At 37.6% G+C, this 123,923-nt stretch overlaps 10 protein-coding genes and 1 long non-coding RNA gene across 24 annotated transcripts; 2 read left to right on the top strand and 9 right to left on the bottom strand.

Moving 5' to 3' along the window:
• Window positions 1-4,410: 4,410 nt before the first annotated feature.
• LOC131325692 (putative F-box protein At3g10430) lies at window positions 4,411-39,824 on the top strand. 4 transcript variants are annotated; one of them, XM_058358095.1, is made up of 3 exons: window positions 4,411-4,654; window positions 38,545-39,429; window positions 39,518-39,824. In XM_058358095.1, exons 1-2 carry the CDS (start codon window positions 4,619-4,621, stop codon window positions 39,205-39,207), a joined length of 699 nt encoding a protein of 232 aa, XP_058214078.1. In that variant the 5' UTR covers window positions 4,411-4,618; the 3' UTR covers window positions 39,208-39,429; window positions 39,518-39,824. The 4 variants fall into 4 exon arrangements, with proteins under 4 accessions (XP_058214078.1, XP_058214076.1, XP_058214077.1 ...); XM_058358093.1 differs by lacking the exon at window positions 4,411-4,654 and adding an exon at window positions 36,609-36,887 and having other exon boundaries at window positions 38,493-39,429; XM_058358094.1 differs by lacking the exon at window positions 4,411-4,654 and adding an exon at window positions 36,609-36,713 and having other exon boundaries at window positions 38,493-39,824.
• On the bottom strand, window positions 6,847-17,100 carry LOC131325669 (uncharacterized). Of its 8 annotated transcripts, XM_058358044.1 has the most exons (8): window positions 16,934-17,084; window positions 15,505-16,105; window positions 10,380-10,633; window positions 10,180-10,254; window positions 9,512-9,685; window positions 9,312-9,386; window positions 8,767-8,937; window positions 6,847-8,682 (listed from the first exon to the last, which is right to left on the bottom strand). In XM_058358044.1, the coding sequence occupies exons 2-8, from the start codon at window positions 16,029-16,031 to the stop codon at window positions 7,115-7,117; spliced, it is 2,844 nt and encodes a 947-aa protein (XP_058214027.1). In that variant the 5' UTR covers window positions 16,032-16,105; window positions 16,934-17,084; the 3' UTR covers window positions 6,847-7,114. The 8 variants fall into 8 exon arrangements, with proteins under 8 accessions (XP_058214027.1, XP_058214022.1, XP_058214024.1 ...); XM_058358039.1 differs by having other exon boundaries at window positions 6,847-8,937; window positions 16,934-17,100; XM_058358041.1 differs by having other exon boundaries at window positions 6,847-8,937; window positions 16,920-17,053.
• Window positions 21,783-22,943, bottom strand: LOC131325716 (uncharacterized). Its single transcript, XR_009199795.1, has 2 exons — window positions 22,639-22,943; window positions 21,783-22,065 (listed from the first exon to the last, which is right to left on the bottom strand). It is a non-coding gene; the product is annotated as an uncharacterized LOC131325716 (long non-coding RNA).
• LOC131325702 (uncharacterized) lies at window positions 38,927-45,832 on the bottom strand. Of its 2 annotated transcripts, XM_058358107.1 has the most exons (8): window positions 45,763-45,832; window positions 44,556-44,601; window positions 43,584-43,835; window positions 43,223-43,302; window positions 42,872-42,921; window positions 42,269-42,325; window positions 42,108-42,161; window positions 41,384-42,011 (listed from the first exon to the last, which is right to left on the bottom strand). In XM_058358107.1, exons 3-8 carry the CDS (start codon window positions 43,718-43,720, stop codon window positions 41,898-41,900), a joined length of 492 nt encoding a protein of 163 aa, XP_058214090.1. In that variant the 5' UTR covers window positions 43,721-43,835; window positions 44,556-44,601; window positions 45,763-45,832; the 3' UTR covers window positions 41,384-41,897. The 2 variants fall into 2 exon arrangements, 1 of the variants encoding a protein (XP_058214090.1); XR_009199789.1 differs by lacking the exons at window positions 42,872-42,921; window positions 44,556-44,601; window positions 45,763-45,832 and adding an exon at window positions 38,927-39,597 and having other exon boundaries at window positions 41,551-41,621; window positions 41,902-42,011; window positions 43,222-43,302; window positions 43,584-44,541.
• A 1,459-nt stretch (window positions 45,833-47,291) lies between these two features.
• Window positions 47,292-68,656, bottom strand: LOC131325708 (uncharacterized). The gene is made up of 6 exons (XM_058358112.1): window positions 68,515-68,656; window positions 67,991-68,055; window positions 65,833-65,980; window positions 49,480-49,918; window positions 47,860-48,092; window positions 47,292-47,765 (listed from the first exon to the last, which is right to left on the bottom strand). The coding sequence occupies exons 4-6, from the start codon at window positions 49,628-49,630 to the stop codon at window positions 47,727-47,729; spliced, it is 423 nt and encodes a 140-aa protein (XP_058214095.1). The 5' UTR covers window positions 49,631-49,918; window positions 65,833-65,980; window positions 67,991-68,055; window positions 68,515-68,656; the 3' UTR covers window positions 47,292-47,726.
• Window positions 53,400-66,041, bottom strand: LOC131325706 (protein STRUBBELIG-RECEPTOR FAMILY 2-like). Its single transcript, XM_058358111.1, has 5 exons — window positions 65,920-66,041; window positions 57,202-57,437; window positions 55,645-55,792; window positions 55,254-55,393; window positions 53,400-55,169 (listed from the first exon to the last, which is right to left on the bottom strand). Exons 2-5 carry the CDS (start codon window positions 57,297-57,299, stop codon window positions 55,133-55,135), a joined length of 423 nt encoding a protein of 140 aa, XP_058214094.1. The 5' UTR covers window positions 57,300-57,437; window positions 65,920-66,041; the 3' UTR covers window positions 53,400-55,132.
• LOC131325712 (probable acetyltransferase TAP2) lies at window positions 57,456-61,421 on the bottom strand. Its single transcript, XM_058358117.1, has 3 exons — window positions 58,530-61,421; window positions 58,295-58,395; window positions 57,456-57,808 (listed from the first exon to the last, which is right to left on the bottom strand). Exons 1-3 carry the CDS (start codon window positions 58,657-58,659, stop codon window positions 57,722-57,724), a joined length of 318 nt encoding a protein of 105 aa, XP_058214100.1. The 5' UTR covers window positions 58,660-61,421; the 3' UTR covers window positions 57,456-57,721.
• An 8,182-nt stretch (window positions 68,657-76,838) lies between the features above and the next one.
• LOC131325675 (cytochrome c biogenesis protein CCS1, chloroplastic) lies at window positions 76,839-83,986 on the bottom strand. The gene is made up of 8 exons (XM_058358066.1): window positions 83,530-83,986; window positions 81,623-81,842; window positions 81,412-81,523; window positions 80,217-80,489; window positions 79,386-79,651; window positions 78,101-78,257; window positions 77,895-77,978; window positions 76,839-77,433 (listed from the first exon to the last, which is right to left on the bottom strand). The coding sequence occupies exons 1-8, from the start codon at window positions 83,921-83,923 to the stop codon at window positions 77,278-77,280; spliced, it is 1,662 nt and encodes a 553-aa protein (XP_058214049.1). The 5' UTR covers window positions 83,924-83,986; the 3' UTR covers window positions 76,839-77,277.
• Window positions 83,987-90,321: 6,335 nt separating this feature from the next.
• On the top strand, window positions 90,322-94,059 carry LOC131325683 (probable 1-acyl-sn-glycerol-3-phosphate acyltransferase 5). The gene is made up of 4 exons (XM_058358077.1): window positions 90,322-90,576; window positions 91,492-92,340; window positions 92,654-92,784; window positions 93,426-94,059. The coding sequence occupies exons 2-4, from the start codon at window positions 91,742-91,744 to the stop codon at window positions 93,833-93,835; spliced, it is 1,140 nt and encodes a 379-aa protein (XP_058214060.1). The 5' UTR covers window positions 90,322-90,576; window positions 91,492-91,741; the 3' UTR covers window positions 93,836-94,059.
• Window positions 93,534-101,401, bottom strand: LOC131325684 (UPF0496 protein At4g34320-like). Of its 3 annotated transcripts, none has more exons than XM_058358078.1 (2): window positions 101,339-101,401; window positions 93,534-96,594 (listed from the first exon to the last, which is right to left on the bottom strand). In XM_058358078.1, the coding sequence occupies exon 2, from the start codon at window positions 96,574-96,576 to the stop codon at window positions 95,443-95,445; it is 1,134 nt and encodes a 377-aa protein (XP_058214061.1). In that variant the 5' UTR covers window positions 96,577-96,594; window positions 101,339-101,401; the 3' UTR covers window positions 93,534-95,442. The 3 variants fall into 3 exon arrangements, with proteins under 3 accessions (XP_058214061.1, XP_058214063.1, XP_058214062.1); XM_058358080.1 differs by lacking the exon at window positions 101,339-101,401 and adding an exon at window positions 97,644-97,769; XM_058358079.1 differs by lacking the exon at window positions 101,339-101,401 and adding an exon at window positions 97,303-97,606.
• A 12,732-nt stretch (window positions 101,402-114,133) lies between these two features.
• On the bottom strand, window positions 114,134-117,673 carry LOC131325688 (adenylate isopentenyltransferase 5, chloroplastic-like). The gene is made up of 2 exons (XM_058358084.1): window positions 117,082-117,673; window positions 114,134-114,532 (listed from the first exon to the last, which is right to left on the bottom strand). Exons 1-2 carry the CDS (start codon window positions 117,557-117,559, stop codon window positions 114,165-114,167), a joined length of 846 nt encoding a protein of 281 aa, XP_058214067.1. The 5' UTR covers window positions 117,560-117,673; the 3' UTR covers window positions 114,134-114,164.
• Between the last annotated feature and the right edge of the window lie 6,250 nt (window positions 117,674-123,923).

The raw sequence follows: 123,923 nt of genomic DNA, 5'->3' as shown, positions 1-123,923 counted from the left end.
TTAACAAATTGTTTTTTCACTCATGCGATTTGGGGGAGTCAATCCCATAGAACTTTACCAACTTGACCTAAAAAACCCAGGCACCCCACCTCCTTGTTTTCACCCCTGGGCAAGGCTGCAAATGAACCGAGTAGCGAGCAAGAGAGCTCGGCTCATTAACGTTCGGCAAGCTCGAGTTTTCGGCTTGTTTACGTTTAATAAACGAGCCAAGTGGAGCTCGAGTTGTTCAACAAAAGTTCAGCTCGTTAAGGGAGGCTCATTTAGTAAATGACTAAACTCGGCTCGTTAAAGTTCAAGCTCAAATTTTTAGTTTGTTTAATAAACGAGCTGAGTTCGAGCTCAACAACGCTCGGCTCGACTGCAGCCCTACGCTTGGGCTAACTTCCAAACCAAAATGTACACCCCATTCGCTTAAGGGTTTTAGATTTTAGATTCTAATTATTATCCTATTTTTCTCCAATTATTACTTTTTTTCTCTATCTCTCTCCAATCATTACTCTTATTTTCAATTATTACTATATTTCTCTCTACACTCATTACCTACAAATTCAATCTAAAATTCCAAAACAAAGGGATCGTACTATTCAACTGAACTCATATTAACCAAGAATCTTATAAACAGTCAAAAAGTAAAGGAGAGAGAACTACTTAAAATGGAAGAAAAACAATTTTGGTGATGGGAGTGTTTATTTTTTGATCTCGTTAAAAACTCCAATCTAGCTAAAAATTATATTAAACCTTGGTCTTTAATATGTTCTCAAAAAACACATCTATATCTCAAAAATAGTGTTCAATTCAGTATTGCAATTTGCAATATTAAACCTTGGTCTTTGATAGTTCAATTCAGTATTGCAATTTGCAATATTAAACCTTGGTCTTTGATATGTTATCTAAACACATATATATCTCAAAAATAGTGTTCAATTCAGTATTGCAATTTGCAATTTTTTTTTCTCAAGATAATTGTATTCCAAAAACCTTTTGATCAACATGGAGTAATTTTTAGTAGGGAAATTTATAGAAATGATTCTCCTAATTTTATCCGAGTCTCATTTTCGTCCTTCAAATATCAATTACAAATTTTTTGACCTTCAAGTTTGGTTTTGTTCCAAATTGGTCCAATTGATAACTTCTATCTACCAAACTGGTCAGAAAAAATTAGATTGATGGAGGTTTGGACGTTGCAGTTTGTATCAAGTTGGTCCAATTAATAATGTCTTCTCTCGATTTGATTTTTTGCGTCCAGTTTGGCTGACATAAATTATCAATTGAACCAATTTCATACGAAAACCAAACTTAAAGGTCAAAAGAATTGTAATTGATATTTAAAGGACAAAAATGAGACTCGGATAAAATTAGAATGACCATTTATATAAATTTCGCTTTTTAGTAGGATCAAGTTCTTAATAATTTTCAGAGAATGAACAATTTCACTCGTTAAAATAAACGGGAAAAGTGCTCAAAAAACCTAACTTGACGGTCCAGTCCCTAAGTGGGGACTGCCTGATTGGAAAGTATCCCCTTTTTAGCTCACCTCGGATACCTATATTACAAGTGATTCTTCAGCCGGTCCCTAGGCTCCTTTTAAACCATAGATTATGATGGGGTCCTTTTACTTTGTCTTCTTAAGTCCCTTTTTCACCATACAGCATGGTCGGGCTCGTGTATTTTTCTTAACCCTCGGCTATATGCGCCGGTGCCCCGAAAACACTAATGTTGTGTTTGGATTTGGATTTGAAACTTTTTTTGAAAAATGGTAGGAGTAATAAGTGGAAAGATAGAGAGAAATGTTGAAAATAGGGGGAATCTATGGGGTATTTTTTGAAAAATGTTTTTTGAAAAACAAAGAGAAGACAATAATTTTTCCAATAGTGCTACTTGCATATATTTTTGTGCACATATCGTGCACATATATTTTTGTGGAGCCCATATCGGGGTCCCATAAAATTATTTGAACCGCTCATCTTTTTAAAAATATTTTTTGGAGAGTTTCTGTAAAAAATTAACTGCAACGGATATCGGTAAGGACTTTCTTAGAAATTGTAGGGCGAATCATTCAGTTTTGCCCTGCGATTTCTGAGAAAAGCCTTACCGATATCCGTTGGAGCTGATTTTTTACGGAAACCCTCCAAAAAATATTTTAAAAAAGATGAGCTGTTTGGATCATTTTGTAAGACCTCAATATGAATCCCACAAAAATATATGTGCATGATATGTGCACAAAAATCTGTATGAGAATTATTACTGTAATTTTCCGGGTCTCCCTCCCCCTTAAACCATCTATATGGGTAAAAAAAGAAGCCAAGTGGCATCTTGTTTCGTTTTTATTCAATTTTTTTCACATTTTTTAGTTTTGTGTTAAATTTTTATGGATTATTGATTAGTTTACTGTGAAACTCATAATTTGTTGAATAAAGATAATAATGGGAACCGATAATGCCACCAGCATTTTTTTTCCTGCCACCACCATTTAATGCACTCGAGGTCAAAGTGACTATTTTGTCCTCTTTGGTCAAAAGCTGGGCCTTAGAAATCCTAAACAAAACCCGTCCTTCTCCCTGTTCCATTTTTTTCTTGCTTTATAGTGTTCTAACCTCTAACTTTGTTTTTAAATTTTGTTCCTCTTTATAATAATGCTTTACTTTTGTTAGTAATTTTTTTGAAAATGAAAAATACAGTATGACACAAAATTGAAAAGAATATGATCTAAAAAAGCCGTCCGTTTGGAATTATATTTGTCTTTAGTAAATTCTTTTAAGCATTTGGTTATATTTTTCTACCCAACTATGGGTACACGATTTCGTGTCATCCTCCAATTATACACCAGATTACATAAGATTCATTTTGGAGTCATACACTATTAATCAGAGTCGTTCAATTTGCTTGAAATATTATTCTAATAGCCCTTCCAAAAAACCAACTCAATCACATATTGGTAATGGCTTAATCAATTGATTCAATTTTTCTCCTTACAAATGCGGGGGGAAAAATTGATTAAGCTCTTACCCATAATCGAATCAACTGATTTTTTTACAAAAACTCTTAGGACATGCTTAGCAATTTGAACAATTTCGATTATACCCTTAGTTTCGATTGCATTTGCAGTAGTGTACCCTTAGCTTTTATATTGTATATACTCAGGTGACAATTCGGGAAAGTTAATTCATGAAAGGGGATTACTGGTAATTAATGGTAGTATGGACTAACTACTTTGGAAAAGAGGACAAAAGCGTCACTCCCATCAGGAAAACAAATGCACGTGGCAGGAAAACAAATGCACGTGGCATTATCGGCTCCCAAAAAATAAGCCAAAAGATTATAATTTACTACTTTTTCGATTTCTAACGTTGAAACTCGAAACGATTCAACAATTCATGAAAATTAAAATTTGAGTTTATATTATAATTTACTACTTTTTCGATTTCTAATGTTGAAACTCGAAATGATTCAACAATTCACGAAAATTTAAGGCAAAATATGTGAAAAATTATGAATAAAAGAAATAAAATTGATGTTCGCGCTCCACTTTTTACTGATGATATTCCATTTCGCTCATAAAGTAACTTTACATTAAAAAATAGAGTGCAATAAATAAAAAAAAGTGAATTGCGAAAATTAATTTTAAAAAAAAACAATAAAATAATAATAATAATAAGCCACCAAAACCAGCCTTACACTAAGGGGAAAAAAACATATCCTGAAGCGACGGCGAGGTTTCCGGCGACTGTTCTCAGTCTGATTCAAGGCGCCCAAAATCTTCACTCTCCTTACTTCAGAAAAATAAATCACTCGGAACTCTCCTCTTTCTTTACCAGAAATTATGACCTTTTTCTATTTGATCGGCCAGAAATTAGGACTTCACACATAGTTGATGAAGGGAAAACGAGATTTGGGTTTTGTCTATTTAAGCATCTGTGTTTTAGGAGGTGTTTCACTTTCCAAAAAAAAAAAGTATTTTTAAAAAAAAGAAAGTAATTTCAAACTCAAATATGAAAAATATTTTTTCAATTTTTTTTTGCACCGTTTAAAAAATTTTAATAAAATCTATCAAACAAGAATGATTTTGTTTCATATATGCACGCCCAATTATTCCCGAGAATGATTTTGTTCACCCTCACGAGATTAGGGTGAACACACCGGCGGTAATTGAAAATTTTTGGGACTCATGTAATCAAAACACTCTTTGGTAGATGAGATTGTTTATGGTGAGATTCACGCTTTCCCTCCGTTCGCCGTTGAACTTGAGGATATTGATGATTCTCTGTTATTTCCAGAGTTCATATATTCTAATTAGGGGTACAACTATCAGATACTCTACGCCATAGAAAGAACAATCGTACGTGGGCCCGTGGTTCGAGACTACCACTTCAGCTTTGGTCCTCTTGCAAGATGTGGTCAGACGCCTTCGCAAATATGGGTGGTTTGAGCTCGAGTGGATGCAGTGTTGTTCCCTCCAATCCATTAATACAGTGGAGCTGTAGAACATGACCTATGGACTACCAGCAATATACTAGTCTACATTTGAAAGTTCTAAGGCTACAAACAAAAGGCAGCAGCCTCTTTTTCTGTGTTTATCAACATCTCGGTGCTTTTGTTTTGCAGGGATCAATTTTTGGCAATGGCAATGGGGAGTTGGAGTCTTCCTGGAGATCTGGTAATTGAAATCCTCGTGAGATTGCCCGTGAAATCCGTCGTGCGGTTCAAGTGTGTTTGCAAAAGATGGTGCGCTCTCACGAGAAACCCTGGCTTCATTGCCATGCATATCAATAGTAATTCTAGTAATAGTCTGGTAAGTTGGAATGATAATAGTGATGGTCTCATGGTGGGACATGACGGCTATCATGTGTTCCCCAGGGGTTGGTTTTGTGAACAACCCGTGGATCTAACTTTTGGTTTGGAGACGAAACCAAATCTTGCCTTGGGTTCCCTGTGATGGCATATTTTGTTTATGCTGGACTACTCGTCATAGAATGCAACATCATTTCACACTACCTAGTATTGTGCTATGAAACCCTGCAACAAGGGAAGTGAATATGCTCCCCAAATCGTCCTTCGACTTCCCACCATATAAGCTGGTCGATGATTGCATTGTAGGGTTTGGTTTTGATGGCAAAGCTAAGACTTACAAGGTCGTTAAACTTGTGTCTTTTGAGGTAGGGGATGACGAGGTTAATTGCGCTGAGGTGTACACGTCGAGTTCTGGTTGTTGGAGGTTCCTACAAATTGGTGGTAATCTCCAAGATGTAGGACTTTGTAGTACGCCATATGGCAGCACGTACACCAATGGTGTTTTTCACTGGTCCTTGTTTCAAACAGTTAACATGGCAGTTGTTTCATTTGACATGGGTGAAGAGGTTTTTAGAGTGACTCCTATGCCAAAAAAGTTCAACTTGTTACCATATACGCATGACCGAAGAAAATTCCACAGCCTTGCATTGCTAAAGGACTCACTTGGAGTTATCTGTTCTTTCTATGAGTATGGGTGTACAACATTTGTGCTCTGGTTGATGAAGGAAAACCACGAGGTTGATGCTGATGATCCGGAATCCAGCTGGTTTCGTGTATCCACTTGGGGACCCCTTCCTGGGTTGTATAGCCCCCTAGGTTTCTGGAAAAACAATGAGGTTCTAATCCGAACTGGTTGTAACACGTCAGAGCTCCATGGATCGCCCTTCTTGTACGACATTGTTAACCAAAAACGTGGGGAACTTAAGCTTTCTGGTGAGCCGAATTTTATCTACAAGCAGAGCCTAGTTTCAGTGACGGGAGGAAATTAATGAAAACCTGCTCTAGTGAATATTTGGTGAATCCATGCTTCCATACTCGTTTCTTTGGTTTTCATCCAGCTGAGAATGATGGACCTTGTAACATTGAGTTAATGGTGTCCGAAACATGATACTTAGATCAATTGTTCTGGACGTATACGACAATGATCATGCTTATTTATGTAAATAAAATTCCTCATATTGGAGTACTTAGTTGTGCAAGGTTCTTAGGATCTGTCCTTTTTTAGTCTTTCTTAGCAATCCCGTGACTCTTTTTACATCCCGAAATTATAGGGTGAAACACAAATGACAGGTGGTTATCCACATCAATTTAATTTTGCCACTCCAGCACCATCCTGATAACGGCTTGCTTTTGTTTAGAAAAATAAGGCAGGCAAGGTTGCTTCCCAGTGGAGACTTTTGTTGTTTCTTCGGCTTGTGCTAGCGCAGAGGCCGTGGGAGGTTGTATACATTCCGAATCGATAAACGTAACTTCAGTAATGACCCGGGATTATACGTACCTAGGGATGTTTTTATACGTACCTAGGGATGTTTATTGTATGAATTTATTGATAGAACATGAGAAACAGATATGTCAAACCAAACAACTGTCTTTCTGCAACAATGAAACAAAATATAAAAAAAGAAAAGAAATGAGCACTAAGACAGCAAACGATTCTATTGCCTGAAACAAGAAGGGAAACAAAAAAAACTCAGCCGATGATGAGCCAAAAAGTGATAATATGGCAGCCATAGTATTCCTCCAAATGGCTTCATTCAGAGTCCAGCTTCATTGCGAACCGATGGAGACCATAATAGAAATTAGGTTTGGGAACAAGCATCACCCTGTACGAGAGGAATCCTAAAAAGCATACCATTGCTAAAACAATGTAGTAACAATTTAGGACTGAGCTCCTCCATCAATGCACCCCACAAACCATAATGAGATCTAAACTTGAAGGCCCATGGTCCCCAAAATCTTATTCATCCTCACCATGCACACACATGATCTAACAATGATTGAGAACACGAATAATCCCCACATCAAAAGATGATAAAAAGAAACACTAACAGAACGAGATTTACACAAACAAATATCACCACCTAAATTTACATAAAACCAAAGCCAAAACAAAGAGAGGTCCAGCTGAATGCACAATACCGGAAATATTCTGATTTAGCAAAGGAAAATATGGTAAGAAAATGTGCCGCTACACATAGAACATGGAACTGGTGTCAACCATGTGATACTATTCTACAACTCAACATACCTTGGTATTTTCCGCTTCAATAATGGGCAGTAATCACATCCGCAGTTATCCCTAAACTTCGTGGTATTGGGAATTTTATCAAGAAACAAATAGTTTGCTTACTTGATTTCCCAATGAGGTGAGAAGTTGCAGATAATCCCTTACGTCGTCGTCACAGACTATTGAAACCAAGTCCCCATCCGCATCCTTGTACTTAAGGTCAAAATTACCAAGCTCGAACCACAATCTCTTTGACACTTCTTCCTTCAGTTGAATAATTCCAGATGCGAAAGAAAGCTTAAATGCTATTGTGGTGCGCCCATATGTTGCCTTAACCCTCACGGAGCTTGTATCTTGGCTTGCTATGAGAGGAGGCATCCTGGGTTGTTGGCTTGGAGCTGGATCCAAACATGAAGGGATTGTCTGGTTATTAGATCCAGAGCCAGATTCCTTCATAAAAGGTTCTTGTGAAACTAAAAAAATGCTCAAAGCTTCTGAAGTTCCCATATTGTCACATAGGATTTGTGTTGATGCTATCTGAGGGTGTGGATCCACAAGACTACTAGGAGGCATCATGGGTTGTTGGCTCGGAGCTGGATCCAAACATGAAGGGATTGTCGGGTTAATAGATCCAGAGCCACATCCCTCCATAAAAGGCTCTTGTGAAACTAAAAAAATGCCCAAATCTTCTAGAGTTCTCATATTCTCACTTAGGATTTGTGTTGATGTTATCTGAGGGTGTGGATCCACAATACCACTAAGATTTGGACATCCAGAGAATTCAGAGGAACCCCCAGTGAGGCGAGGTACCATGGGGGGAATTGTAGGAATCGTGTGGAGAATGGTAGCCAAAGGTTGGCTAGGAGCTGCAGCATCAGAAAATGTAGGAACTGTCAAATTACTAGATTCAAAGACATGTCCCTGTAAAAAAGCCTCTTTTTGTGAAGTCTCTTGTGAAGGTAACAAAATTCTCCTATCTTCTGCTCTCCCCATATTTTCACTCAGCACCTCTATTGATGCTATATGAGGCTTTGACACAAGAACATCGGGAATTGGATAAGAAGGGATTTGAGTTGTTTGACCTTCCAGTTGAAATGCCCATCTAGAGGAACCCCCTGCTGCTCCAGTTTCATTATACACGGATGAAAAACAAAATTCGACATCACAATGATTACCGTGGAAAGAATCATGAAAAGCAGGAGTTTTTCCAATCTCCACTATTGAATCATTTCCTGCATCGCATAAGCTTGGGTCTTGAAAAGAATCTGGCAGAAACTCATTTGGCTCTCGAATTTGACCACCCATTTCTTTCTCAAGTTGAAATGTTTCAGAGGAACCCCCGGTTACGTGAGGTATAATGTTGGGAACCGTAGGCATCGTAGCCAAAGGTTGGTTAGGAGCAGCTGCATCAGAACATGCAAGAACCGTCAAATTACTCGATTCAGAGACATGTCCCTCAAAAGAAGCCTCTGCTTGTGAAGCTAACGAATCTCTCCTATCTTCCGAACTCCCCCCGTTCTCATTTAGCACCTCTTCTGATGCTATATGACGTTGTGGAAACACAAGAGCATTGCTATTTGCACAGGCAATGGACTGTGTTGTTTGACCTTCCAGTTGAAACACCCATTCAGAGGAATCTCCTGCTACTTCAGTTTCACTGTACACTGCTGAAAAACAAAATTCCGCATCGTGACAATGACCGGATAAAGAATCATAAAAAGTAGGAGTTTTTCCAAATTCTGATATTGAACCAATTCGTGTATTCTGAAAGTTTGGGTCGTCAAAAGAATCCGGTAGACATTCATTCGGCTCCAAATTTTGACCACCCACTTCATTTTCCATTGTGGTCTGCCCATTAGTTGATAGCGTATTGAACGTGGGTAATGGATTCTTTTCTCCATATGGATTAGGAAGTCCCGAGACTGTTTGGGGAAAAGAAAAGGAAAAATTAGGCTGGAAAGATAATACACCAGAAGACAAGAAACAGATAGTTGTAGCATTTTTAACTGACATAATTTAGGAGAGAAAATAAGGAGAAAAGTTGAACTATCCTCGCCTCTTGCAAGGGAAGGATAGATGATAAAATGAAAAAGAAAGAAAGAAGGTTATAATATGTGAATCATAGAAACTGAAACATTTTGTTACGAAGATTAGGGACCAAATTAGTAATTATTACTCCTGTTCACTTTCTGTGCCTCAAACTTTTGGAAATATTCCAAAATTGGATTATGGTTTCTCTCCATTTCTCTCTCCTCGTAACAATCCACACAAGCGAATAAGGAGAGGGAGGAATTACCACTGCTTCTTATCCGATTTGGCCACCGAGGAATCCCATGATACCTACAGATGCGCTTAAGGGTGGATACGCTAACTGCATGAGAAAGAATAAACATAGGAAAACCATCTATTGTTATACTGCTTCCATGAGAATAATCCAGCCCTCCTTGCATAGTGAGTTAGTTAAAAACAAGAGACAGATGGTAAGCGATAACTTACTGCCAAGGCTCTTTGCAACATCTTCACGTTTACTGCCAAAATGCGGTTGGAGAATATCCAAACTAAATACATGGGAAGATATCCCTTCCCTGTTCGTGGACTGCGTTGTTTGACCCTCCAGTTGAAACACCCGTTTAGAGGAACCCCTTGCTGCTTCAATTTCACTGTACACAGCTGAAAAACAAAAATCCACATCACAACAATGACCGGGTATAGAATTAATAAAAGTATGAGTTTTTTCAAATTCTGCTATTGAACCATTTCGTATATTCTGAAAGTTTGGGTACGTCTTCAATGTTAGAAAAGTGGAAGCGACACAAACTCGCGCGCTAAACAAGGATAGTTGTAGCATGAAAAGGATAGTTGTAGCATTCTTTAACTGGCATAATTTAGGAGAGAAAATAAGGGGAAAAAGTTGAACCATCCCCGCCTCTTGTTAGGGAAGGATATATGATAGAAAGAAAAAGAAAGAAGGTTATATTATGTGAATCATAGAAACTGAAACATTTTGTTACATATGAAGATTAGGGACCAAATTAGTAATTATTACTCCCGTTCACTTTATGTGGCTCAAACTTTTGGAAATAATCCCAAATTTGATTATGGTTTCAATCCATTTCTCTCCTTGTAACAATCCAAACAGGTAAAAAAGGAGAGGGAGGAATTACCATTGTTTCTTATCCGGTTTGGCCACCGAGGAATGCCATGATACCTACAGTTGCGCTTAAGGGTGGATATGCTAACTGCATCAACAAGAATAAACATAAGAAAACCGTCTATTGTTATATGGCTTCCATGAGAATAATCCAGTTCTCTTTGCAGAGTGAGTAAGTTGAAAACAAGAGACAGATAGCAAGCAATAACTTACTGCCAAGGCTCTTCGCAACATCTTCACGTTTATTGCCAAAATGTTGTTGGAGAATATCCAAACTAAACACGTGGGAAGACATCTCATCCCTGCTTCGTTTTCCCCTCGTTCTTTCGTCCTCGAGACCAGACACACACATGTTACAAGACGCACAAAAGTAATTCCCATCATGGCTGCCAGGGTGTGCTCGGTTGTTTATAGTGACAAATTCAGTTACTATGACGCGGACATGCTGGATAATCTTGCTTTTATATCTTAAGGCCAAGGGAAGAAATGAAAAATGTTACAGAGTCATTAGCAATGATGAACAAAATGAATATAAGTCATTTTTTAATCAATCAGACGAGTCTCGAATGGAAAATTGTGGTCTCAAAATCATGATTTTGTAAGCATACTATGTCTATATCATTCGTCATCCAATTCTATTCCCGATTTGAGTTATTGATAAGGAGACCAACTTTCTAGTAAGATTATTGACATTTGCACTCAACAACTACATGCTTATTACAACTAGCTTAAAAAGGAGGAGCATGTTAAAAAAAATTAGTCTCTCCAGCTTGCTATGGTTGCAATGTGACCAAAGTCTGTACCTAATTCTGTGTAGTGCGTATTAAAAGATGAATGACAAACTATCAAGTACTTATCAATTGAGGAATGTACGTAACGGTTTATTAAGGAAATGATCCTCCGGTGTAAGGAAAACAATCGAGATAGAAAATAAGTGACAGGGATTGTTTGATAACCCACAATTCAGCACTTAAACTTGAATACATTAAGTAATAAGTTGGTTTTTTTTTTCCCCCAACCGATAACAGATGATATTATAACTCCAACCAAAGAGTACATCAAGATGAAAACTCGTCCTTAGACAAAGGATCAACTAACCACGTTAGCGAGGATTCATCCCATAGACTATACCCCAAACCAACTAAACATTTTCCTGCAGAAACAAGAAACAACCCAATTGGGAGAAACCCAGTCGGGAGAAAAACTCACGGCAAGAAACCGGAGGGAAAACCTCCACAAAAGGGAGAAGAATAAGCAAAGGATCACAAACCAACAAGAAAATGAAAAAAAACCTCGCCTTCATCATCCACCAACATAGATTTCCAACTCCAGCAACCCAATCATGCACAAAAGCTCCGCACTCACAGCGCACATTTGAACCGCACCACCAGAGACGAGTCACCGGCGAACGGCGAATATGATGGAGGAGGTCCAACTGTAGAGGAACCGGGGAGGCCAAGGCATCGGGAGGCATGATGGGAGGATGAGGGTAGAGAGTGATGAAAGGAGGGGAAAAGAGATTCCGATAAGAGGCCGAAAGAGAAAAAAAAACTCCATAAGGGAGATCCCCCCTCCCGCCGCCCATTTTAGGGTGAAAACCCTAGGGGAGGGAGGGGAAAGGAGAAACAAAGAGGTGCGCCAGCTAGGGTTAGAGAGAGAGCGCTTCCAAACGTAAGTAATAAGTTGGTTTGATAACTATATTTCATCATACTTGCCTATTTTGGCCTAATAAGCCAAATGGCTTCTTTTTTTTGTCCTCGTTTAATTTTTTTTCCGCATTTGTCAATTTTTCATCGATTTTTAATCGATTATTGCTTCATCATGATGAGGGGAATCTAAAAAGTAAAAATTATGATCGAAATTTAATTTTTTTTGAAGACAAAAATAAGTCAATAAGCCAATTTTTTCGTCTTTATTAAAAAATTTGGATTTCGATCGTAATATTTTACTTTTGTCATAATGAAGGAATAATCCACTAAAATCGACGAAAAATTACAAATGCGAAAAAAATTTAAACAATGACAAAAAATTAGTCATTTGGCTTATTAGGACAAAATAGATTTTTTAATTGGCACTTGCAATGTAGGCTTAAAAAGTTATAACAACTAAGGCCATCCACAGTGGTATAATCAAAAATCAGTTGTTGTTAAAGTTAACAATATTTATGCAAAAAATGACTCACAATGGTATAATCAAACTTAACAACATCCTTAGAAATAATCAAATTTTGGGTTTTGGATAATCAAAACTAGCAACCTTTTTCAATAATCAAAATTTGTGAACCCCACACTACATAAGTTAATTGATTCCAAAATTTATATACGCGCGTATTTCAACTAGTATTTTCTTCTTCTCTTCTTCACTTGCTCTAAATCTTCTTCACTTCAACCAAAAAATTGTTTCTCTTTCTTTTCCTCCAAAAATGAAGCTCATATTTCTCGATCATCTACAATTTAACTCATCGTTGCCGGATTAAGGTATTTCACTCTTTTTTTCCGTTTTTTATTTTAGACTGCATTCTTAGGAATTTAATTTAAACTTAACTTAAATCTGAAAATTGTCTTCATTTGAATTTTTTCCCATTTGTTAGTTTTGCACCAAATTTTTATGGGTTATTGATTCATCTCGACTAGAGGAATCAGAAAAGTAATTTTTTTTTTACTTTTACCTAAGTATTTTGAGAAATAATTACTTTTTAGCATAAAAAAGAAGAAGACTTTTTTGACTAAAAAATGGTTATTCTTTTTTTGTTCCTCCCCCCTATGGTTGAGCAAATGAAGAACCTTGCAAAAAGAAGAAGAAGAAGAATCTTGCATTCTTTTCCAAATTCAAGAACATGTCTGATTTTTTTTGAAAGATTAAGAGAATGGTGGATTTGTGATATGGGTTACATAAATAGGAAGAAAAAAAAAGTTTCGATATAGTTTTGATAGATAACACTAGGAAAAACACCATATGTTCGATATATTTTTGTCCAAAAAAAAACGTAATGGAGGGAAGTGAATGGCAGAAAACAGATGGGAAGAGAGAGATTGTGTGAAATTGTAGTGGACTCCTTATTTTGGTTATGGACTAGAAGTGACCATTGTAAACCTCAACATTGTTAAGCTTAGCAACCTCTTAAATGAATAATCAAAAGTTGACGTGTCAACTTTTGGTTATCCATTTTTTATTATACCACTATGGATAGCCTAAGAAGCCAGTCAGCTAGATACCTACTTAATTTAGACTAAATTTGTCGGTACTTGTATATGACCCATTCCTTTACCACCACCACCCCCACCCCCATTCCACCACCGGCATCACCCCTACAACAACCGTCATTCCATCGTCATCACCACTCCATCACCACTACCACTATCACCACCAATGTGTTGTCACCACTACTCCATCGTTGCCGCCATCATCACTACTCCACCCCCGCACTACCACCACCAGGGCCACTATTGCCACCACTTCCACCACCATGCCACTGTTGTCACCACTACCACCACCACCACTATTCCATCGTTGCTACCATCATCACCAGTTCACCACTTCACTGCCACACCGCCACTATTACCACCACTGTCGCCACTACCACCACCACCACCACCACGACTATGCCACTGCTATCACCACTAGCGCTACTATTACCACCACAACTATTGCCACCACCACCATGCCGCTGCCGCTGCCGCCACCCTACTCCATCGTCGCCGCCACCATCATCACTCCATGATCGCTATAATGACTCCCACGACCACCACTATAGTAATCTCTCCAACACCACCACTACAATTCCAACCATCACTATCTCTCCATCATGGCCCACCACTACATTCACCACACTTATTCACAACCACGACTACACCGCCGCTCATTATTATCATCACTTACACCGCTCTCCACCACTGTTGTTTCTCCACTACCACCACCACCCTCGCCATTCTTCCACCACACACCTCTGTTACAACCACCACAACACCACATTCACTACAACCATCTCCGCGGCCGCTGCCACCACGATTATCACCATCTCTCCACCACCACGACTATAAACACATGACATCCATTCAAAAAAGTAAAAGAGACCAATCACAAAAAATTTGTGCTAAATTTATTTATCTTCATATCAAAATAATTGTTTTAATTCAGCTCTTAAGTTTTACAAATTAGAAATTGACCCTACCATAAAAACACGCATGTCGTAATGAGTCCTCCCCGTGTCACCCCTTAAAAACAAGAAAAAAAATCGTTGACATGTCGGATATGTGGACACGCCGGGGACATGAGTGCGTCTATAACGGATACAAACACATGACAACACAATGGGTACATGTCAAGGAAATATATGTCTAAAATATTGTAGACTATTACGTGGTTTTTTTTTACTGGAAGTTGTATCCAAAAACAACCTAATCTAGTACTATTGTTTGCAATTGTTATATTTACCATATCAACATAAACGAGGATTTTTCAGGTCAAATATTTGTATCTCAATTTTGGCATTTTACATTCTAAGTATTATAATTTGACACTAGACATGAAGTTTTAAAGACTAGAGATTGATACCTACCATATCCCCACCCATGTCCATGTTTGACACAGACACGGCGATTCACTAGCATGTTAGTGCTTCATATGTGACAATTTCAAGAGCTTTCTTTTGAAACCCTAAAATCAGCTCAATTAGAACGCACTTTATTATTTTCCTATCTCTACCAATATGTTGGGCTGCATTGACATAAATATGAAAGTTTGAAAGCTTAAATACGACAAGTAGAAGCTTGAGGGTCACATTGAAAGGACAAGTAGGGAATTTAACCACATAAATTCAGCTCTGTTTTCCGACAAATAGAGGGGAAAAAAAGAAAAAGATGAAATGGAGGGTGAATATCATTTTTGTATAGGACGGAAAAAAAGGTAAACTCATCCCAAAAGTCCCTTCAATGACTTTACTTACCTAAAAAATACCTGAAAACTGACGCTAGAGGTGCAAGTTACTTAGAGAAAGGATTTGGGAGGAGAGCATCTCCAACCGGCTCTCTACTTGAGACCTCTTGGCTATAGTAGCTACCCAAAATCCATTTTGAGTGATCCAAGGGGCTCTTTACTTCACATTTTATAATTTCCCCTCAGGAGATTCGCTACTGTCTTTCTCTCTCATTATATTTTACATTTTTGACTCAATTCTATGGGAGATGTTCAAAAAATAAATATTCATTTGGATAGAGAGCAAGAATAGAGAGAACGGTTGGAAAACATAGATGAAAAAGTGAATAAGCAAAATAAATATTATATTTTTTTTTTGTACTTTTTGCTAGGTAAAGTAATGAGTAGGGTTGGAGATGCTTACGCCTCAAAAATATTTTGTGAGAGATGAAACCCTGCTAAATTTGCAACTTCTTTGAGCGCCATCCTCCATTCTTGCACCTTGCCCTTCAAATATTCTTTTTGTTCACCCATTTCCATTTCAATTCTCCTTTCATGCCTCATAAATGCCTCTTTCAAACTGCCAGTTTGTGTTCTCACTTCAGATGGATCCACGTCATAGAAGACAGGGAGAATTAAATGTCCTGAAGACCTGCATTTGAGGATCATCACAAGTTCCTCAAGGCACCTCCTTGAGGATGCGTAGTTCTTTGAGAGGACAATTATAGAAACCCTTGACCCTTCAATGGCCTTTTGGAGTTCGGGCATGATGTCTTCTCCTCTTTCTAGCTCATCATCATCTCTAAAGGTGGACAATCCTTTTCTCATCAAAGCACGGTAGAGGTGGTCAGCGAATCTTTTGTTAGTGTCTACGCCCCTAAAGCTCAAATAAGCTTCATAACTCCGTCGAGAAGTCGAAGGAGATGCTTCATGGGAATTTATAGTAGCCATCGAAAAAAGCTCAAGAAAAGACCAAGGACTCAAGCACCAAAAGACCACTGCTCTCTGGCAAGAATCAAGGCACCCTGCATACGAATTTAAGATGCCGCTTGAGTCAATCAGAGTCGACCGAGAAACCAAATAACGAAAAGAAAAAAGGTAGCGACAGAAAAGCATTCTTAAATATTAATTTACGGTTTTCCCACGAGGCTGGATTCGCTGGAAGCTAACAACTGAACATGTAATTAACAAGTGATTCCATAGTTGTTGAATTATATATCCTTGCAAATGCCTTGACCCAAATTCTATTTCCTCTGTATTAAAAGAGACCTCAGCCTCGAAAAATTATGAACCCCAGAAGAAATGTTAGATTGGGCAATCTAGCTAGAGAAGTAGAGTCCTATTGGGCAATCTAGAGAATTGCCTGGTCGGTTTTTTTTTTTTCCCCAAAAAAAACTTAAAAGAATGAATTTCTAATTGGAAACATCCGAATCAATCAAGCTAGCAAAGCAGCAAAAAAAGACTTGTAGGCACCAAGTGTTGAAGAAAGCATAGTTCTCCGACTAAGAAGCACCAAAAGGGACACAGGACACAGAATAGGGACACGCAAACATGTTTATTTTTCCAAGAATTAGGAAAACCGCCGCGTTGAATAACATAACTCTACCGTATAGTATATGTTTCAGTAATTTATAAGAGAGAAAACATGTTATAGCTATCAAAGAAAGGATCAAACGAGGGATCACCACCAACTGATATTTATTAGTACTATGAAGATGTAAAAACAACTGCCGTTTGATAGATATTCACAGGATAAGCATCTATGGTGAAGATATAATTACGACTCATCCAAATAAATACGTATATATTCACAATTTCAGCATCCATGGCAATTTAAACCTTTCCAAACTTACAAATTCGGGCCCGGGAAGTGTGTGCACCGTGTGTCGTCTGCGATTGTCTTTGATTTCTTGACTTGGGGTCGTCCGGCTTTGTTGGGAGGAGAGAGAGAGAGAGAGAAAGAGAGAGAGAGATGGAAGTGGAGTCACAGAGAGAGAGTGGGAAGAAAATTTATTTAAATGTTTATGAACCTTTTGCAAGAGCCTTTATGGTCCCTCATTTTCGAGAGTCCTACTAGTATTTTAATATTTGAGAGATATTCTTTGTGATGGTTCAAATTAAAAATAATTTATTTTTGTTAATAGATAATCTAATAGTAACGTTAATAAATTATTTTCAATTCGAACCATTCAATACATTTTTAGACAGATCGACATTGGAGGGGAGAGAGAGAGAAGTGGAGTTACAAAGGAGAGCGGGAGAGAAATTTATTAACAATAAGTTTAGAACCGCAAATACTTGCACATACAAATGCACAAACTCACTTATATTGAATGTGGGGTTCACATACAACGTATGTGTGCAGTGTACTGTGTATGCAGGTTCCACGCTCAATGTGAGTGACTTTCTACATTTGTATATGCAAGTTTTTGTGGTTCTAGCACAATTGATTTATTAATGCTCCCGGGCTTTGTGTTTATGAACCTTTTGCCAAGAGCCTTTATGGTCCCTTATTTTCAAAAGTTGAGAATTTGAGTAAAGATTGGCCACGAACCCTTTCTGGAAGTGTTCAAAGTTATCCACTCCAATCGTGAAAATGAGCCATTGCTCTAATACAGTTAAATTGGCCAAATAAAGGTTAAGTCTCGGTTACAATTTTATCGGATTTTTTTTTCTTGTTTTATTTTTATTCAAAAGAATTTGCGTTTATTAGTTTTGCGCATAATTTTTGTAGATTATTGATTCGACTCGTGAAGCCGAATTGAAAAGTAAAAAAAATAAGACTTTTACCTAAATAATTTTGGAAATATCTAAGATAAAACTCAAAAACCTAAAAAGTCAGCCCCAAAAATCTTAGCAAAACTCAGCCTAAATTTTCAAGATTCTGTTATACTTTAAAGATGTTTTAAGGAGAATATATTCAATGCCCCTAAAACAAGATTTAATACGGATCTTGATCGCACATGGGTGTAAAGTACATGTCAACATATGTGGATCCCATACTAATGTGTGATTCCAATTCATGCTCAATATGAAACATTGGATAATTTGTCGGTTTTAATGTATTTGGTACCTTAAAAGGGTTAAACCGTTAAAAGTATTCTAAGATTTCTTAGCCATTGGATGCATGTTTGACTAAAATCTAGCCGTCCATATCCAAAAACTACTGTAGAACACAAGATGACCCTTCCCATCCTTATCTCGATAAACTTGTGGAAGTCTATACTCCATTTGGGGAATTTATATGCACGCACAAACTTTCACTATTATCCCCCAGTATTATGGTTCGAAAAGTCTGCAGAAACCGACCATGTGTAACGACGGCATGCGGGTACCACTTTGGACCTGCACGATGATCCAAGTTGTTTAATAATTTAAAAAATTTAGTGGACCCGTGAAAAATTAGCTCAATTTAATGTGTAGGTGCTCAATCTAATCTTTTTATTTTTGAAAAATCAAAATAATGGGAAAGATTGGATGAAAAATGGATAGATTGGATCGAGCACCTACACATATTGGATTGAGTTGATTTTTCGTCAGCCCACTCGAATTTTTTTTTAAATTATTGAACTGCTCGGATCATTCGTGTGGTGCCTAGAGTGGGTCCCGCGTACCGTTGAAGCGTACAGTTTCCGTAACAGCGTTGCGTTGATTATGGTTAGAGAAGAAAAAAAAATTAGCATATAAAATTAAAAAAATTATTGTCTACCATATTAGAAAAAAAATTTGGTTAATTCAAAGTTATTTTTTATCCGTATAATCTAATTGGTAAAAATAATTCATTGTTAAGACTTTTAAAACAATTCACCACAACTTTATAAAATCAGAGTAAGCGTTATCAATAACTATTTTTACATCAAAGTTATGAATACTGCACTGGCCAAAGCACCGGGTACCATTTCAAACATAGGGCTATTACAGTTATTTCTTACATCACAAAAATGTACCATAATGTATACATTTAACTCGAAAAAGGAAATTAAAAATAATTCGATACCGCACGGTGCCGAGTGATATTTGAGCCGAAACAAACTGCAGTTCTAGGGGACCAAATTTGTTAAAAAATAAAAAATGCTATGTATCAATATGATATGAGATCCAAATTCTTGGTTGACATAGTAAAAGAAGATCATTTTTCATGTTTAATTGTATATACTACAGCATAAAAAGTAAAAAATTATGATCAAAATTTAATTTTTTTTGAATAAAGACAAAAATAAGCTAGATACTATAAGTGTTCGATCCAACCATTTAACTTTTTATTTAAATTTCAAAATCCTGAAAAATTAAATAATTAGATCAAGCACCTATATGTATTGGATTGAGTTGATTTTTTTTAAGAGCCTTCAAAAAAAATATTCTATATTTAATGAACGACTTGAATCGTTTGTGTAGGATTTAAAGTGAGCCCCACACTGTGATCTTTGCACAACCATTGTGCATAAAATCTGTATGGAAAGACTTTCTAATATACTTCCGAGCTTTGTGTTTTTCTTTTTTTTTTCGGTCAAACGGAAATTCAAGCTTTGTGCTTATGAGCCTTTATGGTCCCTTATTTTTTGAGCGTTTGAATTTAGTTTAGGTGAAGGTTCCACACGCGGTTTACGCGGATGGAAAAGTTTATGGTCCCTTATGAACCTTTCTGGGTCCCTTACCATAGCACTGATAGCTAGCTGCATACCGGTGCCAACTATATACTACTAGTACTGGGTACCATTTCAAATGTTTGGCTATTACAGTTATTTCTTACATCACAAAAACGTAGCATAACGTATACAATTTGGCTCTAAAAAATTAAATTAAAAATAATTCGATACCGCACGGTGCCCATCGAGTGATATTTGAGCCGAAACAAACTGCAGTTCTAGGGTACCAGATTTGTTAAAAAAACAAAGAGAAATGATAATGTCAAAACTATTTTTGTTGGTGTCAAAATTTTAGTGCACAAAAGGCTTGAACAATGTGCAATGTACAAGACTTTTATGCATTGAAGTTTTGGTACCAACAAAAACGGTTTTGACATTATCACTACCCAAAAACAAATGCTATGTATCAATATGATACGATATTCAAAGGGTAAAGTCCACTTTGACCTCATATGGTTATTGTCATGTGCGGATACCTCCTCATAGTTCAAAATTGACCACATAACTTACTTGTGATTTTAAAAATGTGCAGATATACTTCATGCCGTCATGTTTTCCATCCATATTAACGAATACAACATTAAAAGACCGATATATCCTCATCTCATGTCCCTTGATTCTTCTTCTTTTTTAAATCTAACCACACCATCTCCTATACCAAAAATTAAATCCAAACCATTGATATTGTAAATTTTGATGAGTACTACATTTATGCCAAAATTCAAGTCAATCAAACAATGAAAAAGCTCATGGTTGAATCAATTTTGTTATGAAATTAAAATTTCAAATTTGAATTTACTAAAAATTAGATCACTGGGTTATTGATACCTGGTCGAGATGATTTTTATAGAGATACACTATTCTTTATTTAATACATTATGAACGACTCAGATTACATTCTAGAGGCGTGTGAGATATACCTCCATTAATATAGATGGAAAAGATGACGGCAGGGGATTCTATCCACACATTTTCAAAACCACAGATTGGTTATGTGAGTTAGTTTTGAACCATGAGAAGGGTATCTACATATGGCGATATCTAAGGGGGTCAAAATGGACTTTGTCCGATATTCAAATTATGGTGAACTCAATCTCACTGGATCAACAAGGAGGAAATAGAGTAGGAACTGAACATAATCAAAAGAACGGCTCTGGATTAGATTGTTCCAAGATGTGTCGATACCGACGTGAAGGTTATTGAAGGTATAAATAATAAGTTGTCCATTTCTTTAATAGCTTAAGCTTTTAGATGAGTTGATAGTTACTAAGCTAATATGGTATCACAGCAGGTAATAGATTCTGTGTTCGAACCTCATCGCCTACCTAATGTTAAAAATATTTACATGTGTTTAGCCTGCTTATAGATGAGAGCTTGGCTACACGTGAGGGAGAGTATTGAAGGTATAAATAATAAGTTGTCTATCTCTCTAATAGCTTAAGCTTTTAGATGAGTTGGTGGTTAACAACCTAATAAAGGTGACAATTTAAGCAGAGGTGGAGCATCTTCAACTTCAAGGCAATCATGGGGTGTTTTTGGTCGTGAAAAACTTATAAATTTTTATTTGTGGTTGAAAAGCTGTTAAGTATTTCCGGTAATAAATAAGTTGTCGAGCACTGTTAAGTTATTCACAGTACTGAATTTTTTTTTTGCTAAGTATGTGAGTGAAAAAATTGTTGAGTTATGAGTGAAATGACCATACATAGTAAAAGAAGCTGTCATCCTCAAAAAGAGGAGAGGACTACCATTCAGCGCAAGTAGGCTTCCCAATTAGAAACACCTACACCTCCAAAACATCCTTACGGCCCGTTTGGATGGAGGATATGATTTTGAGTGGATATAGAAGAATGGTGGATTTAAGGGTGTATATGTAATGAAGGTGGATATATAAGAAGGGTGGACCCACCTCCTAAGAATGGTGGATTTGTAATCCAGTGTTTGGATGATTTTTTTGGAAGGGGATTTAGAGGATGGATTTGATGGGATTATATGTTAAATAACTGAATTGCCCCCGCAAATGTTTAAACTTGATTTCACTTTAGAAAGAAAAAAAAAATCTGAAACAAATTAAAAGTAAAACATAATTTATTAAAAAAATACTTAAATAACGTGTATATATGTATATGTATATGTCAATATAGATCTACTAGAAGTCTAGAACAGTACAAAACCCACCCACGCCCCTTTCAACCCCATTCTTTTCCTTCTGTTCTTCCACAAAAAAAAAAACCCATCCTCTGCAACGCCTCGTCTTCTCCGTCCGCTGTTGCCGTCGCCGCCGTCAATCATCACCACTTCGGCAGTCAGTCTCTTGCTCCGATCATCACTACAACTTCTACCTCTCTCCATCCACTTCTCTAGAAACGAACATTACTTCTCTCTCTCTCTCTCTCTCTCTTCTTCTTTGTTGTTACACTCTCTCTCTCTCTCTTCTTTTTTGTTGTTACATAGAGGAAGACACTATTAAGGAAATAGAATCCCACATTGCTTGGGAGTGAAATGGGTGATCACTTAATAACATCTGAGACCTCTCCACTCATTGCCAATTGGCTTTGAGATGGATATAAAGTTTCCGATATAAAGTTTCCATGGAAACTTTATATCCATCTCAAAGCCAATTGGCAATGAGTAGAGAGGTCCCAATTCTATTTCCTTAACATCCCCCCTCACGTGCAGCCGCATTTGAGGTCTGTCACGTGTGGCCACTTTTGGGTCCTATCATCGTGCAGCCTTTTTGCTGGTCTGTCATCGTAGAGTGTGGATTGTTAATTTTTAAAATATGGGGTGGAACGGGCCCCGCTCTGATACTATGTGGAAACTTTATATCCATCTCAAAACCAATTGGCAATGAGTAAAGAGGTCCCAGATGTTATTAAGTGATCACCCATTCCACTCTCAAACTTTATATCTACCTCTCTCCATCCACTTCTCCAGAAACGAACATTACTTCTCTCTCTCTCTCTCTCTCTCTCTCTCTCTCTTCTTCTTCTTCTTCTTGTTACATAGAGGAAGACACCTCACCTAGATTTGTGAAGGCAAAATCGTCCCAAAACACCCGGATTAGCCAACGACAAGGGGTACCCCTATCGTTATAAATCCACCCTCCAACCGAATTTGTAATCCGCCTCAACGCAAATTCACCCGTGCACAAGAGATGTCAAAGACCGGAGATGGTGTGGGCCAGGATTGTAAATCAAGGCTCTTGCCAAATTCACCCTCATCTCCGGCATCCAAACAGGCCGTTTACTAGTGTAGAAATACCTACACTTCCAAAACACCCTTACTAGCCACTGGTGGCTCCATATAATGCCATGGGTTGTCAATTGAACACCCTAGGCATGGAGTTGTATATACATATGTATACATATTTTTAGTCAGGCATAATGCAATTTTAACGTAATTTACTCTACAAATGAACACCCAAGCCACCGAAAAAAAGAGTTAAAAACCCGTATTGAGCGTTACTTTCTTTATTACCCATTATCTATCAATTTGACATTCATTGAATACGTAGAATTAAAGAAATCTTACTTCGAATTTCTGGTGCCGCCATTAGATGAATATCCTGACGAAAATTCTTAGAGCCGTCACTATTACTAGCCACACAATGTGCCACACCATTAACTCGACGCTTCACAAAATTAAACTCACACCTATGAAAGTTAATCCCCAGCCTTACGATATCAGTTACAAGGCAATCAGTTCAGAGTGCCCTTTCAATTTAGCCACAATGCAAAAAATTAACGTGGAAGTAATTCTGGGGTTTAATAATCCTTGTAAACTGAAGGCTTTGAAATGTTATGCTGCAATCATTACTACAATAAATCATAAAGATCATAATTATTGGTCGTGATTGTAAGTTTTTCATTACACTCCTGCTACCGTGATAGATTTGGGTGTGATTGTAAGTCACTCCCTTTTATTACGATTCTGGGCGTGATTGTAAGTCCAATACTTTAAATCACAGTAATAAACGTGATTAAAAGTTTAAAATGATCACTTACGATTCTGGGCGTGATTGTAAGTCTAATACTTTAAATCACAGTAATAAATGTGATTAAAAGTTCAAAATGATCACACTTCTTAAGTGTGATCGTATGTCACTTTAGATCACAGTCTATAACCATAATTGAAAGTTCAAAATGATCACACCATAAACTGAAATGAAAAATCATTACACGTGATATTTTCTTTGTATGTATTAGACCCTCTTTTCTTGTCATTGTCAAGTTTCGAACCCACGCACCCTTGATTGATTTTCCAAGCTTTTACCACTACGCTAGCCAAGAACTTCTTTTATATCAGGAAAACAAAAATATTTATACTTACTTCCTAAAGTGAGAAAACTTTTTTTTCCTTAAAATTTGCCAAATTTTTTGAAATGCTATTAACATGATATTAAAATATATAAAACTACATATATAAATATTGTTTAAAAATATGACAACAGATTTTTTGCCAATCAAAATTAGTTGTTGGTCATGAAAGAATTTTCTTGGGGCGAAAAATTTAGTTTTAGCCAGTAAATTTAGTAGGCAATAGTGTTTTTTGTTGTAGTGTGCACTTTGTATTTTTATGAAAATTATCACAACCTATATATTGTAACATTATGGACAAACTTTAGATTATTTTTTTTTTATACACTAAACATTTCACATGAATTTTGTGTTTATTTTGAATTTCAATTTCAATGATGGCTTCCCAATTGGATTTTAATCATTTTCAGATAAGGCTAAGCCATAATAATATAATTTTTTTTACGTAATGTGTTAAACACTTGGAAGACATCCAAAATAATTAAGTTTCACTACTACAATAAACCATAAAGATCACAGCTCGCCCATGTGAAAATCGGGCACTAGTGGAACAGCCCGTCCATCGTCGAAGAAACAACTGGGCACTGGTGGAACCCAGTTTTGGGATTTGCCTTCTCTCTCTCTCTCTCTCTCTCTCTCTCTCTCTCTCTCTCTCTCGATCTTTTTGGGCGTGAAGATGAAACGTAAAGATTTTGGGAAAATGACGGTTCAGGACGTGTTTTAATAATTAATACCCGCCAAGGACATGCTGAGAACATTTGTTAAAACTGAAAATGTCCTTGGAAGGTATTAATTATCAAACACGTCATTGGCTGTTATTTTCCCAAAGATTTTTTGAGGTGGGTGTAATTAGAGCTTATCTTCTTACCTTTTGTAAAAAAGAAAGAAAGAACTTTTCAAAGTCCTTAAATGACATTGTTTTCCTCACATAACTTTTCAAAACCTGCCTAAATGAGTACCAATCCGTTTACGTGAAAATTCAGACCGCGCGCCTAAATGTGTAGGCTTTTTATCTGGCCGCAAGAGTGAGATCATTTATCTCACTTTTTTCCGCGCTAAAGTTTTTTATCACGTCAGAAGGGTGAGGTATTTTTCTCTTTTATCTCGCCACAAGAGCGAGATCTTTTATCTCATTCTTTTCCGCCCTAAATTTTTTTTATCACGCCACAAAGGTGAGGTTTTTTTCTCTTTTTTATCACTTTCACAATGGTGAGGTCTTTTCTCTTTTATCTCGGCACAAGAGCGAGATCTTTTATCTCATTCTTTTCCGTCCTAAAATCTTTTATCACGCCACAAGGGTGAGGTCTTTCCTCTTTTATCTCGCCATAAGAGTGAGATCTTTTATCTCATTTTTTCTGCCCTAAAATCTTTTATCATGCCGCAAGGGTGAGATTGTTTTTCTTTTATCTCGCCGCAAGAGTGAGATTTTTTATTTCGCGCTAAAACCCATTTTTTATCACAGCGTTGGACTTAAACTGAGATAAAAAAAATTTAAGCACCACTTTTTATCACGCTTTCACTGAAAATCGTGATATTTGTAAATCTCTTTAGTGTGACGCATATCTATTATTATCCAGAATATTTAGGGAGCTCAAAACCCTTACGACTCAACAATCCAAACTGATTCGGGAAGTAAAAAGACACAATTTCGAAAGAGTTTGTTTTAAATCTAGACAGTTGATTATCGAGATAGACGGTTGGCGTGAGCAACCCCACCCTATAGGATCACCAGATCCAACTAATGACTACTCGGGCATGTATCTCACTACAATTTCTCAAAATTACGCTGATCTCTAAATTTTAAAAACTTAGCCTAATCTCTCCATATGACTATTTATATAGATACAGTATATCTTTTGTTTTTGGTCAATCACAAATATAACGCTTCTAATAAGGGCGCCCTTATTTTCGTTAAATGCAGACCTGACTGCTGACAGTTGGATCGTGTTTTGAATGGTCCGGATTTCAATGAAACTTTTTCGGGAAAAAGTTAATTGTGACCGGTCATAAACCTTCTGCACATCCGGACCATTCAAAACACGATCCAATGACTAACAACAGAAGTCCGCAAATAACGAAATAAGGACGCCCTCATTAGAAGCGTTCTGCATATAGATATATCTTTAAACATTTGTTTGAGCACCTAAAATGTTATTTAGAATTTAAAGAAACAACTTGTAAGTTACCCCTCAACGGTCTGATTGGATGCGGGAATAGCTTTGGGGGATTTATGATTTATGGAGGGAGATAAGACAATATGAGGGATTAGTTAGGGAGGATGGACCCACATTGATGCGACTTTTGGAGGTGGATAAAATTGTATTTGATTTGAATGGAGGATAAAATGAGGGAATAAAAGAAGGATGAATGATGTAAAAAGTTATTAAATAACTATTTTACCTTTGTGCAATCATTTTAGAGAGAGAGAGAACCGTACAAGAAGAACCCACAAAATCCGATCGTCCCTCCTCTCTCTCACAAAATCTCTCCTACCAAATCCAATCGTCCCTCCCTCTCCCACAAAATCCCTCCCAAAAAATTTGACCGTTCCACAAGAAGAACAAATATGTCTCTCTCTCTCTCTCTCTCTCTCTCTCTCTCTCTCTCTACATATACATTCATGTTGTGCGTGTGTGTGTTTTTGTGGTGGTGGTGGTGATCTGTTTTTTTTTTTTTTTGTTGTTCTTCTTCACTGTCTATGTTATTGGCAGAGAGAGAGAGAGAGAGAGAGAGAGCCGTTGGGGAGGGGGATGAAGAGGGATAAAATGGTCAAAATTCAGGAGGATAAAGCCGAACTAATTATGCCCACCTCAAACTCCATCCAAAAATAATCCCCCAAGCCGAACAAGGGGAGAGAAACATGGAGGGGATGAGTTATGGAGGTAACAATCTGCATCCAAACCCAGTCAAACCTATCAATTCACTGCCTTATCCTTCAGATGAGTTATGGAGGGGACCTTTAGCTGCATCCCTGCATCCAAATTGGCCGTTAGACGTTTTCATTTAGGCTCCGTTTGTTTGGACGTAAAATGTTTTTCAGTAAAATATTTTATCTATTTTTCGGTGTTTGGTTGTGTAAAAAATGAGGAAAACATTTTACATGTAAAACATTTTCCATCAATTGGATGAAAATTAATTGATGGAAAATGACTAACCCGTAAATCTTCCATAAGTTGTTTTCCGAAATGAATCCATTGCCTTCTACTGCAATTCTCACTGCTCAGTTTTCTCGATCGTCAATCCTGACTCACTTTCAATTCCAATAATTTCATATCTCTCCACCATTTAAGCTCCGCATCTCTCTCTCCACACTATTTTGTTGATTTTTGAAAATATTTTCAAGTGTCAACCAAACACAGAAAAATAAAAATTTAAAATTTGTTTTCTGAAAAAACATTTTACATTGTGAAACATTTTACATCGAAACAAACAGAGCCTTACTTTTGAGGCTATTTTAGGTTAGAGGTGTCAAATGGGCCGTGCCGGCACAGGCACGGCACGGGACGGCACGGCACGTCACAGGCACGGTCTTGGCCTGGCACGGCACGACACGACACGACACGGTCTTAGTGGGCCTGGGGCACGGCACGGGCGCGAAAGTGGGCGGCATGGCACGGGCACGGCACGAAAGTTAGCTTGGCACGACACGGCAAGACACGGTCGTAGACGGGCACGACACGAGCACGGGCACGAAAAGTGGACAGGAACGGCACGGCACGGCACGGTTCTAGCCGGGCACGAGCACGGGCACGGGCACGGCATGGCACGACATGGGCACGGAAGGGCACGGCACGAGGCACGAAAAAAAAAAGAAGCGAACCAAATGGCATTTTTTTTAATTTTAAAAATGTAAACAATTTCTATTTGGTAAAAAATATTTGTTTACCTTTAATTTAATTTTAAAAAAATTATCAAATTTTATTTGGTAAAAAAAATTTCTTTTGTTTTTGTTAGTGATTCAGTGAATAGGCTTTTGGACAATTGGACCATTGGTTTGTAAATTTAACATTACAAGATAACAAGTAAAATTAAAAAAACTATCAAAATATTTATGGTTCAAGAGTAATTTAATACAAAAGGAAATGTGCAAGAGTCGTATATTATTTACCTCATAATCAGATTTATCGGGAAATAAGCAAAAAAATCTCAAACAAAAAATAAGAAAAAAAAATACATAGTAGAAATAAGGAGAAAAAACAAAACAAAAGAGATTAGCTGGACTAAGACTTGAACCTAAGTCTCTAGGTTCTTTCATACACAAACAAACCATCATGCCACCAATTAACTTGTGTTATAGAATTGAAAATTTAGTATATAATATATAGCTCTATTATATAAAAACGAGACCATCAAGCAGTAGCCACACAATTGCAACGCAATCACGACAATCGATACCATTCAATGCGTTCATTTTATTGTGCTTAGCGTTTTAATCATGGGATCCAGTTTTTTCGTGCGTCAGATTTTGAAAGTTCTTTCATCGGCACGCTGATTCATTGTTTGATTGAATTTTTTTTTTACGTCCGATCAAGTATGTAGCGATAAGTATTTTACTTGATTATTGGCATGAAATGATCTAATCCCTCCAACATAAAAGTTAGATGGTTCCGATTTTAAAAAAATAGCTTAGGCGGCCCTCAAGTAGTGCATTATAGGATTTTAATGCCTTCGGAAGCACCGAATGTGTTCCGATCATGTGGTATCCGACATTTGATTATCACCTATTCAGGTGAGAATGATAAATTTGATAAGACGTTAAATCGTAACGGTTTAGATCGAACATTCAGAAAAAAAAGTCTGTAGCTACCTTTCAAGTCTATACATTGAACTTAATTGGTTATGAACCAAAGTATTCTACTATAGTCTAATGTACGTTGGCCACATGATCACAAAACAACTATGCCAATCCATACCGTTCATTTTGTTATTCTCTGTGTTTTAATGACTCTCGCCAATTTTTGGGTCTATCGGGTTTTAAAAGCTTCTTCATCGGGACGTAAATTAATTATTATCAAAAAAAAAATTATGTACGATCAAGCACATAACGATAATAAATTTAATTAATTCTTGGCATGAATGATATAATCCCTCCAACGTAAAATCTAGACGGTTCCGATTTTTCAAAAATAGCTCAAGCGGCCCTCGAGTGATGCATCGTACAACTTTACAAGATTTTTTCATTATTGGTGCATATGGATTACTGGTGTTGTGCACGCACATGATCATAGGGTTCCTATAAAAGGGAAAGAGATGTTGCCCTAGCAGACTGCAACATCTCTGATTCTCTCTCTATCTCTCAGTCTCTCACAAAGTCACAGACTCACATATCTCACTCTCACTCTCAACGTTCGGATCTCAAGTCTCAAGACTCTCAACGTTCGGAATCTCTCTCTGTCTCTCTCACTCTCTAGTCTCTCCAGTCTCCACACTCAACGTCTCTCACTCTCTCTCTCACTCTCTCCACTCTCAACGGTGACCGGTAGTGGTCTGGCGGTGACTCAAACCCTAGATCGACTGCCGTTTCCGTTTTCGTTCAGGCGGTGAGTCGGTGACCATTCGGCGACTGGTGTTCAGCGACTCACACCCTAGATCTACAACTACATCTGATTTTGCCTTTGCCCGACGGCCCCGACTCAAACCCTCTGTCACGTTCAGCGATTTGTCTCTGAAACTCGATTGAGGTCGTTTCCGGTGAAAGACGTGTACGGCGAGTTTTCATTTCTGGTGGCACACGTCTTCATCATCAATTGTTAAGGTAAGAAATGGATTCCATGGAGTAGAGCAGAACCAAAAATGATAATCTCTTACGTATAGTTTGCACGTTGTTGTAAATCCTCTGTATCATGATTTGTTGTTGTGATTTTGTTTTGTAAAATTAGAAGGGAAACCCTTCTGAAGCCGGATTGAAATGTGTGGGAGGTGGGTTTGATTCTCAATGATATGTGGATTTTTTCACTGGTGCCTATTGGTGGTTACCGAGTTCAACTTTGATATGGTTATGTAATTTAAAGTGATGAAATAGGGGATATGAATATGATAGAAAATCGTATTTTTAATCTACATCATTTCTTCTGCCGTGTTTTCTTGCTAGTAACAATGTCGGTCTGGGGGCGAGCTGACAATGCTTCAATGTATGTAGATCAAAATAGAAACAAGTTAATACATCAGTTTTCAAGAAAGTCTCTTGAGCACATAAGTTAATTCTACTTCTGAGTCCTTTTTGGTGATTTTAGGCTTGCCTTTTCTGAGTTATTGTGACTATACCATTCATCCGTAGGCAGGTTGCTTGCCGTTATTTCTGTTTCACACCTAAACTGTTTTCCTGCACTATTTCTTATTTGTTCATTTACTTTGTCATTGTTCTTTGAACTGCATTCTACAAGTGTATGAACTATGAAGGCGGACCACTTAATGCCGAAGAAAGGATAGCCTATTGGAGAAACCTTTTGTCCTTTTATGATAGGCTGCTCAATGCTAAATCCTTGGCGTAAAGCACCTTAAAGACTAAGGAGGATGGGTATGGGATTGCAGCCCTACTAGTAATTAGCCTTGACTAGTAAATGGCGGTTGGAAAAGGCTTATTATGCTGAACGGTAGCCCTTGAGCATCAATTTCTTCATTTTGGTTGCTTTAACATGTCAGATTTCAAGGCAGACTAACACTTCTATATCTAACAGTATGGGAGTACGATGAAGGGGTGCAAAAGTGATCTAGTTTTAGAGTTTTAAATGTTTAAAGCAGAAAGTTATTAATAATAATTCCTCTTCTTATCTCAAGTCCATATCACACCTAGGATTAGAAGTGCATCATTATTGTTGTAATAGAGCTTAAAAAGTTTTCACGAGTATCTAAAACATGGTTCTAATTGCATTGGGATATCATGGATCTTTGTAGGAGCTTTACAAAACTGATGTATTAACTCTATCAATTATTGTTAATTCTTGTTTGAGCAGTTTGTTTTGATTTTCCGAACTTTTGTACTAATATTCTAGTGCACTAATTTTCTCTGTTTTGTTTTCAGTTTTTTATAGGAGATGGATCCTGAAAATATTCATTTTGACTATGAGGGTTTACACCCTGACTTGGATGATGATGGACGAACTCTACCACCGGAAAGGGAGTCTGTAGGTGAAGCTGCTTCAAACATTGCATCAGCTTCTACTCCTATGGGCGTAGCAGGTGGTAGCCAATCAGCCCAGTCAGGTGATAAAAGGCGTCGCTCTTGGGTATGGCATCATTTAACCATTGTTAAGAAGTTTAAAGATGCACATGGAATTGATATAGGACCTAGAGCTGTATGTAATTATTGTCCAAAAAATTTTACTTGCGCAAGTGGTGGCGGCGTAGGTCATCTTCAACGACATTTAGAGAACAAACATCAAAAATTTAAACATACCTTAGTTGGCCAAGTCAGTGGTGAATCTGGTGGTATTGATACCGTAGATGGTACATCGAATTTCGTATATTCTCAATCTAGTATGAGAGAGGGATTGGCCCGTTACGTAGTTGCAGCAGAACAACCGTTTACTTTTGGTGATGATATTAGATTTGAATATTTTGTCAAACATTATCTTAATCCTCTTTTTTCGAAAGTTTCTAGAAATACAACCAGAAGTGATTCTTTGAAAGTTTTTAATGAAGTTAGAAAAAATTTGATAAGTGAAATTGCAGAACTTGGTAATTTAATCTCTTTTACTTCTGATATGAGGAGTGGTCGAAATAATCTTGGTTACATTTCTGTGACAGCTCATTATATAGACGCCAATTGGATTTTGAATAAAAAAATTATTGCTTTTCGTTTAATGGAGTATCCTCATAATGCTATGAACATTTTTCAATGTATAATGGGTGTTTTTAGGGAGTTTGAAATTGTTGATAAAGTTTTCAGTATTACTTTTGATAACCATTCCGCTAATACCAGTTCAATTGATTTGTTCAAAACGAATTTGACTACTCCTCATGCCGGACAATTTTTTCATGTGCGATGTGTATGCCATATAATTAACTTAGTTGTGCAAGATGGTTTGAAACACATAGGACCACAAGTGGAAAAAATTAGAGATGCTATTCTTTTTATTGCTATATCCCCAGCTAGGCAACAAGAATTTGAAGGATTGTGTGTAAGTTACAACGTTAAACAAAAACAAATCAAAACTGATGTTAAAACTCGTTGGAATTCAACATTTCTTATGTTAAAATCTTGTAGGAATCACGCTGATGTAATTTCTGCTTATGTTAATTCCAAGCACACGCGTCCTGATGGTGGTTTAACTCGAGCTGATTGGAAGATTACTTTTGAGTTTATGAAATTTTTGAAAATATTTTATGCTGCTACCTTAGCTTGCTCAGGTGTTCGTTATCCTACTACTTGTCTTGTACTTAATCACTTGTATAATATGAGTCACAATCTTAAAAATCATAGAACGAAACCAAATTTTGTAGCTGCTTGTAAGTCTATGGAAGATAAATTCAAAAAATATTTTGAGAACATGCTAACAATATTTATTGTAGCTTCTGTAATGGACCCAAGGATTAAGGTAAATGGTGTTGAATTGCTCTTAAAAGGGATTGGTGAGAATTTAGGAATTACATTACCTTCTACTTCTACTGTGACTGCACTGTTGACTTCAATATATGCTTCATATGAGTCTAAATTTGCAAGCACTACTACTACTACTGCTGGTCCATCTTCAAGTATTGATGACCCATGTTCGACAAGTAACAATGAGAATGACCCATCTTGGTTTCTGATTTCAGGGTCGGGTAGAAGTGAAACTTCTTCACGCTCTGAACTTAGTCAATATTTAGAGATAAATTTACTTACCAAAGATGAGTTACAATCATTTGATATCTTAGCTTGGTGGAAAAAAACTGAAAGGACATTTCCTATTCTTTCTATCATGGCACGTGATTTACTAACACCACCTGTGTCTTCAGTGGCTTTCGAATCTGCTTTTAGTGCAGGTAATAGAGTGTTGGATGAGAGGAGGAGCAGACTAGCTCCTGACATTTTGGACTGTCTTATATGCTTAAAAGATTGGGAGGATGCACGTCTTGGAATTCAAAAATGTCATCCTAGAGATGAATTCAGAGATTATTTTTCGGACTCAGATATAGATGCTGATTAGGGAGAGATGCATTGCTGATGCTGGTAACTTATAAGGTCTTAAATGGCAACTTAATGTTGCCGCATCCAGGTGCTATTCTTTATATATCTGAGTGTGTGCTATGATGATATAATCTGAGCTTTTGGTGTTTAGTGTGGCCATGATGATGTTGGTAACTTATGAAGGCCTTAAATGGCAACTTAATGTTGCCACATCCAGGTGTTATTCTTTATATATCTAAGTGTGTGCTATGATGATATAATCTGATCTGAACCTTTAGTGTTTAGTGTAGCTGTGATGATGTAATCTGAGCTAAATTGGTGTTAAGTGTGGCTATGATGATGTAATCTGAGCCTAATTGGTGTTTAAGTGTGGCTATGATGATATAATCAGAGCCTTTGGTGTTTAGTGTGGTTATGATGATATAATCTGAGCCAAATTGGTGTTTACTGTGGCTATGATGATATAAGCTGAGCCTAATGGGTGTTTAGTATGGCTATGATGATTCATGATATAATCTGAGCCTAAACTGCAGAAAACAGCATGTCAAACAGCAAGTTTCATAGGTTTTGGTGTTTGGTGGTATGCAAAAATTATGAACATGGGTGTTATCTTATTTGTGGGCAATGATGAATTAAAATTCAATTTATAATTAAGGTGGATACCTTGGCGCCTTGGCGGGGTATCATTAGATGCAGCCATGAGTACCATTCTAATTCCCAAAATATATTTTTTCTGAGCCCAATCATGTTTTCATTACTACCTTGATGCCATGCCTATGTTTGGTTTAGCATGTTGTTCTTCTGCAGTTTTGATGCTATTTTCTGGGCCAAAAGGCCTATATTTGAGGCTGTCCTGTGTGTGAAAGGGGCTGTTGTTGCTGCTTGTGTGAAACTGTTGTTGCTGCTGCTGCTGGTAACTTAATGTGCAAGTGCAATGAGTGTGTGCAGCAGCAGGTGTGGTTTTGGACAGTTTTCAGCTAGTTAGGCAGGTTTAGTTTGTGTTTTTGGGGCATTTTTTACGGTTTGAATGCTACTCTGAGTTTTCTGGCTATGATGCTTAAAAATCTGAGCCAAAAGGCCTATATTTGAGGCTGCCTATGTGTGAAAAGGGCTGTGTCACGTGTGTAGCAGGTTTTACTTCCAGTTTTCTGCTGCTGCTGTGTGAAACTGTTGTTGTTACTGCTGCTGTAGTGCTGTGAGTGTGTGGAGCAGTAGGTGTGTGCAGCAGCAGGTGTGTGCAGCAGCAGGTGTGTGCAAGTGCAATGAGTGTGTGCAGCAGCAGGTGTGTCCAAGATCATTCCACCATTCTTTTGTCATGTGGAGTTCAGTTTGAGGCATTCCGAAGTTCAAGCATTCGGAGGCATTTGTCCATGTTGGTTCAAATGAATGCTTTTGGAGCTTTTGATTTGATTTCAAGGTTATTTTGGTTTTCTGCTAGAGTTTCAGTAGGTGTGAGCTTCAATTGTAACAACTTCTAGTGCCCTACTGCCCTTTTGGAGCTTTTGATTTGTTTTCGAGGCTTTGAAGGCCCTTGAAGTCATGTAACTCTCAAGTGGCTTACTTGGTTTTGTTAATGTGTCGCAGCTCTAGTACATTCCAGTTAGGACCATTTGTAATGTTATTTTTTTAATTGTTAAATTTTACGTCATTTTGCATTTGATTGATCAGGGTCCAGGGACACCATTATCATTCTTATTGAATGGGTGGAATTGGAACAAAAATAATATTTATATTTGAAAGTCACATTCTCATCATTCTTATCATTCTTAATGTGGAATTAGAACAAAAATTGGAAGTCACATTCAAATAGACAAGAATAACATCTATATTCAAAGTTTCAAACGGAGCGTAACAACCAACCAAGCTTCCATAGGACCATAGCCATTATCATCCGTATCCTGGGACTATTTCTCATTGATCAACCTATACACGACAATATCATCATCCATCATTGAAGGAATTCATTTAAAACGGCACACTCCGACATGATTAAGTAAACAGGTCAGCACGTCTTGACTCGATTGAAAATGGCACGACAAGACACGATTTAAGAAAACGGGCCAGCACGGCCCGACACGATTTAAGAAAAAGGGCCGGCACGACACGACACGACACGATTTAAGAAAATGGGCCGGCACGACACGACACGATTGGCAAGCGGGCCGGCACGACATGACACGACACGATTTAAGAAAATGGGCCGGCACGAGACGACACGATTGACAAGCGGGCTGGCACGACACGATACGATTTAAGAAAACGGGCCGGCACGGCACGACACGATTGACAAACGGCACGGCACGGCACAACACGATTTTAGCAAAATACTGTAAATGGGCCGGCACGGCACGGCACGAAGCACGATTAGCACGAAGTTAAACGAGCCGTGCCGTGACACCTCTATTTTAGGTGAACGTAAGATCAATCTCTACCATTTTCTACGGACAAACTTGCCTAACTAGTTTGAAACGACATACTTTTTGGGAAATCTGAACTGCATGCTTGACTCACAACAAACAAAAAAAAAACACTCAGGATCTTGGGATACTATCGTCCTAGAAATTAAACAAGAGCAAAGGGAGAGGAAGAGGCAGAGCCGGTCCCGACTTTTCAAGGGCTTAATGCAAAAATAAAAAATGAGACCTTTTGTTGGACTGTTAAGTAGGAGAGCCTCGTGAAATTCAAAATTTTTTGGATGTCTAAAGCGGTTGCAACGCAAGTAAACTTAGGGCCGGCTCTGGAAAGAGGGATAGAAAAAAAATAAAACACACAGATACATGTGAAAAATCTCACGCTATATGTTTTGTTTATTTATTCATTTTGGTATTCTCGTGCATTTTTAAAAAAACTTTTGTTAAATTCATTTTTTATTTTTTACATTAATCATGTCTCAATGAAAAGAGTCTAAAGAGTAAAAAATTATGACCGAAATTAAAAAATTCACTACAGTCGAAAAATGCCAAATACTACTAGTTGGTATTCTTTTGTTGTCTAAAGTGTCATTTTATATAAACTTTTTAAATCCAAATTTTTTATTCCTCGATTTGGGATGAACGATTAATCCCAAAATTATGATGAAAATTTAAACAAAATTTATGCAAAAATAAATTTCAGTCAAAAAATTGGAAAACAAATGTAGTGAGAACCCACCCCTAATGGATCATATGGGCCATATTAATGGCATTCAAATTTAGGAGAATCATTTTCATACTTCCTTTTAATAATTCATATTATTTTTTCCGTCTTTATCTATATAGATTTATTAAGTTATCAATTTTTCAATACATTTTTCACGCATCCAAAGACTATATGATAATTTATGCTGTTAAAGACCAAAAAAAACGAAAAAGAAAGAGAGCATGAATATAAAATAAGGGGTGTGAAAAATTTTCCCCCTCGAATTTTTAATCATCTAAATCATAATAAGCCCTATTCGGCTATTCGTCCCTCTACGACCGTGTGGTGTGTCTGTGTGGTGGTGGTGTCTCTCTCTCCCCGACTCGCTTTCAATCTCGAACTGTGATCGTCTCTCTCTCTCTCTTCCTCAAAAGTGTCAACGAAGGTAATCTCGCAGATTCTCTTATGTTTGTTTCAACTTCTCATTGCGGTTTAGGATTCTTATATTCATTCAAAACCATCTTCTCCTTTTTCTTCTTCTTCTTGTTCGCTGCTTCAAATTCAGCTTCTGGCAGTGGGCTCCAATCACTTTTCCATTAGCAAAAAAAGAATCCACTCGGTACTCTTCTTTCTCTGCCACAAATTATGATTTTAAACTTTGTTTGTGTCATCATCAGCCTTTTAACCTCTTATTGATTGTTTAATGTGTAAATCTAACTCTCCCTCCAATTTTGGGGTTTTGGGTTTTCTGGATTTAAAAGTTTCTTTATGGTAAAGTAAGTCTATTTGGCTTTTAACGTAATCCTTTACGCGCGAGTCCATTACTCGGATCAAATTCCAGCACCACAATTTTAGGACCGTAAACGAGCCAAAAATTTGAGCTTGAGCGTTAACGAGCCGAGCCGAGTGGCTCATTTACTAAATGAACCAAAAACTCGAGCTTGGCACGTTCTCGAGCTGCTTGATTTGCTTACAGCCTTAGATGAACATGTAGGTAATGTGTATACCCAAATGCACGCCCTGTTATTCCATTAAATGATTTTGTTCACCCTAATATAAATAGGGCGAACTCGATCACTCTCATTGAATGAAAATGTGTGAGGCTCAAGTACTCAAAGTACTATTCGGTAACCCGTGGTTCAAGACTAACAGTTGTAGTGATGGCATGGAAATTATTCTATGTTATTCCAGTTAGTATTGGAAGATTGTGGGTCTATGGTTTAGTTCCCAGAGTTAAGAGGCCGATGATGCTTAAAGCTCTGTTCAGTTGTCAGGAATGTTTGTCAGAAATTGGTTCCCAAGAAAAGTGAAGTGAGGTGAAGTAAAGGAAACTGAGATTTATTTTCCTGTATGTGTTTGTGTTCTCTTGACAAGAAATCTTGCAAGGAAACAAGAATTTCTTCATTTTGGCAAGACCTATTTTGCAAGAAAGTGTTTCACAGTGGAAAAATTGAAATTGTGGGTCCTACAACTTAATTGAACACACAAAAAGAAATTATTTTTCTATACTTTCTTTGCAACTGAACGAGGCCTAAAAGAATCCATTTAAGTACTCTTCTTTCTCTACCATAGACTGTGATTTTAAACATTGTTTGTGAAATGGAAAACAGGATTCGGGGCTTGTCTATTTAAGCATCATTAGCCTTTTGACCTCTTTCTGATTGTTTGATGCGGAAATCTAACTGCTCTTCAATTTAGGCGTTTTGGGTTTTCTGGGGTTAAGTTTGATTTTTAGGGTAAAAGAAATCTATTTGATTTTGGCATAGCGTTCAATTGAATCTTCATCAGTTGTGATTCAAGGAAAAGGGTCCTTTAAGCGCGTCTCTTCTACTCGATAAAATTCGAGCCCCAAAACTAAAAAAACCCCTTTAATTTCTGTCTTTGAAGTATCATGGAATTTTTATGTCTTTTTTCTTTGTTTGTGACTTAAAACCTTAATGCACTTGTCGGTATTCTATATACCCACATTCACGCCTGTTATTTCATGAAATTAGTTTGTCCACCCTCGTAAAATTATGGTGAACTCTCTCTCGTTGATTGAAAATGGGTGGGATATATAATCAAAACTCTTTTCATGGATGAGATAACTGCTTGGTTAGATTCTCACTTTCTCCGCTCAGCCAATAGGATCCTGGGTATTGAAGTTTGTGTGTATGCTCTACTGTTTAAAAGGCAGCAGGCTCTTTTTGGTGTTTATCAATATCTCGGTGCTTTTGTTCTGCAGGGATCGATTTTTGGCAATGGCAATGGATAGTTGGTGTCTTCTTGAAGATCAGGTTATTGAAATCCTCGTGAGATTGCCTGTGAAATCTCTCGTGCGGTTCAAGTGTGTTTGCAAAAGATGGTGCGCTCTCACAAGAAACCCTAGCTTCATTGCCGTGCATCTCAATAGTAATTCTAGTAATAGTCTGGTCAGTTGGAATGAAAATACTGATGGTCTCATAGTGGGACATGACGGCTATCATGTGTTACCCAAGTTTTGGTTTGGTGAGCAACCCGTGGATCTAACTTTTGGTTGCACGACGAAACCAGATAGTGTCTTTGGTCTGTGTGATGGCATATTTTGTTTATACTGGTATTCTCATGATAGAGGAACGGGACGTCCTTTCAGACAACCTAGCATTGTGCTATGGAATCCTGCAACAAGGGAAGTGAATATGCTCCCCAAATCGTTGTTCGACTTCCCACCATATAAGCCGGTCAGTTATTGCATGGTAGGGTTTGGTTTTGATGGCAAAGCTAAAACTTACAAAGTCATTAAACTTGTATCTTTCGAGGTAGGGGATGACGAGGTTAATTGCGCTGAGGTGTACACGTCGAGTTCTGGTTGTTGGAGGTTCCTCCCAATCTGTGGTAATTTCCAAGATGTAGAACTTTGTTTTACGGATAACAGCATGTACACCAATGATGGTGTTTTCCACGGCAGTTGCTTCATTTGACATGGGTGAAGAGGTTTTTAGAGTGACACCTCTGCCAAAAAAGTTCAACTTGTTCCCATATACTGATGACCGAAGAAAATTCCACAGCAAAAATTGCTAAGGGACTCACTGGTAGTTATCTGTTCTTTCTATGAGGATGGGTGTACAACATTTGTGCTCTGGTTGATGAAGGAGGTTGATGATGATGATCCGGAATCCAGCTGGTTTCGTGTATCCGGTTTTGTGTATCCACTTGGGGACCCCTTCCTGGGTTTTATACCTCCCTGGGATTCTGGCAAAACAATGAGCTTCTAATCCGAACTGGTTGTAGCACGTTAGATCGCCCTTCTTGTATGACATTGTTACCCAAAAACGTGGGAAACTTACGCTTTCTGGTGAGCCGAATTTTATCTACAAGCAGAGTCTAGCTTCAGTGAGGGGAGGAAATTAATGAAAACCTGCTCTATTGAATATTTGGTGAATCCATGCTCTCATACTTGTTTTTTTGGTTTTCATCTTTCAGAGGATGATTTAACTGTAATGTTGGGTTAATATTAGGTTGGGTAATGTTATGTTTTATTAGTGTCCTAAGCAATGGGCATACTTGGTGGTGTAATAAAATTCCTCGTATTGTTGTCCTTTTTGTTGCGTGCTTAAATCAACTTATTCTGTGCATGTGTCCTGTTCCGTTAACTAAAATAAGTATTAAGTACTTATTTTTCAAATAATTACTTATTTCTTGAATTGAATGTGATGTATTGTGAGAGAATGATCTGTCTTGTAAAACGGAAAATACGTACTTAAAAAATAGTAAGTATTAAGACTTATTTGAGTGCTATATATGTCTAAGTGTGAGATTGTAACAATTAAGACTTGAGAATGAGGAAGAAAAACAAAAAAGAGAGACGTGTGATTTAGATTTCCAGACGGAAAATCCTTTGTAATTTGTGTGATTTGCTATGATTAATAAAATTGTGGGCATTAAGTGTGAAATTTGTTTATCTCCTCCTCTTCAATTGTTTCGACGAGTACCGAGGTTTTTCAGTCTATTTTTGAAAAAAATCTAGTGAGCTCAAGCTCAGTTTGAGTTCGTTTAAAAACCTCAAAAATGAACCTAAACATTCTAAAACTCGGTTCAATTTGACTCGTTTATATCCCTAAACAAGAGAAAGGAAGGAGGGAAACGATGGTGGATATAAAGAATTGATAAAAATGTGTTAATTGTATTATATGTGACTTTGTTAATTTGCCCATGTTCCCAGCAATCCAGAAAACTATTATTTTCGCAAGGAAGCAAATAAAACTAGCTAGAACCAAATGTTTTTCTGAGAAAGAGAGACACCATTGCTTGAACCCACAAAATGGTGATACCAGAAGTGAACTCAATGCTCGGTCAGAATAAAAAGATTTACACCATATTGACGACTCATTCATCGTATCAACACAATGCCTCTTAGAACTCACATACATTAGCTTCTTTTTTTTTTTAAGAAATAAAGAGATCTGGCCAGTGACCCTTTTTACTAGTAATGTGAGGTTGTAGATAAACATCTTTGTCCCTCTTTCCTTTTAAGAGATCATTTTTCGTCACTTTGGCATGTATACAACTTACCATCAGCTCGCATTATATCAATTTTCGGCCCATTTAAGCCATCGTTAATGCTATAGTTTACAAGCATAAAGTGTGGAGACTATGGGAAGGGGCTTGAGTAGGAAAAGGGAGTTGAGGCTGGGATCGCATGGTAGGCATGGGAGTGAATGGCGGCAATGTACGAAGGATGGGAGATGGCTGTTGACAGCCCCTTTTTTTTAAACAGAGAAGGAGAAGAGAATCGGCTTATCTCGGTTGTGAAGGGCAAACGAGGTACCACAGAATAAGGAGGCTGGAAGTAAGGCAATGGTGGAGGGTAGGGTGAAGCGTAGGACTGTGTGGTGGAAACTACTGAGTGAGTGCGGGTGAGGATGGATGCGAGGAACAAGTGAGTATAAGCACAGTCTCACTCACCCACTGGCCATATTGAGGATGCAATCCGCGAAAATTGAGTTATGGTTGTTTCCCACCTTAAGGTTTTAGAAACAAATGATGCTGCGAAAAATTTCTTTTAAACCGACAAGGGTGTCCGGAGGAACTTTGCCCAAACTCATGGCCAGTTTGTTACTATTAGTTTCTTTATAACCTAAATTGCAAGAACAGGAAAATGAAACTTCAGCATTTCAAAGAGAAACAATAGTGTTGATACCAGATCAGCATAATGGTCAAGCATTTAAACCCCAGAAATAAAATCCCAAGGAACTATTCGCCCCTGAGAGAGAGAGAGAGAGAGAGAGAGAGAGAGAGAGAGAGAGAGAAAATGAATAGCCTACCTTTCAAGTGCACAGGTTGCTGACTCGTCACAACACCCACCAATAAAATCACAAGGAACTACTACTCGCCCCTGAAAGTTTCAAGATGGGTTTTGACTTCAGGAAATGATATAGTCATGCAACATGAAGTGTACATATTCAACAGTATTCAAGAAGACAAATGAGTTTTACATAGCACCTCTAATCAGAAGGTCATCATATGCAACACACTAGGAAAGAAAAAAGTACTCAACTGCCATTAGTAGCTACCTCAGACATGATATATTACTGAACTCCAAGAAACATCAGATGAAAAAGCTCATTTACTTCCTAGTTTCAATATAGGAGTAGAATTTAGAGCTTGTAAATTACCTGGTTGGTAAAAGCTGTGCTGACCATTTGTTCCTGGTTATTTCACCACTCTCGTAGGGAAGAGCCACACCATCAATTGACACCCCTTTTCCGTTGCTTTCCATACTAACCTAAATTTTGAGCAAGTTTAGCATGGTGTAAGAGAATTATCAAGGAATTTCCGAGACAATCAAAAAAAAAAAAAAACCAAGTAATGGTAAACATGCCTGTTGAATATGAGGCGCAAGCTTCTCCAAGGTTTGAGAATAGGGTAAAATGGCCTGGAATTTCCGATACAATGTCAGAACTCACTTTTATGAAAACATATCAGGTAGCACCCATAAAGAAAGAAATTCTCAAACTAACTTTGTAGCACTGATGTACTCACTCTTGCAGGTGTCCAAGGAAAGAAAACATTCCATACGCTCAATAAACCTAAAAGCACCTGCAGAAAATATGCAAGGCCATTGATAAGAATCCCTCGTAAATTTCTGTTGAAAAGTGCCCCCTTGGTGGATCACAAGAATCTTCTAAAACATAGTTGTATATTTCGCGCAGCTGTTGGGTCATGAAACCCACAAATAAGGGGGTCTAAACTTAAGAACCCAGACAAAAAGGAGTTTATAAGGTACACACAAATTCTCTGCTATTGCTCCAAGCCATCCAATGCTTTTGCCTAGTTCGTGTCACGAGTACAAGAACACAGACATTCACTATACCTACGGCTGCAGATTAGATAGAGAGAATACAAAACTGAGGAATAAAATACATTTACATTTGGCACATCGACATATTGGATTGGCATAAAAAGGAATGAGTGGGCTTAAAACACAAAAGTGAGGAATAAAATACATTTACATATTGGATTAGCATGCAGGGAACAAGCAATCACTATCCATGTTTTATACTCTTTTGCACAAAACTGATATCATCAAAGACGACAGGAGATGTTAACCCCCTAAGCACAAAAGGAAACAGAACAGTATAACACCGTTAGATTAGCACTGACGGCAACCATATGCTTTGCAACTGCCTTGGGCCAGCAAAATCATACTCTTAACATTTATATGACCAGAGAGAATCTGAGAGGTTTTGGTTATACCCCTTGTGTTCAACTATTTCCCTAATGTAATAATCAATATATACGGATAAACGGAAATAGCTACAAATAAGTTCATTGGCATCCAGAACAATCAAAGGATTTCCAATTACTTGCAGATTATAGTCTGTCTAGAGCAAAGATTTACATTAAGACAGCTAATTTACCTTTTCCAGTAAAGTCAATATTCAAACTCCTGTAAAACATAAATGAGGAATACATTTACGAATTTCTCAACGCACCTCCGCCAATTTGAATAGCTTATCCATTGTTTCAACAGTGGCACATTGACGTGAGTAGTCCAATATATCCCATCGAATTCACTACAAAAAAGACATCAGGAATCCGATGCAGTATTCAAACTAATCCATAATTCGATACTCATAGCTTAATACAATTACTCCGGAAATCTCAATCAGATATAGATTATTGATCTGATGCTTACTGCAGATGATAAACTTGGAATCCATCTCAGCAGGAGAAAAAGATAAAAACAAATGCCATAATCTCCTGGAACGATTACTACATACGTCCATATCTACATACTTACTATGGAGAGATCAAGTACAGAAGAATAATGAATTCAAGGGACAGAGGAAAATACCTTCTCGAACCAACGAGAGAGGGAAACCCAGTACCGCCGTCAACATCCATACCACCGGTGATGCAACGGAGTTCGTAGAATCGCCTCCTTCGTTTCCACAAAAAACCTTGATTTGGCAGCGATTGAGAGAGAGACATGGTTTTGAGAGAGAGATGGTTGGAAGATTAACTTTCTTTTTTGATCAATAGCTTTTCTCAAGCCACACAAAATCCAGCAAATCCAGGAGGAAATCGGCCAGAAATCTAGGGACGGCTGAGGAAGTACAAGGTAATTGAGTGAAATAAGGAAAAGATACAATACCTAAACTACTCCCAACTCAACACATGCAAGAACAAATTGCAAAACAAAGTTGAGGAGGGCAATTTGGCAATTCCATCCCGTGGCTTGGCAAGGCAGAGTTGGCTCTTTTATTACTACACAGATTTACGTTCAATAATCCCAGGCGCTTTCACTTAAACACGTCTTCGCTCGTGATCGCCTAGAGACCCTCTTCCATCAATAGGTACTCCCAACCCGTCAACATTGGAATTGTTAGTAGCCAGAGATGAGTCAAAGGCATTATTACCTAAAGTGTATTGATATACTACTAATACCCCCAATACCTCTCTGTTGATTTGTTTTGGGTTCTAGTATACAACATATGGATCTCGATTATGAAATTTGATGTAAGAAGAACTGGATTCGAAATCATTTTAACAATAACTAGTGTTAATGCGACGTGCAATGCATGTAGTTTTGTGCTCATTGGCCATTGAATTGAATGCGTAGAAACGTGCTTTGTTTCATTTATATGAATGGTTTTTGCATAGGAGGTATCATAACTATCACTACGTAGTTTGTAAACATAGGGAGCATAAGCGATGTTGATAGAAGGTAAGTTGATTTCGAGATTGATCTTGACTGCTTGCACTATGTTTAAGCTTCTCTTTCAAGCAATCCACGATCATGGTTTCTTCAAAATTAGATATTCACTTTTAAGCTACTCTTTGCCCATACATTTAATCTCCTCTCTTTCCACCTGCATAAATGAACCACAATAAGTCAAATTACATACACTAAGGCTCAGTTATGTTCTTGTTTAGCACATTTTCGCCGCACAAAGGCGTGAGCGAAAAATCTCAAGGTGTGAGATGTGAGCGTGAGCATGCCAAGACTTGTCGTGTCTAACGTTGAAGGACTAAGCACCTTGTATTTAACTTCTAACAAAATCGAATGCATGTGATCTAAAGGAATTAACTTCTGCAAAAAATGCTGATTGCTTTAGCATATTTTTTGACCAATATTATTCAAATAATTTGTAATGGACTTAGCTGGTGCCTCCTTTATACTCCCATGCACATGGGCAGGGTTCGATTCCCGTAAGCACCCATCCCCCCTCCCCACGTCCCCTAGGATAGAGTAGATTAGGATTAATAAAAAAGTCCAGTCAGCTATGGACTTAGCTGTTGAAAAGTAGAATCTTTAAGCTTGCCCATTCAATAAGATATGTATCATGTATGGCCACGCTTTCAAGGGAAACGAACTAAAACAATTGACTAAACGGGGCAATAGACTTGAGAAATAATAATTGGTTTATTTTGTCTTATGAAGAGCTTGAGAGAAGTGAGCCATAGTAAATAAAGGCATACTAAGACAAATAGAGTGAAGCAACTCCTCATAGGAAGAGTTCATCTATGCTACACAATTTTTTTGTGCGTGTACGGTACCCAAAAAGTCACTTTAGCGGTAAGTATTCCACATTGAGTGGTAAGTACTTCATAAGAAGTGGTAAGTATCAATCAATGTGGGATACTTACCACTCCATATAAAATACTACTTACCACTCAGTGTGGAAGTAGTTCATATGAAGTGGTGAGTATTCCACATTGAGTGATAAGTATTCCATATGTATAATACTTATCACTCAATGTGGAATACTTACCACTCGTTATGAAATACTTACCAATCAACATGGAATACTTACCACTAAAGTGACTTTTTAGGTACCATACACCAAAAAGTAATTTGTGTACCATAGACACAAACATCGTGCATAATACTATGTTCCACAACACAACTGACTAAAAGGAAAGAACACAATTTGTTTTCAACTGTGCGACACCTCATGTTTGGGTAAGCATAAGGAATACTTTTTATAGTTTTTCATTCATCTTAAGTTCGTATTCGTATATGTACTTACTATGCTCTCCATGTCTATGCACTCCACCAATACCCCCAGTGACAAATATATGGATGCCAACTGTAGTAGTTTTGAATTGCTCTATGTTAGCAACACTATTCGAAGGACCCAATAAGTCAGGAAATAAAATGACCCAAGTGGGTCTCAATAAAATGACCCAATAAGTCAGGAAATAACCCAACAAAAAAAATAGAACCACCACAAAAATGGATTGGCACTTCATCTGCAAACACGAGTCCGGCACTGGTTCCGGTTAGCAAACCGGAACAGCCCCACCTTGTAACTTCGGTCCTCGGCGCTGTTGTGCTCATCGTTGAACTTGAGATTGTCCTTGAATATCTCGAATCTCCTCTCCTTCTCGCCCAACACGTTGTACTATTTCCTGTGCTTTACTAGTCACGACTCTTACATGGCCTTCACCTCTGTTTCTGTTCTCTGGTGAGGTTATTCGGCCGAGGTGGTGATGATCGACATGTCCAGCGCCAATGATATATAGGAGAGAGAGAGAGAGAGAGAGAGAGAGAGAGAGAGAGATTCAGAAATTAAAGAAAGAGTAGGATTGTGATAGTTGGGTCACGTTCACTATTTCACTCCTTTGAGGCATTTCCCATCTTCATCACCATCTGGCCTGGCTTCATTAGAGCGAGAGGAGGGGGGGACAAAATGGGTGTTAGCGACAGCTTATCTGGTACTTTTTCCGAAGAGTCTGAATTCGAAGACATTTTCAGCATTCTTGAAAATCTAGAGAACGCGAAAGAGTTTCCACCATTGGATCCAGAAAATGGATTGGCTTCGAAAATGGGTAGTTTTACGAAAATCAACCTGTTCAAGTGTTGGTAATTTGCAACTAGAGTCTGAGGCCGATGATTGGTAATTAAGTGTAAAGGGGTAATATGGTCATTTTAGTATATAGTATGTGATTGGGTTAATGGGCGGGTCGGATTTGTTTTTAAATAAATGGGTCGGGTTGGGTACGGATACTTGAGCTCATAACTAATGGGTTCTAAATAGGTAATGACTCATTAAAAACCCAACCCACTTGTAACTTATCCAATTTGAATCAAACCCGCCTATTTAACACCCCTAGTTTATAGAAATGGTGACATAGGTATTTTGTTTCCTCAAATGAGAAAGCAAGTATTAGAAAGGAACAACTATCCGATGTTTACTATTACCGATACAAAACCTAAATATCAAAGGATAATGTTTACAACAGTACACTACATTATATCAATACCAAAAGAAACCTGCGGAGGCTCGAAATCGGTATTGATGACTAGTTCGGAGTTGGGCAATCATGTCTAGGGCTAGGGCGCCCAATTTTTACTTCAACTTGGATGAAGAAGAGATGGCACACAACCCAGATAAAAAATTGAAAGCAAATTCAGTACTTTGAAAAAATGAAGACGACCTTAATCTCCAAATTAAATGAAAGCAAAAATGAAAAGAAAGAAAATAAAGTTCGCAGATAAAATTCAAGTCACTGGAACCAAATATATGGAAAATCACCATCCTTCATCCCGCACATTCGATCAACACTCCAAATATCAGTACAAGTGTGCGATTCTTCTAATGCCCCTATATTGTGACCAAACTCTCCTTTTGCAAAAGAACAACTTGTACTCTTGAAGAAATTTCATTCAAGTCCCTAAACTTTGAATAGCATCCTAGAAAAAAATGCAAATATATAATATACTCTCCATGGAATGGCCAGATGCAAGGTATTCAATAATTAGAAATTCTTGTAGCTGCATGGCGGAATTAACCAAAGCCATCAATTTGCTTGGAAGGTTAACTCATATACTAAGGGAAAGATGCAAAAAGAAAACACCAGATCACATAAGTATAAGAGGATCATACCTAGGCTGCTTAGTTGATTGATGGCTGCCTCTCCAATCGATCCCTCCAGCTTCAGGTACACCAGCAGCTATTTGACCCATTGATATGCAACCCATTGAATCAACTCAAGACTTGCACAGAACAGCAAGGTGTTGCAACTCATCCTGTCACAACCGCCTCAATCTACCGAATAAGACTTATTACCACATGTAATCATAAGCGACAACAGTAAAATAGTTGCAACTTTTATCTTTTTACCGGCTGATTAACAGAGACTTTGAAGTTTTCCACCATCCACTTCACCATCTCCAAATTGACATCGTCTTGAGAGATTACTATGCTATATTCCAAATTTATCCCACCAGATGAGTCAACAGCCTCTTTGGGTCCTTCTAGAGGTAATCCATCCTGAAGGATACGCTTTTGTGCCTGGGTCTTTAAGATCTGCAGACCTTCCACACCAACCTGCACAAATTTTTTCCACTTGTCGTCTTGCAGGAAAATGGGATACGGCTATTAGCAAACGCTCATCAGATACAACGAATTACAAGGAATACAACAATTAAGTTGGATTAATTCACACCACAAGCTGTAGAACTAAATTTAATAATAGGACTATAAGTTATGAAACAAACCATTATGGTAGCCAGAGACCCAACCAAATATCCACTCTTAAAGCACGAGTTAACACAACGGAAACGAATATTATACTTCTCGAGAATAAGCCACAGCATGTGAAGTTTCTCACTTAAAATTTATCCCACCAGATAAGTCAGCTACTAATGTGAAAAGTTGGTATTACCTCCATAGCTGAATTGTCTAATCGTAACATTCAACTCCAACGAATCTTAAAAGGAACCTGTTTCCAAATATATCCTAGAGCAGTTCAGATGTCCATTGTAACTAACCCTCATTCTTAGAAACGTGAGGCTCAATAACTTGTGCTTTGCTTTGAGACAGTATCCTAAGATTGGAGCTTTAGTATGCTAATGTCACAGGCTGTCAGGCCATCTCACTAAGACAATTCAAACAAAATCTTGGAGAAATACTTAGATGTTATTTGACTCAATAAGAAGGGAAGTAAAACCTACTACCATACGATAAATGAGATCACATTCAATGCTCTATCACTTCCTATTGACAACTAAAACGGAATATTGGAAAGCTTCCCCACCATCACCAATTCAACAGGGTAGTTATGTAATCGATGTGATTTTTCTTTTACAGTCACCACATGCTTTGGCCTACTTTTTGCTTTCATTTGCAAAATTTCAAAAGTTGTATACCAGCACCTCTATTCTCTCCAAGACCTTCGTCATAGTATAATCACTGCCCTCTGCATTATTCTGTGCCCCTTCAAGAGCAAATGACCGATCTTTCAATCCTATGGTTAAGAGTCCACATCATCAGGATAGTTTTTGCCACAGAACCAATAAAACCAACTCACTCTCCATAAAAGTAATAACACTCCACTCAACTCAAACAAAATCTTGGAGAAATATGTAGATGTTATTTGACTCAATAAGAAGGGAAGTAAGTAATCTACGACCTATATATAGTAAATGAGATCATATTCAATGCTCTCTATCCCTTCCTATTGACAATAGTTAAAACAGAATATTGGAAAGCTTCACCGTTACCAATTCAACAGGGCAGTTGCGTAGTCGATGTGATTTTTCTTTTTACAGTCACCAAGTGATTTTAGCTACTTTTTGCTTTCTATTGACAATAGTTAAAACAGAATATTGGAAAGCTTCACCGTTACCAATTCAACAGGGTAGTTGCGTAGTCGATGTGATTTTTCTTTTTACATTCACCAAGTGATTTTAGCTACTTTTTGCTTTCATTCGCAAAATTTCAAAAGTTGTATGCTAGTACCTCTCTTCTCTACCAAGACCTTTGTCATTGTGTAATCGCTGCCCTTGTACATTGTTCTGTGGCCGTCAAGCGCAAATAACCAATCTTTCAATGCTATGGTTAAGTCCACATCAAAGAGACTATTGCAGAGTCCTTTTGCAGTGTTCAACATAAAAAATGTCCAAAAATACACTGCGAAAATCAGTTTATAAGTTTAGGTGATTAAATCCTCAAATCAAGTCAATAAAAGATCTCCAATGATGGCCTGAAAGAAGATGAGCTGAATGAATAGCTATGTTGAAGATGGATTCCCTGTTGAAAAAACATTTACAATACATGAGAACTATCATGAAGACTACATTCTTACCGGTCCATCTGTATTATTGAAGTAATGCTTCCATAGCAGCCTTAATTTCTCTTCTCCTCCTACATCCCACACTGTGAAGCCTACATTCTTATACTGCACTTTCTCCACATTATAGAAACACAAATCATGTGATGCTTGGAAGAGAATAGAAGATATATGAATGATTTGCGTGTGTGAGCCAAAGCAGCAGCCCACAGAACTATATCGTGGCACATTCAACATATGAGCTAAACTGAATAGGAAATGGTTTTGGATAACAAAGACACTGGGAAAGGCACAGACAAAAACAAAAACTGATCACACTCACTCCATACAAACTTTTCCAGTTGAGCTCACATAAACTAATTGGCATGAGCAGTCTGACTATAGTTCGTATGAAACCATCAGCAACATATGCTAGCAATAGGGCAGTAGATTGCCAAAACACGAAGGGAAAAGCCAGAATTACTTTGATGGACAAATACAGGAATGACAAATGACAAAATGAAAGTAGATAACTACATTCATAGATACTGCAAAATTTTACACTAAAGGCAATAAATGTTGCAATGCTAAATGGCCAATTATAACAGTGATTTACAGAGTTTCCATATTCCACAGATCTCATAGCAAAGTCGACTCAATTGTTAAGTCCGTTAATATTTCTTTCATTAAGAGCAAATTGCAATGGACGAGCATATATACACAATCCACTACATCTAAGCTGGCATATAACAAGCCAGACTTCTAGTAAGTGGGAGCGATTCATTTTCTTATGATTTTTCACCAAATAGTTTCTTCATATACTTCCATTTTTTCAACCTCTTAAGACAAAACTCAAATTCTTCAGTATATTTTTAAGGAAGTTGAGGTATCTGTCAATGAAATACATAGACTTTGCTTGTTCTTTCTCTGAGTCTATTACCTATTTAGGAAAACTTCTTTTCTGACTACAATGATGAACCAAACTGTTTCATTAAATGAATGGGACACCTAAAGAAGCAATAATCAGGTCAGGCATGAAACAAATTCAGTAGATTGAACACCATAATCTACAACTGTAACAGACTTCTTACTTTGGTGACATACCAATTGTAGGAACAGCCGATAAAACTTCTCCAATGCGCAGTTTGTATAGGATTGTTGTTTTACCAGCAGCATCCAGGCCAAGCATCACAACCTAAATATCTAAGTAGTTTAATTTGCTGCTGATTACACAATTGAAGGGAAAGAAATAAATAATGCAAGGGAAACAAAAGCTATAATCCATAAAGCAAGGCTTCAAGGGTAGAATATTTGGTAGCTGAATGAGCGTGCGTATTGCAACACCTTATGCTCCAACTATCCAAGGGATTGGCAAGTGTAGAATCTATTCAAGGGATTGGCAAGTCTCCAGCCAACATTATTTATGTGCTGTATAGGCTGACTTGCCCACTCTCCATATGTGTATGCTTGCTCAGCCACGCGTTCAAGCCTCTATAGACATGGGGAGTCACCAAGCATGTGAGTAATGTGCCAAAAACCAAGCAAGGCTTCAAGGGTAGAATATTTGGTAGCTGAATGAGCGTGCGTATTGCAACACCTTATGCTCCAACTATCCAAGGGATTGGCAAGTGTAGAATCTATTCAAGGGATTGGCAAGTGTAGAATCTATTCAAGGGATTGGCAAGTGTAGAATCTATTCAAGGGATTGGCAAGTCTCCAGCCAACATTATTTATGTGCTGTATAGGCTGACTTGCCCACTCTCCGTATGTGTATGCTTGCTCAGCCATGCGTTCAAGCCTCTATAGACATGGGGAGTCACCAAGCATACGAGTAATGTGCCAAAAACCATGGAGATTAGTACACCCACCGTGCATTGTGGATGGAGATGCAATCTTTGATTCGCGATGGTTTATCTTCATGTGAAACAAAATAAAATCATCCTTCAACGGAACCAAACTAAGACAACCCTTGTCTTTTTCGCTAAAAAATGACAAGATATTACAAATAGTAAGCCTATCAATCTTCCTACCACAACAATGATCTCTTCTTGAGTAATGGACCTCAAACCCACTCTTATACTAATGGATAAGGAAAAAAGATCCATCTCTTTGGTTTTGAGCATCTGGAGAAGAAGTCACCATAGTATCACGAGAAAAACAATGAACCCCATCATGATGAAGCCACCCGCAACAAGTAACACGACCTCTCTCTCTCTCCAAAAAAATCTCTGTAATCGTCCGATCACCAAGTCATTTCTAAGGCACAGAGGCAATCAAACCAGAACTTAGTATGAAAAAAAAAGAAGGATTCAACGAAAAAAAAAAGGATTCAACAATCTCAAATAAATAACATGGAGATCTAACTAAAACCATACCATATATACACTAAAATAGGGTCCGGAATTGGCATAATTCTTCAGTCTTGTGAGCTCAAAAGTTCACAAGCCCAGTGGATGCACCACCTTGAAGAACCTATTCAAACTTTGGTGAAGAAAACTCCCTTCTAAAGTTCTCCAACAAGAATTGGCATCCAATAGACTGCTCACACTCGAATATTAGAAATGTCCCCTTTCAAACTAAAAAATGCTTACCATTTCCTTCCTCATTCTTTGTCCTGGAAATTTAAAGTGAAGTGAATCAAACCAAATCATCAAGGAAACAGGTGTACATAAAGGACAAGGCGTAAATAATAATCTGCCCAAGTTTGCAAGGGTGAGGTAAAAATGAAACCAGAAATGCTTTAGAAACCCATTTTGTCCTTGCTCCCCTCCATAAAAACAAAGCAGATGGCAATACAAGGGAATTAGATAATTATCAATTCAATAACAATGCAAGATAAGCCCCTTTATAAATACAAGCACAGAGCAAAAAAGAGCAAACCAAACGTGACTATCACCAACTCCAAACAAATTAAAGAATAGAATATCACTAAAAACTCACTTTTAAGTATCTGGTAGTTTTGGAGAGTGCATAAACCAATCGAGAGTCTATCAAAGGGTTTTTTCAAACCTGCATGTAGAATCACCGACCGATCAATGTATAAATTGAAATTGGAATCAGAACGCTAGCACCAAAGAATGACCCAAGCAAGTCTGAAATAGCGTAAAGAAGCATGAATCAAGTAGGTCTTAAAAGTGAAAAACAAAGTTTCATAGAAGTCAAAACTCACAGAGAGAACAAGATTTACCATCTGCAACGACGATTGTTAAGCCAGAACACCCATTAAATTCGAGAGTGCGAGGATTATGAGAGCGGGAGAAAAGGCCTTATTGAACAATTCTGTGACTAAGGTCCAAACACACACTTAACCGAAGACGGTAGCGATCGAGAATCTTCTCCGTTCTATACCAGATACCACCAGGACTGTGTATCGTTGAACACTCTGAGCACATCCATATACCCTATCCCTAACAGACATAAGCCGACTCAAGACTCAAGAGAGAGAAATCGAGAGAGATTTCAAATCTTTAAATTAGAATTGAAGAGTCTCTTGTATAATCACTTTTTGTATAATCTCTCACAGGTGATGTGACAAAGTGGGGTACAAAAAATATGACAACTGAAAGCTTTTATTCACATTTGAAACTTTAAATTATGTGGTCTTGAATAGTATAATTTTTCTTTACCGTGCCACTGTTTTTCCCTCTTCCCATAACCATTTACGTTTTATTCTAACAGTAGTTATAGAACCACTACCGAAGATGTATATCATTCTCCTTGTGGCTTCTATTTAGAGGTGATGTTCACTTAAAGTAATTGAGAGGTCGGATTAACACATTAGTTCCTTGCACCAGCATCATGGAATATGTTGCCGAAGACAATGGTTCTCATTTTCAAGTATTTATGACTCCAACCTCAATAGGAAGTAATGCATCTGTGATTTCCACTTATAAATTGAGAGCCCTGTTACTTAAACTGAAACCCCCCACGTTACAGAAACACCAACAATTGCAAATATTAAGCTTCCACAACACATGTTGACAATGGGAATAATAATTGCTACTGGAAAATAGTTGAAACCAGTTTGAAGACTCTTCTTCTCAAACCTGCTACCTAGATTCGCAAACTATATAACCTGCTACCTAGATTGGTCATAATAAAATTGAAAGGGATCACAAATTGACACAGAGAATATGACAACCAAAATGAAGAGTGGAAATCCAAATTCCCTAATCAAATACATTCACAAATTTTCGAATGCATTTCTTGCTATATTTTTTGGGTTCTTGAGCTTGCATTGTCGAGAGTGGTTATTTTTAATTAGTAGTACTTTTGCTTTGTTAAGTGGATGTGAGTTATTTATCATTCACCTGCACAAAAAGAATGCTAGATATCATCTCTAAATTTCAGAAAGTTCGTCTCTTTTCCCTTGCTCATAACTTACAACTTTCATGTTGCACTTCTTGAAGAAGTAAAATTTGAATAGCTCAAATGGATAATCAAGGATCTAGGAGAAGTCACTTTTGAAACTATTTTGAATACCCAACCCAACTCTATGATGGATAAAGCGGGTATGTGTCGGAACGGAAGGACCTATTGAATGGATCACTTTTGTTGTTATCTGCTGCAGATATTTCCCCAGTCCCGACCTCATGCATGAGAGTGATTCCTCTATTTCAGCCATTGGAGGGTTGGAATTACTTTTCAAGCTCACAAATTCCAGACGCAGTCACAAAAAAAAGGGTGGAATGCTCAATTTTTCCTTATCAATATAAGCAAAGGTGGTTTCCATGGAACACATTTTTCCGTATTCACATATGCAGGTCAAGCTGTGTTCATGTGAAATCTCAGGAATACGAATCACAACTAAAATCAAGTTCTATCAATTTCTACATCAGATCCATTTAGAAAGTCTAGGCCGGATTTAAAACTTGAAGTTGATTGGGGAGAAGGAAGAAAAGTGAGAAGGAGAACCATTCTTGTTAGTGTTTCCCCCCTTGGAATTGTTTTTAGAATTTTTCTTGATATAATGAAAGATCATGAAAGTGGAAATATAGAAGGAAAAAAAAAAAGATATTTGAGATATAATTCTCTTACTTTCACCATATCCTGTTTTCTTCAGCAACAACCAAATTGATCAACAAAATGGAGTATTGGGAACTAATTGATGGAAGCATTCTCAAAGATGCAAGGTAACATCCAAACAAGCTCTATAGCATATGGGGTTGGATGTACAATATCAAAAGCTGAGGCTTAAGAGTGCAATTGGTAATACCTGGACACAGAAGGAGACAATATCAGGAAACCAAGAGAGAACCCCGGAGGAGAGTAATTTGTTGATGTTTGGATCACCCATATTTTCCGAAGACTCATTGTCATGAAGCCGGGAAGAAGCCCATTTTTTCATTTTACCAGTGATTGCTCTTCCCTTGGTCTAAAACTATTTATCAAAGGAACCAAAAGGCTGAGTAAGAAAATGATAGAACAAAAGGCTAGATCAAGGACAGAACAAAAAGTATCATACCCATCGAAAGGCCTCTTTCCTGTTAACAGCTCCAAAAGAAGCACCCCAAAAGCAGATATGTCCCCTTTTACGCTGTCAAATTTGTTTTGGATGTGTTCAGGTGCAACGTAGCTGGTATTACTGATAGCCATTTCAGAAGCTTGTTCCAATGGTAATGGTCCTAATGGATGATGCTTGTTAGCCTTGGCGTGAATGGACAGGTATCCCAAATTTATGTGGTCTGTGTCTATACTTCTGATCAATATGGAAATGTGTTTAAGTTTACCTTCTGATTAGAATAATTTCAAAACCAGTTTTCCAACTCTATAGACTTGTCTCTAACCACACTACATAAAAACTGATATGATTTCTTTTAAGTTGTAGAAAATAGCTGAATTTAGTCATTATGTACCTTGAGTTTAACACTGTTGCTTGTGAGGGGCCTCAAAACAGCCAGCCCACAGTCGGAGAGACGAGGCATAAGTTCATCATCGAGTAAGATGTTAGTAGCTTTTAAGTTGCTGAGACCAACAGGAGGCAAGCACGTGGAATGCAAATAGCTAAAAGCATAGATTAATCACATTACTTTTTCTTCCTCGTAGTCACAGGAAAAGTAGCATATGTGGAGTAATGGAGGTATACACATTTCCTACTGTGAAGCGTTACAGCATTCTAAAAGCATAATGAGTTGTATCAACTGATAGGATACTCTCGGTGGATTTTCTAGCAGCCATTGGTCTGTTTTCCACAGTTTTATTGAAAATAGATTCTCTCATGCTTGTTTTCAAATCAGTTTCTAAAACTCACTGCAACTGTTTATGAAACATAAACACCGATCATTTTCATATCTTATTATTTTTGATGAAAAATTTAACTGATAATTGGAAAACATCAAAAAATTTATCATTGAGCTCTTTTCCAAAAAACAAGTTTCAATAGACATCAAAACAAGCTAGGTTTTTTGTTGTTCCTTCAAAAAACACAAATACCGAGCAAGTCTTACTCCAAATCTAAGTTTGAAATGAACACTGCATTGAGTACACTGTACTTACTCTAAAGCTCGTGCTACGCCAAGAGCAATTCTGAGACGTTGGCCCCAAGAGAGAGTCATATATGCATCAGAGTGTAAAGCATCATCTAGAGTCAGATTTCTGACCTACTCATAAACAAGAAGATGTTGTCTGTGCTCTAAACAGTAACCTAGGAGTGTCACAATGTTCGGGTGTCTCAACCGGGCTGCACTCCAAATCACTTCAAAGAATTGTTCTTCTTCGTTGTGAGACAGCGCTATTGTATTGATATTCTCTACAGGTAAGATCTTACGTGCATGCACATGCGCGCGCGCGCGTGAGAGAGAGAGAGAGAGAGAGAGAGAGAGAGAGAGAGAGAGAGATTCCAATAAATTCTACATCTCGTTTTATAGCTTGAAATGGAGATGTAAGTTTTGAATTCGTACTTGTACATTGGGAAGATCTGCTTTGTAAACAGAACCGAGATCCCTCTCCAAGGAAGTTCTCCTCACATTGAAGTTCTGCCATAATGTAAACTTTGGCACTGATTGGGATTTTTCATTTCTTAGAGAAACTTCTCCTAGATATTTTGTCCTTTGTGTAGGAGGATACCTCACCCAAACCAAAACATGACCATGAAACTACTACGATGTCTAGAAGTACCAAGACCAAACTACATAACCTGCTACCTAGATTTCACGTCATAATAAAATTGAAAGGTATCACAAATTGACAGAGAATATGACAACCAAAATGGAGAGTGGAAATCCCAATTCCCTATCCTATCAAATACATTCACAAATTTTCTCTTAATTCATCAAATTTCCTACCCAAGAAGTTCAATGTATTCTCTTGCAAATCCTCAATGCTAGTTTAGTCAGGAAAGTACTAACATGCATAAAAACATAAAACCAGATTGGTTACAAGTACAGAATTAGAGATTGGGTAGAAGGACTTACAGAGATGACGTAGTCAAGAAGAGTGGCATTAGCTTCACCATCCTTTGCAGGAGCTTCATACAGGATCTATCAACCACCGCCACCATCTGTCTGATCATGCAAGATATATCGTGCAACTTTACAATTAACAAATCTTTCCTTGCCTTGGATCATCAACTAATATTTCGGATACCAAAACATCCCTTTAATGCCCTCTGGGTCAGGTTAAAAACCCAGATTCCGATAGAATTCCACAACTGCAATGACATTGTACAGAACCAAGTGAAAAACAAAGCAGGAGAAATCAAAATTATTATTATGAGGAACTGTGCAGAGTTGACATGGACATTTCTTGTGCTCTTTATCAATGAAGTTTATACAAGCTTAAATTGCTACATTAATAGGAAAAAACATTACGATACACAGTACATGGCTTCAGAATCTCCTGAAGAACGAGATAGATAATTGTTCCAATATTAAACATATAGGACCCCGGCTGTTATCCAATCAAGACTCCAACAATGGTGGCTATACCTTGACTTTATGCAAAGAGTATAATACTGCCAATGTCCCTTTGTAAAGGAACCCTTATGAGCTTTTCAACAAGAGCCTTTCCAAGACCTTGACCCTGCTTGGGATAGATCACAGAAGTCTTAAAGTAGTGCTTTTGCAGTTTACATTAATTCCAAGGAATGTAATTTTAGTTTCAACGAGCCCAAAGTATTTAGGTGCAACATGTCGTAAGAGCTCTTATGTTCTCTCTAATCCATTTGACAAAGATGTGTGCTATCTGAAGAGCTGAAACCATGCCTAGATCAACAAAACTTCAAATGAATCTGTTCAGGACAAAGAATCGTGGCAGTACTTGAGCCATTGATTGTGTAAGATAGATTCGATCAAAGACAGCATATTATTGTTTCTTAACCATGCCTAGTGGGCATCAGTTTTAACCACTGGTACTTTATTAGTACGTAGCTCCTTGTTGGGTTGCTCAAGTTCGTAGAATTCCAATAATGTTGCTCTAGTGCACAAGCACAGGTTAGAATTCAAAACAGATGATCCAATTTTCTTCATACTTGCAGCATTTCTGTCCCCACAAATTAACAAACAATACCTGATAGTAGGGATCCACTAAGACATCCCAAATGGTTGCATTGAAGGCGTGATCTGAAGTAGCACAAGACATTCCTATAAGCTTCTTTTGGTCTTTTCCCTCTGCCAAGGAACTTTCCAAGTACACTAAGATGTTCATTTCTTATAACAAGGGAAAACTAAATCTCAGCTGAACACCTATTCAGACTCATAAATAATGACTGCAGATAACATATTATGGTCCCAATCTTAAGTACCTTCTCCAGGCGACTTTCTTATGGAATGTAATGCAGCTGCCATGTAGCTATTTTTCAAAGCAGTGAAGCACCCACAGTTTCCCATAAAGTGGGAAAGTTTTCCTAAACGTGGAAATGTTGATACTACCATGCAGGGGAATTTCTTCTCCGACCGACTACCTTATTAAGAGGTCAAGAAGCTGGTGATGTGTTTCAACAGGAGCGTGGAGAAATAGGAATGGCTAGAACAAGAATTAATGGTAAGGTTCGTCACGCAGCAACTCCATAATCACTTGGCAGTATTTACGTCTACGTTATTCCCATTTCCGATTAGGAGTCCCCATTTTTCGCACACAATCATAGTCCTAGTAGCTTCCACTCATGCTCCTATTGCATGCCTCCAGTACACCACATTCGCCGCGCAGACACTCAATAGCAGGGAGCCATGTGCTTTTCTTGTAAGGAAAAAGGAGGAGAAAATGGACACCTAGCCCCTACTATTGAAAAGAATGGGTTACATTCTTACAAGAGATAAATAGAAGATATAAAGAAACATCATGATCAAGAAATTACCAGGCATGGATATGTTGCTGGGCATGGCATGGTATTTTAAGATATAATCCAAGTAAGAAAGAAATAATTGCTTTGTTCTGAAAGAATTTCTACAAAAAGTGTGAGATGTTCCCGGAACACTATACTATTACTCCACCAACAGAGCATCAGTAGAGAAACCAAAGGTAAAGATAATCTGGAGCTTTCAGAATTTTCACCATAAGTATCGAACTATTAGATAGCTTGAGACATGAGATTAGAAGGGTCATTCAAGAATGAAAAAAAGGCAGCTAAATAAAATTCTGCCATATAAAAAAAATTAAAAAGTATCCCAGCTTATTTTGCTTCATAAGAAGAGGATTTTCAACTAGACGAGTACAAAACCCAACTTATGGCTGATCAGATACAGTCAAATCACGTTCTATTCATAATTTGGACAACTTGAATTATAATATGGAGTGACCAACACCTCTAACAAAGGACATCGAAATGATCAACAATCTTACCAACATCCATAGTCATGCAACATGTATTTAGTCATGGAGAACTGAAAGAAGAAACTTATAGAGTATTGAGGAGATCTGCAGAAAGAATCACAAGGACAATGGAGAACTATTCCAGAAACGTCCTTCCCCCCTTCCCCGCTACATACTGAGCAACATGCTTCTCACTGCTCAGTTTAATGGTCCGAAATGAATCCTTTGGAAGCCAAAACTTAAGATTTCTGTGAGCCAAGTGGTCAATGTTAACGACATAGGCCATATTTCCATCCTACATGCAGATGAGTAATATCTTACATGCCCTCATAAGAAAATGCCGATCAAAACATACCTCATAAGAAAACCTGACTTTCCTCTTAGGAGTCTTCACAAACTACCATGAACAAAGGAAAAAGACAAGATGAATTCTGAGCAAAAAAAGAATCCACCAATCTCCTTTTGGCATTATGATCTAACCCAATGAGAACCATCCCACCTTCAACTGTCATTCGCAGTAGAAGGCGGCAAAACTGAGGGAAATAGGGCGAGATGCATGTCCCTTTGTATAACAAAATGACTACATCCATTGATGTTTAATGTATGTCATTTGTTATCATTTCACCCTGGAGCGCATACAAATAGAGTTAAAAAAAGACTTGCAGGTTTCAAAGCAACCAACGATAATTTTGCGTACTTCCTATCCTCATTTTCTTCACAATCTTTTGTGGATGCATTTTATCTCAATAGGGCCGACCAGCCAACTGACGAAAATAATCTTCCAAATGATACTTCTCTACCATAGACTATGATTGTGGTGGAACCAAAATTCCTTGGTTTGACATGTCGCCTTGCTTTTTAAGCAGAGTGTGAATGCAAGTGTTGATGACAAAGCAAAAAGAGACACATGAAGACTAGGGGTACCAAATCAGAAAAAAAGTTGCAAATTGCAATCCAAAGAGAACGAGAAACAATGAATTTAAAGTTCTAACCAGATGGCTCCAAAAAGACCTAAAATTCATGTTAAAGCAGGAGATAAGTTACAAGGAGTATTGTGATGGAGTCTTAGTGGGATTTCAGGGAAATACCTTTGTGTAATAGTCTTCTTGTGAAATCTACAATCATGTGTAACCTTTTGTAATTCTACTCTAAGCCAAGCAAATAGACTGAGAAATATAAACCAAATGCCAAATATTATGAAAGATATAGGATGAGCTAGCAGGGAAAGTCATTATCTTTTGTTCTGATGAATTTACAGCTATAGCATCATTATGGCATTTGTAGGGTCATCCTAATGCTTCAATTGTGAAGCAAAGTCTCACATCGCCTTGGTTACCAACGTAATATAGAGTATATAAGCATGAGGGCACCCTCACTTAAATAGCTAGCTTTTGGGGTTGAATTCTACACAAGGCCATGTATCATCAATGTGAGGAGATATCATCCATTTGTAGGGTCATTATGAACAGGTCTAGATGGCATATTTGCAAGAAGACAGAAAGATAGATATTATGACAAACTCTCGGATAACATAATCCCCAAGACACATGATTAGTTCCCCCACCCAACCGTCACCAAACATGTAACCAAAGCAGGAGCCCTCCCAGAAGTTGTGTTTTCAATCTAACATGTCGTAGTATGAACTATGAACCACACATACCTTGTTGGGTGTGATATACAAGTGTCACACACTGGCACTCCCTAGAATTACGGCAGTCTTGTTTTTGTGTGATTGACAATAGTTGATAGAATATGATGACACATGCGAAAGATCAAACACTTTTTGGTAGAACTTTAATGCGGATGAAGCAATGACAAAATTGAATGGCATACTGACAAACGTGAACTAAGCCATATATGTTACTATAACAATTACAGCCTTATTTTTGTACTCCCTCCGTCCCAAATTGGATGACAATTTTTGAAATTTGTGCCATTTTTTATTGCTTATATCTTTCAATCTATAATGTTTTTCACGAATTTGAAAACTTTGTATAATAGAACTAATCGAGAACTATCAAACAAGATCCATATTGCATATTTTTTGAGATTCATATTGAAAGATATAAGGAATTGAAATTGGCACAGATTTCAAAAATTGTCATCCAATTTGGGACGGAGGGAGTATTATTTATGAGTTCTACATTAACATCCCATGTATAATAAATATTAGAGCTTCTCCCACATTGATAAATTATAACCTCCAAAACTAGTATCAGTTTTAGCTGCCAGCCTGCCTCTCACAAATTGATTTTCAGTTGGATGCTTTAAGTTTTAACATGGTATGAGAGCTAAGGTTTTCGGAGACTTTTGGACAAGACTCTCTTGATTGATAACCCCATTGTTCATGCCGTTAAGTGCACCTTGTTTAGTAGTGATCCATTCCCTCTTCACATGCGGGTAAGTTCACATGTGAAGGGAAGTTAGAGTTATCCCACATTTCTTTCAAACCTACTACATGAGCATGGGCGGCCTTTGCACTCATTGCCAGTTCATTTTGAGTTGGATGCTTTAACAATAAAATTGCAAAATTACATTTACGATGGCCACAATGTAACATGTCCTCTCTTTGGAAATTCACATGTCGGACTCTAGGTGTCGTGTGTCTATGTGCTACTTAAGTTTCAGTTGTCACAAAGATGGCGTAAATTACAAAATAAGTAGATCAAATTCCATGGTACATTGAGGAACAGTAATTCTACTAGCGTGTGTTTGCTATGTCTAAACTTTTTGACTTTTTTGGACTTTATTTCATTATAGCGAACTCTTTTATAGCTTTTATCAACATTTTTAGGATTATTGATACGTCTCAACAAGAGAATCAAAACAGTAATAAATACGGAGCAAACTTTTTAAAAAATCAATATGCACAAAAATAAGCTCAAAATCTTGACCTGATGTCTTCTTCATGAAACATTTTCCAAAGTTAGTTAATACTTTCATACTTTTCCAATTCCTCTAGATCATTTTCACTTATTATTTTACTTTTCTAACTTTTTCAAATTGGTTTCATATTTTTCAATAACTCTCATCAAGAGATAAAAAAAATAAAAACTTAATGACCCTAACAGTCAAAAAATTCCAAAAAAAGATGAAATAAGCACAAACAAAAACAGTTAAAACTTTAAGACATCCCATGATCCAAAACATAGAACGACAAAACCTTAATGCCAAACACCTACCAAGTTTTGGGTTTGGGTTCTCTAAGTCCATCCAATCTATTGCCCACTACTCTCTCTATGATCTCATTATCACTTCACTGATAAGTATCTTAAACTTAGGCAATGCCTCTTTGGAGCCATTGGAGAAAAAAGTACTCTATAAATGCAAATGCAAATGTAAACATAATAGTAATACATATGGATGCCAACGTTGAGATTTCACAATTAGAGTTTTGAATGTGAGGTAAATTAGGGGGCCGAATCCAGCTCAAATGTGGACTAGTGACATGAGTTAACTGACTTTATTTTTCCTAACTATTCAGATTGGATTTTGTATTGAGTATAGAGTGGTTCACATTGGAAACTAAGTTTACCCATCCAAGTAATCATGTATGTAGGAAACGAGAATACTATGAATCTAAACCTAAGTCACATATTCACTTTAGGAAAATTCTAAAATCAGCCCAATGGGCTGACGATAGTAGGTGTGTGAATGTGTATTAAAAGATGTAAAAAGTGCACAGAAATACGTGTTTTTCTTGTCTTTTAGTGTGTTTATCGTCAGCCCAATAGGCTGACAATAGCAAGACCGTTCACTTTAAACCCAATGATCAAATTTCACTTATCCAGGTGTAGAACATAGCATTGAGACCACATTTTAAAATACTAGTAATTTTTTTTAGATGTGAAGTATTCTACCAATTGTTCAACCATATCATTTTGGTACATGTGTCAACAAAAGTTGGACAAGACTATCACATGATTATTAGTTCGAACAAAACCAAAGCTCCAAGGTCACAAATAAACATTTACTCACTACTTGCAAAGGCAAATGTAACGCCTTAAAACTATTTCCAAAGGAAAGAATGGCTAAATAATTAGACTAACAAATATGACACAACACAATACGATACGGACATGTCGTGACACGACAGACAGACACAACACAAATAATAGGACACAGACAGACATGACATGATATAGACACGTCATTCCTTCACAAATTAGGATACGGAAATGTTGTGGCCACGTCGAATAAAAGATCAAAATATTATTGGTACCATATTCGAATAAAACCCACTATGGAAACATTATAAAGATGCAAACAAATGGTTACTATATGAGAGTTCATGAACTAAACACCCATGGAAATGTTGACTCTATACCTAGTTTTGAAATTCACATTTTAAACACCTAATGTGAACTTAGCATGTCCCAAGAATGTCCTGAATGTGTCTTAAATGTGTTCCACAAATTTTTCCAGCATCTCCAAGAGTGTCTACAACTTGTCCGACTAGGAGATATAACGAAATATTGGACAGGAATTTAGGCATGTCTAACACGTGTTTGGAGAGTATCTTTTCGTGTTTGGGTCTGACACATGGCAGACACAAGTATGCAACCCAACATGTTTGTGCTTCTCAATAACCAGATACCACCGAATCATGCAGAAAGTCTTTTGGTTATGATTCTTGGTTATGAATCAGCTTAAGGGCAGATAAAAGTCTACTTATTGCCTTTGTTATTGGTTTGAAATATTGCAACCATAAAAAAAATGCAACTCCAATGGTGTGTGTAAGCATGCGATGGTCATGGTTGAAGTTCAAAAAGAGGTTTTCAAGGTAGAATGATGACTTGTAGGCAAGAATAAATGTCAGTATGCAACCCATGTTTGCTCTAAGATGTGCATGGTGAGATGAAACTTGTAGCTACCAACAATGTTGAGGGTGAGATGAAACTCTGTCAGGAGCTCTACTTCCCTTGTTTGATTGCAAATTAAAAAAAATGAAAAACTAGAATTCTTCTAATTGTCAAACTATTCACCATGCACTATAAAGACTTGCTCATCTCAACAAACATCCAAATGTCACTGCAATGGTTCTTCACTTTTTTGTGTCAAGATTGACTGCTCCACAGACTCACAATTACTTCAGTAGTAGTTTGAGTCCTCAAACCTGTGGTGGTAATTTCAAATAAAAAGGTCATCCCCACCACATAAGGCTCCTACTTAACAGTAGGTTTTGGGAGAGGCAACAGATGGGAAGTTTTCCATTGCTTTTTTCTTATTTGGAGAGTACTTCCCATGACTTGAACTTGCTCCAGCAGATAAAAGTTGCCATCATACAGGGTAAAACTTCTGCTGGGAAAGAAACAAACAATAGAACCTCTTTTTGAATAGCCTAGAATCCTCTGTGTAATCCACAAACTGACAAGAAATTAATACATGACTTACCATTTTCCGGAATTAAGACTGACTTATGATAAGCCCTCAACATATGTTTTACGATCCTAAGGAGCTCTTATCAGGAAGACTGATGATAAACTAATGTAATATATGACAACAGAATACAATAGATTTATAACTAGAAATAAGACATCAAGGTCCTGTTAGTAGGACCATCTCACCTATTATAGTAGCTTTCCATTCAGATATCATCTGAGTGAAAGTTCTTTATTCTACAGTAGTACAGATATATATAACTACAACCCCATCAAGAAATGTGTGCACTTTTTTCCTAGAAGTCATTTACATTGTGATCCTTGAGCCCATTATGAAAGATTCCAAACGAAGATGAGTTCTTTCTTTAGATATGAAGAACATCACAATTACCAACTGAATACGACGCTGTGAGATTTTAACATCATACAAGCTGCTCTAATTCATCACGGGGTTAAAAGATCATCATATAAGCTGGTCTGCAACGCTGTAGACAACCTCTTATAGGACAATATGTGTGGCTATTATAGCTGTTCATAACTTCATAAAACAATTCTGAACAACAAACTCTGCCATTCGAAGAGAGAACAAAACATACTATCGGTAAAGCAGTTCATACCTATTACAATTTACAAGTATATTGGAGCACTATCACATGATATTAGTAGTAAACGACTCAGATTTCCATAAAAGCTTAGACCTTATTTACCCATCCACCCACATGCATGCTCACACAGACAGACACATAATTTGAGGCTCATCAAACGATTCAGATTTGCAGAAAAGCATGCAACTCATTCCTAAATCCATTCACATCCATGCTCACTTCTATTAATTCACAATTTCACATTAATTACGCACTTTGTGGAATGCACTGTCCTTCAGATGCATCTACTTATATTAAAGACAATGTGTACCTGTTTCAACCTGGAGAACAGCTCGTCAAATCAATCTAGAGTCCTAGACATGTTGATTGAGTTATCTGAGGTTAACATTGAATCCACCTTTTGCACTTGATAGTTCTGGCAAAGGGAGGCAGCAATGCTGAGGCAAAAACTGCAGAACCTCAAGAGAATCACCAGTAAATCTTTAGGCTCTGATCTTTATCTGTAACTGGAGATATCATTGTCCCTTTTCTTTTCGATACCTGCAAGGCCACAATGTAAACAATCACATCCCACCACGCACTTGAAACAGTTTTTGCAAAATTAATTCTGTTATAGGTAAGGTATATCAAGCAATCGTGGGAAAGGGCACTCAAGTCAGCATTTTGAATAACGAATTCCTATCAAGAAAAAATGAGTCAAAACTTTTACAGTAATTACATGAGAAGAAAAAATGTGTCTAATGTGTTATTTGCTCGTAATGTTTTCATATGATTGACAAGCACGCTGAAGAGCCTACATTTCTTTGTTCATCATGTAGCGGTAACTTTAGACCTAATTCTCATCCTCTGTGTATTTTTCTTGATCAACAGAGTCATAGTCAAACATCTGGAAGGTAACTTTAGACTCATCATGTATGTATTTTTCTTGATCAACAGAGTCATACTAACACATCAGACATCTCTGAAACAACAACATTGCACCTAAGTTATGACTAAGCAGCCATGCGAATACCAAAGCCTATCAAACCCTTAAGCCCAACTCCTCAGCATAAATTCTCAATTACCAGCAAAACCTTATCGCATCTTGCTAGCTTGAGATATCTGAGATAAATAGTTTGCTACTTCAGTTCAAAAATAGGGCCAAGAGTGTTCGGGTCTCCAAATTCCACGTTCATAGTGGGATCTCAATCCCGACATCCTGACCCATTCCCTCTCATGTAATACTGAAGTTCTTACAAACAACCAAAAACTGCAAAACAAGAACCCCACTGATTAAAAGGAAGCCGTTAAGAGGGAAAAAAATATCATTGAAATATAGTCAATGCAAAAGCTTCTAATTGCCTTTTATGACATGACATCAATTAAACAGAAACTAGTCCAAAAGTGAGCATGAAGAAAATTTTCCTATTCAATTCAGTAAAGTAAGCCATGTGGACGGTCTTTTGGCTTCAACATAGACCAACAATAATTAAGTGAGTCAAAAAGGGGTGAAACATGACAATTACGACAAAAATAGTCATGACTGTAATTTACATGCCATACAAATGCATTGGGACTAAGTACCACATCAAATTTCCAGTCAAACCCACCTACTCGAGGAACAAAAAAGGGGAAATTGACCAATATGAGCTAGCCAAAAATCGGCTCGCCTTAATATGTAGAATTCATCCTTAAGTAGACCAGATTTTGGCCTAAAGATAGAGCCAAACTTCTTATAGGCATTGAAGATTTAACCAACTAAAACTTGAAATAATAAGAAGCCACTATTATCTCACAGGTGCACCTCTGTTGTGGATAACAAAAAATGGCAGGGTATGCAAATTCATACTATATTTGCTCTTGACTGTTACAGGCAACTGATGGGAGAAGAGCTGTCTGGTTTAAATGTCAACGAATTACAGAATTTGGAAAACCAACTGGAAATGAGTCTTAAAGGTGTTCGTTCAAGAAAGATCTGAAACTTCCATACCCTATGCAAATCGTTATCTGATGATCTATTACATACATCCACAGCTGGATTATCCTAACACTTCTAATTTTGTAGGACCAAATACTGATTGATGAAATTCAAGAACTTAACTGAAAAGTCTATTCTAATAATTTGGCCACTAAAAGTGCTTTATTCTCGTACAGTTTCACCTTTAGTACCTTAATTTCATGGAGTTTGTTGCAGGGGAACCTCATTCACCATGAAAATGTGTATAAGAAGGTAAACCTACTTCGTCACGAAAAAAAGGAGTTATGTAGGAAGGTATTCAGATAGACAACTAATAGAAGCTTAAGTGTAATATAGAGTACTCTCTTTCCATCCTCGAACTTATCTTAAGAAGCAAAAAGCGTTGAATTGTTACCCTTAGAGCAAGCGATTCGCACATTCCCCCAGGTCTATGGAACAAGGGAGATAAATGGAGGAAATAGAAATTCTCCTCTCACAAGCAGTTTAAACTTTGGAGAGGACTTGCATATACCAGTCCATCTTCAGCTTCACCAGCCACAGCAAGAAAACTATGAAACGCCAGCAAGAGCTACAAAACTGGGGTATAATCAAAACTGTGCAATTCAGTATCTCTGCAAATTATTCTAAATGAATTCACATTATTTTGATCCCAATTTCTCTTTGCAACAATGTGGCAGACTACAACTGCACTTAGAGAAGATGGATTGACCACTGGATGCACGTATTTGATCACTTATCAGCAAAAGGCTGCAATGGCTACAACTTATTCTTCCATTAGGGAGAAGTGGTATAAAAACCACAAATCAGTATGCAGAAAAACTTGATTCAACGTGAGGTAAGGAAAGAAAACAGCTATGTAAGTAAAGTTAAGACGACAAACAATACGGAAAGGCTAAAAGCACTGCATGTTACTGGTGATTTTTAGCTTCTTAATATATTTATCACCTGAGATGGACAACTGGTTATAACTATTTTGTTCACTGTTTTGTGAAAATTGTGGCAAGAATTACATATTGATTTGGTTGAACATAATACCGCCGCCAATCGATTCCATTGGTGATAAAATAGATGATGCCAACTCAGTAGTGCTACTGAAACCACTGGTATTGTTTGTGCATGTTCCGTTGCCGAGAGAGAAATACATGTTGGGTCAGTCCAGCCCGTCACGGTTGCTAATATATTTAAGAAACTTCATGTCATTAAATCAAGAAGCATTTCATGTAGTCTAAATTTGTGCAACCGAAAAACACAAGATGTTTAGAAGCCAAAAGATTATTATATCTCCCTCCATTCAACCAAAAAAAGAACCATGTCAACAATAGATGCATCTTTTCATTCAGTTACTCGTGAAAAGGGAAAACGTCATGTGTACCTTCTTATTTATCATTGACTTCATAGTCTTCGAACAAAAGCAGTTATGTCGTCACATGTTATACATTGTGATAATAGGTGCCTTGCACACATATAAGCAGGAGGACGCAAATAATGATTACTATGGTAAAATAAATATACAGAACGAAAGGTGCAAACAAGTTATAGATAAAAGATTACAAAGACAAGCTGATTTTCAGTATGTGCCAATGGATACAATTTGATAGATAAGGTTGTAAGTGATCTTACCCTACCAATCTTATGATAAGAAAGGATTATTAAAGTGTAATTGAAACTGTAAATCAACAGAATCTGTCAAACTTGCAGCAAGCCAATAAGAATGGACCAGCAAAAAATGAATAGTCATGCCATAAGATATCATTCTCCAAAAAGGGCATGACCAAGCAGACTCCTTTCATGCTGCTGATGGAGAGCGATGCAACAAGTCCCATGCAAAGATGAGAAGAAGGGGAGCACATTTTACAGCTCCCTTCCACGACTTAAAATAGTTGGCAGCCTCCAACCATTCTAGACCTATGAGACAAGCAGTGGAGCCTACCAGAAGAAACAAACACATTCCTAGCTTGCCCAAGTACACAAGTAATGCATATGTACGATTGTACAGTCCACTTACAACACACTACTCTCTGATTGAGAGGCAAACTCCCAACCATCATAGACATGCATACATGCATATAATTGTGATAATCTGATAAATTTCAGCGAAAATTATTCAGTACCAAGATGATAGAGAACAGAAATCAGAAAAAGACCCAAATATTTTAAATACACATTACTTGGAAAAAAATCATATGGTGGGCCAAGGGCAACAAATCTGATAACAAATGGCCGACAAGAGATGTTCTGATAAGTTAGTCCTCAAGTTTGAAATTGAGCTGCTGCACAAAGCAAAAGGACAAGTTCTCTTTATAATTACAGGACATGGATGTCTTTAGTAAGAGTAATTAATGAAGAACCTTTTCATAGAGGAGAGCTACAGGACATATATAAAAACTCTTACCAGGTAGTTGGGAAGCAAATGTTGTTTGAAATTTAGCAAGAAAACTATTATTATCTTTACATAATGAAGATAATAGACATTTTGATAAACTTAACAAATTCAGGTAATTTATAGGAACAAAAGCCCGGACTACGGATCAAACTTGATTTTAAGGGACAAGATAACAAAAGTAACAGGCTAGTAATGTAACCTCAGTTGAAAACATAAGTGACTTTACAATCTTCAGAACTAGATGAAATATCTTAACCTGAAAGTGCCCCAAGTAGAAAGTGACATGCAACACTAGCTTGAAAAATAATATCGCCAAACAATGAACTACAATCAACAAGAGTATTTTAACTAATATCCACCATATTGTTTGCGCTACAGATGCAAAACTGATTAAACAGAAAATCCTCAAGGGATTTTCTTTGCATACCGTAGGGGTCCCAAACATTTGTGCCGAGGGTTGAAAGTGGTTGTCACATAGGTGGAGGGCTGAAGCAGCACCAAAAAATTACAGGAACTATTATCCAGAAAGACAGATAGCCAAAATGTGGAGTTATTGAGGAAGGCTTCTTCAACTTGCTTGGTTAGAGGTTAGAAAATGATAAGCTAGCTGAACTAACTGTATGAATTACTTCAATGTGTTCGGCCAAAATTTTTTTTTCTTCAATGTGGAAAGTTTATCTGCCGTCCCATAACCAAAGAAATCCTAGTCGATTGGAAAGGGATTCATTCACAAGATATGGAATAGGATGGAAGCAAAACAAGTCAAAACTACCACAAAAATTCAGTGGATCCCTAACATCCATAACATGACTACTCTAGAAACAACATACCGCTTTTTAACCAACCAATATAGATTCTAGAGCATTTTCAAGCTATCATCTCCAAAAGCACTAGAACAAAGACAATAGCAAGCAATGCAGACTAAGAAAAAGGGGAGCCAGATATTTATGTGACCCTTGTCCAAATCATATAGGGCCGCAAAGAATATGACAAGAATATGACTTGACCTAAGCTATATCCAATGCAAGACTAAGAAAAAGGGGAGCCAGACATTAGTCACCCTTGACCAAATCATATAGGGCTTTAAGAGAAAATCACAAGAATTTGACATGACTTAAGCTATATTCAAGATATTAGCATATGGAGGCTTCTTGAAAAATAGTACGACAATGTATAAGTTTAACAACCCATTTAGCTAGAAGGGAAGGATTGAAGGTGGTCAATTGATGTCATACTTCATTTTTGAAGTTTTGTGAAACTATTTTTGCTTGACGTTTGTCAATTTCTTCCCTCAAATTACATTAGGGATAAGAAAAACTAAAGGTTTAACTTTGGCAAATGCATTGACCGAGATGCTCAAGTAAGAGGAAATCCAATAAATAGACAAAAGCTTCTACACATAATGAAACAAAAGAGACAAACTTCAAGTGCTTCAACCAACTTGGAAGGTTGCTTATTCGCGTTAGTTTCACTCATCATTCGTTTATAAGCTTTGTTGGTACGTCTATTAGGGTTGGACAAGATGGCTTTGATACCATGATCTCCTCATGGTAAGTACAGAGGCTATACTATTGTCATTGCTTTGGCAAAATATATAAATACAGGTTAGAAGAAGGGGCAGATTATGCAACCTTAATCAGAACTTCTCTCTTTGCTTTGGCTTAGGATGAGCAAGCCAAAGCAACAATGAGCAAGCCAAAGCAACATAGATGGGATCAGTCAGTCGTCCAGCAGCCAGATGCCTGTTATGGACCCTAACTTCTTTGGTTATCACCTTAGCATAAACCCCGTTCAGCAGTCTGTCGTCTAGAAGAAACTTCTGTCGGCCGTCCAGCATGCAAAACCAATAACCAAAGAAGTGGATCGGCTACTCAAAGCTCTAGCAATCACGGAAGTTCATTACCCGACTTGGTTGGCCAACACGATCAAGGTAAACAAGAAGAACGAAAGTGGAGAGTCTACATGGATTACACCAACCTCAATGATGCATGCCCAAAAATTGATCAACTAGAAGACGGGATGCTAAGACATGACAGGATAAGCTTCATGGATGACTACAAAGGCTATCATCAAAGAACAATGTTTCAGCCCAGATCAGGTGAAGACTACGTTCAAGATTCTGAGAGAGCTATACTACAAAATTATGCCATTTAGCTTGAAGAACGTGGAGCAACTTGTTAGCGCGTGGTAACAAAGAAGTTCATAATCAAATCAGAGACACGATTTTGACCTATATTGCTGACATGGTAATAAAGAGCAAACAAAAAGAGAACCACCAAGCTGACCTTCAAAAGGTATTTGACATCCTGAAGAAGCATAAGCTTAGGCTAAGCTTCTCAAAGTGCCCCTTTGGACTCGGCTCGGGTGAGTTCCTCGGCTACCTTGTCACTCGAAGGGGTATCGAAGCTGATCCGTAGTAGATAATCCCTATAGAATAGTTGGAACAGCCAAGAGCATTGAAGGAAGTGCATAAGTTGAAGAAAATGGCTGCAACACTTAATCGTTTCAATTGTACTATAAGTGTTGACCCTTTTTTGATAACATAAGAAAAAATAGTCCTAGATCAGCTCTGCAATTCATTTATCCTGCTCTCTTCTCTCGACAACAAAGGATGGAGAAGATTTGTTCATTTACCAAGGTTTGTCTCAACATGAGATCATCTCGTTCTTGCTCGTCAGGAAGACAGGAATCAAAGGTTGGTTTATTAATAAGCAAAACCTTCCTCAATGCTAAGACAAAGTATCTCCCAATGTAAAAAGTCGGCACTGGATTTGGTCATGGCATCAAGGATGCTTGCGCAATACTTCTAGGCTCACACAGTAGTTGTTTTGACCAAGTATCCTCGGAAGGCTTTGTTCAGGGAGGCTAAACTGTAGGGAAGGATCTTTTGGTCGACTGTAGAACTCTGAATTTCTGTTGGGTCAACCTGCACTAGCTGAACCAAGGAAAGAGGATGGTGTGGCTATGCCACAAGACATCCCTATCAGGTTAAGGCTGTTCCTTGCCAATTTCTTCAGAAGCTAGTGCTTACTTCTCCCAGGAATTGTTTTGTTGCGGGCGGTGCTCTCATTTCTCAAGTTCCTCTGCTAGCCCAACTCCACCTTCTTTTCTTTTGGTAACGGGCGGCACAAACAATGTCCTTGCGCGGGGATGCAATTCGCTAAGCTAGGCCAAAGAAAGACATCAGGCCCCATTTAACTGTCACATTCATTTTTGGAGAAGACATCCCGCGCAATGACATTGTTTCTTCAGAAGCGGAAAGGGCAGTATGGCAATTTTGGAGTGCTCCCTTGAAGGGAAGCGTTATACCAGGAGTCAGAGCTGACAGCCTGGTACGCATGAGCCAGCCAATTAGCTATAAGTGCATGCAAGACCGAAAAGCAAAGTTTTTACACTAAGCCAGAAGGAAATGCGTTCGTCCCACGAATATCAACTCCTCATTCCTAGTTTTGACCAAACTGGAAAAGGATTGACAGGAATGAGATGGGCATGGGCCGAGCAATAGGGCTCAAGCCGGTTGGGCTAAGGACCACTGGGCCGGACTTGTGTAACATGCAAGGTAGACCTCAGACACTTGTGTGGACATGAGGTTTTTGAGTCAAAAAAGGTTTTTGCCTAATCCAGCCACCTTTCGGCCGGTGGGCACTTACAGTTTGCTCTTCTTGCAGTCAAGTTTGAAGGAGAAGGTAGAGGACTAGAGCACATGCATCGCACCATCTTAGAAGGAAAAACAAACTACCTCATATGTGTCAATTAGCGTAGAGGTGGGAAAAAGTTGACAGAAACATGCAATCCCAGAGATAAGACAGGATGCTTCTAAATACACCATCCAAAGATTCTATTTCTAGGAATGCATTTCTGCCAAGCTCTTGAAAGATTACAAAGCAGTACTTGTGATAAAGTAAGGCAGTAATAGTACCTAAAATCTCTAAATTCATCACCACCAAAAACAAGGAAACAAAAGATGGAATAAAAAGAGTTACCAATGGAATTTTGTTGCAATCAATGGGAAATTGCATGTAAACAAGGAGGCAAATCAGTTTATGAAGAACAGAACGGGAGACGGAAAACAATATACCTATGCTACAACCCATATTCCCAATACATTACCACAAAACAAAGCTAGAAGGTAGCAAATAAGCAAGGAGCAATACACAAACCTCCATATCTTTCCATATCTTTGCCAGGTTAAAAATACGTGTGTACAATTCTAAGAATTTACGCATGGAAAGGCCATACAAGTTACAACAGCTTATTTTTCTCCAGGCTAAAGAAAGAAAAATGTAAATACTATACACATGATGAGTCCATAGAAGAAGAGGAAGCATTGAATAAACAGTCATACCAGCAGGCAGCAGCTTTATATGCCAAAGAGTAGAGGGACCATTAAAGCCACAACTTAAGGTGAAAAGTTCAGAAGTTAATTAAAAACGTCAAGTTGAAGGAAAGCTGAACTGACACACTAAAGATTACTTTTGAACAGGCAAAAACATCAAGTTGTAGGACAGCTGAACTATTATATAACACACTCTTAAACATGTACTTTTAAACAGTTGATGTAAAGAACCACAAAGGGAAAACATTAACCCGCACCTGATAAAAGGAAGAATATCCACATCTGATCAAACATCCACCTTCCTTCAATCCTACTCCCGTTGATCTGAAATCTTTCCAAAATTACCTTACACCGGAAACGATCGAGATGAGATCAAAGAGAATCGCGATACAGATACGAACAAGTTGTAAGTTGTTTAAGGAACAAAGTTGTACGTACAGCTTTATAGCAATAGAAAGAAGTAACTGGTAAAAACATTGAAAATATTTCAATGAAGAGAGAAGAAGAGTATATTTAAGAAAACACCTTTTTTTTCACGAGTTTTACTCGACAATCAAACGTACAACACACGAAATCAAGAGCGGTAAATACACAAGAATGTGAGAAAAGAAATTACCAGCGCAAAAGGAACGTACGCATTCGATCATTACTAGCTTTTCCCCCTTTCTCGAGTTTTGTCGAGAACCAAACGGAGAATAGCGAGATCAAGAGCCGAAGAACGTTCAATACAGAAGAATAATGTGCAAATTACCAACGCAATGCGTGGCGCCGTGTACGAAACTACGCGTTACACCAGAACAAAAGCGATCTGAGACGACATCAACGAGGATCACTCTAGATCGAGGATATGAAACGGGAGAAAGAATCTGGATTTGAAATTACAATGAGAGAGAAAGCACAGGCGGAGGTAAGAGAGAGAAATAGCCGTTGTGTTTCATATGGGAGCGGGGGACGTTTTGCGTTAGATGAGAATGGTAAACGAATGAGAGAGAGAGAGAGAGGACTCAGAGGAGCCTTCCGCAACAAGTATCACAAAAACGATACGGGCGGGTGGGGTTTATATGGAGTAACACGCAATCAAAATTAATTACTAAAAAATTTAAGCTATTTGATCCGATACGATTTTGATTTCTAGGGCTTTGGAATTTCTGTAGGGGAGAAACGGCTTTCTGTGGATTTACCGGGGAGCGGCTGCTGTTTCAACAGGGCAAGCAGGGGATTAATAAATTAGCAAAAATCCTAGTAACACAACAATATAAATACAACCTCTTACGTACCCGTGAAATTCACAGGCATTAGTATTTGTGGATCTCATCTGTGTGTGTATGTGAGGTTGTATTTCGATTGTAATGCATGTAGCACTTTTGTTAAATTAGTTGAAGAAAATGGCGGGGTAAGTCGACTATTTGTGTCGGTAAGTGAGCCTTGGTTTCTTGAACCGTTTGGCCCTGAAATATAATAGACCATGTTCGTTTTGTAATTTTGGATATACAAATAAATAAATAAAAAGAGTAATAATTGAGAGACGAAACGATAGCTTGGTGATTAAGAGTCCCGTTTGCCATGTGGTTCGAGTTCTGAAGCTCACGACAAGGTTCAACCTTTTGTCATTTTTATCTCATTTTTATAGAACAGCTTATCCAATTCGAAACTCCACAGGTATTCGATTCCAAACTTTCTAGGTGTTAGTATTAATTACAGAGAAAAGATACATACACCAATTTTTGTATTAACAATTGTACAAATACTGTGTTTGGTTTGCAATTTGAGATTAAAAAAAGTTCTATATGTTTGCGTATTTTTTCTTCTTCAATAAAAAAAATTTAACATTTTAACAAATTTTTTTATTTTTTGAATAGAGATACGCTGTGTATATTCAAAAAGTAAAAAATTTGATAAATAATCACTAAAGACAAAAAAACACAGATGATGAAACAGTCAAATTTTGGAGAGATTATTTCTGAGTGGAAAACCAAACAAAATGAAACTCTCTCACATGAGATATGTGGAACATACATATGGGTGATGGAACTCACAAATCTCATGTGAGAGAATTTGTACAATCATTAGTATAAGTGTTTGTGGTTGTAGCAAACCTGAATTAATTAACTCTTGTGCAGCTAACTTATGTGAAGTTTTGTTTTGACTTCAATTGGATCTCTTGCTAATGAACGATTTATTTATTTTCTTAGAAGTTTATTGATGTACGCATGACGAAACCCAGGTGCCCTGAATTTCATAAAAAAAGAGAGGGTAAATTTGCTAACAGAAAAGTTAATTATGCAATGACTTTGAATTTGTACTTAGTTGGTACAAATACCAATCGAGGGCGAATGTAGCATTCTTAGTTAAAAATGTCTACAGACGCAACTCCAAATACAGTTGTTTGAATATGCAGATTCATGTGCATCGAATGGTTTCAGATAAGATTATGTTTGATAAAATTTAGACCAATGTTGATGTTACTAATCAAAACAATTCTAAGCCAACACTAAATACTCCGTAACTAGTTAAAATAATTCGCAACATTTTATTCTGACCGTACATAACCACTCGTAACTAATCAGGATAATACATAGAAAATACCAAAAAAGTCAATGCAAATAGACCAAAAAACGTAACCAATCGAACCATAAAAAATGTATAGCACGTGAACCGCAATATTCATAACTTTATTTTTCCACAGTATACACTTTTCGTAACTACGCCAAGAAAAAATGTATCAAAAATTGACTATTAACAAGTACAATTTTTTTAACTGAACATAAAATAAAAAAATATAAAAAAAGTGGTGTTACTAAAACAAAAGGAGTGTAAGAATCATTTTTCGAAATAAAATTTCAGAATCAACTTTGACAGCTGAGTGCACGTGAACGTGAATCCCTAAAGGGGGGTCGATAATACACAATCTTATCCCGCGTGGAGGGACGGCTTACGGCTATTTTCGAAACTCTCTCCATCTTGATGTCTCTGAACAAATAAAACCGAGAAAATCGCAACATCGGGTTGTTTCTTGCGAGACAAACTAGCATCGAATATGCCAAATGGGAGCTCTGTCCTTAGGTATCAGAGCCATTAGCTAGCCACTGGAGCTATTAGATTGCCTTGGAGAAGATGATTCAACTATCTCTGGAACCTGATCTAGCAAACGGTTCATGTCGTCCGGAAAATCAATCTTGGCTCGGTTGGTCTTTCCACCCACAACGACTGTTGTTCCATCTTGTAAGGCCCATATCTTTCGGTTGATCGAAGGAGGGGAGAGACACAAATGTTAACATATGACGAACCATAGAACAGACACATCAGTTCAGCAGTACTACTATTTTTTTAAGCAAAAATCAATAGACAATGCCTAGCATACCAAATTGACCAACACAACAAATAAGAAGCTGGGAAAAGAAAGAAGAGACAAATACATTTTCTAACAGACTAACACTAGTCTCTCATAAACATCTTTCCATTAGTAAAGATTTTGAGACATTCTAATAATGGCATAGTTTTATACTCAGTGGAATCATACTAATGTCCAGGGCATTAGAAGAAAAATGGATAATAAGCTAATTTGGAGTGTTTAAATAATTCTCATTTTATTTACCAAAAAATAATAATAATTCACATTTCAAGTCTCAGTATACAATTTTCAAGTTTTCAACCATATACGACAACCAAACAGTATCTCAGAAGCATAAACTTTACCTGTGAATGAGACAGAAAACTGATGCAAGTTGTGAGCATTAGAAAACCAAAGCCAGCATAAACAACGGGCACCCCTGGATCAGTCTGATTTCAACAAAAAGAAAGACCTTAGTTTCACCATTATGAGACAGTATGGAAACATTTAGATAAAGGCAGTTAAAAAGCTTTGATGATATCTTCTTGAATACTAATACTTTATGCATTACCTTCAAGTCAAGGCCTGTACTACCAATCGCGTCCACAACGACAATTTTATTGCCATCGATGTCAATTGGAAGTTTAGAGTTCGGCCGACGAATTCCAGCAAATTTTCCTTCAAGATCATAGAGAACAATTGATTGCAGGTCACGAGCAAGCATTGATCTGAAAGTTAGAAGAAAGGAAGCACATATCAAGGAAACTAGGAAAAAAGAATGGAAAGGCAGATTTTCAGGGACAACAAATTCTAACAAGCACCGTGCTTCCTAAAGAGAACAAAAATGAAACCATGTTTCCATATTGTATGTCAGTACGTGCAATACGACACTAAGTCACCAATTACTGAATTTCAGTTTCAATTGTCCTCCGAGACTCTAACTTTTAGTTAGTGGAAGATCCACCAAGCTGAACAACAGATTAGACCCAGAAAAGTGCCAATGGTAAAAGTGAGAGCTGAGAAACTTACACCAAAATTACTTCTCATAGGTATACTTTAAAGTTTGTTAACTGTGAACTACCGCTAAAATTCTGAACATGTTAATCAAACTCAAAATGTAACAGGACAAAGAAGAAGAGGACAAGCACAACAGCTCAGGTAGACAATAGAAAGTGTGCAAGAAAAGGCAACTTGTGAATTAAATTTTTGGTTAAATTCCATGAATACCCCCTCATTTATTCACTTCTCTCACACACACCTCCTCAATTTTAAAAGCGCCAAGCTGAGCCCCTTATCTATAAATGTCACCCAACTCGAACCCTTCTATTATTACACAACCTTTGTTGTTATGGAAAATATCATTGGTTTAGCCATTTTTCAGATGAAATTGCCCTTGAACCCGACTGGTATTCACAGCACCTCAACCCTCTCTCTATCCTCTCTCTCGTTGTTTCCACATTTCTCTCAAACACACACAGACACTCTCTTGTGTGTTATGAACACTAGCAATATGTATATAATAGTGAATAAAAAAAAAAAGTGTTCAAGGGCATCTTCGTCAGAAAAATGCTCAAACCAGTGACATTGTCCCTAGCGACAAACAGCCATGCAACTGAAGGGTTCCAGTTGGGTAACATTTATAGATGAGGGGGTCAATTTGGGCGCTTTTAAAATTGAGGGAGTGTATGAGAAAAGTGAATAGATGAGGGGATATCTGAGGAATTTAACCTAATTTGTAAACTTCCTATTTCTACCTACAGAAACTGTATTGAAAACAGAAGACAAAGTGACCTAGAAACCACAATCTACTACGGAAGTTAAGTTGAAGACATTATATTTTACTAAACGATACATACATTCCCTTGACATCAGGAGAATCAGGACTTCCAACTGGTAAGAAGGTCCCATAAAGCTTCTTGTCCCCATTGATTTTTAGCGGTGCCATAGCCAAATTGAAAGGCCCTTCATCATCCTTCATTATTTGCAGAGCTGAGAGGCTCCAATCTGTCTGGTATATGGTGAACCCACCGTACCTTAGCGGGTCATTTACGCTAATTGTTTTCCTCATTACCTCTTTCCCCTCAAGGTCTCGTAGTGAGAGATCAGAGTGAAACTGTCGAACCTATAACACAATTGAGTAGAACAAAAAGAAGACTTTTAGCAGGAGATCTAATGAATTGAAGTATCAAAGTTGAGCATCATATGACTGTTACGGCTTTCAAAAGTGCACCCACATTCTAATGGTCCATTTATTTCAGTGGAGGGACGAAACATTTCCAATTGAAAATGATTTCCACTAAACCAGTTTTCTGTGTTTGTTTGCAACTATGAAAACTATTGTGCTAGTTACTATGGTAGTGATGGTGGTGGGGGACGGAGCTGGAGGCATGGCCAGGGTGTTGGCTGTATTGCAGTGCTAGTGGCCGACAACTCCAGTTTTTGTTGACCGCAAAATATCCTCTGGTAGACTTTTGTTTTCCATAGCACCAAACACCGGAAAATACAAATAATATTTTCCTCGAAACAAACAAAGCATAAGATGAATGAAACTCTTGATTTCCTCTTTTCTTTGGTCACGACTCCCTTAAAGCCCTTAGGCAGATGAGTTCCTGACCATCAGGAATTATTTGACCCAAATACACACACACACATATAGGGGGGGAGGGGGGAGAGAGAGGGAGGGAGACCTCTCCACTATCATAGTAGTCCATGAAGAATCTGTTGACGTGAACTTCTGTATTGAAAGCTTCTGTAGGAAAAGAGAGAAACCCACTTGGTCCCAACACATCTCCGACAATGAAGTTTAGACCCTGAGGAACAGTAACTGAACCTTTGAAGCTCCCGGCAGCACTCAGAGTTCCGCCCACCATTATCAGCAGCATGGCTAAATGCACGCCAATTGGAGCAAACCGGCCAGCCAGCCCCTTGAAGGCGTATAAAGACGGCCCTTTCAAGAAAACCTATAAAACATGGCTAGTTTGGTAAAATTGTTTAACAGGGCAAAATGCTGAAAGCTGGTAAACCAGCAGCAAGGATAAAAATGTCATTTCTGGGTATTATTTGGTAAAAAATTATAGAGAAGACGAAATTGGAAGTACAACAAATGCCCACACACAGGAAGTAAATCTTATCTTAGTGCATAAAAAGGCCTAATAGTTAATACTCAAACATACTTGGAATTTATACATTGATTCACTGACTTGTAGAGAGGAACAAGTATGAAAACAAGTACATCTTCTTATGAACAAAAAATTGTCAAATACTGTAAAATAAATTCCTAAGCCGAGTTGATACAACTTTTGTTTAGCTATGTGTCTCTATGTTTTGTTGTGTTCTTTATGTGTTTCGCCATATTCTGGTGTTTCTGGAAACACTGGGATTTCGTTATTCTGCTACTGTTACGTGATGATCTATTAAGAAACGGATACACTTTAGTCCTTTCGAAGGAAACAAATGGAAATTTTGTTCCTTGACTCGAAGTCCAGGATTATACGAAGAAGTATCAAAACAAACCCAATATGAAGTTGGAAATGATCCAATTTAGTCTCTTGTTTGCTATTAACCTGGAATTACATTACTCCTCTCAATGTCAATTACTTTCTTTCCTACTTGCAGTCTTAAATAGGTGCTATTTAATACTAGTACTTTAGACGTTCCTCATCAGAAGATGATACAATGTTGCTCCATAGATGGGATAACAAAATTCCCTCACTTTCGAATTGCATAAGCATTCATACAGGCAATCCCACGCCCTGTAATAGACAACATTCCACACTAAACTTCATCACAAATATATTGACTACTTTAACTATCATCACCAATTACTCTCCAAAGAGGGAAAGAAAAGGAAACGATTAAGGAAAGAAAGGGTAAATGTCATACCTCGTATCCAGATCCCATCAAAATGACACCTAAATCCTGAATTGATGCTCTGGGTAGAGTTTCCGCAAACTCCTGCTTGCTGATGGACTCTGCTGAGTGTGAGAAAGACCATCTGCAGATAGAGTTTAAAAATTCATTCCGGCGGAGTAAAAGATCCTCCAAACATTTGCAGCTAAAAAGGGCAATAGATTTTCAGATAACCCAACCAGACCTTCTCGCTACCTTAACCAGGGGGATCTGAGTTGTATATGTGCAGGCCATGAGAGACGCTGCCAGGAGAGCTAATAGTGAGAGAAACAATGGACAAGAGAACATATGGTCGAATCCAAGGGCGAAAATCCATCTCCAGGTGAAAAACCCAAGGGCTGGATGGTCTTCAGGGTATTTCTGAAAGTAGAAACCCGGAGCCTCGCCTTGCTCGATAATGGTTCCTGAAGAGTCATCGTATTAATGATAATGCATTTAAGAATATAGTGGAATACAGAAAATGCAACGAGACCAAAGAATCTTGATGACGAGGTGGACCTCATGGAAGCCTATATTGGAATGCAAGATCTGTAAATCAACTTAAGGTTATGCAAGACCACAGGGTACAATATCAAACAAGAACCCCGGAAATTAGGCTTCTTCTTCCAATCCGCTCCACCAAGGGGATATAAAGAAGAGAACAACCACTAGGAACTCAGCAAACAGGAAAAGAAGATATCTTGTGATGCCATACTCTCTTCTTCACGATGGAGATGATTCTTCTCCTTTCACACTACCGGTTTGTAGATTAGTATAACTAAGCACCATATCTGCAAATTAACAGAAGCTAAATACTAGGTCCATATAATTTGTTTTCACTTGCATCATCAAATACTTAAAAGAGGTGCATTGCTCAAGCATTTTTGCTTATTGAAGACGACTTCACAGTTATGTAGCTGAAAAGTTGTTCTACTTAATCCAACAAATCATGTAGACAAGCTCTCTTAACATAAGCAGCCAAACATGTGTAAATACAACATAATTGTCACGGCTTAAGTGCCACATGCATCTTATGGCTTTTTTAGGTTATGGTCAAAAACAGCTTTAAAATCCGATTTTTTGAGAAGTTCCATCATATTTCAAGAAGCTTTTTCAACTCCAATCAAAAGTCGCATTCGGGGGTCGCCGTTGTGCTACAGCTGCTGCTCGGTCTCATGATTTAATTGAAACCGTTCATTTCATTAGGCTCTTTGAGTATATGACTTGTTAAAAATTCAGATTGGTCTAGCATGCAATGGAATTATGGAAGCACATTTATCTTTCAGTTTATTCACAAAATTCAACTAGCAGTCAATTTTTTCAAGACAAATGAGCTCTGCACTATGTACCTCCCAATGTCCAATCAACACAATGAGGCCAATAAGATGAACGGTTTGGATCTAATTATGGAACCTGAGATAGACCCATATGCCCATCCATACTACAGCTACGCCGAGTTTGAAAAACACCATCAAACATATATAATTAGGCTTTAAGGCTTTTATTTTTGAAGTACTTATTTCTCCTTTTACAAAATAGGTCATTCTTTCACGATCACCTTTAATTCAAAAAAACAAGGAGCAGTGGAACACACCCTTACTACTCCATTAGAGCATGTCCAAGGGAAGGTAGTATAATTTTACACTAAATATAGCTTTGGTGACAAGTGGCAAGTTGAAGAGCCACTTGCAACTTATTGCAATCAAAGGACTCTTCAAACGTTAATTTTTTATCCATTTTTATTTTACTCCAACGGACCTTGCCAGGAAAAAATTTAACTAGTTTACCAATTTGTAAATTTCTCGCTCTTCAAACCTAGTGAGAGAGAGCATTACACCAAAATGGTGATGCAAGTTTGAATCTTCAAATATAGTTTAATTTTGATTTTGCTACTTACTTTAGAGATGCTCTTAAAGTACGGAGACACTATTATCAACACCGAGAGAGAGAGAAAGAAAGTAATTTCTTGCAATTTTCTAGAAAGTAATTTCTTGCAAATTTCTTAGTTTTGGCATGGATAGCTTGTCTTTGACACCGGAAAAGAGATTAGTTGAGGTGTGACCGCAGGGAAAAAAAACAGAGAGAGAGATAGATGGAGATGGAGACACATACCCACGGCCATTAAAGCAGCAACCGTTGCCATTTCCCCAATAGCCAATGGCAAATTAGACAGAACAGACAAAACCTTCCTCCACAACTTCTTCACCAACTTCGATTTCCCGCCGCCGCCGCCGCCGGCGGAGTTCCCGCCACCGTTACCGTCCTCCGACAGCAGCGGCGCGCCCTTGGAGACCGAAATCTTGTCGGCCACGCCCCCTTTCTCCCTCTCCACGCTTTGTCTGGTGGCCTTGAGCTTACAAGTGATTGTAAGCGAGAGATTTCTCTTGTTGTGTTTAAGATGGTGAATTTGGGAAGCGGAGAGGGAGAGAGGGTATTTGGGAAGATGGGTATGGTATGTGTTGGATTTAAGAGGTGGTATTGACAGAGTAAGTGCCAGAGTCTCCATTGGAGGAGATTTTTCTGGCCCTCTCTCTCTCTCTCTCTCTCTCTCTCTCTCTGTGTCTGAGAGGTAACGAGTCTAACGACAGTGGTCGTTACTCTTTATCCAGGAAGAGTAACGAGTATTTTTTAATTTTTTTTCATTTTGTTGCAATAATATCTTGTGCTGAGTTCATAGAAATTAGAAAGTGAATGAGCAATAGAAACAGGAGTACTTCTATCTCAGCATTCAGCAACAATAAAATGGGCCCCCACAGGGTTCGAGAATTACTACTAATACTGAAAGAATAGAGTAAAGCAAACTGTGCACAGTTTTGACCCATTTCAACAGTAGCAGAGCTAGAATTTTGATTTCGAAGGGGCCGGATTAATAAAAAATTTTTATCAGAATATATACTTATTTTATATCGTAAAGATTTTTTCAATACATTATGTTTGTAGAAATAATTCTAGCCTAAGCAGTTAAAATATACTAATTATTATATTTTTTTTCGTTCGGCAACTTCAATAGCCTTGTGATTATTTTTATTTATAAAAGAAATTGAGAAATGAGAATATAAAATAATCAATTTTTTACCAAATCAAACCAAAATTATTAAAACTATAAGTGCTACAAATGAATAATTATCAATAATATTCAAAATCAGGTATATACAAAATAAAAATTTTAAAACTCGGGTGTTCGTAGTGGGTCCGGGGAGGCCGGGGCCACCCCAGGCCCCAACATACCTCCGCCATTGCATATCGGATCATATAAAGATAATCTGAGCCGTTCATTTTGTTTAAAATACTCCCTCCATCCCCATTCTTTAGTTTCTCGTCTTATCCCAACCAGATAAAAAACTAATTATAACTTTTAATTGGTAATACTATATATACAATATGAATCTTGTTTGATCAATCTCAATGAGCTCTTCTAAATGATGTTTTCAATGAGTATTTTGTTTAGTGTTCCCATAAAAAAATAGCTCCATCCAATCACAGTAAAGACATTTACGAAACATCCAATTTTCTTCATAATTCGGGCAAGCCTTGGATGGAGATGATTTTTTTATAGGAATCTGAAAACAAAATATTCTGAACAAAATGAACTACTCCAATCATTTTTATGGCACTCGAGACGGGTCCACAATCGTGTTGTCTGTACACAGTTTGTTGTACCCATAGCAGCTCTCTTATTAAGATAATGGGAAAATCACCGAAATCATCCCTAAGGTTTTTATAAATTACAAATTACTTCCTCATGTTTGGGAAATAACAAAATACCCCCTGTAGCAAGAAAAAAAATTATACCATTGTCTTAATACAGACGCTAGTAAAATTTGAGAACTTGAGTCTCATATCATCAAATCTTGATTATAATGGAGTACGTTGTTTTTTTCGTAGCTTGTCAAATGCTGCAGATGTGTGCAAATATCTTTTCATAGTCCACGAATCTTGATTACATTACTAGGAATGTGAGCCCTTTTTTTCCCCAAAAGTTATGCATATGGAGGGAGAGTGTAACGGGAGGCCTTTCTAGAAAAATCCAAAATAAAACAGCTCTGAGAGGGGTCTCACTTGAAGGGCATTATAGTAATTTCATGAAGACCCATGGGACATAGTTTTGTCCCACCTCTCCCTCTTTATATGTTGTAATGGATTATTTACGGCGGCTTAACTTTGAAGCCGCCACGTGTAGGGATGGCAACAGAACAGAATGGGGTGGGATAACATTATCCCTGTCTCCTTTTTCCAAACCTATCTCCTATCCCTTCTACCATATGCCGATCTTGGGTAGAAAAAAAATTTTACCCTCCATTCCCATGCCAAACAAGTGACTGAAGAAGGGCCGGAGGCCATACCGAAAGCAAAACTCGTAACGAAGCCGAAAAGCCTAGCAAGCCTACTAAAGAGTGGCGCAATTAGAGGACTGTTGAAGGCCTACCCCGTTCGTTTTGGGATTTTGGATTTGGATTTGTAGGTAATAAATATAGAGAGAAACAAAGTAATGATTGAAAACAGGGATAATGATTAGAAAAATATAGAGAGAAAATTGAGAGTAATGATTGAAAAAAAATTGGATAATAATTAGAATCCAAAATCCAAAACTTTTAAATGAACAAGGGCTCTATCAAGGACCCCTAGTCAAGTTAAATATGCAGCAATGCTACACACACAGCAAAAGTGCACAGATTTTTTGTGGGGCCCACTACGGGTCTCACAAAAATAATTCGAGCCGTTCATTAAATGTAAAACATTTTTTCAAGGGTCCTGCGAAAAATAAGCTCAATCTGATACTCATAGGTGCTCAATTCAATCATTTAACTTTTCCTTCGAATTTCAGGATAATGAAAAGTTAAATGATTGAATCGAGCACTTATAGGTTGTCACGCCCCGATCTTGCACGACCAGAGCACGAGAGTTCAAAAATAAATAAATAAAAATGGAAGAGTGTTTTTTTTTTTTTAAGGGCTTTTTCAAAATGGTCAACACCAATAAAAAAAAAACCTGGAAGTTTTACCATAAAGACCATGAGGCTTCTCACCTCTCCAACAATAGAAAAATTTCCTATAAGCGTATTCACGAAAGAGTTTTTGAGAGAGTCAAAATATGTGATTAAATTTATTACAAACCCAAAAGAATACCAGGTCACAGGACTTCCAAAATCTTACCACCAAATTAACGGAATACAAGTATATCAACTAAGCTCCAAAAAAAAATATATATAACAAATCAAACACTATCATGTCTTCGAATCCACCGCCTTACCTGAAAAAGGTTGGATTATACAACGTGAGTAGACACTCAATAGGAAACGTGCTAAAGGCGAAGATAAGAGAACGCAAGCAAAATACACGATACACAAAATAATTTGTTCTTGTCTACTTTTCGAATACATCAATTTGAGAGTATACACAATATCCTAAGAAAATGCACATTTTAATGATCCCAAAAGTAAAACATTGAATGAAATACTAACATTTCCTTCTCAAATATCAAACCGAAGTAAATAAATAAATAAAACAATCCGATACGGTACGATACAATAAAAATCCAATTCCCAAATACCGAGTTATAATCAAACCACGTAAACTCATCTCATCTCTTATATTAATCAGACCACGTAAACTCGTCTCATCTTATATATCCAAAATCCTTCAAACAAAAAACACGTTAAATTATTTAGTCAAGTAGGAGAAAATAAGAGCACATAAGACCGATGGTCCAAATTAACAAGTTGTGTACCAATCCTAGGCGACTGATCAGGTCCCTAATCATCCAAATTTATGGGCTACTAACCCAAAGGCCTATGGAACACCTTATCCCGCGCGGGTTTACGGACTATACACCGACGGATAAACTCATTATCCATATGCTTCCGGCTACACAACAAGTACAAAGTGGTCAAGTCAACCTCCAATACGTGGCTCACTAGCCCAAATAACAAGTACCAATTCCAAATAATCCAAACCTACGAGAAAGATCGTACAATCTAGTCGTAGTCTCAACAAAGTCATAATCTAGAATCCCGATTTACGGTAGTAAAATTATCATCAAATAAATATACAAGTAGAGTCATTATCAACTGTAGTGTCAAATTACAAGAATTGGTTTAACTTTTCTCTCTGTCATTTTATCAAACACCTTATAAAAATGTATCAAATCATCACATATTAAATCAATCCTTTACTCAAACCGGTTCAACATGCTAAAATTTACATAATCTAGTAAATAATCATCAAGATCTTTAATCACTCGTGAAAATTCGAAACTCATGCATAACACATGCTACGCATAGTACACATATACTTTGAACAAGGCATACTACGAATAAATCACCTCTACTTGGAACATATTAAACTTAAAATTGAAAAGAAAAACACTATAATCGCAGATTTTTAGGTGTATCTCACTATACTTTCCCATATCTAAGCATTTAACAAGAATCCTACCTCAAAAAGAGAAATCCCCAAATTGCCATGAAATCTCGAATTTGATCGATTGAGATTTTGTTCGAATAGATGCATAGCTTTTTGTCCGTAGATCACGTTTTCTTCTTGCCTTGTTGCGAGATTCTCGAACCTTGGTCTTCAATTTAGCATTTGAACCATGAGGGTTTGAGAGAGGTAAAAGAGACAGAGGAGAAGACGCAGGAAAAAGGAAAAGGAAGAAATTAGAATCGGCCGGTCTCTCTCTGATCCCATTTTCTGATTTTAAGTGTAATAATTACACTACACCCCCTCAACTACCTTAAGCACTTCCTCAAATTCTAGAATTTAATAAGTAGCTACACTAATATCCCATGAGCTATAAAAATAAACGGTAACTACTCATAAAAGTTACCCACCGTGGGTCCCCCAACACTCTCGTCCTATGGCCCACGAACTCGGGCCCGCACGACCAAACATACATCTACTACACATATAAACTATCCCTTGCTCGCAAAATTATCTAATTATAATTCCACGTACCAACCTCAATAAAAATAAATTTAAATTTACACACGGGTCTCTACATAGGTGTTGGATTAAGTTGATTTTTTGCGGAGGTCCTTGAAAAAATGTTTTATATTTAATGAACGGCTTGGATTATTTGTGTGGGACCCGTAGTGGGCCCCACAAAAAATCTGTGCACAAAATCTGTGCACTTTTGCTGCGTGCGTAACATTTCTGTTAAATATGTAGCCAAAGAATCATTTTTCGAAAGCTAATTCTTGCTACATTTTTATTTCATTGCATTACGAGTCTTAAACAAGAAGCAAACATCCATAACAAATATTTTAGGAAGTCCAAACGTAATTCAAAGGTCCAAAATAAATGAATTATCTCTTGATGGAATACATCATCAACTGTCCGAACGGACTTGACGACCGTTCAAAAAGTAAAAACACAAATCCTTTTGGAGTTTGAACGGTCTTGAGCCTCACCTGCATCCTATACCCAATTGAACTAAAATTCAATAGACACACCACCCGGTGGTGTTTGATCGAAATGCCATCCGATGGTTAAGTCAGTAGCAGAGCAAACGTACTTGGGTTGGACAAATCTCAGTCGAGCATTAAAAGCGATTGAACAAGTGTGTAAAGGAACTATAATCTAGAGGCAATGTGTACGTAAGCTCACAGAGTAGAAAACCAGACCCCCTTCTCTTTTCTAGGATGCTGCTATTTATAAGAAAAAATGGCTGGAGAAGTAATCCTTTGGCCTCGTTTGATAAAAGTATTAGAGGGGTGAGATTCGTAAGGAAGTGAGATTAAGATTGAGATTGGTTGTGAGATTAAGATTGAGATTGGTAATGAGAAGGGATTAATAAGGAGATGAGATTGGTGATGAGTAAGTTTGTTTGAGATGAGATTAGATGATGAGATTATTAATATCATGTTTGTTTCACATGGGATAGAATTGGATTGATAGTATACATTTCTGCTTTTGCCCTTCACATGGGATATGATTGGTAAGAAGATGTGATTGATGAAGGCTATTTTCGTATTTGTGCATTGGCAATGAGGGGATTGGATTGTTAATACCAAGTCCCCCAAGGTATTGGTTATCTAATGAGGGGATTTACATGCTCATGGGACTAATAGTCCACACCTTCATTGTGAAAACAAACAAAGGATTAATAATCTCTTAGGATTATCAGTCCAATCCCAAGGCCGAAAGTGATTATCAAACAGGGCCTATATGGATTACATATCCCGTCGGCTAATTCTACGGTATTTACGTGAAGTCATATTAATTTAGTGCGTAGGTAGATTTATAGTTGTACTCAGAAGGCTATTTTGCCACAAGCCATCTTGTGTTTTTTTTTTTTTTAATTTACTTTTTTTGATTTGTGTGGATGATATTTAATAAGTTAAAAATAATGATTGAAAAGTTAAAAATATTCATTCTTAAGACATTAAATAGTTTTTTTTTTTATGCTTTTGTCTCTCTTTTTTTTCTTTCAAGTTCGATCTATTTTCTGTTCAACAAAAAAGTTCGATCTTTTCTCCAGATACTCTTGTCGGAATAAATTTAAAAATATTAATTTGTTGACCAAAAACTAATTTTTTATTGATGAATCATTATTCATTGCCTCCAAATAAGTCTTTTTAATATTTTTTTTTGTTAACCAAGTCCTTTTTAATTACTCCTATTATTTTGACTTTTGACAGCGCAATAAGCTATCACCCTTCCTTTCGAAAAAAATTTCAGTCCCGAGCGGGTACCACGTGGTGTTCACTCGAACATCCGAGCCGTCCATTCCTTATTTGAACAACTCAGATTTGGAGAGAGAAAATGGAGAGAGAAAGTGTTAGGGTGAAAGGAGAGGAGAGTTTCAATCTGAACCGTCCAAAAATATATCAAACGACTTGGATGCGCCGAGCGGATACCACGTAGGATACTTTCGCTCTGCACCGAAAAATCTCTCCTTTCTTTCTCTTGGTTGCAACTTGCAAGTGTCCTCCTTATCCTACACTATCCCCACGCCACCCACTCGTTCTGCACTCATCAGCCTTGCCAGTTGCCACTACCACACCAGTTTACTGCTTCAACTAGACTTCAATTCTTCTCAAAAAAAAAAAAAAACTAGACTTTAATTACGCGCTGTACATCTTTGACCATTAGGAAGCTTATATAATCATCCTCAATCAAACCCTAAAAGCTCTAGAGACGACCTCCATTGCCTCAACAGGTATGAATCTTGAATAACCCTGATCTCGTCCCAGTATCTTCTAATTCTGGTTTTTTTCTTGATCAATTGCTCGAATGTGGTGGGTAGTTTCTTGGTTGTCGATTGTTTCTTGGGCGATCCACTGATTTTGCCATCTGGGTTTGGTTCTTTTACCATTCACTGATACTTCACTGTTCATGTTACCTGATTGCGTCACTTGTGCAGATTCTTTCATATAATGTGATCTATATAGTCGCATGCACAAGTATGTCGTTTGATAGTACCATAGGTTCACTAGATGCTTGTTCTGGGTTTGGTGTACGATTAATTTGGATGATTCAAGAACAGATGGCATGTCCCCTGACTCCCCCGAGCAAGGAAACCGATGCCGTCTATAAATGTATGAACGCAGCAGTTTCCCATGGATCCTACGCGTGTTAGGTGCCCGTTGATTTGACCGGATATGAGTGTCAGATTTGAATTTGTAACCAAGGGGCTACATATTTGATTTTTGGTTGAAATTCTTGTGGTCCGGGTTAAATATGCATTGGATACATAGCCCCCAGAAGTGTTGGATGTATGATACTATGGGGCTGTGGTATTATTAATCTCATCACTATTAGTCCGATGGGATAACATATGCTATGGAATTATGTATCCCTTTGCTATTAATCCCGTTAAACAAGCAGGCCGGAGTTGTACAAGTTATACTTCGTTGATAAAAAATGACTTCTGTAGGTTTGCATTTTTTTTTTTTTAGCTGTCCATTGTATTTAATTGCCTGTATAGTCCCAACATTACTTTCTGCACATGCTTCGTTTAGTTTATTTTACTGATATAGTACTGGACTTCATGTGCAGGTTCCTCAATTCTATTAGCAATATTTATATTCATATTAGTATATTTCTGACTTCCCAAGCAATATTCCTTCTGCAGGATAAACTGATTGTTCCTATCAGTTGCACAATTCGACCAATGATGCTGATGCTGTCGTCAACATCTACAATCATTCAGTTCATTCCTGAAAGTTAGACTGCATCCTTCGTTCTTAAAAGCAAGACATTGGTCAGCTTTATTGCACTATTTCTAGAGACATGAGCACCTCATCACCGTTGCAACATTGTAATTCACCTTTTGGTGATATTTAATGTTAAAAGGATTGCCGGAATTGTGGACCTGAAAGCAAATGGAAACAGTGGCTAGTTCAAAGATGGAGAATCACAAGTCTCTTAACTCAAGGGATCCACCTACTAACCGTGCTTTAACACCACTAAGGGTGTTAAGAGGTGTAACATGTTTAATGGTGTTAGTTCTAACAGCATTTATGATGTTAGTGTACGCTGGTTTTGTGACTGCCGTCATCCTCCGATTTTTCAGCATACACTACAGCAGGAAAATAACATCCTTTTTCTTTGGCGCCTGGCTAGCTTTGTGGCCTTTTCTATTTGAAAAGATCAACAAAACGAAGGTGGTTTTCTCTGGAGACAATGTTCCAGCTGGGGAGGAGCGTGTTTTACTTATTGCGAACCATCGAACTGAGGTTGATTGGATGTACTTGTGGGACCTTGCATTACGCAAGGGTCAGATTGGATCCATAAAGTATGTTCTTAAGAGTAGTTTGATGAAGCTACCCGTGTTTGGTTGGGTATTTCATATTATGGAGTTCATTCCAGTAGAGAGGCGATGGGAAGTTGATGGAGTAATCATGCACCAAATGCTTTCATCTTTTAAGGGTCCTCAAGATCCCCTCTGGCTTGCACTTTTCCCTGAAGGAACAGATTTCACGTAATTTCTTTGATCCCTTTTTTTGAATAAATGCATCACTGCATTTTGGTCTCTTCAGTCGATACCTGCTCTCTGCTTGATAATCAATTTGATGTATTGTTGTATCCAATTTCTGTGATTATTGCAGCGCCTTTTACTGATAGCTTTAGGAAATTTAGAGATGTTATAAGGCACATTAATTGATTCATAGGAACTCTATATGCTGTTCTGACAAAGCATGGCATGTATTTTGATATTGCAAATTTTGGGTTTCTGTAAGAAACATGCTTCCTCCTCTTTCATATTTGTGTAGTCATTAAGTTTCTATGTACAGTGATCAAAAGTGCATTCGAAGTCAAAAGCATGCTGCTGAAAATGGATTGCCAATCCTGAAGAATGTCCTGCTTCCAAAAACAAAGGGCCTTTGTGCCTGTTTGGAAGAATTGAAGGACTCCTTGGATGCAGGTTGTTTAATGCTCCCTTTCTCACTGTTTCCCGACATTCCATTTGTTGGCCTTTGTTTGTTCTGCTAGCATGTGTTATCGGTGTTCTAAAGTTTACATGTGATGATATTGATGGGAACTCTGTTCCACTAGCATGATTTCAGATGGGAATATAGTTGTCGGTAATGCAGTCATGCTTAGTTTAGTTGCTCATGTCACTAGGCCCCAATAACTGAGAGCTATGTTCCACCATATATTCAACTTGTAGACTTTGTTCAGGAAACAAAAACAAAAACAAATAGACTTCTAGTTCAGTTTCTTCTTTGTCTTTCTTTTCACCGCTGCCCTTCTGCAACCCCTCAACCCACAAGCCAGAATATCTTTCCTTACGTCACCCGTTGCCAAAGGGGAAGAACAAGAATAAGTGGGGTTTCAGATTGAAAGCTGAAGAGAAGACCTCACAACCAAGGTGATACGAACAGAGAGGAATAACCAATCGATAATACACCTTCCTTTAAATTGTTGAATACTACGAATGTGGGGTCTTGGTAAATTGGACTATTATATTGCTTTCCATTGCCTCCACAGCTTTTTGTTTTACCTACTTGTGTTTTTCTTTAAGTAGATTTCCAGCATTTTTCAATCTGTCTACTATCACTGCAGTTTATGACATAACTATTGGGTACAAGCATCGCTGCCCAACTTTCTTCGACAATGCCTGTGGAGTAAACCCTTCGGAAGTACACATCCATGTCTGTCGTATCCCTGTCAATGACATCCCAACATCTGAAGACAAGATTGGTTCATGGCTGCTGGATAGATTCTGTCTCAAGGACAAATTGCTTTCTGACTTTTATTTACGAGGCCATTTCCCCCGTGAAGGAACAGAAAATGATTTGTCTATGGTGAGGTGTTTAATGAACTTTTTTGGAGTAATAGTCTTTACCAGCCTTTGTACATTCTTCACCCTTTTCTCATCTGGATGGTTCAAAATGTACGTCTCTTTAGTTTGTGCATATCTCGCATCGGCTACGTACTTCAATATTCGACCTTGTCCATTGTTAGCCATGTGAAAGCTGCATTCTTCTCTTTTCTTTCCACGTATTCGACCTTCTCCGTCACTGGGTATGTATATGTACAACCCTGTGGTCATTACGAAGTTTTTATATCTAACAGCTGGGGCACTTCTTGTAGAAATGAGCCAACCTCATTGTAAACTCTAGAACAATTATGGGGACCAAATATAAAGTTCTGTTCCATTTCCTGGAATAAATGCTTTCCTGATAATTATGATCTCCTTGTGGTGCAGTTCTACTTGTTTTTTGTATATTGCTTGCAAAATCTGTATTCTTCACTGGTTATTTTGGTTGTTATTGACAATATCTGTGCATTGTCTACGGGCTTAGTGACTGTGAGTGGAACCAAGGAGTTAAACTCAACCGAACCACTAGGGTTTGGCTATGGGAACTGCATGGTCTGCATTGAATCCGAAAGAGAGGAGGAGGGTACAAGGTTGATTCCTAGAGTTGATAGCACACACTTGGTTAGACACCTACGTCGGCATAAGGGAAAGAATGGTAGATCTTAAGTGCATGGGCCTACAAATTGATTAAGCAAAGATAGTTTGTATCGGATAGATCAATACGTGGGTTATGTCATTATGCTGTAAGCATACCTTTTCTGGATATCTGAAAACTTGTTCTACAGCCTTTCATGATTTTGGGAACATTATATACATGGAGAACTAGTCATATATAGCCCCAGACTACACTAGTCGTCTTCTTTTATCTAGTTTTTAAACTAAAACAAAGATGCCGAGTTTCTCAATCTCCCTCAGAAGTTAGAACTCAGGAGTACGCGTTTATTCTCTGATAATTCCCAAGGGTAGGTTTTCTAACATCTAAATCTTGTAGCCTCTACAGATTCTTCCCTCTGTGATGCTACTTTTCTATGCATTCTGTAATACAACCTTTTCAAGGAAACTACTTGTAGATTATTTGTTCAGTGACTCTGCATGACGATGCTGTGGAAATGGGTTAAGACGGAGACTAGACCAGGAATAAAAGCGAACCCTATATTCTTGGCTGCTTGTTCTTTCGTCTACAGTTCTTAGGCTTGGTAAGTGTCAGACTCGTCTAAACTCCATGACCGAGGAGACAAGGGTGTGGAAAAAAATTCTTGTTTCTTCAGTATCCTTCTTTACCATTCGTAGTGGATGCTGTTTTTGATCCTCCGTAGTGAAAGATTGCGTAATTCGCATTCACGCATGCAGGCATGCGTGCATCAGTGAGTACCCATTGTCCAACAAAAATATCGGACACGTCCATAGCACCAGTACGTTGCAAAACCCTCGCTAAGCTAATCACCATATGGAAAATCACATTTCTATAAAAGAATGAATCTATTGAAAACTGAAAATCTTAAGTACAGGAATAATATATGTTCTCTGCCTAGACATTTTGATACAATCAATTGAATGCCTAGTCAGTCATCCGTTATTGCATAATCCTATGAACCCCATATCGCATGGATTCGGAATACGGATTACTATAAGGTACATAAATAGAATCAAATAAATACGAAAATCAGTCAAATTTTTCATCATATGTAAGAGCAGTTTTCAGCTGGTGGTTACCGGAGGGATTCTTTCGATGGTTGGGATGTAACCGATGAGAATCTTTTAACGCTTTGGAGGCTTGATGATCCTCTGTAGAACCACAGTCCTCGCCCTACGAATATCCCTGCTGCAAATATCAGCTTGTGAGCCTAATTCCTCCACATTCTTCATAAACATTGCCAACTGCTTCCTTATCTCCTCTATTCCAACTTTCACAGCCTCTTCTTCAATGGCGAAATTGGCATTATGCATAAGCGATTCAATCTCAATCTCCAACCGATCGATGAGTACCCGAATATTATCCAAGTCCTTAATGGCAACATAGGTTCCCACCTGCATAAAGCTGAGGACTTCCTTCTGTCCTTTCAAAGCAGTCTCATAGTTCTTCCATAAAGAATCAATCCACCTACCCATTGATCCCAATGGAATAGAAGTTGCTGCAGCCAGAGCTGCTGCGACTGGTGGTGCCGCCATGGCTGCAGCCACCACCGAGCAAATCAACACCGCAGCAAATGTGGCAGCGAATATGATACTCGAAACCTTCCTCCATGCATGAATGTACTTGAGCTTCTTGTCAAGTTTCTTCTTTCTGAGTTTCAATTTGTCAAGCATTTGGATCTGGTGCTTATAAACAGATTGAAATACTTGGATGAACTCTTCGGTGAAAGGATCACCGGAATTCCTGAAATTCTTCAAGTCCTCTAGGGTTTTTACGAACTTGTTACTCCCATCAACTGTCTCTTCATCAAACGTTTGCAGCGCGACAAGAATGAGCAACTGGCTATCGCGAGCGCGCTTGAGGCATTTCTCCAATGCAGCACAGAAATCTAGGGTTTGCAGGCTATTCTCGAAGTACTCCTCAACAAGTTCAAACAACTCCTCAGTCTTCCATATGTCTTTCTTGCATTCCAAGATCACTTTCACTACCTCCTGGTTCATTTCCAAAAGGCATTCTGTTACTTGTTTTAGCGAATCGAATGAAAGTGCACGAACTTCAACCCCAACTGCTAGCGTGTTGATTACTTGATTTGTTCGAGTTTGCAGATTCGTATCGAATGACTGCAAGTCCTCGTCGAGTTTGCACGCTGCTTCGTAGGAGTTGAGCTCTGTTGAGTATTGGATATTGTTGTTGAAATGGATTGGTGGTGGTGGTGTTGAAGCTTCAGCTGGGGGTTTTGAGCTAATGTGGTTCCCCATGGTTTGAACAATTGGGATCTGTAGAAATCAAGAGGAGATAGAAAACCAACTTCAGTATACTATCTCAAACAATCAAATTCTGTGAATACCAGTGGTCTAAAAAGTCGCTAGGTGCTAGTCGGATGGATGAGGGACGCCTAGTGCCTAGGGGCTGATTAGTCGGGCGCCTAGCACCTAGCAGCCAACTAATTGGATTTTAATCTGGGCGTTGGACCCCCGCCTAGACTGACTTTTAGAACACTGGTGAATGCCAAAAAGAATCTCCTTGAAAACCCAACTTCAGAAATCTAACTTTTTGGTTGTAATCCTCCAAAAACAGTGGGATTATGAAGGGAAAATCTAGTTCCTGGTAACAAATAGGCAAAATTAGAAAACCAACTTCAGAAATCTCTAACTCTTCGGGTGGAATTTTGGAAACCAGTTTTGCAACACAGTTTTCAGAAAACTGATTCAATATCAAAACCACAATCTTAATTTCAGCTCGTGTCGATTCCCACGGGAAAAAAGTTTTGAGATTTCGAACGAACTTGTCAATGTTCTTAGAGAAATGATTTGTTTTCTGAAAAATCTTCCAAAATGAAAGGATGCACAATAACACGCAATCTGCTTCTCATAGATTTCGCAATCTCGAAAATTCAGGGAAATCACTGAACCCCTATTCAAGCTTTCGGAAGAAATTGAACTAGAACTTCAAGCCTTTGGAAAGTGACCAGAACAAGGAATTACCTGATAATGGACCACAAACAGAAAATTTGGCGAAATGGGCTTTGTTCCTTAGCTGCTTTTAAAGAGGAAAGCGATGTGGGAAAAAGTGGATGAGAGAGAGAGAGAGAGAGAGAGAGAGATTGTGGGTAAGAGGAATATTGAAGAAGCTTACAAAAGAAATTAAAACCGTTAGGGGATTCAGGAAAGAGATGAGAGATTTAATTATGAGAGAATGGCTTGCACGCATGAGTTAAATGAGATTGGAGGTGGAAAACGCGGGAAGCAATGACTTCTCTCTCTCTCTCTCTCTAGAACTGTACATAAATGCATACATGATACAATACACATACACATATACTCACCGACCCAGTTGAGTTCGTTTTTTCCGAATCTATCTATGTAAAGATCCAACGCGCCAACAGTTGTTATTACCAGAAAATGAGATACTTGAGCTGAAAGACTGGTTAGTGACACAGAGGCGAGAGAGAGAGAGAGAGAGAGAGAGAGAAGGGTCTTCTACTTTGAAGTTGGTTGTAAAAGATGTCGTGTTCTTGAAATGACCTAAACACCCATGTCATTCTTTATTACTCCAGCGGTAGAAAAAATGATTTTTTTGAAGTTTTTTATTTATTTATTTATGGAAGCGTGGATTTTGAGGTTGACAAACAAGGAAAACGAAAGTCAAAAGGGGAGTTATACAGACGGAGCTATGTTAGGGCCGGGGTCGCTTTCGGGCATGACAATCTCTGAGTTATCGAGTTTTAAATTTTTTATTTTATATATATTTAATTTTTAATATTATTAATAATTGTATTTGTGTATAACTACTTACTATCTTAATAATTTTGGTTTGATTTCATAAAGAATCGGTTATTTTACATTTTCAATTTTTCATTTTTAATTTCTTTCATAAATGAACAATAAGCACGTAATAGTTGAAATATGGCTTAAAGAAAAAATACAAAATGATTGATATACTTTAAGGAAGTTGTTAATGCCACGGGACAATTTGTTCGTGCCGCAGACATTAATTACATTGAATGATAAAAAGGCTCAATTGCCCTCTCAGCAATCAAAATTGTACACCTTTTATTGCATTAATTAGTGTTCAATCCTTTTATTGCCTAGTCTAGTAGCGTGGGAGGAGTTAAAAATGAAGAAACCATTATACTTAGTTAAAGATTTGAGAAGTTATTGGTAATTCAGTTTTTTTTTTTAATCGTATCAACTTGGTTTTATAGAAGAAAGATTTTGTTCGGAGTCCTACTATTGGTACCGAAGTTTGGGGTATTGAAAATGTACAACGGTTTGCGGGCTAATTTTGGATCACGCACAAATAATTCCAACCATTCATTAATTAAAATAATTTTTCGAGTGGCTTTTCAAAAAATCTGCTCAATTGAATATGCATAAGTGGTTGATCTAAACTTCAAGTTGTCATTCAGAATTGTAAACTCTAAATGATAAATTAAAAGATTAGATCAACCACTATTGGAAATCCAATTGAGCTGATTTTTTGCAGGGACCACTCAAAAAATTATATTTCAAATTAATGAAAGGTTTGAATTATTCATGTGGGACCAAAAAGTAGGCCCCACATGCCATTATACATTTTCGGTACCCCAAGATTCGGTACCGATAGCATTTTCGTTTTGGTTGGGTCTTGTGATAGTGGGAGTATCAAATTAGATTAGGAATAAGATCAACAACAAAAAAGGATTAGGAGTGGAAAATTTATGAAGAGGATTTGTAGATTAGGAATAAGATCAACAACAAAAAAGGATTAGGAGTGGAAACTTTATGAAGAGGATTTGTAGACTGTACACGGAAAGTCACCAAGAGACATTTTTGAAACGGTCTTTCTATTGTCAGCCCAGTGGGTTGACAATAAGCACATAAGAGAATAAGGAAAACACATATTTTTATATATTTTTTTACACTTTTTAATATACATTCACACTTCTTATTGTCAGCCCAGTGGGCTGATTTTAGATTTTTCCTTTTTCGAAAAGCTAAATGAGAAAAGACAAGCCAAAACAATTTTGCTTGCTTGGGAGGGCAATTGAGCCTTTTTAACAATTCTGTCTAATTAATGTCCGTGGCAGGAACAAAACACCCGTGGCATTAACAGCTTTCATACTTTAACTGCATTGGCTAAATTTTTTTCAATGTATAAATGTAATGCATTGAAAAATAAAAACTTTATGATACAATAAATATATGTTTTGATAAAAAATATACGTCTACTAAGCTAGCTCCCCCAAATTCAAAATCCTAACTCCGCTATTGGAGTCATATACACTTTATTCCTACTGTCCTGTATTTGTATCTAACAAAAAAATACTCCGTATGCTACTTATAGTTGCATATAGATTTGTGTTCACACACAAATTTGTCTAAAATCTTTTGATATATATAGGTCTATCATTATTTGTGAAGCTCACGTACATCCGATTCTAAATACATTTGAGATAATTATCTATATGAACACAAACTTTTTCTTAACAAAATAAGGTCTAAACAAAACTTGAAGATACCCTCACAACAAATGTTTTCCACATCCCACAAGTAATATTTGATTATTGAGTTCACTTCACTTTTTCCTTAGTATTTTTAATTCTTCACATACCGGCCAATCCATTTCCACAACACTTTTTTTAATCTCCATTCACATACACTTTACGATCATGACAGTCTTGACAGAGAAGGAGAAGGTAAAGGAATTTTTCAGAAAGGTTGGTGAAATTTGAGCCTTGACTGGGGCCTCGTTGCAAGGAAAGGATGAAAAAATTAAATTTTTTTAATAATCTTCTTCTTTTTCAATTACTCCATCAAGAAAGCTGTGGGACCTGTAATTTGGAATTTCTTATTTAGAAACACAGTCTTACAAAACATTCTTGCTGAAAAAAGAAGATTTTTTTTTTTGTGAAATAATTTTTTTTTCTTTTACTTTATTTTTTTTTAGAATAAATTGCCCCACATAATATTTCAAACAACTGAACGGAGCCTAACAAACTCAAGAAGAAGACGTACAGAAAAAGAAACGCAATCAATAATTAGAGTCAGAACAGTTAAGTATACATTGACAATATTATAAGCGTATTCATTTTACTTGCAGGTCAACAAATGAGAATAAGTTACTACTACTCTATCCCTCCCAAAACATTGGTCTTTCTCTTTCAGGAAAAGTCAATATTTTTTGAAGTTCAAAAAAAAAAAATTGCTTTCGTGTATGATTTTCTTTAAATTCTTCCGCATCAATTCATTGAGATATTTAAATTATTCTCAAAAAATTTAAAAAATTATTTACCAAGAAAATTTATTTTTAATTCAAAAAATGACATGACTTTGTGTAGCGACGGATAATTAATAATCAAAATAGGTCCAAGGGACAAATCAATAGGAAATGGTATTTGCTTCGTAAGAATAAGAATGAACTTCTATGAAATGAAAGAGTTTCACGGAAATTGTCTTGATCGTCGGATATCCTTGAGAAATAAATAGGAAGAAGTGTTATGAAATTATGAGTCGAGGGAGTACTACCCTCTGATAGCTAACAAAAAGACCCATAGGGAGTAAACATAAGATTGTTGTCCGACGATATGAAGGAAGCACATTCAATCTTTTTTCGTTTTTTGAACTAATTGTTTTTTGTTTTGAACAGATATGAGGAAAGTAAATGATAGCTATTGATCGATATACATTTGATCAATGAGAAAAAACTTTCACAAGAAAGAAAACACAACTAACAAAGCCATGCAAATACATATAGTAATGAATTTCATATTGGCACTTTCAAACAATTTATATATGAGAAAGAAAGTTCCGTGAATTTCGTATTGGCACTTTCTTTCTCAGATTTTGAGTAGGACAATCGTCCGTCTCATCCGCCCCTCGGTCTTCATTGCTTTTATTTATTTCATGCACATATACACAAACATACAGTCCATTCCCTAAAGCAAAAAATAGAGGATTATAATCTATATAGGGCCATGAATCTCTTTGTATTTGGGAAGAGAGATGACATGCATGCAAGAAGAAATGATGAGTATTTTACCTGAGAATTCTCTTGAGGTTCTTAGACTCCACAACTTGAAAGGGAAACTCTTGATTTAGCTTGTCCAATACATTGCAGCTCAAAGGAACTATTTATCCTAAAAATGAACCGCAAAAAGGGTAAACTTGTGAGAAAAGTAATCATGAATTTTTGCACATGGAATGATAACTTTACAACTACCGTAAAAACGTCGTAAATAATAGTAAGTCGTCCACGTGTAAAAGATGAAATAAATACCAGCTTTGCCAGTTCAATTTTTCAAAAATCCTCGTGCAAACACTAGCTGTCTCGAGGATATCGTTTGGCCCTTTGGGCGTTTTTGCGGATAAAAAAAAAAGAAAAAGATATCGTTTGACAAATGTAGTAACCCGATTAATGCAAGTCAAAGAAAATAGTTATAGCAAGCGTGTGACGTCGTACTGGCACTATTAATTGTTCCAGATTCTTTTCGTCTCTCTCACATCTCAACGACGCACGCGGTACAACAAAAGAGTTCCCCGTGAAAAAATTACGGAAAAATTGAATGACTAAGGCTCTATTTGTTTGGACGTAAAATATTTTTCGGTAAAATGTATTACCTATTTTCCAGTATTTGGTTGTATAATAAAATATTTTTCATTAATTGAATGAAAATAACTTATCCTTAAATCTTCCGTAAGTTATTTTTTAAAATGAACCCACTGCCTTCTACTGTAATTCTCATTGCTCAGTTTTCTCTATCGTCAATCCTGACCCACACATTCAATTCTCTTATTCTCATATCTCTCTCTCTCTCTCTAAATACCGAAAAATAAAAATTTAAAGTTTATTTTTTGAAAAATCATTTTACATCAAAATAAACAAACGAAGCCTAAATTCATTGCAACAAGTAAGATAAATTGATGTCAAAATCTATTTGACAATTAAAGATAAGATAGAGATAGAATGACAAATTGGTAGTAAGCTTGCATGTTAGACTTGTGTAACACAAACAGGAAAAGCGGAGCAAAAGTGACCCGTATTTCTCTCTCCGCCGCGCGCTCCGACCCGGCTCTTCCTTTTCCCCGAGATTCGGGCTGTTTTTCCCAACCGGATTCGGGATGACACGTCACCTTGATGATACGTGGCGTGGAATTAGTGGTTAGCGATTTTTGTGGAAAATTAAGAAAAACGATTCACGCCACGTCAAATTTCCTCTTTTAAACTCACGTGCTTTATACCGCTGTCCTCATTTGTTGTTCTTATCAAGCCACTTCGAACAAGGTTGTTGTAATTGTTATCCATTCTTCCTAATCACGTTTTGTCTCAAATTAAATGACAATTTTTGATATTCGTGTTAATTTCAATTCCTTATATTTTTCAATATGAATCTTAAAAAATATGCACTGTGAATCTTGTTTGATAGTTATCGATTAGTTCTATTATACAAAGTTTTCAAACTCATGAAAAATATTATAGATTGAAACATATAAGTAATGAAAAATGACACAAATTTCAAAAATGTCATCCTCTTTTGGGACGGAGGGAATATTTATTTTTTGAATTAAAAATGATTTATTGTGAGAGAATAACTTATCTCGTAAAATGAGAAATAAATACTTATAGAATTATTCTAACCTTTGCCCAAAGGGTGTCAAATAATAGATAAAAAGGTGCATTAATATCTGATAAAAGCATATTGATATTTGTGAAAATGTATTAATATTTATGAGATATATAATGATGTATGAACTTATTTGAAATTATGTGCATATTATCTTTTGTCTTGTAGGCGGAGGTTAGCAAAACGGATACTTAAAAATAAGAACTTTAGTTGAAGGAGGCCTTATTAATTCAAAAATAATACATCCACTGTCACGACCCACGCTAGCTGACCCACTTTACCTTTCGCCTAACCACGTGGCTCAAAAAGTTAATCTCAAGTTATATAGTAGCTGCTCGTGGTACGTTATATATGGAATTCACTTTTCCATATCTTCCGATGTGGGATCTCACAATCTCCCCTACTTGGACCGCAACGTCCCCATTGCACCCCAAAATCCATCACTTCACTCACCAAGCGATATAGGACAAGTTCCCGTTAAGCACGACAAGCACCTCAAGCTCGTCTCATGTGGGACCTGCCCAAATACAACAAGCACCTCAATCTCCTCACTTGTCGGGCCCATCCAAGCACGTCTCCTCGCGGGACCCGCCCTACACTTCCGGTTGATGCAAGCTCTAATACCACCTATCACGACTCGCGCCAGCTGATCTGCTTAACCACTTTGGGCCTCGCACGGATAATCCGAGCCGTTTAATAATTTAAAAAAAAAAACTAAATGGGACTGTGAAAATTCAGCTCAATTCGATATGTGTAAGTGTTTGATCTAATCTTCTCATTTTTGAAAAATCAGAAAATCCATATCTTTCCATTTTTTCCAAATTGAAAGATTAGATCGAGCACCTACATATATCGGATTGAGCTGATTTTTTATTGGGCCACTCATTTTTTTTTAAAATTATTAAACAGTTCGGACATTAGTGCAAGGCACGAAATGGGCCCCACACTGTGTGCGATTTGGTGGGTGTATCATTTCTGTTGTTAATTAATCAACACAAACAACTTAGGACATGGCTTCCAAAAAACCAAGAAACATTTGAAATTAAAATTGAGGGAAAAACAAAAAAACAAAAAAGCCTAAGATGGAATTCTCGCCGGTCTACTAGAGACTAGTATGCTGGTGCAAATTAATGAGTCGAGTTTTGCAGTATTCGAGCTTGGCTTGTTTTTTAAATGAGCTTGCAACTCGAGCTCAGCTTGATTACAAACGAGTCTAGTCCAGTTTATTTACTAAAAGAGCCGAGCTTTTTCATGCCGAGGCGAGCTTTAGAGTAATGAGCTCGGTTGGCTTGTTTCTTAAATGAGCTTGCAACTCGAGCTCGGCTTGATTACAAACGAGCCTAGTCCAATTTATTTACTAAAAGAGCCGAGCTTTTTCATGCTGATGCGAGCTTTAAAGTAATGAGCTCGGTTGGTTTACTAAACGAGTTGAGCCCAAACAAATCGACTCTCAAGTTGCTCGCGAGCAGTTCGATTTTCGTTTGTAACCCGCCTCCATAGTGGACTGCACAGTGCATTTGGTTTTGTCAGTACATAGCGTATTCAACTCCCCTGATTTAATTTGTTCGTATGGTTTTTTCATTCGAAAGTACGTTGATTAAAAACCATGCTGGATTAAAATCAGTTGGAAATTCTAGCCGGTGCTCCGAAAATTTCTGAACGGTCAGCCAAAGGAAAAAGATAAGGTCGTTGAAGACTGTAATCTCGAGTAATGTGGGTCAATGTGAACTAATGGAAATCTCTCTCTCTCTCTCCACCCCGGCCGTATGCTGCGTACGGGTATTCATCTTCATCTTTTTAGGAATAGGTTAAACATCTATTAAATGAAAAAAAAAAAAAAAAAACTCTCTCCACAAAAGATCCAATCCTAATTGACAAGCTTTGGCATGCAGTCATAGATAGGAAGTGACTACCTAATCTTGAAGACTCACGTTGGGCACGTGCTTTGCATGCACGCTTGTTAGGCTAAAAAAGCCACTGCGAATTATTTTTTGTTCTTATTTAAAATTTTATAGCATTTGTTAGTTTTTTGTTAATTTTTTGAGAATTATTGATTCATCTGATGAAAGAAATCTAAAAAGTAAAAAATTACGATCAAAACCCATATTTTTTGAATAAAGGAAAAAAATTGGCTTATTGACTTATTTTTGTTATCATTAAAGTGGAGTAAAAGTAAAAAACTATGATTGAAACCCATTCTTCCTATCCACATTTTTCATTCAGCTAAGCGAAATAAAAATTTATTTTTTAAATTAAAAGTGATGTATTATGAAAGAATGATTTGTTTCGTAAAACGAAAAATAAATATTCAAAGAGTACTCTAAGAATTTTAGTGGAAGGAGGCCTTATTAATTCAAAAATGATACACCCATTTCACCAAAGGCCACTGCACACCATGTGGGGTCCACTTTAGGCCTCAAACTGATGATTCAAGCTATTCAATAATTTTAGAAAAAAAAATTGAGTGAGCTCATGTAAATTCAACTCAATCCGATATGTATAAATGCTTGATCCAATCTTCTCATTTTTTAAAAATCGGAAAATCCAATCTTTCCATTTTTTTGATTTTTCCCAAATTGAAAAATTGGATCGAGCACGTACATATATCGGATTGAGCTAACTTTTCATTGAGCCACTCTTTTTTTTTTTAAATTATTGATCGCCTCTGATCATCCATGCGAGGCCCGAAATGGGCTCCATATGGTCTGCAGTGGCCTTTGGTGCGGTGGGTGTATCATTTCTGTTATTAATCAACTCAAACAACTTAGGACATGGCTTCCAAAAAACCAAGAAACATTTGAAATTAAAATTAAAGACAAAAAAACAAAAACAAAAACCTAAGATGGAATTCTCCCCGGTCTACTAGAGACTATACTGGTGCAAATTAACGAGTCGAGTTTTGCAATATTCGAGTTCAGCTCGTTTTCTAAACGAGCTTGAAACTCGAGCTCGGTTTGTTTACTGAACGAGCTTGAAACTCGAGCTCGGCTTGTTTACAAACGAACCTAACAAGCTGACTCTCAAGTTGTTTGATCACGAGCAGTTCGATTTTCATTTGCAACCCGTCTACATAGTGGACTGGACAGTGCATTTGGTTGTCAATATTCAATAGGAATGGCAATGGGGCGGGGCGAGTTTTTCGTACTTCGATCCCGACCCAAAAATTATTACCCGATCCCGATCGAGTATTTTTTGAATACTCCGTTTCCATCCCGATCGGGGAACGGATTTAATTACCCGCCCCGTGCCACTCCTTAAAAAATTAAAAAAATTGCTAATCTAAAAGCAAAATAAAAGAAAATATGTATAAATAAAGTGTTAGTTTGGTATAATGGTGAAAATATAAAAATAACAAAATAAGGGTTTTTTAGTATAATGATAATAATATTAGAATAAAAATATAAAATTTGAAGTATTAATGATAATTAGATTAGGATAAAAGTATAATTTTATAAATATAAATAAATACATTTCGGGGTGGGGTACTATCACCCCGAACCCAGCCAGGTTTTAGTATTTTAACCCCGACCCGATAACTGAAAAGGTGGTGGAAAACCCGCCCTGTTCGGGGTGGGGCGGGTCGATTGCCATCTCTAGTATTCAACTTCCCCTGATTTAATTTGTTTGCACGGTTTTTTCATCATATTTTTGGTTCAATTTTTGAAACAAAAATATAATGAACTAGTGTCCGGATCCTCTCATTTGAACTCCTCATGTGATCCGGCAATGCTCGACATGCACCTCATTTTGTCAAAGTGATGGCTGAGGTTTGTTAAGTATATATTAGTCTCATATTGCTTAGGAATGGAATGCGTGATCATTTAATAATCACATTTGGGATCTCTCCACTCATTACCAATAGACTTTTGGTTAGATATAAAGTTCCAACATGATATCAGAGCAAGACCCAATCTATCCCACATTTTAAAAAATACACAATAGGTCACACGTGACAGTCCTCAAACACGGCTACATGTGAGGGTGGATATTAAAAAAATAGAATCCCACATTGCTTGGGAGTGAGACCGAAAAAGAGGCAACAACTCTTTGCCAATTGAGTTTGAGTTGGATATACTATAAAGTTTCAACAAGGTTACACTTTCATTAAAATTGATCCAAAATGACGTTTTGTTTTAACAATTAAAAACCATGCTAGATTAAAATGAGTTGGAAATTCAAGCCGGTGCTCCGAAAATTTCTGAAAAAGATAAGGGTTGTGTTTGGTTGAGAGTTTAGTTTAGTTTAGTTTTGGTAGTGGGTGGAGAGAGAAATAGAGTAATGATTGAAGATAAGGGTAATGATTGGAGAGAGATAGAGAGAGATGGGAAAGTAATAATTGAAAAAATAGGGTAATGATTGGAGAAAGAAATAGGGTAATGATTGAAAACAAAACTAAAACTAAAACTAAACCACGAACCGAACAAAGCCGGTAGTTGTAGTTTTTTTTTTTTGTCATTTGTAATCCTAATATAATCTATCCTAGTTGTAGTTCTAAGACTGTAACTCTCTCTCTCTCTCTCTCTCTCTCTCTCTCTCTCTCTCTCTCTCTCTCTCTCTCTCTCTCTCTCTCTCTCTCTCTCATATACTGCTTAGCAATAGCCCATCCTTATTCAGTGGCGGCTCCAGAAATATTTGGTAGGGTGTTCAAAAAACATGTTAATCAGCTAACTATGTTTAACAAGACTGAAATGTTAGTATAAACATGGGTTGCTAGGCGTTCAAATGTGAATTTTTTTTTATTTTTTATAACTCAAGTGTCTGGGCTAGCTTACGCGCACCTCAATTAATCATGTGGCTCAATTTCACTGTCCACTTGCATAGAGCCCTATTAAAGCTGAAGAAAGTGTTCAAATCTGAGTTGATTTTTGGCTCTCTCAAGTTGATGAGTGTTCAAACTTTGTTTGATTGGGTGTTCAAAGTAGGGATAGAATGAAAATACATGCTACCCAATGTACCCTAGAAAATTTCTAGGGTGTTCAAGCAGTGGCGTAGCTAGGAATCTATATAAGTGGGGGTATCTTTTGAACACATTTCAACAAAAAAAAATCATACCAAACAATGTTAGAATAATAAATAATTAACGTTTGTGCTGAGAATTGAAAAACCTAACCTATTTATTAAGAAAGTAACATACATAGAATATAAAACAAACAAATTTGAATTGTCTTAACGGATCAAGTCTAAGAGCAATTTACTACACAATATTTAGCAATCTTGCTTCCATTGTTAATAATTTCTAAAGTATAAAACCCACAGCCCATGATTTAGGCACTTTTGAATTGTGGACATTATGCATTAGAGAGTTCCAAAGAGTAAGTGGCTGCTATTATTTGCATTAGATATCTCATTTCGCAAGTGTAATGACATTGTTCTAATATGTCAAATAAAATTGAGAATGAATGATATTCGAAATGTCTTAAAGTGATCAAAAGTAAATTTATGAAATACAATTACCAAGACAAAATGCCAAATATACATTTTTAAATTTTGAATTCAAAAAAAAAAAAAAAAAAAACAGTGGGGGCGCGTGCCCCCGCTCGTCCCTTACTCCCTCCGCCACTGGTTCAAGTGAATACCCAAGCTCCAAAGTGGAGCCGCCTCTGTCCTAATCGAGACATTTATCGAGTGAAAAAAAAAACTTTCTCTCCACAAAAGATCGATCCAATCCTAATTGACAAGCTTTGGCATGCAGTCATAGACGACTCATAGATAGGAAGTGAATCAAGTGATTACCTAATCTTGAAGACTCACGTCGGGAACGTGCTTGCATGCAATGCACGTACTTAATATCGGTCACCATATGCTTTATGTTATTTTATTTTGAATGCAAACGCATTGATTTAAAAAAAAAAAAAAATTCCATATTCGATTTGTTAAAAATATAACCTTTTTTTCCCTCATTAGTAAGTTCAATTTCATCAATCAGCTTCGGTGGCTTCATTTTAAACGGATGTTTTTATATGGTCTGATTTTATTCCACTTGTAGGATAATTTTTTTTTATTATTCAACAAAATTTATGGAAACGCCACTGGGGTCTTGTGTAATGGTTGCATACAATAAGTACTGCCAAAAAGGATTTGGATCCTCTCCAACCTCTCAATGGACTGCACGGTCCAGACTGTCAATTTGGAAAAATATTTGGATCCTTAATTTATGGGTCTACTTTCATGTAGGGTTGCCAATGAACCGAGCTCGAGTTTTAGACTCTTGCAGTACACATGCGGAGCTTAAGACTCTAAAGTTCGGCTCGAAAAAACTCGACTCGGTTATAGAGGTTCGTTTAGTAATTGTGAACCACTCTCGACTTATTAGGGGCTCGACTCGTTTACGAATGAGCCAAGCTCGAGCTCATTCATTTACAAACGAGCCAAGTTCAAGCTCGAGTTTTAAGCTCGTTTAATTTATTATTTCACAAGCTGAGCTCAAACACTATAAAGCTCGGCTCGGTTGGTTCGCAAATATCCCTAGCTACTTTCATGATTGGGGCTATATACTTTCACTTACTTTTTAAGACTTGCAAAAACAGGCAGCTAGGTGCAGTGGAACGTGTGGCCAAGGAGGAATTTACCAGTTTAAGACCCAATGCCTTGTACCTCCAGTTGCCAATTATGCAACCCCCCGTGATGTATAAAGCCAATTTACTTCCCAACCTTTTGTGTCACGGGGACTTTGATCACATGCAGCAACTCTGTCGCCTCTGGAGTCAAGTCTTCAACTACCACTTCCTTGTACATGTAACAAAACAATCCACAAATGAAATGAGTCTCCCGCTAGTGGATGATAGATTAGTCTCTCCGATTAGTCGATGTATTGGCCCGGATACCTAGTTAAAAAAAAACACATTCAAACCTGTTTAATGCCTCATTTATATTAATAATTGCTTGAGAATATAAATAATAAAGTTTCAGACTTGTTCTCCCTTTGGAACTTTCTGGCTAATGACTTGTCGAGGACTCTTCAGGATGATTATAAGCATATCCAATATGGTATCAGAGTAGACAATAATTCGAACTGCGCCATCTACCCAATAATTAAACTTTGCATGTGTTTAATTAGCCCACTAATAGAAGAGAGAGCCTGACTACATGTGAGATGACGTGTTGAGAATATAAATAATAAAGTTGATGGTTAACTATCTAATAAAAATTGTAGCCGGTTTAGAACTTAATTTTATTAAAATAAAATTATCAAAACCACAGTGTTATTTTTTTGAGGCTGGCATCTTGCCTTCTTTTCTCTGGGTCTGGACGGCATATGATCGTCAGGATGTATAGGTGTCAATTTTGTTGAGATCTATATTTTCCCTGTCATGATGCTATTGTGCTTTCGATCCTTTTAATCTTTATATGTTTCTTCAAAGACTAATAAAAAAAATTCTGTTAAAAAAAAAGGTGTTATTTTTATAATAATCGGCTGCTTTGATGGGTTTCAATACTTGTAGGCATTCTAAATTTGGACCACCTTTTGATTTTACTGAGGAAATTAAAACTTGTACGTTTTTTTGGATAACTTAGAGTGTCCTGGCCATTTACGCACACCTTAATGAGAGTGAGGGAGCGATATATTAAGATGTTAATTTTAAACTTAAAACATGAGGGAGCGATGCGTTCTCTTGAACTTAATTTAAATTTAACTTAAATCTACGAGTTTTGTTTTTATTTGAATTTTTTTTGCATTTGTTAGTTTGCATCAAATTTTTGTGAGTTATTGATTCGTCTTGATGAGAAGAATCGAAAAAGTAAGTAAAAAAAAAAATTACTTTTACTCAAGTATTTTGAGAAATAACCACCTTTTAGAAAAAAATATTTTTTTTTGCTAAAAAGTGATTAATTCTTAAAAATACTTAGGTAAAAGTAAAAAAAATTATTTTTCCGATTCCTTTAGTCAAGATAAATCAATAACCACAAAAATTTGGTGCAAAACTAATAAATACGAAAAAAAATTTAAATAAAAACAAAATTTTCAAATTTAAGTTAAATTTAAGAGAACGTTGACAAATCTTTTGATTTGTTTTTACTGAGGAAAAAATTCGTGGCTCGTATTCATTTCGAAAGGAATCCCCACTGTACAGTCTGTGTCTGTACCCTATCAATCCTGACCACCCATTGATTCCCTCCTTTTTATTTGTTCAATTGTTTGTATATCTTCGCTCTCTATATAAGGCCTTCGACCCAAAAAGATCAAAGCATCACCAAAACAACCAACTCCAAAATTAAGCAAGAGGGTTATATCAAAGAGATGGAAGTATATGCACAAAAGCTTGTCATCGTGGCATTGGTCCTGGCCATAGCCACTGGCCACGAGCCGATGGTGGCCATGGGCCAGACGATGTGCGGCATGACCACCGATGGTCTGATGGCATGCAGGCAATCGGTGTCCGGTGCAAACCCTCCGCCACCTTCGGCCACCTGTTGCACGGCTCTTTCCGGAGCCGATATGCAGTGCCTGTGCAAGTACAAGAAGTCCAACATGTTGGCTTTGTTTGGTATTGACCCAAGCCTAGCCATGCAACTCCCTGCTAAATGCAACCTTGCCCAGGCCTTCCCTTGTGCATGAAGGGCTCACTAGCTCACTTGTGGTGGGGTTAATTTGTTTGCATTTGCGGTTTGGGCATTTGTGTTTTGCCTTTTCTAGTGTTTTTTTTTTTGGGTGATGTGGTGGGGGTTGGGTTTGTGCTTGTGCTTGTTTCAAGTTGTATTTTCAATTTATTGTTGTAAAATATGACTATGATCGATCTTGTGTTTCCTACTTGGAAGGCCTCTTCTAGTTATGACGTTTGAAATGGTAAAGACTTCATGTGGAGCTCTACATTACGCGGTGTCTCTACTATGGGCGCAGATATGTCGGACTGGGCTTATGTTATATTATATCGAGATTACTTGTGCCTGCTCCCAGTCCGTCTATTTGATAAATGCGTTTCATTAATTTCGTATTTTAATTCAAGTTGGCCTGATTTTAAAGTTTCATTCTCCAAGCTTGTCCAATTAATCCATTATTTTTTAAAGCATAGTACCTCAAACATAAATTAATCATTCGTCTAACCATTGATTTGGTTGCGTGGTGGTCATTTTTAAACTCCACTGACTGTTTATAAGGGAGGAGATGCGTCGTCTTTTGTTCAAGAAAGAAGAACCCTAAAGAGTTATAGGAAGACCAAGGAACATATTTGTTGGTATGCTTTTTTAAATAAAAGGTACTATTATGTATGCTGTCCGGATCCAGTCAGGGATCCCGGATTTAGGCTTAAATCTGGACCATCATCTCAATCGTCGGATTTTGTTTTCAATGGTCTGGATTTGTTGACTGGATCCAGACCACTGAAAACGCAATCCAACTGCTGAGAGCAAGGTCCGGATTTAAGCCCAAATTCAGGATCCCTGACTGGATCCGGACAGATTATGTATGTATATATAGATATGGTATACGTAGCTTTTTTCCAGATTAAGTATTTTTTTAAAAGAGCCAAGCCAAAAGAAATTTTTTTTGATAGCAATATATATAATGCTGGACTCTCATTTTATTAAAATGCTGGACTCCCGTTCCCGATTGAATTTCGATGATCCGAGCCGCTCAAAGTGATCAGAATGTGATTTTTAAGGGTCCTCGTGAGAAATCAGCAAAAAAAATGACCGGGAAGGGCTTCATCCGAGTAGTTTTCATTGAACGGTTCATGACGCCCTTCCCGGTTACTTTTTTTGCTGATTTCTCGTGGGGACTCTTAAAATTACGTTCTGCACACATTGAACGGTTCGAATTTTCAAAATTTGATCGGGAAATGAAAGTCCCTCATTTTAACAAAATGAGGGATCCTTCACTTGAAAATTCCTCTATATGTATATCATTAATTGTTACGAGTAGTATTTTATACAAGCCGGGCTTGATTTTAACAAGCCCATTCCATTTACCAAACGGGCTTTAAAACTCAAGCCGACAAAACCCGTGGGCCTAAATTCATATCCAAAACTCTTTTGAAATATGGGCTGGGTTGAGCAGCTGGGCGGACTAGTGGGCTGGTGGTGTATACTCCTAGTCTCAATGCTCTCCAATACCACACATCTATTAAAGGCTTAGGGAAAAATGATGGCCCATAACGTGTTTTTGATAATTAATACTCGTCAAGAATATTTTCAGCATTCACAAATGTTCTTAGCATGTCAAGACACACCCCCTCCACAACCCCCCCCCCCCCCCCCCCCCCCTCAAAAAAAAAAAAAGAAAAGAAAAAAGAAAAAAAAGAGAAAAAAGATATGGTTCTAACGAGAGAGAGAGAGAGAGAGAAGCTACACCATGCTAAAATGACATGGAGTCCACAGCCACGTCAGTGTAGGGGGTTGGAGCGGGGGTTGAGTTCGGGCACTGTAGACTTATTGTATAATCGTGTTAGGGCGCCAGCCGCCATATATGCATAAATGTACACAAACCAAATACACTGTGAAATTAATTTGCAATCTATTGTTAGGTTATACAGTGGTTACATTCATTTCTGTTGCCAAATTAGCTTTCGGACCGAATTTCTTTGTACTTGGAAAATCTCACAGGTATTTTATCAAATCATCACATCATCCAGAATTCACAAACCAAAAACTGCGAATTATAGAGAAAAAAAAATCACACAATTAAAGAGACATTATTATTCATTTCACATAGAATGTGACAATTTTTGTGTTCAATAAAGCAAGCCAAAGTTGGTAACACAAACACCAGCCTTCATCAGGGCCGGCCCAATGTATTTGGATGCCCTAGGCCAAGTGATGGAATAGTGCCCTACATAAATTTTTTAATTTAAAAATAATAAACAAAAATACTTTTCTATATATAATTTTCATTCATACTATTTAACATGGTAAATATTTTGGCCTTAATGGTTTATACGGTTGCAATAATATTCAGTAGACTCAAGTTTGAATCACAGCAGCCCCAATTTGTGTGATATGAGAATTTTTTTTGGCAAAAAGACACTAAAAAAAATACCTTACCAGGATTTGAACCTAGGCAACTTATGTAAAAAAGCAAACACTTTACCATTGAATCATAAAAGGAATTTGTATTATAATTACACACAGAAAATATATATACTTATCTAGGAAGGGGGTGCCCTATTTTTGACCCAAAATGTGGAGGCCCAAGGCGGTGGCCTCTTGGGCCTCCCCATTGGGCGGGCCCTGGCCTTCATGCATGCAAAAGGGTCTGAATCAATAAAGGCAGGGAAACAAATTAAGAACCAATTCCAACAAAGGAAATCCTCAATTTCCATTGAGGAATTCACCCACAATCTCCAAGCTCGGCCCCAGCACGACCTTCTCCCACTCGCGGTCGGCCTCATCGCCGCACTTCTCGAACACTGGGGTCACGTCTAGGCGGTGCATGAGCCAACCGAGCTCTATCTTCAGCCGCTGGATCTTGGCCGACTGGCTCAGGACCAGTTTGTGAGTGTTGGTCTTGATCTCGTCGATGGCGGCTCTGAGCAACACTTCCTTGCTCTTCTCGTCCATCTTCACCATCATCTCGGCTCTGAAGTAGCTGTCCAATTCTGGAACCCCGATCGCCCGTCGAATGCCCCGAGTGTAGTCGGCCCCGGGCATAAACATTCCTCGTACCTCCTCAACTAGTCCTGCATGCATAAACCAATAACCAAATAGATCGTAGTTTTTTTTTTGTGAATTATTATTTTTTCTCTTTTTGAAATAAACTTCTATGGATAAAGGCAGCACTTGCATTTTAAATTCAAATTTTAAAGACGTTTAGTTTTTGAAACTTTCAATCAATGATGATGTATCCATAAAAAAACAATCATGAAAAGTTATAGTGGGTGAGGGTGATCAGAGGGAAGTACAATTTGGAGTAGGGTTGCTGGTTTCCTAGTATGCCAATCTCTGGTAAGGCCTCAAATTTTTGGCGGGATATATGTGCAATTGGGGAAGTGTCCTCGTGTATCGGAAGTATCATCCAGGAGGGCTTTCGAATCCAAATTCGTTCCGGTTTGGAGATTTCTTTCTGGAACCATGTTTGGTTGGAGGACACAACTAGGGCTGCAATCGAGCCAAGCCGAGCCGAGTTTCGGCATGTTCGGGCTCGGCTCGCCTCCAAAACAATGAGCTCGAGCTCGGCTCGAGCTCGTGACGAGCTCCATTTGCTAGGCTCGAGCTCGGCTCGAAAATTAATTTCTAGGCTCGAGCTCGGCTCGAAATGGCTCGTAAGGCATTAGGTAGAGCCCAGCCCAGCAACGAAGAAATCTGCTGTGGCCCTCCCTCTATTTATAGTGTGGTCTCCGTTGCTCCCTTGTGTAAAGTGTCCGATGTGGGACTAGAAGAGAAGGGAGAAAACACTTTGGCTTTGTTCTTCATTTCTCCCACATCGGGAAAACATGCTTGAGAGGCCTTCTTTGGGTCTATAAATCTAACTGGTGGGCTACATGGTTACACGTGCTCCCATGCGTGGAAAACGCTGTGCTCCCATGTTGATAGCAATCATATTTACCAAAAAATATTAAGTATTATATATATATTATATATATATTATATTCGGCTCGCGAGCCAGCTCGAGCCGAGCTTTGGCAAGCTCGAGCTCGGCTCGTTTATAAATCGAGCTAAATAATTCAGCTCGAGTTCGTTCGTTTATCTTTCGAGTCGAGTTCGAACGAGCTACTAACGAGTCGAGTTGCGAGCCGCTCGCGAGCGGCTCGGTTCGTTTGCAGCCTTAGACACAACTCTTAGGGAGGAGTATCCCCGTCTGTATCTAATTTCTACTAAAAAAGAAGCAGTTGTCAGTGCAATTTCGGGTGGTATTGGAATGGATAGATGGAATCTATTTTTTAGTAGAGATTTACGCGATTGGGAATCTCTTCAAGTGGAGGAATTAAAGCAGAAGTTACAACCAATTTTTCTGGACTCGTCCAGTCGTGATCTCTTGAATTGGAGATGGTCTTCGGATAATCGGTTCTCGTTGAAATCGGTGTACAATCAGTGGGAAAGCAATGAGCACTCAAGAAATCCGGTGTTGGGTGCTCTGTGGAAGAACCTTAGCCCTCCTAAGGTGGAAATCTTCGCTTGGATGGCTTTGCAATCCAAGGTGGCTACGCGTTCTGTGCTTTTGGATAGAAATTTGATTCCAGAGGGCCAATCTACTCTGTGCCCTTTTTGTTTGCTGCACTTGGAAACTCTGCAACACCTATTTTTGCACTGTCACTTTTCGTGGGATGTTTGGTCACAGATTCTAGACTGGTGGCATTTGAGATGGGTGTGTACCGCATCTCTGGAAGCTCATTTCGGGTGGTGGATGGAAAGTAGATTTAGAAATTTGGAGAAAAATTTGTGGGAAGTTACTTTTTTTGCGACGTTGTGGTCTTTGTGGTTGACGAGAAATGATTATGTTTTTAACAACGCCACATCGGGAGCTGGGGTTGTGGGCGAGCAAATTAACGCTAGAGTTGCTATGTGGATAAAGGCAAAGTTCAACATTAAGGTGTACACGGTCGAGGATTTTAAGGTTTTTTTGGATGGAATTAGGATGTTGAAACTGTAAAGATTGTTTGCAGTGGTGTATGAGGTGTTTGTTTTTTCCTCCAATTTTCTGTCGGAAGTCATTGTAAGGGGCGTGGTTTTTTTTTCTGCTTTTGCTGCTTGGTTGTGTAAGTTTGTTTAGCTTACGTCGCTCGAGCCCCCTCGATGTACTCTTTCGAGTTTTTATATATGTTTCATTTTGCCGAGCAAAAAAAAAAAACTTTTAAAAGAGTAACGATGATAATGAATTGAATTTATGAAGTTGTACATGAAGTATCCAAAAACAAAAAGACGGATGTTAATAAGAGCGAAAGATTACAAATCTTGGGAAAGAAAAGTCCCAATGACGGAGAGGAGTGTATTTTTTGTTTTATTTCGTTTTTGTTTTAGTCCGGTTTTTGTACGGATTAGTCCGGTTTATGTTTGGATTTAATCCAGTGGTTTGTTGGTCACGTGTCCGGTCTATAGACACTCATTTGCCCCCACGGGATTCCTCTTTATTATGTAACATTTCGCATCACAGTTAATTAATACAACTTCTCACATTTTCCAAAAAAAAAAATACGAATCAATTTTATAGTATAAAAAAACTAGCAGCAAAACCCATGCTATGCACGGAAAAGAAAAAGTGTTAATGGTAACTAGTCTAACAACAACTAACCTGCAGAGACCATTTCGTCAACTCGTTTGGAAACAAACGAGTTCAGAACGGGCAACACAACATCCGCCCAAAGAAAGCAACAATCATACCGCCTCTTGAACTTGAAGAAATGCTCCTCCACCAATGCTTCAATGTACGAATTCGATCCGCCAATGACGATCGGAACCTTCCCACTCCTCACTATCATGTCGATAGCCTTGAGCGCGTGCAAACAGAAGTCGCGAGCCATGAAGTCGGTCTCAGGGTCCACCTCCCCTAGCAAGTGGTGCGCCACCCCTCGCCGGTCCATCTCGGAGACTTTGTTGGTGACAATGTCAAGTCCCTTGTAGACTTGGATTTTGTCGGAGTTGATGATCTCAGCCGGGAAATGAGCGGCGAGATCAAGAGAGAGCCGGGTTTTTCCGGTGCCGGTTGCTCCCATTATGAACACAACCTTCTTCTTGTTGAATGCATGAGAGTTGATGATATGGAAATTCATGGTTGAGATATTACTAGCTACGTTTGATCGCTTCTTTTTTTCTTAAGAATGATGACAATACTAGATCCAAAAGGGTACTTTTATACTAGATTTTGTGGGCCCTTTCCAGGTCTATACTAAAGGGGTGTTCAGACAAATAAGCCAAAATGGTTTATTTTTTGTCCTTATTCAAATTTTTTTGGTATCACTTGGCTTATCCTCATTTTTTTGAAGATTATTGCATCTTCATGACGAGAGGAATCTAAAAAGTATAAAATTTTGATTGAAATCCAATATTTTTTGAATAAAGACGAAAAAAGTGGCTTATTGGCTTATTTTTGTTTTTATGTGGATTTGTTTGGCTTATTTTTAGAGGGAAAGCCAATGGCTTTTTTAGCCGAACAGGGCCTAAGTTATGAAAATTTTCGTCTTTTGTAAAGCTTACTATAAAGATTTCCTGCGCATGAAATATCATTTGGTCGGATATTATGTTCCCGCGAACTTTCTTATAGAATGTTTGTCGCCACCGGACTTCGAAAATTTGATTGATCGTATATTTGTCTAGACGGTAAATATGACTTTCATAATTAAAAAGTCTAGATACACAACACCAACCACAACTCTCGTTTACATGTGAGATCTACACGCATTAGTTTGTGTGGACCCCACATATATGTGAGGGATTGTTTCAGAATTTACCGTTGATCATCATTTCCTTAGATAAAATTTGACTTTCAGAATGTATCGTTCATTTTCATTACAGAGAATTACTATATTCGATTTTAATTGATTTTGGTGCTCCGAAAAATGTACGCAGACGCTCCACTTTACACTGAATGTTAACATTCAGTGTAAAGTGGTGTAAAGTGGAGCGTCTGCATACAAAAGTGGACCTAGCTCGAAACCAATTTCCATAATCATTTTCATTTTCATTACAGAGTACAAGATCAGCCTAATTTTTCTTTGAGGACCCCATCAGATGAACAGTTTAAATAACAGAGTTGGTCCACAACCCATTAACTTTTTTTCTTTTTGTGGTAAGTAAAAACCTAATATTGAAGAAACTAAAACTTATCCATTAATTCTTGTAAAAAATTAATGCTCTCTTTGACAGCACATGGAAATTAAATTTAGGAACGGGACTCGGGAGGATCCTGTTGTCCCATGGGGACAGCATTGGTGTGGAGATAGAGGCCTAAATTGTGCCGTTTTGGTAAAAAAAAAAGAAAAAAAAAAACCAACACTCCTTAAGTGCTTGTTTTGATGGAAAGCTTTGAATTAGTAGATTAATCGTTTTCTTGGGGCCCATTTCAGGCCCAATAAAGATATTTCAAATCGCTCGACATTTTAAAATGTTTGTAGGGGTCCCTCAAAAAAAGAAGTTGAATCCGATAACGTTAAGAACTTTTTTAGAATTTGTTAGATGAAACACTTTTAATTTCATATTAATGATTTACTGATTATTTGTGCGGCACATTTTGGATTGCACAAGGATGATTCAAGCCGCTCAATATTCTGAAAATATTTTTTAGGGATTCCTGCAAAAAATTAGCTTAAACCGATATCAGTAGAGGCTTTTTCAAAATTCGTACTGATATTGGATTGATTTAATTTTTTGCAGGAACCCCTAAAAAATATTTCAAGAATATTGAGCAGTTTGAAATATATTTGTTGGGCCCGAAATGGTCCCACCAAAAAACCAAGAAATGATTAATCTAGTAATTCAAAGCTTTCCATCCAAACAAGCACTTAAGAAGTGTTGTTTTTTTTTTTTTTTTTGTCCAACACGGATAAATACTTGAATTAGACAGTTTTTTTTTCCAAATTTAAACAAATGATTATTGCATTGTAAAAGCAATAAGTAAAATTAATGATATAACAATTTACTACGATAAAATCTTACAAAACAGGAAACAAGATAAATGATCTAACGCTTATCCAAAAAAAAAATAAAAATAAAAAAATGATTTAACCTTTAATGAGGGGAATTGGAAAATTAACAAGTCTCGCTTTAAGCTATGACAAAAAACATTCATTGCATAAATATGTTGTGTGGGGTCACGTGTGTGACTACAATGTAGACATTAAAACTTTTTTTTTTTAACGGCGAATTTTTTTATTAATTTTTGAAAGAGATTTCAACCTTTAACACATGCATAGCGGTAGTCCGATTGATCGGTAGGTTTACTCCCTTTGGAATCCACAAGTACTCCAATGCAGTAAGGAGAGGAAAGGTCCAATTCAAATGAAGCCACTACCACATGCGAAGAGGAATAGAAACAACAAAATAACAAGCGAAGAGGAATAGAAACAACAAAATAACAAATCGACATCATTAATTGCAATCGAGATAACGTCATTGAGGAGCATGATAATTAAACTGTGTTTCAATGCGCTAGCTCGGTAATTGAGTTCATAAAGTATAAAACATTTATAAGTAAAGTTTATTGTCTCATGAAAAAAAAAAATGCCTTCCACTGTGTTCGATCAGTTGCTAGTTTATTTTTAGTTTTAATTTTGTTTCCAATTATTATCTTATATTTTTCTCCAATCATTACCCTATACTGTATTTTCAATTATTAATTTCATTTCTCTTTCTATCTTTTTCCAATCATTACCCATCTCTCCGATCATTATCCTATTTCTCTCTCCGTCCATTACTTAAACTAAACTAAACTACCAACCAAACAAAGTTTTCGTCATTACCATAATGGAAATGCTGAGCTTATTAAAATGTCATTGGCTTGCCATCCCGCATTAGATGGGAGTGTGGGACTTGAGATTGAATTACTGAACTTATTAAATTGTCATTAACCTACAATCTCACATTATACCGTCACCGCCGCTTCCAACCTTGGTAGTCGGTAATAGTGTCGGTGCTAGGCTTAGGTTATTTTTGTCGCTTGTGTGGTGGTTGCCGGAGGTGTAGGGTGAGGCTGGTGGTCATCGCCCTCTTCTCTGTCCAGGAGCTTCATTCGTCGACCTCCCCCTCCTGCTCTCTCTCTCTCTCTCTCTCTCTCTCTCTACATGGAAGAACCAGATCTTCTTTTTTTTTCATTTTTTTTGGGGTGGGGGGAATTGATTTTTCTGGGTTATTTTTTATTTTTTATTTTGTTGGTGCTGAGCTGACATGGGATCCACAGCCACGTAAGTGTCGAGGGTTGGAGTATTGGTTGACTTCGGGTATTGAAGACTTATTGCATGATTGTGTTGGGGCGCGAGCCGACATGCATATCCTTTTGTACCCTATCACACGATGCTTTTTGTCGAGTATTCGTACAGGACCAGTCTCTCCATGCCATGAGCCACAACTGGCCGTTCTAGCTGTCCGTTTGTCGCTGCCGGTGGCCTTGATCAGCTTCGTGAGAACATAGACGCTGCCTTCTTCCCACGGGTCGTTCTTGGTGAAAATCTGCCACGGGGCTTTGTTTCCAGTCCCGTAAATCTCGCACTCGAAAACGACGTCGCAAGGCAGGGCTTTACCCTTGGACTTGCTCTCAAGATAGTCGATAACAAGTTTTTGGTCTGTAGGCCTAAACTTATAACCCACTGGTACGGTCATGTCTTGTTCTCGATCTCTCACCACTCTAATCTCTCTCTCTCTCTCTCTCCTCTCTCTCTAATCTTTGGCTCTCTATCTCTGATCTCACGTTGTTAGTCCGGGTAATGTGATGGGATATATATAGGACAATAGAAAGTCGGCTATGTATGTACTTACTAGAGTAGTAGTGTACTATCTCCGTCTGCGGTTACTTGTTCCCTACGAAAAGAATTTTAATTTCTCGAAAAAAAAATACGTCGTGTATCATTTTTTGAATTTCTTTGCATCAATATAAAGTGCTTGATTTGTTCTTTAATTTGGTGTAAAAGAATTCTATAAAATTTTCATGAAAATATTTTATTTTTCGATCCAAAAATTCCGTTGACTTTTTGCAGAGGAAAAGTAATTTGGGATGGTTGAGTAGTACAAAGTATGTATTTCCTAATCGAAACCAAAAGCGCGACTTTGGGTTAATTATTTGGAATTAACAGACCAGTCGGTGGTGTTGGGTTAAATTGTGGAGTAATTATTCAATGGTCGCGCAGTGTCGCAACACCCTAATTCGCCACACGTTTTTGTGGAGTCAATATACTTTGTACTACTAAGCCCCACGCAAACATGTATGACAGAGCCTCACATGACGATGTTTCAAGACCGCTAAATATTTTTTCTAAATTTTGTGAGGGTGGTGGAAAACTAGTGGATTTCCACTCCCGTCAATAGCCAATTTACAAATTTTTCTAGATTTTGTCGCATTTATTAGTTTTGTGCCAAACTTATGTGAATTATTAATTCGTCTCGACGAGAGAAATCGAAAAAGTAAAAAAATTGTACTTTTACCGAAGTATTTTGAGAAATAACCACTTTTTAGCAAAATATTTGGGTAACAGTAAAAAAAAATTACTTTTCCGGTTCCTCACGTCGGGACGAATCAATATTTCACAAAAGTTTGATACAAAATTAAGAAATGCAAAAAAAATTTAAATAATGAGAAATCAATTCCTTTTAAGTTAAGTTTAAGAACGCAGCCTAATTAAGAGTTTGGTGTATTCCCTAATTTTCTCCTGTTGCTAGACTTCTACACATACCAATGAGGACGTGCCAATTAGTTTTAGGGAAAAAGGTTTTGTAAATTTATTCCTCATTAATCAGATCAATTGATTTATTTTGTGACTTTGACATCACAATTCTAATGAAATTGTCCAATGTAGGATGCAACCCCATTCAAATCAAAACTTTTCAGTTTTTTTTTGGTAATGTAGTCTCTAGGCCAGTTTGCCTACACCACGGGACAGTAGAATTTGATAACCACCAATAATTAAGTGTGGATAATATACGTTCAATGGTAAAAAATTTAAATTTTCAATATACTACGCCAAATATTTGCATCAGTGGCATTAAAACCGGCTCTCTAACCCCCCAAAAAACCCTTCGACTTCAACATCTTCCTTCGTCGCCGAGGGAGGCACTTTGCAATTCCATCTATCCACTGCCCTTTTGGCCATCGACCTCCTTCCCACCTCGTCCTTTTCTCCGATCGTGCCGCCGGTTAACACAGTTGGTGTAGCCGGTTCTGCTCAATGGTGAGGTGTGGTCGTGGGGTTGGAGGGAGGATTGTATGTTTTTTGCTCCGATCGTGCCGCCAGCTATCACAGTTGGTGTTATCAGTTCTGCTCAACGGCGAGGTGCTGTCATCGACGTTGGGAAAATTGCGTATGGTGCACCGGTGTGGCCGCTAGATCTGGGCTTACTATTTTTAGTGGTGCTCAAAGCTTCAAAGGGTAATTCCGTGTTGGTGGTGGGCTGCTGTTTTCCGACTGTTTTAGTGGGTGACGGTGCTAGTCATCGGCTACAGGTCTGGTGGTTTTGATTGCGACCTGCTTCGGGTTTTCAAGTGGTGGTTGTTTGCCTGGGTATGGTGGTTGGCGGTTGCTTTGGGCGGCGGTGGTGTGTGGTGGCTGTGTTTTAGTTAGGGTTAGGTTTGGGGGTTAGGCCAGGCTTGGCTCCTCTTGAATTGGGTTTGGCCCATTGATGTTTGTTATTGTATGATTTGGGCATATTAGGCTTTTTGCTCTGAGTTTTTAGACCCATTTGGGGTGATTGGGCTTCGACCTTTAGAGGGGCTTCGTCCCATTGGGTGTTCTGAATTGGCTTCTTGCCAATTTAGTTATTGGGTCTCGGATTTGACTAATTGTTCTTCTTAACAAGACATTATTTTCTTGCTTCTGTTAGTCTTTGCTTGACTGATTTCCTAATTCTAAATTAATGGGTTGCCCCAAGTGTAGGGCGGAGATCGACGTAGCACAATATCCGGTAAGTCCGGAATCGAATCCATAGAGACAGTAATGTGTGCTAACTAAAAATTCGGGTTGTTATAATTTAAACGGGCTCTTAGGTAGCCACCCCTTGTCGTTTGATTGAGATTAACTAAAACTAAGATATAACTATTCTTTTTAAATAATTAAAAAGCAAGGTACGGTCGTAGGGTTCATAGCATTCGCAACTAGTCCGGATTAACCTGCTTCATTCAGTGTCCTTAAAAACGTTCGATTTTAGAGAGAAAAAGATACCCCGAGAGATGCGAACCTTTATGGTCGCCGTTTACCCATGCGCAGCGGAGAATAAGTTTTGGTCCCCCATTCTTTCATTCACATGGGCTTCGACAATGCCTGGGTTCGTCTAACGAATATTCTTTACTAACCTAAAATTGCCTTTTTTTTACTGTTTGAAAATAGGAGCAGTGCCCGAACTGGTCACAGCGTGTTAATCACCCCGCAACCCTACCTATACGACTACTCACTAATCATTGCACATGAAATTAAAGAAACCCTAGTTTGGAACATG

This window comes from Rhododendron vialii, chromosome 5a, assembly GCF_030253575.1.
Source record: "Rhododendron vialii isolate Sample 1 chromosome 5a, ASM3025357v1".
NCBI lineage: Eukaryota > Viridiplantae > Streptophyta > Magnoliopsida > Ericales > Ericaceae > Rhododendron > Rhododendron vialii.
Note: the sequence above shows the minus strand (reverse complement) of the source record. Positions and strands in the feature narration are given on the sequence as shown.

Bases quoted from the DNA above. Each gene is read 5' to 3' on its own strand.
- LOC131325692 (XM_058358095.1), top strand. From the start codon at position 4,619: ATGGCAATGGGGAGTTGGAGTCTTCCTGGAGATCTG. The intron at 4,655-38,544 runs GTAATTGAAATC...CTTGAAGATCAG, and splicing joins GGAGTCTTCCTGGAGATCTG to GTTATTGAAATCCTCGTGAG.
- LOC131325669 (XM_058358039.1), bottom strand. From the start codon at position 16,031: ATGGCTACTATAAATTCCCATGAAGCATCTCCTTCGACTTCTCGACGG. The intron at 10,634-15,504 runs GTAAGCATCTCC...CTTGGCCTTAAG, and splicing joins TCACAAAATATTTTTGAGGC to ATATAAAAGCAAGATTATCC. The intron at 9,387-9,511 runs GTAAGTTATCGC...TTTCTCATGCAG, and splicing joins TGTTGCAAAGAGCCTTGGCA to TTAGCGTATCCACCCTTAAG.
- LOC131325702 (XM_058358107.1), bottom strand. From the start codon at position 43,720: ATGTCTCTCTCTCAATCGCTGCCAAATCAAGGTTTTTTGTGGAAACGA. The intron at 42,326-42,871 runs GTGTTATACTGT...TATTTTCTGCAG, and splicing joins CCGTCAGTGCTAATCTAACG to GTGCTTTTAGGTTTATTGAG. The intron at 42,012-42,107 runs GCATGTTTACCA...CTCAAAATTTAG, and splicing joins TTGCGCCTCATATTCAACAG to GTTAGTATGGAAAGCAACGG.
- LOC131325708 (XM_058358112.1), bottom strand. From the start codon at position 49,630: ATGTTGAACACTGCAAAAGGACTCTGCAATAGTCTCTTTGATGTGGAC. The intron at 48,093-49,479 runs GTACTAGCATAC...TTTTCCTGCAAG, and splicing joins GGTCTTGGTAGAGAAGAGAG to ACGACAAGTGGAAAAAATTT. The intron at 47,766-47,859 runs GTAAAAAGATAA...CGGTTGTGACAG, and splicing joins AAGTCTCTGTTAATCAGCCG to GATGAGTTGCAACACCTTGC.
- LOC131325706 (XM_058358111.1), bottom strand. From the start codon at position 57,299: ATGATCAGACAGATGGTGGCGGTGGTTGATAGATCCTGTATGAAGCTC. The intron at 55,793-57,201 runs GTAAGTCCTTCT...CTATGCTTTTAG, and splicing joins TTCTTGACTACGTCATCTCT to CTATTTGCATTCCACGTGCT. The intron at 55,394-55,644 runs GTACATAATGAC...CCATTGGAACAA, and splicing joins GCAACAGTGTTAAACTCAAG to GCTTCTGAAATGGCTATCAG.
- LOC131325712 (XM_058358117.1), bottom strand. From the start codon at position 58,659: ATGGTAGTATCAACATTTCCACGTTTAGGAAAACTTTCCCACTTTATG. The intron at 58,396-58,529 runs GTACTTAAGATT...GTTCCTTGGCAG, and splicing joins AAGAAAGTCGCCTGGAGAAG to AGGGAAAAGACCAAAAGAAG. The intron at 57,809-58,294 runs GTATTGTTTGTT...TATCCCAAGCAG, and splicing joins TAGTGGATCCCTACTATCAG to GGTCAAGGTCTTGGAAAGGC.
- LOC131325675 (XM_058358066.1), bottom strand. From the start codon at position 83,923: ATGGAGACTCTGGCACTTACTCTGTCAATACCACCTCTTAAATCCAAC. The intron at 79,652-80,216 runs GTCTCCCTCCCT...ATTGTGTTATAG, and splicing joins ACTACTATGATAGTGGAGAG to GTTCGACAGTTTCACTCTGA. The intron at 77,979-78,100 runs GTAATGCATAAA...TGTTGAAATCAG, and splicing joins GTACAGGCCTTGACTTGAAG to ACTGATCCAGGGGTGCCCGT.
- LOC131325683 (XM_058358077.1), top strand. From the start codon at position 91,742: ATGGAAACAGTGGCTAGTTCAAAGATGGAGAATCACAAGTCTCTTAAC. The intron at 92,341-92,653 runs GTAATTTCTTTG...TTCTATGTACAG, and splicing joins CCTGAAGGAACAGATTTCAC to TGATCAAAAGTGCATTCGAA. The intron at 92,785-93,425 runs GTTGTTTAATGC...CTATCACTGCAG, and splicing joins GAAGGACTCCTTGGATGCAG to TTTATGACATAACTATTGGG.
- LOC131325684 (XM_058358078.1), bottom strand. From the start codon at position 96,576: ATGGGGAACCACATTAGCTCAAAACCCCCAGCTGAAGCTTCAACACCA.
- LOC131325688 (XM_058358084.1), bottom strand. From the start codon at position 117,559: ATGAATTTCCATATCATCAACTCTCATGCATTCAACAAGAAGAAGGTT. The intron at 114,533-117,081 runs GTTAGTTGTTGT...TTATGCATGCAG, and splicing joins TGACGAAATGGTCTCTGCAG to GACTAGTTGAGGAGGTACGA.